The following is a 144,179-nucleotide window of genomic DNA, read 5'->3' as shown; positions in this document are numbered from 1 at the left end:
ATGGCATGCTTAAGGCTCTGTGACAACTGCAAAACTCGGAGGAAGATTGCTGGACAATTACTCGTGTGTGTGTGTGTTGTAATGTGACTCTGTGGTGCTCTGCACTGTGAGAGAATGTATGTGTGTTTGGCCACACCATCTCAGAGGACATAGTACAAATGGATAATGTGAAGGACAATGGAAATGGTTAGGAAGGCAGAGAATCTTCTATGTGAGCAGAAACTAAAAAGATTACCCCAGCTGAGGATCTGCCCCCTAAATTGAATCGAACTATTGAAATCAATGGAGCTATGACAAATCACACCAGTCCCTAGGACTGTTTAGTTTACAGTGGCATTGACCAAGAGGGGCATGATAGAGGTAGAGAAAATGAATGATAAAAAGGTCAATTAAGCGCTCCTCTTTACCTTGTCTTTTCCCATACTATTGTGCAGGAGCAAGTGGACACCAAAGGAAATTTTAAAAAACAAATTTATAACTGTTAAAAAAGAATACATTTGCAGCCAATGAGTAATTAACCTTTGGTTCTAAGAGCCACATGATATTATTCAGGCAAAGAGCTCAGTAGGATTTGAAAAAGGATTATGTTTTATATGTGTAGTAAAAATATCATCAGTTACACTGGCTCAGATAGTAATTTATAAGGGTTGGCAACCTTATGTTTCAGGACATATGCCAACCACTGACTGGCTCAGGATAGGAAGAAAATTCTCCCATAGATGTGGTATTGCATAGTTTATCCTTTATGGAGATTCTTCACCTTCATCTAAAGCAGTTGGTGCTGGCCATAATCAGAGACAGGGTACTGCACTAGATTGCCATACCAGATCAGATAAATTGTCAATTTCTGTGTTCTTATAAAACATATGGTACCCATTTCCACTAAAAGCAATAGCTTTTGGAGGAAAGAAAAGAAATGTGCTAACAGGCATGCATTCAATAGTTACAGACAGACAAAATCCATGGATGACAGAGCAATAACATGAGATTATGAACATTAACCAGTGAGCGAAATCCCCAAGAGATTTCATGCATCTGATGAAGTGAGCTGTAGCTCACGAAAGCTTATGCTCAAATTTGTTAGTCTCTAAGGTGCCACAAGTACTCCTTTTCTTTTTTCAAGAGAACCCTGTAAATCATTAGATGTTAACACAAAATCCTGCCTTTAGGAGTATGTATCGCGCTGAGAGGAGGATCTCCAAGCCTTCCTTGCAGTACAGGGGAGGGAAGCCATGGCTATGAATGCTGTATAATACCTTACTGTTGCTCCAGGAAGAAATAGCATAAAGTTCTTCTGGCACCTGCTGCTGTGTAGGTGGGCTGGGGCCTCCAGCCCATGCAAGCTCACTATGGCTCTTTTGGACTATAGAACATCCATAGACATGTTAGCTGGGTTCACAATAGTCCAGACCCTTGTATCTGTATAAGCCCTCAGAAGTGAAGGAGCTTTTGTGTCCCTTTTCCTACCTGGCACTCCTACATGAGATAGGCCAGGATTTCATCTTTAGTAGATCAAATTCTGTCTTTTGTTACATTCATGGAAGTCCACTGACTGCAGTGAGTTAACATGCATTTAACGGAGGCATAATTTATATATAGGAATATAATATGCTCATCATGAGCATGATTTTTGGCTTAGAAAAATACAAAATTTACCAATCTGTCCTATTAGTTAGTAAATATTTCTTTGCACAAAGACCAACAAAGACTTCTTTTATTATAATCAAATATAAAATACCAGACTCTCTTGTTCTAATGGTGAACATCTAAAAACAGAGGAACCCCAAATTAGTTGTGAATTTTGAACAAAGGTAATTGGACTGTCTCAGAGGTGACAGTGCAGCCTAGTTCTCAGGACTCTGAGCTTTAACCACAAGACTATCCTCTTTCCCCTGATGTGTCTGACTTCGTCCCTCCTCAGAAATTGAATATCTGCCTAGATAGACAGTTGATATAGCAATTCCTGGGTTTATAAGAATAACAGAGTATTTTGGAGAGAAAAAAGAAATATGAATAGTCCATATTCCACCTGAAGAGACAGTTTGAATTACGATAAGAAAACACATTGTAATTAAACAGGCAATAGATTAGATCAGCAGGTCTCATTGATGACCCTCTGAGCCCTTGCTGATGGTCTGTAGAGAGCAGGTTGGTCACACAATTCTAGCTCTTCTCTTTGTTTCAACCTGCTTGATTATATTAAAAGAAGCTAAAAATACACCAAATTCTTCCCCAGTGTTCCTTTTCTAAGTAAGCAATTGCTGTCACATAACACCAGGATATTGTGGGATTAGAAACAGAATGGGATATAGTCTGTGTTCACAGAAAGAAGGTGAGCTGGCCAATGAGAGAATCTGTGTTAGGATGTAGTCCTCTCATTGGGGGCGGGGGGCGGAAATGAGAATACCTGGATTAGATGCAAAAATCAGGAAAGAATTATATAAACCATCATCAGCTTCCATAGTCTGTACATTCTATTACTCAGTTTGCCATTATTGACAGAGCAAATGTCAACACGTTGATTTTATTTCTCAGACTCCGTTCTAACAATTCCTGGTGGTGAAAGAAGTAGTAATAATCTAGTCAGGCTTGTTCTACTCATTGTCATCTTAAAATCAACAGTGGGAATACCTCTGAATAAATGTGCGCCAGTAATCAAAAGCCTCATTGAAACTGAATTTGCTACCATGGGACTTTAGACAGGGGCAAACTTAGCAGCAAAAAGTTTTCAGCTGAAGTGCTTTGAGAATATGGAAAATATTTACAATTACAAACTATTCTTTCTGATAAAACAGCCTAACAGAGAATGTAGCTGAAGTTTCCTGTGGCCTTTCCCTATATTCAGGTTATTTGATCTGTAGCTTCGTTGCGTCACCATATAGCAGTTTTGGTACTGCATTTGTGAGTTTGAGCATCGAGTGTTCAGTTGTTTGGCATCTCTGTATCTAAGTGCCACCAGCTGAGAGTTCTGCGGGCTCAAGAATACATGCAAGACTCATGACTCAGCACAAGTGTGGAATGCTGAAGAAGGATGAACGTAGCCCTGGTGACTGGCTGCCTGGTGAAGACGATGTCGCATAGAACTGTATGTTGAAGTATCCTGTTGATTTAGTGTGTGAAGAGGGAGAGCAATTAAGGAGACTCGTTTGTATCAAAAAACAAGGTTCGATCAAAATGAGTTGACTCACCATATACAAGTTAGGATCATAGAAGATTAGGGTTGGAAGAGACCTCAGGAGGTCATCTGTCCAACCCCTGCTCAAAGCAGGACCAACCCCAACTAAATCATCCCAGCCATGGCGTTATCAAGCTGGCCCTTAAAAACCTCTAAGAATGGAGATTCCACCACCTCCCTAGGTAACCCATTCCACTGCTTCGCCACCCTCCTAGAAAAATAGTTTTTCCTAATATCCAACCTTGACCTCCCCTGCAACTTGGGACCATTGCTCCTTGTTCTGTCATCAGCCACCACTGAGAACAGCCTAGCTCCATCCTCTTTGGAACCCCCTTTCAGATAGTTGTATCCCCCCTCACTCTTCTCTTCTGCATACTGAAAAAGCCCAGTTCCCTCAGCCTATCTTCATAAGTCTCCTAATCATTTTCATTGTCCTCTGCAGAACTCTCTCCAATTTTTCCACATCCTTTTTGTAGTGGGGGGGCCCAAAACTGGATGCAGTACTCCAGATGTGGCCTCACCAGTGCTGAATAGAGGGGAATAATCACTTGCCTCGATCTGCTGGCAATGCTTCTACTAATGCAGCCCAATAGGCCATTAGCCTTCTTGGCAACAAGGGCACACTGACTCTCATCCAGCTTCTCATCCACTGTAATCCCCAGGTCCTTTTCTGCAGAACTGCCGCTTAGCCCGTCGGTCCCCAGCCTGTAACAGTGCATGGGATTCTTCCGTCCTAAGTGCAGGACTCTGCACTTGTCTTTGTTGAACCTAATCAGATTTCTTTTGGCCCAATTCTCCAATTTGTCTAGGTCAATCTGGACCCTATCCCTACCCTACAGGGTATCTACCTCTCCCCCAGCTTAATATCATCTGCGAACTTGCTGAGGGTGCAATCTGTCCCATCATCCAGATCATTAATGAAGATGTTGAACAAAATTGGCCCTAGGACAGACCCCGGGGCACTTCACTTCATACTGGCTGCCAACTAGACATGGAGCTGTTGATCACTGCCCATGGAGCCTGACAATCTAGACTGCTTTCTATCCCTCTTATAGTCCATTCATCCAATCCATACTTTAATTTGCTGGCAAGAATACTGTGGGAGACCAAATCAAGATCAATCATGTCCACTGCTTTCCCCATATCCACAGAGCCAGTTATTTCCTCATAGAAGGCAATCAGGTTGGTCAGGCATGACTTGCTCTTGGTGAATCCATGTTGAATGTTCCTGATCACCTTCCTCTCCTCCACGTGCTTCAAAATGGATTCTTTGAGGACCTGCACCATGATTTTTCCAGGGACAGAGGTGAGGCTGACCTGTGTGTGTAGTTCCCTGGATTCTCCTATTTCCCTTTTTTAAAGATGGGCACTATATTTGCCTTTTTCCAATTGTCTGGGACCTCCCCTGATTGCCATGAGTTTTCAAGATAATGGCCAATGGCTCTGCAATCACATCAGCCAACTGCCTCAGCACCTCAGATGCATTGCATCCAGCCCCATGGACTTGTGCATGTCCAGCTTTTCTAAAAAGTCCTTAACCTGTTCTTTCACCGCTGAGGGCTGCTCACCTCCTCCCCATACAGTGCTGCCCAGTGCAGCAATCTGGGAGCTGATCTTGTCTGTGAAGGCCAAGGCGCAAAAAATAGCATTGAGTACTTCAGCTTTTTCCTCCTCATCTGTCACTAGGTTGCCTCCCCCATTCAGTAAGGGTCCCACACTTTCCCTGACCACCACCTTGTTGCTTACATACCTGTAGAAACCCTTCTTGTTACCCTTCACACCCCTTGCTAGCTGCAATTCCAGTTGTGCTTTGGTCTTCCTGATTACACCCTGCATGCTTGAGCAATATCTTTATACCTCTCCTGAGTTATCTGTCCAAGTTTCCACTTCTTGTAAGCTTCCTTTTTGTGCAGCTAATTCCTGTATACCAGCATATGCTAAGAGCCCAATTTTTGTTTGTGAGCTGTAGCCCCTGTCTTGGGGCAGGAGACAAGTTTTATAAGCCTCCCTTTTGGCTTCAGTCAGCCAGTCCCTCCTCTACTTTTCTATTAGTTTTCCACATAAATTTTGTTCCCGTTTTCTGTTTACCCAATAAAACAATAATTCTTCCCTCCTTCGCTTGCTTTGGCCATCAGAAGGCAAGGGGATAGCACCACTACATGAACATAAGGAGGCCAGCCCAGAAGAAGAAAAGAAAAAGGTATAGAAAAACAAGCAAGTTAGTACTGATGGTTTCCTGTTCCTCTCCATGGGAAGATGCAGTACTGTGTCACTGCCACGTGTGGTGCTATGTGAGGCTGTAAAAATGCTGTTCTCCTCAGCTCATTCACACAGGGAAAAATGGCGTCTCCCAGCCCAAAGTGAAAATTGCTGGCCTTTTCTTTGCCTATGGCTCTAGAACTTTGGAGGTGATGCCACCTTTAGAGGAACAATTGCTTAATACAAGAATATTAGTGATCACTTTAATGCAGTGAGTTTAATGCAGGAGCATTGGGAGAACCAATCTGTAGTTGATTTCTCCATCCCTGTGTCTTCCTTAGGTCTCCAAATTAGACTTCTCTTAGGAATAGGTTTCCTTCCGAGTTAACCTCTTCAGTATGCCCCTCTCAAGCCTGTAATATTATTGGGAGCCACCTGGTGGTGCAAATAGACAGCCTTACAAGTTCTGTTTAATTAAGTGTATGGATAATTAGGTTTTGGAGAAACACTTATTGTTAATTGTGGTGCAATTCTTTTAAGCTGTTAGTAAAAATGGTTACCCACCTAAGCTTCCATCTGACTAAAACTAATTTCTTCTTTGCAGAAGGTATCTACTGGTATCTACATCAGCAAAAAAAAAAAAAATTACTTGGTGAGAGAGCCTTTTTATTTGTTCAGGGGCAGTTTGCTCTGTTACATCAGGTAACCTGGTTTTTGAAGCTCTCACTAGGTGCCCATCCATGATGGATAGAGAATCCTCTGCAAGGGGATGTCTGATTACATTAATGTTTTATGTAGTAAAATCAAAGGCAGAAGGCTGGAGTTTGAGGGATGTTAAAAATTCCTATGTCTCCAGTCCACCTAACATTTTTGAATGTACCTGCAATTTGTTTGAATGTGGGTTTCTCACATCAGAAAATAATTTCACATAAAACATCAGTGGAAGTAAATTGTTTATAAGCAGAGAGGTAGAAAACCGTGTCCAAAATTTTCAAACCTGGGAGTCTGAAGTTAGGCTCCTCCATCTATATTTAGGCCCCTGAATAAAGTGGTCTGATTTTTCAAAAGTGCTAAACTCCTGCTGCATTTGGTGGGATTAGTGGATGATCAGCACTTTTGAAACTCAGATCACTTTTATGTAGGTGGCTAAATATGGAATTGGGAAGCTATCCTTAGGCATCGTAGTTTGAAAATGTGGGCCAGAGATATCCAGGACATGGGAGTGCCATTTAAAAATAACTGTCTTAGCTTCCTCAAAACAGCTAAGGATGCCAAAAGAAAGTTCTTTATAATTCACAGTTAGCAGGTCCAGCTCAGGCCCTAACAGCTGTGTTGCCCAAACAATCAAGGACAGAGGGATAAGACCTTAAAACAAGACATATTTGGCCAACCTAAGGAAGTTAAGTACCAATGCTGTCTCCAAGGAGGTATACAGTAAGGATGATTTTTGAAGCTTTGGATAAGTTGGGAGGCAGAACTGAACTAAGGTCTTTGCTGATATCTTCACAAATCCATGGTAGGATCTTATCTGACATTTTCTGTTTCTTCAAATCTCACACCCCTGGGGCTTTTCTAGCATGTCAGTCATGCAATGCAGGCTGGAGCATCTTTCACACATAGAAGCTAATAAGGATATAGGATATGAAGACACCAGCTTAGACCCAGCAGAGACTGACAAGTCTGCTGAAAGGCTCCTCAGGTTAGATTTGAAATGTCAGCATAGACAAAGAGCACTTGGCAGCAAGGTGGATTGCATGAAGAAAGAAATTAGAAGAAAGAATTGCATGAAGTTCTGTTGTCCAAGGTCCACAAGCCTGGAATATGCACAATGTATGCATCTCTGAGGCTGGGAGCAAGAGTGGATGGGCCAATCTAGTGTTCCTCTCTACCCTTATGTGGAGCTCTGTGGAGTCTGGAGCAGGAAGGATGGTGTTAGAGGCATCCATGTAGGAGAGAGGAGGGTCTTCTCTGCAAGTCCCCTAACAAAAAGGACCATTTTTTTCTATTTAATTTTGTTTAGGCTCTTACACCATGTGCGCCTTTCCCCCTAACATACTTCCCCCTGGATTGCAACAGGAAGATCCCAAGCCAAGTTGTGGCCCCTATTTCCTACAGACATGCAAAAAGGACTTGAGCAAAACTGCTTCATTTCTTGCCTTCTCTCTGGCCCAATGTCGATGCACTGTGGATAATTAATGAGTCAATCATAGGGCCAAAGCGGGAAAGAGCATGACTGTATGCCAATGATTCTGTAGCTTGCTTGTTAGAGCATTCATATGGGAGGCCCAGGATCCGGTCAACATGGGGAACTCATTGCCAGGGGATGTTGTGAAGGCCAAAAGTATAACTGGATGTCCCTAAACCACTGGATGCCAGAAACTGAGATTGGATGATGGGGAATGGATCATTTGATAAATTGCCCTGTTCTGTTCATTCCCTCTGAATGACACTGGCCATAGTCAGAAAACAGGATACTGGGCTAGATGAACCATTGGTCTGACCCAGTATGGCCACTCTTAGGTTCCCCTGCTCCAGTGAATTTTTAAATTATTTATCCACAGTGGAGCACCTTCAACAGGAGAGACCAAGGGAGCCCACCCCAGACAATCCCATAGCTCAGTGAGTAGGGCACGTACCTAGGCAGTTTCAATTCCCTGTTCAAGTCTCATCTCCACCTCAGAAGGGATTCAAACTGGGGGTTCCCACATACCAGGTGGGTACCTTAGCCACTTGGCTAAAGATTACAAACGAATAGCTCTTCCCTGCCTGGCCATTCTGTGTAAACTCATCTATAGGGGCCCAACCTAATAGGTAAGGACTGAGCATGTTTACTGGATCAGCCCCCACAGACAAGTTAGACAGAGGAACACCTAACTTCTGGTTTGTGCAAGAACTCAGGGGCTTAGGTGTCCAGACACAAGGCGTGGGCTGCAGTACACATGCTCAGAGGCAGAAACATAGGACTTTAGGGATCTAAATGAAGGCACCAAGTGAATTTAGGCATCTATAGTGTTCAGGTATAGCTAAACAAGGGGTTACGTGAATCCCAGTGGGGCCTGATTCCCAGATTTAAGTGTCTAAAGTGTCAGTCAGGCACCTAAGCGCTTCTGTAAATCCAGCCCTTAGTCTCTCTGTGCCTCAGTTCCCCATCTGTAAAATGGGGATAATAGCACCTATCTAGCCTCACAACATCCCTGTAACACATCTGAGGTTAAAGAATTGATATCCTCAGATCCTATGATACTGGAGCCATGTACATACCTAAGATAGACAGTGAAAAACTCCCTCCCCTCAACTGCTGTTTTTCTTGGCCAATGGACTATGGAAGCATCACAGAATTAAGAGCGTCATGGTCAGGGAATTACATGAGAGGCCTCAATTTACAGGCAGCTGAAGGATTTCCGTTCTATGTAAGATTATTTAACGGAGAGGGAAAGAATGAGCGCAGAAGAGAGTGGTAATTCTCCTTGTTAAATGTTTACCATTCAATTTCTGGCTGCATGTTAACAGGATTTGTGAGAATAACCATGATGAGAATTCACCTTCCAGGCTTAAGGTTGGGAGAGACCAAATGTTTAGTAAACATGCCATGAGAAGGCTTTCTTGTAGCGTGCCACAGCTGGTAGCCTTTTGAGAGGTCGTCTCCCTGCGTTTGAAGTGAAGAATGGATAGTCGTGTATTTTAGGGTTTGGGTGGGGGTTAGGTTAAGGAATTAAACAAGGAGTGGTGGCTAATGTAGAAACATATCCCACCCCAGTGTTTTAACAGGGCATTGCTAGGCCGCAGCTACACTGAGAAAGGAGTTGTTTGAAAACCATGTTAAAAACATGTATTGATATGTTCAGAGCCAGCTGGGGGATTTAGACACATAAGATGAAACCTTGACACAGTTGAAGTGAATGGCAAGACACTCACTGACTTCGCTCAGGGCATGATTTTACCCACAGTTGCCCCTGATTCCAGTTGTGATTTTCAAAGGGAACCTAATGGAGTGAGGTGCCCAACTCCCATTAACAGTCACTAGGAGTCAGGCATCTAACTCCCTTAGGCTTCTTTGGAGCTTTGAACCTTTAATGGGAGTTAAGCATCTAAATCTCTTAGGTGGCTTTGAAAGTCTTGTCCAAGGATGCTGCAGACTCATGTTCACACATTTGACCGGTGAGTGGACAGAGCTGAGGCTGTTAGCAGCCCAGGTTTCTAAGCAAGCTCTATTCTCAGTATAGATAGGGCCTTACTCTGTGCAATGTACTCTGCTGTACTCATCAATCAGCAAGTCTCCTCTACTCCCTGACAGCAGGTGGTTGGGGAAGGGCTATTTCTTTGTCTGTGCCCTATTGCCATGTCTGCCAGCACCAAGGGTGTCAGTTCAGATGCATTATTTATGGTTAATTCTGGCTTATTGCCCAACATTCCAGCATGTGGACCCCACAGTATCTCATAAGGAGGTTTCTGCAATGATGGATAGCCTGAGAAAGGCCACGTAAAGGGCATTATTCTAACAGTACATAAATGTTTTTTTTCATTTAACATTAAAACACCTGATTTCCTTTAACATTGTAAACATGTGATTTTATTAGGTACTAGAGAGCTGATGGATTTAAAGCCATTTTCGGAGAACAAGTGACAGACTTGTCAGCTTTTCTGTATGTCAAAGAGCGGCAAGAAGAGGAATCTTTATCACGAAAACCTCCTGAGTGAAAGAGATGGAAGGGAGGTGGCCTCCACTCTGAAGATTTCCATGGATGTGTACGGAGCCACCCAAGACTTTTCAATACTCTGACTTAGTGGAAAACAATTTAAAAGTGGAGGGAACATAGGATACAATCTTCCTGAAACAGAGTTGGCAAAGGAGCTGTGTTTTGTAGCTAATAAATTCAGCTTTCAGGAAGAAATTCTTATAGGGTTCATTTACCAGTTTTTAAGAAAGTAAAATGAATGCATTAATTATATACATTTTTACCATCTGCTAAACGAGGTAATTTTGGCCAGGCCTTGGCAACCTCTTCCTGGACATAACCTTTAAAAACAAGCTTTTTCAACCATAAAATTACTGCCCTGGAAAAGGACAGATAAATGTCTAAGCAAGCGCCTCATTACTGTCAAAGCTGTGATTTGTTGTTTCATTATAATGTATTTTCCTTGTTATTAGTGTTAAGGTTGAGTCAGCCTTTCCATTATAAATACACTCCTAATTTTAGGGTGACATGGCTCAGCTGTTAAAAAAATTAAAAAAAACTTGATCTGGGCTGAAATGAGGAATTGTGTTCTCAAGCTAAATGCAAGGATCAAAACAAGAGATCGGATTTTTAGAAACATTTTAAGGCACTTCTGGGATTCACAAATGCCTGGCTTTTTCAAGAGCTCATATTTGCCATTTTATTGTTGAGCAGCACCGTCTCCCACTGAAACCAATAGGGCTATGTTCAGAATAATGTGGGCTTAATTAACTGCACGCTTGCTCAGTAAAACAAGAGGGGTGCAAAGAGCTTCCCCTGGGTGTGGTACCCACATTGTAAAAACCTGCACCAAGCTCCTACTCCCCCTCTTAATGCAAGTAGTTGGGCATGGGTAGGGTGGGTGGAACCTTGGCTCTGTTCCCCCCTCACCTGCCACCTGCCAAGTGTAGCTCTGCCATCGTGGTGGGGGAAGTAATCTGCACCAAGAATGAGGTTGGGGCAGGTTGCTTCTTCCCTGGAGCAGGGGGAAACTGGGAGGCTGGAATCTGGTTCCCTGTCTGCTCCTAGGGCCATGCAACAGTACGCTTTCCCTATAAATGTTAAATAATAAGGAATGAGTAATGATACTTGGGGCTTGTGACAAAGCCACAGTTCAGCTCAAAGTGTGAAGATGCAGAGTTTATCCCTCCTCAATGAATTACTTTAGAGCCATTGTCCCTCAAAATGATCTGCTTTATGTGCTGAACATTTGACATATTAGGGACCCGCAGTGGCTGTTGAAAATGGGATCATTTTTGACAGATCGGTGGCTTGCAAACTCTGAGTAAAACTTACCAGCTCCTGCATTTCAGTTGTGGACTATTTTTTGTTCATCTTTTTTCTTTCAAATGAGTGCACAGTAAGGCTCAGCTGCCCCTGAGGTTTCATGTTAATTACCACCTAGCACTGGCTCAAGAAGAAGTGTAACATACATTCCAATGGTCAGCTGTAATGTAAACACAAATAAAAATAAATGTTTTAAAACTACAGGCATTACTAAAGGTAGCATCTGAATGTGGCCCAGAGGGATAGGAGCAGGGATGATCTAGTAACACTCTAAGAATATCTGAAGGTGACAGACAAAATGTGGGGAAGTATGGGAGGATACCAATCGCAGTACAAGATGAGTGAGACGTGTGTGTTTTTTTTAACATATATATCTTGTTGACTTATTATAAAATGCACCATCAGCAATAGGTCTTGGAACAAATTTTGAAAGAGAAAGTAGTTAAGGACATAGAGCCCAACAGTAGTTGGGATAAAATACAACATGGTTTTACAAAGGGCAGATCATGCCCCAGACCGACCTGATCTCCTTCTTTGAGAAGATAACTATTTTTTTTTTTTTTTTTTTTAGACAAAGGAAATGCAGTAGATCTAATCTACCTGGATTTCAGTAAGGCATTTGATATAGTTCCACATGGGAAATTAATAGTTACATTGGAGAAGATGAGGATTAATATGAGAATTGAAAGGTAGATAAGAAACTGGTTAAAGGGAAGACTACAATGGGTCATACTGAAAGGTGAATTGTCAGGCTGGAGGGAGGTTACTAGTACAGTTCTTCAGGGCTCTGTCTTGGAACCAGTCTTATTTAATATTTTTATTACTGATCTTGGCACAAAAAGTGGAGAGCGCTAATAAAATTTGCGGATGATACAAAGTTGGGAGGTATTGGCAATATGGAGGAGGATCAGAATATCATAAAAGAAGATCTGGATAACCTTGTAAACTAGAGTAACAGAAATGGAATGGAATTTAATAGTTCAAACGGCAAGGTCATACATTTAGGGACTAACAACAAGAATTTTTGCTATAAGCTGTGGATATATCAGTTGGAAGTGACAGAGGAGGAGAAAAAACTTGGGTATATTGGTTGATCACAGGATGGCTATGAGCTGCCAAGTGGATGCAGCTGTGAAAAAGGCTAATGCAGTCCTAGGATGCATCAGGCAAGGTATTTCCAGCAGAGACAGGGAAGTTTAGTACTGTTATACAAGGCACTGGTGAGACCTCATCGGGAATAGTGTTTGCACTTCTGGTCTCCCATGTTTGAGAGATGAATGCCAAGTGGAAGAGGTATAGAGAAGGGGTACTAGGATGATCTGAGGATAGGAAAACCTACCTTATGCGAGGAGACTCAAAGAGCTTGGCTTGTTTAGCCTATCCAAAGGAAGGCTCAGGGGAGATATGATTGCTCTCTATAAATACATCAGGGGAATAAATACTAGGGAGGGAGAGGAGTTAAGCACCAATGTGGATACAAGATCAAATGGATATAAACTGTACATCAACGAGTTCAGGCTTGAAATTAGGTGCAGGTTTCTAACCATCAGAGGAGTGAAGTTCTGGAACAGCCTTCCAAGGGGAGCAGTGGGGGCAAAAAACCTAACTGGCTTCAAGACTGAGCTTGATAAGTTTAAGGGGGGGATGGTCTGATGAGATTGCTTACAATGGCTAGTCGCAAATATCTCCAATGGCCAGTGATGAGACACTAAATGGGGAGGATTCTGAGTTACTACAGAGACTTTTCCCAGGTGTCTGGCTGGTGAGTCTTGCCCATATGCTCAGGGTCTAAATGATCACCATATTTGGGGTTGGGAAGGAATTTCCCCCCAGGTTAGATTGGCAGAGACCCTGGGGGGTTTCGCCTTCATCTGCAGGATGGATCACTTGCAGATTTAAACTAGTGTAAATGGTGGGATTCTTTGTAATTTGAAGTCTTTAAATCATGATTTGAGAACTTCAGTAACTCAGCCAGAGGTTAGGGGGTCTATTGTAGGAGTGGGCAAATGAGGTTCTGTGACCTGCGATGTGCAGGAGGTCAGGCTAGATGATCATGATGGTCCTTCTGGCCTTAAAGTCTGTGAGTGTAATAGCACCATTTTCAGCAGTTTTAAGAAAGAGGCTAGAACTTGACATGAACAGGGAGACTGAACTACCTCCTTGCCCCGAGAAATGATCCCTGCAGACTGGAATTGAGGACCTTCACAATTCTGAGTACCTCAATCAAATGCTCCGAACTCTGCTCTTCTGGTGGCAAGATAATCCTAGTCTTTGCAATCTCTTTCTTTCAATCTCTTGCTACCAGTGCAAGGCATATAGAACATAGTGATCTAGAGGTGGGCATATCATTTCTTGATACACAACATTTCTGTTTGCCTCTTGCATTCAGTCCAGTCTTTAACTGAACACTAGGCAGATACCTTCCTTGAGCTGTTTTACAGTACCATGACTCCCAGTCGTTTCTTCAGAGTATCCCACACATTCATCCTGCAGCAATGTATCTGAAAAATGTCGGATTCCTTTGGTTAATGTGCATTGCTTCTCCTGGCCTCAGATTAGGACTTCCCTCCCAAGGCTCAGTATTGCTCTCTTTATTCAGCTTAGCTGGGATCATTCTATTCTCTCCAGACTTGTTGCTGTACCTCATGTATGTGTGTACCACTTCCCCATTGCTCTATTGCGCCTCCAGTACAAACTGCTTCTCCCTGTAACACTGGCTTGTCCATCTGTAGCATCAACTTGTGGAATGCACTGTTCATTTTATTTTTGATATTCTGGGGAAATGCCCTCCCCCACCCCCCACACTTACTTTCAGGTCCATGCAGGAACAGGCTGTCTAATCTGAGGATGTAGCCGGTCCAGACCCTTGAGAAACAGACCAACCATGAGGTTGGGGAAAATGGAGTGTCCCGAGACTCCTGGCTGGAAAGCTAAGAGAGCCTCTAGGTGTACCTTTATGGACGCCACTGCCAGGCCTTGCTGTTTAAGGTGTATAAGGTACTCCAGAATAAGAGTAACATAGCCTGAAGTGGGGGCTTATGACACTGGACACACCAACAGGTGAAGCTCTTCCACTTCGCTGCATATGTGGACCTCATGGAGGGCTTTCTGCTGCCAAGTAAGATTTCCCTCACCTGCTCCGAGCACAGTTGTTCCATGGGGTTCAGCCATGAAGCTCCCGGGCCATGAGGTGGAGGGACCGGAGGTCTGGGTAATGAAGACCACCTTGGTACTGAGTGATCACGATTCCATAACTCCGACCCCACCGCCTAGATAAGGCTTCGGAGTCACCTAATTGGAATCGATATGATCATGTTGGTGAGGAGTGGCGACATGATTGGCATGTCGATTGACAGATTCAGGAATGCGGTGTACCAGGTTGTCGAGGCCATGCTGGCGCCAGCATAATTATCTCCACACCCATCCCTGTGAACCTTGAGTAGGACCTTGTGCACAAGAGGGATCAGGGGAAAAGTATAGAGCAGACGGCCTCCCTAGGGTAGCAGGAATGCGTCTGCGATTGAGCCCAGGCTGCTCTTCTGGAAGGAGCAAAACACTGGGCACTTCCTGTTGCTCCAGGTGGCAAACAGGTCAACCCGGGGAAACCCCCACCTCTGGAAGATGGAGTAGATGACATCCGGCTAGATGGACCACTTGTGGTTGTGGAAGGACCTGCTGAGGTGGTCCACCATTATGTTCTGGACTCCTGGCAGATATGATGCTTCTAGGTGAATGGAGTGGGCTATACAGAATTCCTAGAGTCTGAGCCTTCTGACAGAGGGATGAGGAATGGGTTCCACCCTGCTTGTTGATAGACAACACCACTGCAATGTTTTACATCATGACTGCCATGTGCTGGCCTTGCAGTTGAGTCTGAAAGGCCTGGCATGCGAATCGCACAGCTCTCAGCTCCTTGGTATTGATATGGAGAGAGAGAGCTCGCCTTGTGACCAGAGGCTCTGTGTTTGGAGATCTCCCAGATGTGCACCGCAACCTAGAGCTGATGCGTCCATAACTAGAGACAAGGAAAGCTGAAGGCTGTTGACGGGGACTCCTTTGCAGACTATTTGAGCATCGAGCCACCACTGGAGTGACTCTAGCACCTGCTGTGGCACCATGACCACTAGTCCCAGGCTGTCCCGCCCCAGGCAGTATGTTGAAGTGAGCCACGTCTGCAGAGGCCTGAGCCTCAGCCTGGCATGCCAGACCACATGTGTGCAGGCCACCATGTGATTGAGGAGACCCAGACAACTCCTCGCTGTAGCGGTCGGGTACTTTCTCAGGCCTCGAATGATGCTTGTCATGGCTTAGAATCGGGACTCTGACAGACTTGCTCTTGTAGACCAAGTCCAAGACTGCCCCAATAAACTCTATCCTCTGGGTCAGTGACAAGGTTGACTTGTTCATGTTGAGAAGGAGACCCAGTCTCTCGAATGTGGATCTGACCAGACAGACTTGCCGTTCCACCTGCTCTCTGGTGTGCCTCCTGAGCAGCCAGTTGTTGAGGTAAGGTCCGTCCTTCGGAGGAAGGCTGCTATCACCGACATCCACTTGGTGAACACTCGTGGGACTATCAGCAGGCCAAAGGGGAGGATCATGAACTGATGATATTTTTCGTCAATCACGAACCTTAAAAAGTTTCTGTGTGCAGGCTGAATTGCTATGTGAAAGTATGCATCTTTCACGTCAAGGGTGGCAAACCAGTCTCCCAGATCCGGAGAAGGGATATTTGTGCTGTGGGAGACCATTTGGAACTTCAACTTTACCATGAACTTGTTGAGTCCTTGCAGGTCTAGAATGGGTCTGAGACCACCCCCCACCCGCTTGGCTTTGGGGATTAGGAAGTATCAGGAATTAGAATCCCCTGCTCCTGAGGAACTTCCTCCACCATTCCCATGGCAAGGAGCACCTGCACCTCCTGGATAAGGAGCTGCTCATGAGAAGGGTCCATGAAGAGGGGTGGGGAAGGGAGGTGGGAGGGAGGGTAGAAGCAGAACTGGAGAGAATATGCCACTTCTCCATGCGAAGAACCCAGCAGTCTGATGTTATTTGAGACCAGGCATGGTAGAAGTGGGGATACAGTTAAAAAAAACGTGGGAAGGATCTGGCATTGAGACAAGTGCCCCGTCCTCAGATGCACCTTCAAAATGTCTGTTTTGAGCCCAACAAAAACTTATTCGGGCCCTGGCCCTGTCCGGATGGGGGATGGGAAGGCTTACGCCTGCCATTCCTACACCTATGCCAGTAAAAATCCTGCCTTGGCCGAGGAGGATACGGGGGCTGTTGCGGAGGTTGGGGCTTAAAGGGCTTTTGTTGGGTTGCTGGGTGTGCATACCCAAAGATTTCATTGTCGCCCTGGAGTCCTTGAGGCTATGCAGCCTGGAGTCCATCTGTTTGGCAAACAGACTCACCCAGTCAAAGGGTAGGTCCTGCATAATTTGTTGAACCTCGGGCGGGAGCCCCCAGGCCTGCAGCCATGAGCTATGCCTCATAGCTATCCCTGAGGACAAGGTGCACGCTGCCGAGTCCGCAGCATCCAGTGAGGCCTGTAAAGAGGTCCCTGCCACTGCCTTGCCCTCATAGACAATGGCCCCAAACTCCTCCCTGGACTCTGCTGTACCAGCTCCCTAAGCTTCAGCATTGAGTTCCAGGAGTTGAAACTGTATCTGCTCAGGATTGCCTGCTGGTTGGCAATCATGAGTTGCAAGCTCCCAGTGGAGTATACTTTGCATCCGAATAAATCTTTGGACTTAGGTGCTGGGGCTTGCTATCCCTGCCTTTCCTTCTCATTCACCGCAACCACTACTAACCAGCAAGGCTCCGGGTTTGTGAACAGGTACTCATACCCTTTGGAGGGTACGAAGTACTTCCTCTCCACCCCTTAGCGGTGGGAGGGATGGAGGTTGGGGTCTGCCAAATGGTCCTTGCATTGGCTTGTATAGTTTTGATGAAGGGTAGAGTGACCCTGGATGGTTGTTCTGGTGCCAAGATAGCCACTATATGGTCCTTCGACTCTACCACATCCTCGGCCTGCAGGTTCATGTTCCGTGCCACCCTGCATAGGAGTTCCTGGTGAGCGTGGCTATCTATAGGGGGCAGCCCTGAGGCAGAGGCACCCATCTCCGCCTTGTTCGTGGAGGATGACGAGGACGTCTTCATCCTCGGGGATGTCCTGCCCTGCCTCTAGTTCCCTGCCAGCCACTCCAGCGTCTGGCTTAGGAACAGGGGTGGGTTCCAGAGCAGGCAGTGCAACCGCCAAGTCCTCTACCTCCCTAGGGGTGGGACGACTGGCCGCTGCCTCTGGCACCCTAGGTACAGATGCCACCAAGCGTGAAGCCTTGGACTGTGCGCCCTGGGCCTGGTGGTATGCCCATGAGGTCCAAAATAGCCACTGCGCTGGTATGTGCCACTGCGCAGGCCGTAGCCCTGCACCTATGTCAGGTCTGTCCCACGCCGACTTGTGCCGGGGCTGCTGTGAATATTTGGACCCCATCTCCAAGCTTGAGATGGGGCCTGAGACCGCAATGGCCATGGCGGTGCCATGAGGCTGGGGAGTGGTGCTGCAAGGCTGAGGAACAGTGTCGCAAGCTGGGGTCTGTGCGGATAGCCAGATCGGTGCCGATACGAACGGTACTGATATTGGGACCTACTGCGCAAAGGCGACTGGCGTTGTGAGCAGGAGTGCTGGTGGGATTTGGACTAGTGCCACGAGTCCAAGCAGCATCGCAAGTCCAAGCGGCACCTTGCTTCTGGAGGCTGAGTCAAGGGGAGGATCATCCCCAGTTTTCCTCGGGACGATGCCGCCCGTTGCAGTATCGGAGGTTTAGGATGAAAGGCTGGGGAACTCGGTGCTGTCATCACAATGAGTTCTCTTGCAGACTCAAAGGTGTCCAGGGTGGAAGGCATGTAAGTCCCTAAAGAAGATTGCGGTTGGGGTGAAGGGTAAAGCCCCCAACCCAACAGCTGACTGACTGACTAACTAGAACTACACTAGCTATGAACTAACTATGAACTAATCAACTACTTCATACTGTTTGTATTGCACAGAAGCTAGGGAAAACGTGGAGAGCTTGCGAAGCAAGATGCCACAGTAGTGGTAGGAAGGTACTGAGGGGGTGCCATGGAGGCATCACTCCAGAGGGCTCCACAGCTGACCCAACAGGGGCTGCTAAGGGAAAAACTTTCTGATGACTGTGCACGCAGCACGCATACACCTAATTGGAATGGATATGAGCAACACATCTCGAAGAAGTAATGTCCTTTTTCAACATTTTTCAGGTTTTTTGTTGAAAAAGCAAATTTTGGGAGGTTTTCCAAAATCAAAATTTTTCTACATTTTTCAGTTTTTGGTTGCTAAAAACAACAACAACAAAATCCTTTGTTGTTTTCATTTAAACAAGAAAACTTTTCGTAGCAATGAAAAACCCCATTTGCTAAGGTAAAATTCCCCACTCTGAGCTAGACTGGAAAGTTGCTACCGTCTCATCTTTGAAATTCCTTCTTAAGATATAACCCTACTGTGATACCTTCGTGAAATTGGCCAGCTAAGGATGGCTCAGTTGAGGGGACCATTTGGAAACTGTTGATAAATAATTAACTTGACTGTGTTTCCCCTCCCCCAACCCCGTCCAATGTTAGTCATGTGGCTTAGACTGTGAACTCTTTGAGTATGTCTATATTTCACATTTGGGCTCAGGCTCAGCACCAGCTCTCAGACCCATTCCCCTTGTGGCATTTCAGAGCCTGGGCTCCAGATCAAACCGGAACATCTACACTGCTATTTTCAGCCCCCTAGTCTGAGCCCTGCAAGCCCAAGTCAGGTGGCTCAAGTTCCGAGACTCACTGCCTCCGGTCTTTTGCAGTGTAGACATCTTATCCCTGACTCAAAGGGCATCTTATTATATGTTCGGACAGCACTTACCATGTTGTGCGATAGTAACATATTGGCAACAATAGAAGTAGTATTACTATCTAATTGACAGGTTTCAGAGTAACAGCCGTGTTAGTCTGTATTCGCAAAAAGAAAAGGAGTACTTGTGGCACCTTAGAGACTAACCAATTTATTTGAGCATGAGCTTTCGTGAGCTACAGCTCACTTCATCAGATGCATCTGATGAAGTGAGCTGTAGCTCACGAAAGCTCATGCTCAAATAAATTGGTTAGTCTCTAAGGTGCCACAAGTACTCCTTTTCTTTTTACTATCTAATTAAATACACTGAAAAAGATAAATGTGTGTACGGTAAAATATAATCAGAGTTGCTAAATGCATTTAGAAAACAAATGAGATTGGTAAAAGACCTCTGAAATCCAGAAGTCCAAATGTTAGTGGTACCATTATTGGCATCTTGTGCAAACATGTACTTTATGCAAAAACATTAATAGGCAAGAGGCAAAAAAGACAGAATACCAGCAACTTTACACTAGCTCTTTTACATGGCCTTATTTCAGTGCCTCCTGGGCTCTTTGCCAAAATCCAGTTATCAACTCAGAGCACCATAGTTACACTAATGAAGTTCTGATTTTGATTTGAATCAATTATTTGGTCAGCGGGATGGAAATTGGAGAATCAGATTAACCCCTTAAATGTGAATGCCTCACATGGGGCCACATTGCAGGGGTGGGTCTATAATGCAGTTGCAATTGCTGGAATAGCAAGTAATAGGATTCTGTTGGTAATTTACAGTTAGATTTTCTTTTAATGGGAAGCAGCAGGCATTCCTGCTTGCATCATACATAGTAAGACTGGGGTATTTTTTGTTAGCAGCTCTGTGATAGAAGCTAAGAGATTCTCAACAGGAATTTGTTATGAAGGCCCACTGAAGCCCTGTCTATACGTAGAGCCCTGCAAATCTGTGGATATCTGCTTTATATCTACAGACCATGTTTGTGGATTGTGGCTCAGATGCAGATGTCTATACTGCGAAACAGATCCAGTTTTCTGTAATGGGTCTACCAGGACTGCTCTTGAAAATGGTGTGCTAGGCTGTAGACCAAACAAAACACTTTTAGAGTGCATGATGTTTCCACCGGTTTTTGGGGGAAAGCCAACAGGTACGGAGGAGTATGCGGTTCAGACAGACGCATCCCTTGGAGGAGGATCTACTAATGGAGATTCTCTATGTCCTAGTAAGGAGGAGAGGATGGAAGATAAAATATAGGTAGGATCAGATGAGAAACAGTCAAATGAAAAAAGTCTCATTCAATTACATAATGTAATAGGAGACTGCTGAAAAGTTTTTAAAGTGCTTATATACCAATGCTAGAAATCTAAATAAAATGGGTGGACTAGAATGCCTTGAATTAAATGAGGATATTGATATAATAGGGATTACAGAAATTTGGAATAAGGATAATCAATGGGACACAATAATACCAGGGTACAAAATATATCGGAAGGACAGGTTGTGCTGGTAGGAGAGTGGCATTATATATGAAAGAAAGCATAGAATCAAATGAAGTAAAACTCTTAAATGAACCAAACTGTACCATAAATCTCTATGAATAGTAATTCCATGCTCTAAGAATATAGCAGTAGGGATACATTACCGATCACCTGACCAGAATGGTGATAGTGACTGTGAAATGCTCAGGAAGTTTAGAGAGGCTATTAAAATAAACTCAATCATGGGGGATTTCAACTATCACGTATTGACTGGGTACATGTCACCTCAGGACGGGATGCAGAGATAAAGTTTCTTGACACCTTAAATGACTGCTTCTTGGAGCAGCTCATCCAGAAACCCACAAGAGGAGAGGCAATTCTTGATTTAGTCCTAAGTGCAGCACAGGATCAGGTCCAAGAGGTGAATATAGCTGGAACGCTTGGTAACCGTGACCATAATTTAATTAAATTTAACATCCTTGTGGTGGGGAAAACACCACAGTGGCCCAACACTGTAGCATTTAATTTCTGAAAGGGGAACTACACAAAAATGAGGTTAGTTAAACAGAAATTGAAAGGTACCGCACCAAAAAATGAAATCCCTGCAAATTTGCATGGAAACTTTTTAAAGACACCATAATAGAGGCTCAACTTAAATGTATACCCCAAGTTAAAAAAAACATAGTAAGAGAACCAAAGAAGTGTCACCGTGGCTAAATAACAAAGTAAGAGAAGCAGTGAGAGGCAAAAAGGCATCCTTTAAAAAGTGGAAGTTAAATCCTAGCGAGGAAAATAGAAAGGAGCATAAACTCTGGCAAATGAAGTGTAAAAACATAATTAGGAAGGTCAAAAAAGAATTTGAAGAACAGCTAGCCAAAGATTCAAAAAGTAATAGCAAAATTTTTTTTTTTTAAGTACACCAGAAGCAAGAAGCCTCAAACAACCAGTGGGGACTTTGAGACCATCAAGATGTTAAAGGAGCACTCAAGAACGATAAGGCCATTGCGGAGAAACTAAATGAATTCTTTGCATCGGTCTTCACGGTTGAGGATGTGAGGGAGATTCCCAAATCTGAGGAACTGTCCCAGATTGAGGTGTCATTAGAGGTGGTTTTGGAACAAATTGATAAACTAAACAGTAATAGGTTTCAGAGTAACAGCCGTGTTAGTCTGTATTCGCAGAAAGAAAAGGAGTACTTGTGGCACCTTAGAGACTAACGAATTTATTTGAGCATGAGCTTTCGTGAGCTACAGCTCACTTCATCAGATGCATACCGTGGAAACTGCAGCAGACTCTATATATACACAGAGAATATGAAACAATACCTCCTCCCACCCCACTGTCCTGCTGGTAATAGCTTATCTAAAAGCCATTTCCAGCACAAATCCAGGTTTTCTCACCCTCCACCCCACCACACAAATTCACTCTCCTGCTGGTGATAGCCCATCCAAAGTGACAACTCTTTACACAATGTGCATGATAATGAAGTTAGGCCATTTCCTGCACAAATCCAGGTTCTCTCACTCCCTCACCCCCCTCCAAAAACCCACCCCCATACACACACAAACTCACTCTCCTGCTGGTAATAGCTCATCCAAACTGGCCACTCTCCAAGTTTAAATCCAAGTTAAACCAGAACATCGGGGGGGGGGGGTAGGAAAAAACAAGAGGAAATAGGCTACCTTGCATAATGACTTAGCCACTCCCAGTCTCTATTTAAGCCTAAATTAATAGTATCCAATTTGCAAATGAATTCCAATTCAGCAGTTTCTCGCTGGAGTCTGGATTTGAAGTTTTTTTGTTTTAAGATAGCGACCTTCATGTCTGTGATTGCGTGACCAGAGAGATTGAAGTGTTCTCCGACTGGTTTATGAATGTTATAATTCTTGACATCTGATTTGTGTCCATTTATTCTTTTACGTAGAGACTGTCCAGTTTGACCAATGTACATGGCAGAGGGGCATTGCTGGCACATGATGGCATAAATCACATTGGTGGATGTGCAGGTGAACGAGCCTCTGATAGTGTGGCTGATGTTATTAGGCCCTGTGATGGTGTCCCCTGAATAGATATGTGGGCACAATTGGCAACGGGCTTTGTTGCAAGGATAAGTTCCTGGGTTAGTGGTTCTGTTGTGTGGTATGTGGTTGTTGGTGAGTATTTGCTTCAGGTTGCGGGGCTGTCTGTAGGCAAGGACTGGCCTGTCTCCCAAGATTTGTGAGAGTGTTGGGTCATCCTTTAGGATAGGTTGTAGATCCTTAATAATGCGTTGGAGGGGTTTTAGTTGGGGGCTGAAGGTGACGGCTAGTGGCGTTCTGTTATTTTCTTTGTTAGGCCTGTCCTGTAGTAGGTAACTTCTGGGAACTCTTCTGGCTCTATCAATCTGTTTCTTTACTTCCGCAGGTGGGTATTGTAGTTGTAAGAAAGCTTGACAGAGATCTTGTAGGTGTTTGTCTCTGTCTGAGGGGTTGGAGCAAATGCGGTTGTATCGCAGAGCTTGGCTGTAGACGATGGATCGTGTGGTGTGGTCAGGGTGAAAGCTGGAGGCATGCAGGTAGGAATAGCGGTCAGTAGGTTTCCGGTATAGGGTGGTGTTTATGTGACCATTGTTTATTAGCACTGTAGTGTCCAGGAAGTGTATCTCTTGTGTGGACTGGACCAGGCTGAGGTTGGTGGTGGGATGGAAATTGTTGAAATCATGGTGGAATTCCTCAAGGGCTTCTTTTCCATGGGTCCAGATGATGAAGATGTCATCAATATAGCGCAAGTAGAGTAGGGGCTTTAGGGGACGAGAGCTGAGGAAGCGTTGTTCTAAATCAGCCATAAAAATGTTGGCATACTGTGGGGCCATGCGGGTACCCATAGCAGTGCCGCTTCCTCAGCTCTCGTCCCCTAAAGCCCCTACTCTACTTGCGCTATATTGATGACATCTTCATCATCTGGACCCATGGAAAAGAAGCCCTTGAGGAATTCCACCATGATTTCAACAATTTCCATCCCACCACCAACCTCAGCCTGGTCCAGTCCACACAAGAGATACACTTCCTGGACACTACAGTGCTAATAAACAATGGTCACATAAACACCACCCTATACCGGAAACCTACTGACCGCTATTCCTACCTGCATGCCTCCAGCTTTCACCCTGACCACACCACACGATCCATCGTCTACAGCCAAGCTCTGCGATACAACCGCATTTGCTCCAACCCCTCAGACAGAGACAAACACCTACAAGATCTCTGTCAAGCTTTCTTACAACTACAATACCCACCTGCGGAAGTAAAGAAACAGATTGATAGAGCCAGAAGAGTTCCCAGAAGTTACCTACTACAGGACAGGCCTAACAAAGAAAATAACAGAACGCCACTAGCCGTCACCTTCAGCCCCCAACTAAAACCCCTCCAACGCATTATTAAGGATCTACAACCTATCCTAAAGGATGACCCAACACTCTCACAAATCTTGGGAGACAGGCCAGTCCTTGCCTACAGACAGCCCCGCAACCTGAAGCAAATACTCACCAACAACCACATACCACACAACAGAACCACTAACCCAGGAACTTATCCTTGCAACAAAGCCCGTTGCCAATTGTGCCCACATATCTATTCAGGGGACACCATCACAGGGCCTAATAACATCAGCCACACTATCAGAGGCTCGTTCACCTGCACATCCACCAATGTGATTTATGCCATCATGTGCCAGCAATGCCCCTCTGCCATGTACATTGGTCAAACTGGACAGTCTCTACGTAAAAGAATAAATGGACACAAATCAGATGTCAAGAATTATAACATTCATAAACCAGTCGGAGAACACTTCAATCTCTCTGGTCACGCAATCACAGACATGAAGGTCGCTATCTTAAAACAAAAAAACTTCAAATCCAGACTCCAGCGAGAAACTGCTGAATTGGAATTCATTTGCAAATTGGATACTATTAATTTAGGCTTAAATAGAGACTGGGAGTGGCTAAGTCATTATGCAAGGTAGCCTATTTCCTCTTGTTTTTTCCTACCCCCCCCCCCCGATGTTCTGGTTTAACTTGGATTTAAACTTGGAGAGTGGCCAGTTTGGATGAGCTATTACCAGCAGGAGAGTGAGTTTGTGTGTGTATGGGGGTGGGTTTTTGGAGGGGGGTGAGGGAGTGAGAGAACCTGGATTTGTGCAGGAAATGGCCTAACTTCATTATCATGCACATTGTGTAAAGAGTTGTCACTTTGGATGGGCTATCACCAGCAGGAGAGTGAATTTGTGTGGTGGGGTGGAGGGTGAGAAAACCTGGATTTGTGCTGGAAATGGCTTTTAGATAAGCTATTACCAGCAGGACAGTGGGGTGGGAGGAGGTATTGTTTCATATTCTCTGTGTATATATAGAGTCTGCTGCAGTTTCCACGGTATGCATCTGATGAAGTGAGCTGTAGCTCACGAAAGCTCATGCTCAAATAAATTCGTTAGTCTCTAAGGTGCCACAAGTACTCCTTTTCTTTAAACAGTAATAAGTCACCAGGACCAGATGATATTCACCCAAGAGTTCTGAAGGAACTCAAATGTGAAAATTGCAGGACTATTAACTGTAGTCTGTAATCTATCATCTAAATCAGCTTCTGTACCAAATGACTGGAGGATAGCTAATGTAATGCCAGTTTTTAAAAAGGGTGCCAGAGGCAATTATAGGCTGGTAAGTCTGACTTCAGTACCAGGCAAACTGGCTGAAACTATAGCAAAGAACAAAATTGTCAGACACACAGATGAACATAATTTGTTGTGGAAGAGTCAACATGGTTTTTGTATAGGGAAATCATGTCTCACCAATCTACTAGAATTCTTTGAGGGGGTCAACAAGCATGTGGACAAGGGGGATCCAGTGGATATAGCGTATTTAGTTTTCAGAAAGCCTTTGACAAAGTCCCTCTGTCAAGGTTCCTCCCCCACTCTGAACTCTAGGGTACAGGTGTGGGGACCTGCATGAAAAACCTCCTGAGCTTATCTTTACCAGCTTAGGTCAAAACTTCCCCAAGGTACAAAATATTCCACCCGTTGTCCTTGGACTGGCCGCTACCACCACCAAACTAATACTGTTTACTGGGGAAGAGCTGTTTGGACGCGTCCTTCCCCCCAAAATACTTCCCAAAACCTTGCACCCCACTTCCTGGACAAGGTTTGGTAAAAAGCCTCACCAATTTGCCTAGGTGACTACAGACCCAGACCCTTGGATCTTAAGAACAATGAACAATCCTCTCAACACTTGCACCCCCCCTTTCCTGGGAAATGTTGGATAAAAAGCCTCACCAATTTGCATAGGTGACCACAGATCCAAACCCTTGGATCTGAGAACATTGAAAAAGCATTCAGTTTCTCACAAGAAGACTTTTAATAAAAATTAGAAGTAAATAGAAATAAAGAAATCCCCCCTGTAAAATCAGGATGGTAGATATCTTACAGGGTAATTAGATTAAAAAACATAGAGAACCCCTCTAGGCAAAACCTTAAGTTACAAAAAAGATACACAGACAGAAATAGTTATTCTATTCAGCACAATCCTTTTCTCAGCCATTTAAAGAAATCATAATCTAACACATACCTAGCTAGATTACTTACTAAAAGTTCTAAGACTCCATTCCTGGTCTATCCCCGGCAGAAACCAGCATATAGACAGACACACACACAGACCCTTTGTTTCTCTCCCTCCTCCCAGCTTTTGAAAGTATCTTGTCTCCTCATTGGTCATTTTGGTCAGGTGCCAGCGAGGTTACCTTTAGCTTCTTAACCCTTTACAGGTGAGAGGAGCTTTCCCCTGGCCAGGAGGGATTTCAAAGGGGTTTACCCTTCCCTTTATATTTATGACACGCCCCCCAAATCTCAGCTAGGGTGAAACACTGGCTGGGATTTCTTCCTGGAGCTCTAGGAAAAACAGAGTTAATAAGACACATGCATCTCTAAATATACTACCAAGTACATAAAGACTAACAATATTTTCCACATCTCAAGGACGATTTTAACCAGTTGATTCTGGGAAACTTTCACGGGAGAGTGCATCAGCCACTTTGTTAGAAGCTCCTGAGATGTGTTGGATGTCGAAATCAAAATCTTGGAGAGCTAAACTCCACCAAAGAAGTTTTTTGTTAGTTTCCTTGACGGTGTGAAGCCACTTCAGTGCAGCATGGTCGGTTTGCAGGTGGAAACGCCGTCCCCAAACATATGGGCGTAGCTTTTCCAGAGCATAGACAATGGCGTAACATTCTTTTTCAGTGACTGACCAGTTGCTTTCCCTCTCAGACAGTTTTTTGCTGAGAAACACTACAGGGTGGAATTCTTGATCAGGTCCTTTCTGCATTAAAACTGCTCCCACACCACGCTCGGACGCATCTGTGGTTACTAGGAACGGTTTGTCAAAGTCTGGGGCCCTTAGTACAGGGTCAGACACGAGTGTCGCTTTAAGCTTGTTAAAGGCCTTCTGACACTTTCCGGTCCACTGAACAGCATTTGGCTGTTTCTTTTTGGTTAGGTCTGTCAGTGGGGCAGCGATTTGGCTGTAGTGCGGTACAAATCGTCTGTAATAACCGGCCAAGCCTAAGAAGGATTGAACCTGTTTCTTTGACTTTGGGACAGGCCACTTTTGGATAGCATCCACTTTGGCCTGTAGGGGGCTGATAGTTCCTTGACCCACCTGGTGTCCAAGGTAAGTCACTCTGTTTAGGCCTATTTGACACTTCTTAGCCTTAACAGTTAGTCCTGCCTCCCTTATGCGCTCAAGGACTTTTTGTAGATGTTCCAGGTGGTCTGCCCAGGAATCCGAAAATATGGCCACATCGTCAAGGTAGGCGACTGCATATTCTCCTAATTCCGCTAGGAGACCATCTACAAGTCTTTGGAAAGTGGCGGGTGCATTTCGCAGCCCGAAAGGGAGTATATTAAATTCATACAGCCCGAGATGTGTGATGAAGGCTGACCTTTCCTTGGCAGATTCATCTAGCGGTACCTGCCGGTACCCCTTGGTTAAGTCCAAGGTAGAGATGAACTGGGCCCGTCCCAGTTTCTCTAATAGTTCATCTGTGTGGGGCATTGGATAGTTGTCTGGGCGAGTTACAGCATTTAGCTGACGGTAGTCCACGCAAAAACGTATTTCCACATCTGGTTTGGACAACTAGAACCACTGGAGATGCCCATGCACTTTCAGAGGGGCGGATTACACCCATCTGTAACATATCCTGGATCTCCCGTTCTATAGCAGTTTTAGCTTGAGGAGACACCCGGTAAGGTTGGACCCTAATTGGGTGAGCATTACCTGTGTCAATGGAGTGGTATGCCCGTTCAGTCAGTCCTGGGGTGGCTGAGAACGTTGGCGCGTAGCTAGTGCACAGCTCCTGGATCTGCTGTCGCTGCATACGCCCAAGGATTATGGAGAGGTTCACCTCTTCCACACCACCAGCACATTTCCCTTCGTAGTAGACACCTTCAGGCCACTCAGCGTCGTCTCCTCCCTGGGCTGTAAACTGACAAACCTTTAATTCTCTGGAATAAAAGGGCTTTAGAGAATTAATATGGTACACCTTAGGCTTTCGGTTGGAGGTGGGGAATGCTATGAGATAATTAACAGCTCCCAGGCGCTCCTGGACCGTGAATGGCCCTTCCCACAATGCTTCCATTTTATGGGCCTGGAGCGCCTTTAAGACCATGACCTGGTCTCCTACTTTGAAGGAACGCTCTCTGGCATGTTTATCATACCAGGCTTTTTGCTCTTTTTGAGCATCCTGTAAGTTTTCTCTAGCAAGGGCTAAAGAGGTTCGGAGGGTGTTTTGTAGGTTGGTTACAAAGTCCAGAATGTTAGTTCCTGGAGAAGGTGTAAATCCCTCCCATTGCTGCTTCACCAACTGCAATGGCCCCTTAACCTCACGGCCATATACAAGTTCAAATGGGGAAAACCCTAAACTGGGATGTGGTACAGCTCTGTAGGCAAAGAGCAACTGCTGCAACACTAGGTCCCAATCATTGGAGTGCTCATTTACGACTTTACGTATCATGGCCCCCAAAGTTCCATTAAACTTCTCCACCATGCCATTTGTTTGATGGTGGTAAGGAGTGGCAACCAAGTGATTTACCCCATGAGCTTCCCAAAGGTTTTTCATAGTTCCTGCCAGGAAATTAGTCCCTGCATCTGTGAGGATGTCGGAGGGCCAACCTACCCTGGCAAAAATGTCTGCTAGTGCCTGGCACACACTTTTAGCCCTGGTGTTGCTTAGAGCTACTGCTTCCGGCCATCGGGTGGCAAAATCCATGAAAGTCAGTATGTACTGCTTTCCTCTGGGTGTCTTTTTCGGAAAAGGACCCAGAATATCCACAGCTACTCGCTGAAATGGAACTTCAATGATGGGGAGTGGCTGGAGAGGGGCTTTGACCTGGTCTTGGGGTTTTCCCACTCTTTGGCACACCTCACAAGACTGGACATAGGTAGAAACATCCTTGCCCATTCCCTCCCAGTGGAATGACCCCCCCAAACGGTCTTTGGTCCTGTTCACCCCAGCATGGCCACTAGGGTGATCGTGGGCTAAGCTCAAGAGCTTGGTCCGGTATTTAGTTGGGACTACCAACTGTCTCTGAGGATGCCAGTCTTCCTGGTGTCCCCCAGAAAGAGTTTCCTTGTATAAAAGTCCTCTTTCTACAACAAACCTGGATCGATTAGAAGAGCTGAGAGGCGGTGGGTTGCTCCGTGCCGCCGTCCAAGCTCTCTGGAGGCTTTCATCTGCTTCCTCTTCGGTCTGGAACTGTTTCCTTGATGCTGGAGACATCAGTCCCTCATTGGATTGTGGACCTAGGCTTGGTCCCTCTGGAAGCGATATAGAGGATGGAGCTGTTTCTGTTGACTGTGAACCGCTCTCCGCTGGTGCACTATGTTGGGATTCAGGCTCCGGCTGAGCCTCTTGTGTAGGGTTATCGGCTGCTGCCAGTTCAGGTTCGGTGGGGCCCTCTGGTGTTGAGGTTGCAAGTACTGGATTCAGTGCTGACACGGGGTCTGGTGTTGGTTGTTCGGCTGGTTCCGGTTCTGGGACTGGTTCCGTCTGGGTCTCTGGGACTGGATCCACTACTGCTGTTGCAGACATTGGCCTGGGGTCCGGGTCCATCACCTCTGACCGGGTCCTGATAGAAGTTTCCGGAACAGAGCTAGGCCTCACGGCTTGTTTAGTCTGGCTGCGGGTGACTGTTCCCACCCTCTTGGCCCGCTTCACATGATTGGCCAAGTCTTCCCCCAACAGTATGGGGATGGGATAATCATCATAGACTGCAAAAGTCCACATTCCTGACCAGCCCTTGTACTGGACAGGCAACTTGGCTGTAGGCAAATTGAAAGAGTTGGACTTGAAGGGTTGAATCGTCACTTGGATCTCTGGGTTGATTAAATTGGGGTCCACTAAGGAAGCATGGATAGCTGACACTTGTGCTCCGGTGTCCCTCCACGCGGTGACCTTCTTCCCGCCCACACTCACAGTTTCCCTCCGCTCCAAGGGTATCTGGGAGGTATCTGGGCCTGTGGACCTCTGGTGTGATTCCGGTGCAATGAACTGTAATCTGTTGGGGTTCTTGGGGCAGTTGGCCTTTACATGCCCCAGCTCGTTACACTTAAAACATCGTCCAGCTGACGGGTCACTGGGGCGAGGAGGGTTGCTGGAGAACGGGGTGGCGTGACGATAAGGGGTCTGGAGGGTTCTTTGGGAGGTAGGTGGGGCCTTGGGCGGCCCCCGGTAATAGGGTGTGGTCTGGGGTGGTCCCTTCTGGTCTCCGCTCCAACTGCGACCAGTTTTCTTCTTCTCTGCCACCTCCACCCATCTGGCTCCAATCTCTCCTGCCTCGATTACAGTTTTGGGTTTCCCATCTAGGATGTATCTTTCTATTTCCTCAGGAACACCCTCTAAGAATTGTTCCATTTGCATTAGGAAGGGCAAATTTACTGGAGATTCAACACTTGCTCCTGATATCCAGGCATCCCAATGTTTCACAATGTGGTAGGCATGTCGGGTAAATGACATGTCTGGTTTCCACCTTAGGGCTCTGAACCTCCGACGAGACTGCTCGGGTGTTATCCCCATTCTGACTCTCGCCTTGGATTTAAACAGTTCATACTTGTTCATGTGTTCTTTAGGCATTTCAGCTGCCACCTCAGCTAAGGGTCCACTGAGCTGCGGCCTCAGCTCTACCATGTATTGGTCAGTAGAGATGTTGTACCCAAGGCAGGCCCTTTCGAAGTTTTCTAAGAAGGCCTCAGTATCATCACCTGCCTTGTAGGTGGGGAACTTTCTGGGATGGGAAGTGGTACCTGGAGAAGGATTGCTAGGGTTTGTTGGTATATTCTGCCAGGCCTTTATCCTCTCCACCTCCCCCACATGCTTCCTCTCTTTTTCCTTCTCCTCCTTCACATGCTTCCCCTCTTCTTCCTTCTCCTCCTTCTTCAGCCGCATGAGTTCTATCTGTCTTTCATGTTCCCTTTGTTTTCCTCAGCCTGAAATTTGGCTAATTCCAGCTGTAGTCGAGCTGAGGATTTGGTCATTCTAACCTCTCCGTTTTTAACTAACTTTACACCTGAGGTTTAGAAATAAACAAACAAAACTTGGCTGTAAAATTTTGCTGTGCTGGAATAGAATACCTATTCTCTGATAGTGATTGTCAGCCTACAGAAAAAGACAATTCCCTTGTCTCTGCTCTGGGCCCAAATTAAAGCAAAAAACCTCCAACTACTTGGAAACCTGCTTACCCAGCCCAAAGAAAAAGCAAATGGGTAGAACACACACCCCCTATTTACTTTTAGGAAGAAAAGAAAAAAAAAAACTCTGGGTTGGAAGACTGTGAATTTCCCTGCAGGAGTTAAGTACCCTGCCTCCAGGCAAAGAAAACCTGCAATTCACAAAGATAATCCCCTTTTCTCTCTGCTTGGCCACAAAGCAGAGAAAAAACAAGCTGTTTTCAGTTTCAGCTGCTTTCTGGACTTCCTTTCCAAAGGAAAAAAAAAATTCCTTTTTAAAATCTGTATTTCTAGTTCAAAAAATCTCTACTGGATCTCAAAATGATTTCAGGTTAATCCCACCACTATGCCACCATGTCAAGGTTCCTCCCCCACTCTGAACTCTAGGGTACAGGTGTGGGGACCTGCATGAAAAACCTCCTAAGCTTATCTTTACCAGCTTAGGTCAAAACTTCCCCAAGGTACAAAATATTCCACCCATTGTCCTTGGACTGGCCGCTACCACCACCAAACTAATACTGGTTACTGGGGAAGAGCTGTTTGGACGCATCCTTCCCCCCAAAATACTTCCCAAAACCTTGCACCCCACTTCCTGAACAAGGTTTGGTAAAAAGCCTCACCAATTTGCCTAGGTGACTACAGACCCAGACCCTTGGATCTTAAGAACAATGAACAATCCTCCCAACACTTGCACCCCACCTTTCCTGGGAATGTTGGATAAAAAGCCTCACCAATTTGCATAGGTGACCACAGACCCAAACCCTTGGATCTGAGAACAATGAAAAAGCATTCAGTTTCTTACAAGAAGACTTTTAATAAAAATAGAAGTAAATAGAAATAAAGAAATCCCCCCTGTAAAATCAGGATGGTAGATATCTTACAGGGTAATTAGATTCAAAAACATAGAGAACCCCTCTAGGCAAAACCTTAAGTTACAAAAAAGATACACAGACAGAAATAGTTATTCTATTCAGCACAATTCTTTTCTCAGCCATTTAAAGAAATCATAATCTAACACATACCTAGCTAGATTACTTACTAAAAGTTTTAAGACTCCATTCCTGGTCTATCCCCGGCAGAAACCAGCATATAGACAGACACACAGACCCTTTGTTTCTCTCCCTCCTTCCAGCTTTTGAAAGTATCTTGTCTCCTCATTGGTCATTTTGGTCAGGTGCCAGCGAGGTTACCTTTAGCTTCTTAACCCTTTACAGGTGAGAGGAGCTTTCCCCTGGCCAGGAGGGATTTCAAAGGGGTTTACCCTTCCCTTTATATTTATGACACCCTCACTAAAGACTCTTAAGCAAAGTAAACTGTCATGGGATAAGAGGGAAGGTCCTCTCATCAATTTGTATCTGATTAAAGGATAGGAAACAAAAGGGTAGAGATAAATGGTCAATTTTCAGAATGGAGAGAGGTAAAAAGTGGTGTCCCCCAGGCGTCTGTACTGGGACTAGTCCTATTCAACATATTCATTAAGGCTCTGGAAAAAGGGGTAAACAGTGAGGTGGCAAAATTTGCAGATGATACAAAACTACTCAAGATAGTTAAGTCCCAGGAAGACTGTGAAAAGCTACAAAAGGATCTCTCAAAATTGGGTGACTGGGCAACAAAATGGCAGATGAAATTCAATGTTGATAAATGGAAAGTAATGCAAATTGGAAAACATAATCCCAACTATACATATAAAATGATGGGGTCTAAATGAGCTGTTACCACTCAAGAAAGAGATCTTGGTGTCATTGTGGATAGTTCTCTGAAACATCCACTCAGAATGTTGAGAATCATTAAGAAAGGGATAGATAATAAGACAGAAAATATCATCTTGCTTCTATATAAATCCATGGTATGCCCACATCTTGAATATGGCATGCAGATGTGGTCGTCCCATTTCAAAAAACATATACTGGAATAGGAAAAAATTCAGAAAAGGGCAACAAAAATGATTAGGGGTATGGAATGACTGCCATATGAGGAGAGATTAATAAAACTGGGACGTTTCAACTTTGAAAAGAGATGACTTGGTGGGGGGGGGGAATATAAGAGAGGTCTATAAAATCATGACTGGTGTGGAGAAAGTGTTATTCCTCATAACACAACAACTAGGGGTCATCAAATGAAATTAATAGGCAGCAGGTTTAAAACAAATAAAAAAAAGAAGTATTTCTTCACGCAACGCAAAGTCAACCTATGGAACTCCTTGCCAGAGGATGATGTGAAGGCCAAGCCTATAACAGGATTCAAAAAGAACTAGAAAAATTCATGGAGAGGTCCATCAATGGCTATTAGCCAGGATGGGCAGGGATGGTGTCCCTAGCCTCCGTTTGCTAGAAGCTGGGAATGGGCAACAGGGGATGGATCACTTGATGATTACCTGTTCTGTTCATTCCTTCTGGGGCACCTGGCATTGGGCACTGTTGGAATACAGGATACTGGGGTAGATGGACCTTTGGTCTGACCCAGTAAGGCCATTCTTATGTTCTTAATCTCCATTAATGACTAGTGAATAAGAGCAGGTTGGCTCCGTTGGGTTTTCTGAAATGGTACTAAAATGGTTTTGTCTGATTTATGCTAAGCCATAAATGAGCTCTGGGGGACTAGTTTCTGAAGACTGTCAGTAGTGGTTCAATTTACTAGTGTAGACTAGGCTTATGTTAGTTTACTGTCCATCCTACCCACTCACATTGCGAATTACATCCTTAGGTCTCCAACAAGAAACTAAAAGTATGAAGCATATGAAAATATAAAGGATGTGAACTTTTCAGAAAGCCTTTGCTTGGTGCCATGTGCTTTGTGCATAGGCTGGAGCTCTTTGTAACAATCATTGATAAATCTACTTATCTTCATGTGCTTCACTAGTTAAAAATCATGGACAGTAAGTGCTGTGGCAGAGTGGTGCTTATCTACTCTGTAGAGGTCTCATGCCATTTACCCCCGTTGACCTCTGCAGGAGAAAGTGAATATTCTGTTCCCCCACATCCTTAGTCCAGCACAAGCTAATACAAGCATTTTTAGTCGTTCGAGTCGCACTCTTTCAGGGTTTCTTATAGGATAGGAGGATGTGCACCTCTGTTTTGAATTAATTGGGATCAACAAGACTTACGAAAATTTGCACCTTCTGTTAATTATTTCCCCCTCCTTACTGTTGTTTACCTAGGGTCAGGTCTTCAACTGGTGTAGCTCCACTAACAACTGACTTCAATAAAAGCAGATTTTTTATGGGCTGAGGATCTGGCCCTTGTCACTTCTAGACACCAAAGAGAAGACTGGTTTATAAGGAGCCTTAGGTCTTCACCCTGCAAAAACGTAAGTATGTTCATGACTTTGACGTCAATGGGACTGGTTCACCTGCATAAAGTTATGCATATGTTTAATTCTTTGCAGGATCGGGGCCTTATGGCATGGTCAGTCCTTAATAAATTATATCCCTGCACCTACTTCCCATTAGAAAACATCTGTCATTGCTGTTCCCTTGCTTCATGCAGGAGCCTGAGTGAGCAATTAAGTACCAATGACAGTCTATAAATCAAATGATGGGAAACTGCTACAGAGTGACTCCTTCCTCAAGCTCAGGATCACTACTTCTGAGCTACAGGGGGCCACAAAGCAATAACTACAAAGATACTGCCATAATGGGAACTCACATGAGGAGGGCTGAGCTGTTGACCAGATTACCTGTTAATTTTCAGTAGTTCAAACTGTCTCCGATGTAAAACAACCTAAATTTTGATGCATTTGCATGTAGAAAAAACACCAGCATAAAAACAAAAAGAAAAGGAGTACTTTTGGTTAGTCTCTAAGGTGCCACAAGTACTCCTTTTCTTTTTGCGAATACAGACTAACACGGCTGTTACTCTGAAACCAGCATAAAAACGTTACAGGTAATAAATAAATGAATCAGGAATTCATATTAAGAAAACGGCTAAGACGTGGTGACTTGAAATCCTGCCCTTAGAAGAGACTACTGTGCAATGAGGTTTCAAACACAAAACTAGAAATCTTGCAGGGCAGTATAGTGCAGAAAATGACAACAGTTCCAAATGTATTTATTGAGAAGTAGTAAAGATGTACATATATTTTACAAGCTTTTAATATTAATTTACATTTTCTTAAATTATGTAGGCCCAAATAAACTAGAACTTGCTAATACATGACAGAGACACTTGGTTTCAATTAAATTTCCAAAATGCTGCTATTGCTGGGAGTCATAACGCAATTTTGGCTCATGTCACTAAAAAGTTCCTCTTTGGAGATACTAAATACCATATTCATTTAAAGCATGTGCTTGGTGTAAGGTAGAGCTGGCTCCTGAACTAAAACCCTGGAGTTTGGATCCAAATTCACTGCTAACACATAGTCTTCCTGGCAAGACTACATTCAAATTTGGGATTTGGATTTCAACTCTCTCTTCCTCCCTCCCACCCCCAAATGTTCAGGTGTGTTTGGATCCAGGATTTTGATATGGGCAGATCTCCTGTGTCAGGGGTTAGACTGGAACATGCTTTTGCGCCTGTTTTTGGCGCATATATTGCTGCTTATACTGGACACTCCTAATTCTGGGAGTCAGCCATCACCTATATCTTTGTGCACAATCAACAAATGTTTTTAAGACAGCTTTGCTTCTAGATTTCACTTTACTTTTTCATATTTAACTGTATGAGCTTACCCCTTATCATATTTAAGATATTGCTTACTCTGTGATTGAAATTGCACTGTATTTATATCTTGCAAGTGCAGTATTAAAAGTGCCTAATGTTCAAGTACTGTACTCACTTTAGATTGCTACAGTAACGGCAAAAGGCACAATAGTCTATATTTTAATTGCACACAGTATTTGCAAATATAACATTGTATTCATTTTGGGGGTAGGGGTTGAAGGAAGGCAGTTATTATTGTATTATATACATTGAATTAAAATGCACTCAAAGCTTACTTTAGGTCCAACCATACCTATTTGGAACTGTCCAATTTGAGTAAAATACCTGCCTTGGTTATTCATGCCTGTAGTTCTCATGCAGGCAGCCTTATCAAAGTATCTGCTATGAGACTGTATTTAAAGATACCGCATGTGTTACTTTTTCCTTAAGTAAAGTATATCTGCATCTGGATTTCTGGAAAGAGCTTTGGTATATTGTGTATGTGTGAAGTGTAAAGGGTTTAGGGCTAAACCCTAAAGTGGTGAGGCGCTGTAAGATTTTGTGAATTATGTATTACTATTATTATTATTAATGGTATGAAGCTAATGCATAGAGGTTCCAATATTATCATGGCTTCATTGTGCTAGATGCTGTAAAAAACATACCAAAATTTTATCCTCTGAGCCATACCCTCCCATTGGTTCACATGCATAACTCCCATGAAGTTGTGATTTTTTTTTTTTTAAATAGATGGCAGGCTGTGGACTACATATTACTAGAGCTGCCACGTTCCTTTTCAAAGCAAATGTTAAAATCATTTTGAAGACTAATGTCCTTCAGTATATTTAAAATCTCTTCACTTAAAAAAAACTTCCACTGCAATAAAAAATGAAAACTTAAAATATTAACCTTTTTACATCAGTTTATTTTTAGGCCAAATTTGATCAGGTACCATACTGTAAGAATAAACTACCTGTAAAGAATTCACAGCCCTAGGACTCTTTCAAGGGAGGGGAAAAAGGAATCTCCCCCCCACCCACAAATTTCTCCTGTAAGTGGAGGCATATAATAATTGAATATGTGGCAAGACCAGTGTGAGGGCTGCACATTTTAAACTTGAGGCAGTAGCATACCCGTCTGTTGTCTGAATGACTTGTGTACAAAATTCCAAGGGAGGCAAAGGAATTCCTTTTGACTGAGTTAGTTATAAAGGAGTTTTGCCATTGACTTCAGTGGGGCCAGGATTTCACCCAAACACCTGACTTTGACATGGTCAATGTAGTTTTAAATAAGCAACAAGTATTTTCCCTATGAATAGAATAGAAATAAGTTGGTTTCACAGCAAAGAACGGGAGTATCATTGAGTACTGTCCTTACATAGACATCCTTTGCATTTCACATCCTATCATGACAAGTTCACTCACAGTTGGAACAAGTGGGTACACATGTTAGTATCAAGGAAGAGCAATTTCCATCCTCCACAATAAACTACAGTCATTAACACTTCCACTTGCTTCATGACACTGAAATCAGATGTGAGGTGGTAGGACTAGTGTGGAATATGATCCTCCAGGCCTTTCCTAACCCGGGAAAGAGGGAAATGGAAGAGACTTAATTTGGTTTTCTGTAAATGGCAGGTGCACTCTGCATGTTTTTTCCGGTATCCTATAAGTAACTAATGAATATGGCTCTTCGTTTTCTCATGTGAGAATGAAGAAAGGATGTTCAAGATGTTAATGTGTAGATGTTCAAGATGTAATTGCTTTAGCTTTGAAGGTAACGGTCCCCAATATCATTTCAGCCTCCCAAAAGCCTCTTAACTTGCCTCAGTGGAACTATTCAGAAACCAAATAAAAACCACAAACTTTCCTTTATTTTTTTCTTACTAAAACAAACGCTTTTGGTGCAGCCCTGCTTTTTGATTACTTGAATTTGAAATTTGGTCATGTCAAAAAAATTTCACAACTTTTTTTTTTGTTTATCTACATAGTTTTTAACCAAAATTACATTGTAACACACAAACACGGTCTTGTCTTTAAGGCACAACACATCATTATGCACATTCTGTTTGCCAAACTTAGAAAAGAGACAATATTATATAACCCTTCCCCACCCCCTCCCCCAAAAAAGAAAAATTGCATCCACTTCCAAAAATCAGCTGCTAATAAAGTCACAGTAAATTATTTTCATCAATAATTTACACAAATTACAGATCTAGACAGGATTGTCATTATACAGTCTGAGTGCATTCCAATTCAGATTTTCTGGGTTAGGTAGGCTAAAGTCTGGTTCAAACCTCAGTGCTGAGAGTATACCCCATATTGAGGAATGTTGTTGACCACCACCGTGTCGGTCAGAAAACGCATGTTGGTGCTTTGCCATCATGAGTCCTTTGTTCGCTCCCATTAGGGCTGATTTGGTGTGTATCAGCAACCTCCATAGTTTTTATTCGTTAAAAATGTTGCATATATAAGACCATAGAGCTTCCTTATGTAGCGCTAACATTTTAACTCCATTCAGCAATCTGAATTCTTCATTGTGGAATTTTCATTCCAAATATTTCTTCCCTTCTTAAGACAATTCATATGTGTTAAGCCAGAGGCATCGAATCACACATAAAAATTCAGTGTACTTGAAATATAAAAAAGGATCGCCAACTATAGAACACAGTTACAAATACTCTAGTTCCAGTGCTTGATGTAGAGCCAAGAGGTCCGAGTGACTTGATATCCTCCAGAAAGGCATGTTGTGCTACATTTGTTAGGGGAAAAAGTGAGGGGAAAATGAACACCTTGTCAACAGCAGAAGGTGCACAGCAAATAAATACAGTTAAACTCGCAACAATACATTTGTAATGTTATGGTTGCAGCCTGATGTTTGTTAGTAAAATACCGACAAAAATCAGACCGAAATAGATCTGAGCTTAATTCTTATAACTAGGAGGAGCTAATCTGATAGTTGGTTTCACTATTCACACTGGAAATAGCCCAAAACTCACTGAATGCAACTCCCTTCCTTTGGCCAGGGGACATTGCTCATTTCTACTATGGAATGTTTTAGAAAAAGGATGATCACAATTTATTTATTAAAAAAGTTCAATAACCCCATTTAAAGGGTTATAGGACAGTCCTGAAGGAAAGGCTTATATGTAACATTTTGCAACAGAGACAAGTATTTTTTGTTTTTGCTTTTTTTCCCCCAGCTGGGGGAAAACTCTTCTAGAGAGAAACTTTCAAAACACTGGTTTAAATAAAGATGACCGATACTGCAGAAAGCATCAATGTCTGCTGGTAGATGCAGTATAGTGAATTACAGATCTACCTATGCCAGTTCACTCTTCGAAGGCTGCTGCTAGACACTCTACTAGCTCCCTGGAACTACGTAAGAAGCTTTCTTTTGCTCAGTTCAGATCTATTTGTAAACTGCTGTGTTCATCTATTCCTCTGAAAACCATATCTATTCATGCAAGTACAGCTACAGTTAGAGAGAAGCATGCCAACTGGAAACTGCCGAAACCAACCACCTGTGTTCAGCACAGACCCATCACCAATACTGCACCTCTATAAGCAACCATTTGGAATGAGCATTTTGATTTTGTTTCCATTACAGTGTAAATGTCAAAACAACACAATGGACCCATCAAAATGCTAGAAAGATTTAAGTTTTGCTATCCATAGTGCTAATTCTTGGTGTTTCTGGTCATAACTCAGGAGGCAAAGAGTACAACATTCAGAGTACAGCTTTTCTACGTTACTGGGAGTTACAGGGGAATGCGTTTGACTTCTGAAAGATTTCCTACTTGTTCTGTTTTTCAAATATTGACAATTTAATTGCTTATACGTCATACTTAAATTTTTACTTTGAGAAAACTGAAAATAAACTTTTTTACTTTGAAGAAACTATTTGTACATGTGTGTCCTCCTTTTGCAGAAGTATTTCTTGAAACAAACTAGGTTTTAAAATCAATCATGTTTCCCCATGTATATTCTAATAACATTTGTTTTTCTTCATGATAGTAGAACTTTGGCACAATACTTTTTGCTGGTTTTCTGCATTCTCTCCAATAGCTCTGACTAATTTCCCCGTGTTGTTTTAACCCAAACCCCTCTTGCTTTATTACTTCTGTTTATATCTTGTTAGGTTTCATTTGCTTTGTTCTCCCCATTAACATTCATTTAATTTTGTGGGGTACATTTCTTACCCAGATTGTCATAGAGCAAATGCTAGAATCCAAATGGTTTATTTTAATGTAAGTGTAGGCCTTATCATGCTCTTGGTGCCTCTGAATATTTAACTTATTTGCCAATCTGCCATTGTGCAACACTAGCGGAAATAAAACAGTTACTAATGCAAGCCTTTCTATAGATCACACCAACATTTCATGAGACAGGTTACCTTTTTTGCTGCCTGTTCTTCTTCTACACCATCCCCAATTACAACATATACTACTTTTCTGCCAAACCTTTGCATTATTCGTTCAAAGCAACTTTCTTTTCCTGGAAGATAAATGAGATAAGAGTTCAGAGTGAAGTTACCTGGTTAGCTGCATGCTCCTCATCTCGTCCATCTCCAATCACAACATAAGTTATGTTAGTGCCAAATCTGGACACTATACGCTCAAAACAGCTTTCTTTGCCTGAAAAACAACGCACTACTTATTCAAGCCATCATGTGAGTTATCCTGAAGCTTTACAAAGGGTTAAGTGAATCCTATCAAAAAGTGTGCTTTTTTTCATAACTCCCAGCTTTTGGCTTGTTTCACAGATACAACCAGCAAAAAAGCAGTTGTTGAATTCCTTTGGTCAGACTAAGCAGATTTATCTGATATTAGGTACAGATCTTGGCCGTAACAGGAGGATGGTATTACCACCATTGTAAAAACATAAAATTGAATTTCAATACTTGCAGATTTTAATTTTTTTCCCTAAGGACAGTAGCAGTTTCATTTAAAATGTATTTACTGAAAGGGAAAGAGCTGTCATTATGGGACGATGGGCACTCAAAGCTAGGGGGAAGAATGAAATGAAACAAAGTTGCTGAGAAGATGCCCCTGAAACATGTGCCATTTTGCAAGACTGTGGATTAGGTGGGCTCAGCCAGTGACAAGAAAGGAGGTTTATGATTAGGAAAACACTGTGCTTTGGAACTGCTGAATGAGGACCAGATTGTAGTGAGTTTAAGGGCCACCTCCAATTACAGATGCTATGCTCAGAGTGCAGGGACCACTCCTTTTGTACAACCCCAGCGGCCTAACCCACCTGAAAGGATGTGGGGAGAGGGGAGGGATGTAGTACTGGGCACAATTCCGCTGCATGTCAGGCAAGAGTTCTACTTTCCTGCGGCAGATGGTGCTACTCTGAATATCACTCCTTGCTGTAGTCTGAATGCAATTTGCACACTAGTTAAAATGTGCAGGTTGCCATAAATGAGATCCATTAAATTGGCGGTTTAATGTAATTTAGGCTATTTGCTATACTTAATTCTTTGAGAAAGTTTTAAATGATTTCATGCATCTCCTCATTATGGAATGATGTAGCTAATCAGTTTTTCTTTGTGCTGCTGAAAGGCACATTTAAAAAATGTTGTTCTAAAAACAAATATATTCATGACACTTTGCCAATGAAATCTGATTGATTGATAAATTCAATCTTCATATTTTTTAGTTAAAATTTGGAATGGATGAATTGTCAGATATGAACTCTTCCAAATTATTAGCTATTTGAAAATCACCATTCTGGTGACCTTTAATGTTCAGATGCAAGTTCTTCTGAAACCATCAGAAGTCAAAAGCCATATCATATTCGACAGGAAATTCTCCCTAGATTTTCAGTAGAAACTTGGGTTGTCCTGTGACCTAAATGTCACAATCATTTTAAGAATTTTTAATACAACCTTTCATCAGGTGGAAACCTTCACTCTTTCCTCATATTTTATAATCACTCTGCATGCACCTCAATTTGCATTTTCAAAGGAGTCTTAGATGTACCTTTGAAAATCCAAGACTAAATTTTATTTTGTAGATTGCAATTTTCAAGAGTATAATTTGTCACTGTATAATACAAGAAGTTAAGTAACTTATAATTAACAGACTTGAAGGGTATTGGATGCCTGAAATTGCTGTGTATGAAATGAAGATCTTAGTTTATAATAGAAATTAGCTGAGCCTCTCTTATAATGCTGATGAGGTAGCTGAATTTATAAAAATGCTGGTTCATAAAAAGCACTGGAATTACATAACGTACATCTAACATATAAAAGATGAAATTCAACAGGGAGAATGTAAGAGGGAAGACCCTCTTGTGGCAGGCCATGGCACAATAGGCATGCCTGCCTCAATGTCCCATTCCAAAGTCCCCAGTAACTCCTCTTCAGGTTCTCTTGCTATAATAAATATCCTGCTTGGGGCTGATTTATTATAAAACCTTGTGCAAATGGTCCAAAACCAAAGTCCCGAACATGTAGTCCATTTCTCACTCAAGTGCAAACAGTCATGAAAACTAAACTTATTGTATGATGAAACACATAACATACTGGCTTCTTCAACCTTGCTTGGACTTTTAGTCATCCCCTGTCCTTGTACCAGGACAGCCACCACAGTCCTCCCAACTGAGGTATAATCCTGTTCTTCCCAATAGGAACCCCCAGTGCAGCCTCTCCTCTGGCCCTCTCTCAGTTCCTCTGCATCCAGCACTAGAGATGTCAGCAGGCAAGCCCCTCCATTACTCCCCTATCTTCAGTCCTCTCTGCCTCGCAGCTCTGCCTGTATCCAGCAGGCTCCTCCTGCTCTCTGACCCAAGCTTTCTTGCTTGGGGAAGTCAGCCAACAAACCCCTCTAGGCTCTTTTCTTGCCTTCAGCTTTTCTCCCAGAAAACACCTTCTGCTTCTTTCTAGGAACTTCCCATAGTTCCTGGTAGCTCTCACCTGTCCCTGATTCCCACACAGGCCGCTCTGGTTCACCACTCTCTCTCTCTCACTGGCTTTCTTTTCTGCTCTATACCCAGGTGCCCTCTTAATTGGCCAATTGGAGCCTACTGATCAGGTGCACTAAAAGGTGCTCTAAAAGGGCCAGTGTCGCCCTGTGACAGAGTTATATATTTAGATGGTACATATTCTATATATAAATGTGACAAGTACTGGGATTAGAAGTACTCATAGCAAACATAGATGTTCAAATTTCTTAACAGTATTTAAACAGTCAATAAATCTTAAAAACTGAAGCAATGCACACTTTATTTTCTACCTAAACATTCATGCTATCAGAGAAGTGGCTTTGAATCCATCCATAACTAATAAGAAAAAATATTTTCATATGATAAAGCAAATGCAGTCTTTGAGGACTAAAGAATAATTTTCTTACCTATTTTGGTTGCACTGTAAATATTTTCAATAGGAAAAGCACCTCCTAAACTATACAACAGGACCTTTGCAAGTGCTGGGATGAGTTGGGTGGTTGTTACCAAAACGTTTACACAGTTACTCCTGAAGGGAGAGAAAAAATTGTTCAACCTGCATAATGGTACATCATTCAAAAAAATTACACCGTTCCTATTTTGCTAAATAAAACTGGCCACCGAGGATGGCATTCAGGGTTTCCTGACATTTAACCGTCAATCCAAATGCATTACCATCACTTAACCAGCGTTGAGAACAGTTTTATTAAAAAAATCTTATCCTTTGTCTGAAGGTTTTTCTGTTTCAGGCAAGTGCGTAGGTCTGCAGTGCTGTGACAACTGGCTCCCTTTAAGATGTGTCAAAATAAATGCTCAAAAATTGAGACACTCCAAATCACTAGTCACTTTCAAAAATGTTGCCAAAACAGCACTCTCAAATTGGCAGTGACTGGTGACTAAGGAACAATCAGATGCAAAAGAGTTAGGAGGGGGAAAAATGACTTGTCATTCCTGCCTTAAGGGGAAGGACAGGGACAATAGAGAAATACATATTTTTCTCACCCAAGAATTGTAAATTAATGGTGGCCTCAAAACTGAACATCACCATCTTAATATTTCAAGTGTGGAAAGAGCAATCTTTCCAAGGGGAGGGGAGAGAAAAACCTAATCAGTGATGAAACTGGAAAGTTTTTAATGTCACTTCAGTCTGGCTTTGAGGAGTTCAGATGGCAGCAACTCTACAACCAGAAATGGAATTTAACACTATTACAAGGTCAGACAAGGAAGGGCTTGATCACTAGTGTAGCCTACTGGTGTTAAGAGGGGGCTAGGACCAGGAACTTGTGGGTTCTAATCTCTTCTACAGGCTTAACATGGGACCTCTGGCAAGTGATGTATCTCATTATGTCTCAGCTTCCTACTCAGTAAAATGGAGCTAATACCCATCTACCTCAGATACACTGTGAGGATTGATAAATGTACAGTACTCATGAAATACTTGACAATTATTTAAACATCTCTGACTGGTCTTTATGTAATCGGTAATAATTTTCCAACAAGCCATTATTGCTTAAATGACAATGCAGTTTTTGAATACTGTGTGGATGATAGTTTTAGAAATAAGTAGTATGGTGTCAAACACACATGCACAAATTATTTGTACTTCTATTTTTTTCTTTCATTAGATACTGCTAAAACAGTTTTCCAGTTTAGCTGCTGTTTATTAAAAAAACATGTAGATGTTTAAAATAGTTGTTCATTTTGTTCTTTTCCCTTAACACCAATTCATCTCTCACCCATGTTACTCTTGAAATGGAAGACAATGTGGCTCCATGTTGTTCATTTCCATGGTTTTGCACTTGCAGTACTGATTAGCTCAGAGGGAACGGGTACTGCTCTGGGAATATCATTGTTGGAGAACCAGCAATGAAGGTTATTTTTATTTCTTAGGGGTGGGAATGCTGCGTTTTAATTACTTTGGTTAAACAGAGTTGCTCTAAAAAAACCTGCATATCCACTCAGGGCATGTTTATATTTCAATGTAAGTCCAGGGTTAATAGCACATGAGTTCGCAGATCCTGGATTTGTTAACCTAGGGCTTGAGCATCTACACTAATTTGTAACCCCAGATTAGGAACTGTTGAACCTTCAGTCCCAATCTGGGACTCCAGTGTATACAACACATTGTGCAGCCTGAGTACAACCACCCATATCCCAGACTCCCTAGAGCCCACCCAAAATGTGGCTGCCTTAGCCTTTTGTTCATTGTGTAGTGTGTGAAAACTTGACTGTCTACAGAACAAAGAAAGTCAGCCTATGGGATGCTAAGGGTGGACTCCCAGAGCATGAATCCAATGGCTGTGTCTACACTGCAAGCAATAGGGCTTGAACCCTCGGTCCTGGCTTGGTCCTTCTTCCCCTATGGTGCCCTCAGACCCTGGGTCAGAGCAATTTGTGTGTTGGTGGAAGGGGGGTTAGGCATAAAGCCAAGTTTGAACCCTGGTCTCACACTGCAGTTTAGACATACCCCCAGAGTCATAATTATTATCTCTGCAGGAATGGACAGAGACCTTTGAGTTCTGGGCTTTTGTGCTCTAATGTTGTGCCGTGCTCGGGTACCACTACAGGCAGACACTATGCAGAAACACAAGATAGAGAGATTTTGAATTTAGAGGACATAATTTAAAGGTGAAGTCCATTTTAGGCTTACATTAACTGTAAGTGTCCCTTTAACGTACATCTAAAGAACTGAAATCTGTTAACTTAAGAGTTTCACCCCTCCACTTCACAGATTTACTATAGGGTTACTTATGAAGGCTATTCTGCTGTGGCACTTGTATTTTTAATATAAAATAAATTAATATTAATGTTCTTACAATATACACAAGTACATACCTAGTGCTAATAATTGATAATGATTTAAGTGCATTTGTCAACCAGGAGTCGGTCAGAGCTTCAATCTCTGCTCTTAACTGCAGCCACGCATCTCTTTTAGCAGGGCCAAGGAGACCTTATATATAAATGAGTAAGGAAAAACAAACAAATTAAACTGTGCTTTAGCTGGAACATGCAGATTTTGCAGTAATTTATTCTATTTTGAATTCTGCTTTTAAGGCTTGATAAAATTCATCCACTGAAGTCAATGGATAGACTCGCATTGACTTCAGTGATGACTGGATTGGGGTTTTACTTCTCCACACTGTAATGGGGACGTTTAAGATTCTAGGACTTAAATAATTTTGTTTGAAGACACCTGAGCTCTCATTAATAACCAGCTTAGATACCCGGTTGTTTGAGGGGGTGTGTGTGTGTGTGTTTCTTCCCTACAGTACATTTTCTAGTACTTTCCCCAAAGCAATTAGACTACCACCACTTCTGTTGCAAGACTATCCACAGCCTAATAACCATACATCCTACCGAAATGCAGCCCCAATTATCTCTGCTAATGTTATCTCATTACTTCTAGTTATGGACCCTAAACAATTTCTATCCAACCTTGGTATCTGAAGCTGTTGCAGCCTTGAAGTATTTGTAGACTTTATGTCATCCTTCCTTTAATCATGTCTCACATAAACTATAAAAGCCTCCCTCCAACCTCTTTGTAGTCCCCTTAGATGTGAAGGGCAGAACACTTTTGACCATAACTTAGCCCAGTCAGGTTTTCTGTTTCTCTGTCAACAAGACCACAATGTGAGGAAATAATGTTACAAAAGTTGGAGGCAGCAGGATGCATGTATGAATTGGCCACAAAGGGTGGAATACATTAGATAATCAATAAAGCATAAATGATGTTTGTGGGGGGAAAAGAAAAATACATACAGAATACACTAGGTAGATGGACTCCACCCTCATACTGATACCTGCTATTACAACCATCCTGTTTACTTTAGGTTCTTGCACAGTGGCTCAGTAACCCATTTTTGAAAATGGAATATAGCATCTTTAGAATTCTCGACACAGTAGGAGCTTTTGTATGAATGTCCAGTAAATCTGTAGGTCAGTTTGTTCCTGTATTTTTAATGTATAAAAATTCCATTTCATAATGGTAATATGACACTCCGGACAGGATAATTTCTTGGGATATCATTAACATCTCAGGTATCTTAAGCCACTTGGTCTTAAGCCATGCAACAGTCACCACCTACAAATGCTCTTACTGCTTCATTTTCCTGTAAGTAAATACTCTTCAATAATAAAAATGCGAAGATATATGTCAGTCCAGTTCTCAGTGAAATGTTTACTATGGTGACTAAAACTCCTTGTCCACATCGTCCTAATTCATTATTCCCATTTCTGACAGCGGGACTTGGTTCTAAAGCCGTGCCAACCCTACATATTTTAGTTCACAGGAGAGTTTTGAGTTTAGGTTCCTCTCTAAATGAGCCTCAAATGAAGTCAGTCTTGTTACAATAGTCAAGAGCTTCATTGGGACCCTCAGCATCACATAGGCCTGGGGTCTCCCACTCAGTCGTGTCTGGAACAGGGGAATGGAGAGAAGACCATGTCTTCTGGCGGTGGATGATTGATCTGGATCCCTCAGGGCTCTTCAGATTGGGGCTGGCTGGCCCTCTAAATCTTACAGGAGGGATCCTCTGGGTTCATTCAGCCTTCTTTTGCAACAGTAGAACTCAAAGACACTTTCAACACTGCTGCTATTACTGCCACTTGGATGCCCAAGAGTGTGAAGCCATCATCTTGTGAGAGATCAGACGTTGACTGTTAAACTCGCAGGTGGGGGAGTCTGCTACAGAGTTTATGAAAGGGCACGGCAGCAGGACTAGAAGAGCTTTTCTGGCTTCAAAGCTGCAGCATGCAGTGAACTGACCTGGCTGGCTGCCAGTGGACTTCTTCAATGGGATTTGGAAGAGAGCGTGGCTACCACCCAGCCCACCAAAAGAGCAGAATGGGGGAACAGACCAGTCAGACTCGGCATGAAGGCACCAGCGGGGAGGAAGCAGAAGGACACCTGACCTTTCTCCTAAAAAATATTGTAGGTGGTTGGAACAGCCAGTAAGTCCGAGGGAATTGTGTCTGAAGGATGAAATTCTGGCCCCACTGAACTCAACTGGAATTTTGCCATTGACATCAATTGGGCCAGAATTTCACTCTGAGTGTGCTGCTATCACAATTCTCCAGGGTCTCCCTCTTCGTCCCCGAGAAGCAAAATTCTAGCCATCTTAATGGCAGGGTATCTTGCACAACTCTGGACTGGTCGTTTATATTACATTTTAATAGCACTAATTCCACTGTGGAGTTTCCAAGGGTATAGTAAGGTAGCATTACTTAATTACCATAACCATACAGTAATGTCTTCAAATGTAACTTCATAATATTTCAACTTGTCCTAACCTTACCTCCTATGTTGTTCTTGTAAGTATTATACAATTCTTTTACTCTTCTGTAACGGAAAGCCAGCTTCCTCATCCAGTCAACCCCTCCTCTTACACCTGTTGGCAGACAAAGGTTTGCACTACTTGCAGCTGCATGGAAGCCATCAGTTGCAAAACTGTAGGTACTGCAAACACCCAAAATATATTAAAAATAAATACAATTTATTTCTGTAAAATGAACTTTTTTAATCTTGCAAAACATAAAATTTTGAAAGAGAGTATATCTTACCTTAGGTCTTGCCCATTGTCATCAGAAGAAACATCATCTATATGAACTTGATCACATTCCTATTGAAAAATTAAAGTAAAAAGATAACTTGTTTTAAAGTTTCATGTATGTGTTAATACTTCCCAATATGTCTTTAGTACAGGCATTAATGAAACAACCTGTGTGTAGCATTGATTGTGCCAGAAGATGGCAGTGTCTACACACTCAATCATGATAAACTTTTCTTTCGAAACAAAAGAAATTTCAACTCCTCAGACACTATTCAAATTAAGAGTTAAAATGGAGTCGCCAAAGAAAGTTATAAGGTACTTCAATGTGATTTTAGACAGAATTTCTTTAAAAAAAACCCTCTCCTAGTCTCTCTCTGATGCGTTGGTAAGATGTGTGTTAACCCAGCATTTCAAAAATCAGTTCAGACCATTGTTCTCCATTCTATATAAAAGCTAGACAAATGTCAAAGATCTGTCATTTCTGTTAAGCCTCCAAAAGTCTGGATGCTTATCCAAGTCTTATCTGAACTTACCCAAACCTCTTTGGTTTGGAAACCTCACAAAATCAAGTTCTTGAGGGCTCCACTACTTCCTGGTTTCAGCTGGGCTGAAAAAAACCACAGAAACAGCCTGTCCTGTAGTATTTGACTATGTCCAGTCCCAGAAAAAAAACAGGAAGTATGGAACATAAAGAGAAAATGTATAATTTAAAAAGAACTTTTTCTTTATTCAGGCACTGTTTTTTTTAAGGTTTTTCCATTGTTCACAGTTACGGAGAAAAAGTGGTGAATGTGGGATCACAAGAAAATACTCTCAGTGAATGTGTACACAAGTGCTGCATGGATAGTTTTACATTTGTTTTCTGTACCACAGTTATAGTATATCATCTGAAGGACATGTATGGATTCACTAGTTTGGAGATTTTACCTGCACATATTTAAGTGATGCTGTCACAAGTGAAAATAATCACAATTTGTGAAGGTTTGGATTAAAGGATTATATTGAAAAACAGTCAAACTTTTTCTAATTTTTTAAAAAAGGTTGAGTCATGGTTTTGAAAACTGATTCACCCACTCTACTGCTTTAACTCGCACGTTAATAAAATCACTTAGGCTGAGCTTTCCACTTACAGAACTGCATACCCTTAAATAACAAGCTCTCTCAGTCATCGTCAAACAAAATCACCAGTCCAGATGTGCACTTTTTCGAAGTCTCAAAGCTCAGTCTAGTACAACTGCTAAGAAAATTTAAAGTCTGAAGAAAGGAGAAGTTTCAGAATATACACATTGAAAATTTAGAATTTAAACCAGGAAGGCAGGACATCTAATTAGAGATGTAATTTTTAGAAATTTCATAAGAATTTTTTGTCCAACACTTTATTGCCTTAACAGTTAACACGATGATTTTTTCCCATGCAAAGTAAGCCTGTTAAAGTCAGATTAGACTTTAGAACCAATTTGTGGACAAAATGAGTGCAGACAACATAATTTTAATAGTTGTATTTATGATTTATCATTCTGTAATATACCCAAAAGAACTAGCAGCCAAATTCTATTTGTTTGGCTTAACCCAATCATGTAATTGCCATAGAAGTGTAAGAGCTCCTTGGGTTCAAGGATTGTTCTTTCCTTGGGGGTAATAAAATGCATTTTTCTCCCTCTAAATGAGACGGGATTATTGCAGGGTGCAGAATATTATAGAATATAAATGTGGACACTGGGGAAAAATAGTAGGTTTGCACAAACTGATGCTGGTAAAATAAAAAACAACCCACTCTAAACAGAACTTTTTTGGGCATTTTAAAAAGTTCAGGTAACCCACAACTTTGTTTATTTTTGTGTGGACCTCTGGACTTCCTGGTTCTGACAGGAACTAGCAAAACGCTATTGGAATTCAGAGCCTTAAACAAAGTTTTTCTATGAAAATGGGGGGAGGGCGAGGGGGGGGGGAAAGGAGTGTTTTCTTGCTCTCTTGCCCTCACCATTGTTTGTGCCTATGGAGAGGTGCCAGTGGTGGATATACCACACAGTTGATCTTGGGCATGCTAGAATCAGACTCCATATTGCATTGGGAAAGATTCTGATATCTTTACTCATGTTAAGCAGTCATCATACTCCAGAGCAACTCCGCTGATTTCAGTGGGATTGCTCACAGAGTAACATATTAGTCAAGGGTGTAAAGGTATCTGACCCTGTGAGTTTGTGTGTGCTGAGGAAATGAGGGATACACAAAGTATGCACGAATAAAAAGGAGTGTGTATAGCTGAATGTTGTTTAACTGTTCAGCTATTTTATAACGAGTACTGGAGTTAGAGTACATTTTAGTACTAGAAAATAGTTTTGTTTGGAATAGACCCAATAATTGGCACATAACCAACATCTAAAATTCCAGAGACTGACTTAATGAAATTATCAGCAAAATTGAATAAGAGTGGGTGGCAAAGGCTCAGGCTTTTTCTTCTCCTTTGAATTTTTGTCTTACAACTTGAAAGGCAGATCCAAATTCATCAATTTATGGGGAGGAAAGAAAGAGGGTCCAAGAGCATGCAGTTTTCTGACTTCCTTGCTGCTGGTCTCTGCAGGAGGGTTTTTCAGTTTCCATAGGATCGAAATACATGTGGTTTTCCAATTCCTCCTCCTCACTGAGTCTATGGCTCACCCTCTTAACCAATTGTTTCAGAGCTATGGGAGCATTGTTACTTGCTTCTTTCTTTGGTGCATTACTGAACACTCACAAAGGAGACCTTAGAGCGGACTCGTGCTCTTTCTATTCTATTGAAGTATTCCTTTCTTCTCGATTTTTAAAGTCACACTAGACCAAAGTATTTGTAAAATTTGGATAAACTTTCATACCCAAAAATGTTCAAGTTCACCATAAAGCCAAGTCCAGAAATTTTGTACAGATTTTAGTCAGTTCCTTCCTGTTCCCAGTGGAAACAATGAGCATGTTGCACAACATTAGGAGATTGTAACTTGTTTATAGGAAAGATGGGATAGAAATGGGGGGGAAAAAGCTCTCTGTTAATTTGAATTTTAAGGTAAAATACCTTTCATAACAGCTACAGTACTGGCTACACTCAAGTCACAGTGGGTCACTGGCTGTGCAAGTTCAAAACTAAGAAAGATAAAATATATTTTCTATTACTGTGTGTGTACAGAATTAGTCCAGGTACAATAACTGACTTTTGTTTGCAGTAATATTTATTTAAATAACACCTCAATGCAGTTAATTACCTATAGGAATTTTTAGAGCTTGAAAATTTTACTGAAAGTGCAGAGCCTTCAAATTGTCCATAAAAATTATCCTCTTGGAATGGATAGTAATCTCATTATCCAGTAAAAACAGTGACTCACTGCACTGAAAACAAAAATGCTTTTATACTGCAGATATTCAGCACTACACATTTTCAGGATGTACAGAACCACCCATTTCATGTACATGCCTCAGTCTCTGTTAAAACTGGACTGAATTGCCTGCCAAGTTTTGAGGCTTATTTAAACTGCTACCTGAACTTTTCCCCTCTTTTATATGAAAGAAAAAATAGCATAGGTTGATTTTTTTTTCATTTCAACATGAGAAAGAAGTAAACTTATAGATTCTTCATACCTCATTACCCTTCTTACTCTCTAAACCAATATTACGTATGTATATTTCTTTAAACTGTATGAATTTGGGTTTCCCACAACTTATGATAAAACTACAATAAATAGCAATAGACTATTTTACTGCTGCACACATACAGGACCTAAGTCCCAATTACTATTATTAATATTTGTAGACACTGATTTTTGTGCATGTGTTTATGGTGATGGGGAAAGCACTAGAACTGAATTACTTTCTACCAAAATTTCTCAGTAATCCTTAGACTTAATATTTGTGTAGGAAGATATATAATTTTATTCCTTACCTGTACAACAATCTTCTAATGAATGTAATTGCCACTAATCCAAACATTACTACTGGGCTGGCCCCACCCTCTAAGCAGTCTAAAATGGCTCTGCTGCAAGAATTTTCTAGAGCATGCAGCCACTGTATATAAGGCAAGGCTACCAACTAGGGTCCCAAATGATACTTTTCGAGCTACCTAAAATTTATACTTCAAGAATGAAACTGCTGGAGAAAAGTAAAACCCAGCCTCAAATAATAGCAGAAGCTTTACTGACTAGAACATTGGTTACTAGGTTCCAGAGGAATACCTCAATGCATGGGAACTTCTGGAAATTACAAGACAACAAATAGGGAGCAGATTTTGCAGGTGGTAATATCCAATAATCTGGATGTTACTACTAGCAGTTGACAAGTAGTGGCTGCATCAAACAAGAAGGAAAAGGACAAAGAAGGTTAAGAAGAGAACGTCTTGGAGGACCTGGTGACTAAAGGTAGCATCACAAGTAGATGGGTACGTAATCCACACATTGGTCACCTCCAGACTATATTACTATCATGCGCTATATTTGGAGATGAAGATGACAGGAATAAAGCAGCTCCAGCTCATGCATAACATGGTGGCTCAGCTCTTCATCTGATGAGAGAACTAGTGCTCTGCCCCTCCACTACCTCCCATTTCACTACCTCTAGTGCCAATTGAAGGCCTTGGTCTTGATGTTTAAGATCATCAACAACTCAGGACCCAGTTATATCTGAGAACGTCTCCCCATCCGAGACAGATGTACTCTTCTTGGCCAATGCTGCCCAGGGCATAAAACCTAGGACACAAAGCATGTTGAGAGTCAGAGATGTTGGACAGCGGAGCTTGTGGAAGGAATGACTAAAGGAGACTGGTCTAAACCAAGAGTGACTGATTTTAGAACATCCTGCATAACCCAATGTATCCAACCACAACTGTACTCAACTCAAGAGGGAAGGGGAAAAGAAAGGGTGGGGAGACAATAAAACAGAACCCTAGCAGAGCTTTTAGAAAGGACGAACAGCAGATTGGCCAGTCATTGTGAAGATCTAAATTCCCTAATCAAGGAGCGCTATTAAAAATCTTAGAGAGCGGAGAAATTCCCTCCATAGGTAAAGGGATTCCCAAGTGGCCATCCTGCAGACTTTTGCGTATGTTGTCCAGACCCTTACTAACTCCAAGGCGGACACTGATTTTCTGGAGTTGTGACTTCAGGAAAGGTGGAGAGTCCTGTTGGCCTTCTGCTATATTTCAAAACAGAGGTCTTGGAAGCTTTTTTTGGTCCTACCTTGTAATACAAACAGTTGGTTTTGCAATAGTGTTGAGGCTAGAAAATACTTAATTGTATTCAAGAAATTTGGCTTAAACTAATCTCATTGGAATGCTAGATTCTTGGACAAAAAGCTTCATCTACATCCCAAAAGAAACTTTGCAAGCTATCGAAAATGGGAAAATGTTTTGATTCAGGCCAAATGCCAAAAGGAGCTTGAGAATGACTTTTAGGGCAAGGTGTTAAAAGAACCTTATCAGGAAAAAACAGGAGGTGGTGTTCCTGCATGGAAATTGCCCTATTTGCTAAATCTATAAACTGACATGATATCTACAAAGAAGACAACTTTAATAGTGAGAATGAAAACAAAGTGAAGCTTCAGCAAATGGCCCAAAGAGAAAAAAACAAAGCCATTACAAAATCAAGGTGAAGTTCCACTTTGGAAGAGGGAGCTTACTGGTGCCTTGAACTCAGTGCAAGCTTGAAGAAACTTGGACACATGCTAATGAGGAACTTAGGGTTCTTATGGCTGCCACTTGAAATCTGAGCATGCCAGGGCAAAGGTTCATTACAAAGAAAACTAAGCAATGCTTTGAAAAATTGATTTAGAATCTATCCCTTGCTGTGGGGCACCAGAAAGAGAATATTCACCAAATGCTTTTGCATGGTCAAGTGATATCTCACTTAGACTGCAATAAAACACGCACTAGCTGAGGAAGAGCCAAGGTTTCACTTCTCAGATTTCATATTGCTGGAGAAAGGAGGTAAAGCTCAGGTGAAGAACAGGTCTTGGGACAAAAGGTTGAAGGTAAGGGGAATGATCTGAGCTTGGGACACCGTTATTTTGTGACTTTGGAAGAACCAGAGACAATGAGGTCAGCGAAGGGCAATGAAGACATCATCAGCTTGGTACTTCTTGATTTCCCTATTGGCTGTGGAACAAAGGGAAGTGCCGATTAAGAGAGTCCCCGCCCCAATGGAAGGAAAATACATCCATCCATCAGGTTCCTTTCTCTCAGAATTTGAAGCAAAACCTTGTCAATTTTGATTGCAATGAGTGGTAAAAATGTCTTCCCGGGGAAGGTATTCTGATCCAAATTAGAAGTGGATCTGAAAAATCTTGTCTGCCTATTCAGAAAAAAACTGACAATTGTGAGGTTGTCACATTCCATAACAACAGAACTAGACTCCATGAGTGGAGCACAATGCATAAACAGTATTGCTGTTGGCTCTGGTTATCAAATAGTTGATACTCAAGCAGGGGATCTATGGTGACCCTAACAGGTGAGTGATCCCCGGTGGTCTGCCAGCTATAACCAGAGGGAGGAGAGCATGACTTGAGTAATAGCATGACTGATTGCATCGATGCTTCCTTGTGATCTCAGACCATGAGGAAGAACACTTGGACTAGGCGATGATTCGCTGAAGCATGTCTGTGCATGGCACAAAGAGGCTGGTAATTGGAGAAACAACCAGATGAAAAACATGAGATGGGCACTTGCCTCCAGGTGCACATACTTTGATCTGTTGAATACATTTTGTGAGGAGAAGACATGCAGGGTTAAGGGCTATGAATTAAACATGTTGAAGGCCAACTCATAAGTGGAAGAATTTGAAATGGATGGGTGAATAAGGATTTGCACCTCCTTGAGAGACACCTGAAATAGGAGACTGAGGTTCATTATCTTGATTATAGCTTGTCTGACTAAACAGATGACATACAAAAAAAGCTAAAGGACAGTCTGAAAACTCCCAGTTTTCTTTTGGACCAAAAATAAATCTGAAGGGAATCCAGAAGCTACTGAACAGGATTTAGCAAAGTCTATCTGTTGTATTGGCTGAGGGGAAGGAAATAGAATATTTTAATAATGAAACAGATGTAGGGATTTTTTTCTTTTTATACTATGTACAACTGTGCTGTATTTTACTGATGTGCCTTTCTTGTCTGGAGTCTTCAACCCTAAACCCACAATGCTCTTCAGAGAGTTGAGAAGGGGAAAAGAAAATTTGCACCTGAGTTTTCTTATATTAAGGGTAAGGTTTTGAAATTGGAGATCTGGAGACACTTTAGGGTTTGTTCTCAATTTCTATTTCTTTAGAGACATGAATGATGATTATGTCCAGATTGCCTGTTCATGACTAAAAGTCTGTCATTATTATCATCAAAACTCACTGATGAGAGTCTGAGAAGAATAATGAAAACTCTCCTTCTTCCCTTGAAAAGGAAGGGTAGCTCTTTTTACCCTGAGAATATGGGAAAGCCAAGAGGCAGGCAACAAAGGAGGAGTTTAAGAAGAGGACTTCAAACTCTTCTGTTCAGACAAGGTCTTTTAGAGGCAAAAAGGGACCACTTAAGCTGAGAAAGAAGAGGTGGGAGGCAAATACGTCCCTTCTTATGAGAACATTGCAGACGCAGCAAAATCTGCAGACTTAAACACTCTAACAGCTACAGTGAAAAGAACTGTTGCAGGGGACAGAGGTGACATATTGAGGATGTCCCCACTCTTCATGTAAGTACCCCGATGCTTAAAAATTATTGCAATATGACTGCCTGTGATTGTTCGGTGAGTAGGACCAACCCCAGAGTAATGTCCATATTGCTATGTGTAAGAAATACTAACAGGTAGGAAACCTTTAATGTCATGTTCTGGGATGAAACAGTCAATGTTACATTTTGTAGATTCTTACCTCCAAGTCATTAAAAAACAAATGTGTATCAGCAAGATTAAAAATCATTTCTTCCATTCGCAGGCCCAGGGTCACTGCCATTGGTGGATCCTTAGAAAATGAAAAATTAGGTTAGATATTTAATTAAAATTCATTCAGGTAGCAGTTATTCAAAAGTTGATGTATGCCAACATTCTGCTGTAATTTCTCTAAAATTCTCTGGGTCTGAACCTTTTACTATAAAGTTACTATTAGGGATTGATGTGTTGAAGGGAGTTCACAGACTAACAGCAAAATGCTTGGGGTGCTGAAAGGATTGTTTTATGAAAAATTGTCTAAAAAAGCTAAATATTGATAGATTGGCTAACCTATGGCTGAGGAGAAACATGATAACTATTTACATATTTGCAGAAGGTGAAATATTAAAGTCTAACTAAATTATTTACAGCTGTACCAAGGAGGAGAACTGCTCATTAGAAGTCATAAGTTGAATTTAGTAAAGAAAATATTTATTTTAATAAGAATAGTTTACATTTTTCATCCAAGGACCCCAAAGCATTGTATAAAGGTTTGGTCAGGTCTTTATTCCCCTTTTACAGACAGAGAAACTAAGGTATAGAGAAGTTAAGTGACTTGGCCACATTCACAGTGAGTCAGTGACATAGTCAGGAACACAAAACACATTCTCTGACATCCAGTTTGCTACACCATCCATTACACCATAGTAATTCATTTTGGATCAGAAAAATCTTCCCAACATTTGACCGCATAATAGTCTCTCAAATTAAGTGTCAGAAGCCTCTTTAGTGAGGACACGTAAAACGGAAAAAGTCACTAGCTATTGTATTGTATGGAATAATGCTATATGGTGCAAGGGAGGGGGGGGACTTAAAACATCTTTTCGATTTCTAATGTGTACGCCTTATGACAAAACAAAAACCAGTCTGAATCTTCACCCATCCCGCAAACAAGCTTCACTTTAGAGAAATAGCCTTCATCCCACCTATGCATTTTTCCAATACCAGTTCTCTTCCCACACCTTCTGCTACTCCAAAAACACTTCCTGGCCTAATTCACAACTACTCCAACTGAACACCTGTTCTTCCTCCCACACAACCCCACTATCTATCCTCCTTTCACTGCAGGCACTTACCTGACCAAATTCCAAACTTTCCCTCTATATTTGTAATTCATGCCCCCAGCAGATGCTGATCTCCAGTCCCCTTTCACTGTAGGCTCTTAGCCAATCTCATGTACTCCATGGCACTACTGATTGAGAGACCCACAGTACCAGGAAAACACATAAAGGTCTTTTTGTAACTCACAGCTAACAGAGTTCTTCCTTTAATTCAAGTTGTAAAGGCCTGCTGCTGGACATGGTCTGCAGCTGTTTGTGGTTTATTACAGACAGGAGTTAGACTCTCCATAGTTTAGGCTGCCACCATACTCCCATTATAAGGCTGATCTGATCCTCTTGTAATTTTTTTTTTAAAATCCACATTTCACTTGCTGACAGCTACAGAGTTTTCTGAAATTTTTTAGTAAATTAAGTACTTTGAGGTTAAAAGACTTAAAATTGCTGTCTTTAGAAATAATGTAACGTTTTGTATCCCTCTGTCAGCAGAATCACTCTAAACCACAAATCATCATTTATTTGTGTTATGAACAAAGATTTTGCCAATCAGGACCAGGCCACCATTGCAGTAGGCACTTTGCAAAAACTTTTTCCTGCTTTGAAGCACTTAAAACCGAATGGGAAAATTTGAAACAGACATATTTTGGCACTGGCCCAGGCAAGAAGCAGATTTCAAGAGCAAGAAGAGTGAAGTGTTTAAGAAATTGTCATTAGCTGGAAATGAGACCAAATTCTCTGTCAGCTTCACTATTCAACTTCAATATTTTCATGTTGACTATTTTTCTAAAAGGAAACTCCAGGACCTTTTAAAATGGCTTCTTCCTGAATTCTCCACTAAAATGACCATTTGGCATCAAGAGTACTTGGGTGAAAAGTGCAGGAAGTGCACAGGTATATTTTCCAGAGGAGGTGACAGAAAAACATGGGTTCAGTGATTTGCCAAAGGTTACATGAGATGTTTGTAGGAGAGCTGGGGATAGAATCCTGAGCTGAGAGATGATAGATCCGTGCTGTCTTCAAGGAATAACCACTGGATGTTAACCATCATCATGAAATAGACTAGTAATTTTAGAAAAGAACAAACTGGCTAGATACATGAGACAGCATCTAGTTTTCTTCTCTAACCACTTGAAATCCTTTTCAGTGAATGTTAAGAGAATTGCCCCCCCCCAAATATGAAATTCATAACTCTTATTTCTGCAGTAGGCTGATTGACCCCAATCCTGCAGATGCTTATGCTCATGCATAACTTTACTCACATATGTAGTCTCATTGTTGTCAATGGGCCTACTCATGTGAGTAAAGTTAGGAACATTGCTTGCAAGATGGGGATCTTAGCCCTTTTCACTTGTTTTCTCTTTTCTAGGTGGAACTGGAGTCATAGAATCTCAGGGTTGGAAGGGACCTCAGGAGGTCATCTAGTCCAATCCCCCGCTAAATCATCCCAGCCAGGGCTTTGTCAAACCGGGCCTTAAAAACCTCTAAGGAAGGAGATTCCACCACCTTCCTAGGTAACCCATTCCAGTGCTTCACCAACCTCCGAGTGAAAAAGTTTTTCCTAATATCCAACCTAAATCTGCTCCACTGCAACTTGAGACCATTACTCCTTGTTCTGTCATCTGCTACCACTGAGAACAGTCTAGATCCATCCTCTTTGGAACCCCCTTTCAGGTAGTTGAAAGCAACTATCAAATCCCCCCTCATTCTTCTCTTCTGCAGACTAAATAATCCCAGTTCCCTCAGCCTCTCTTCATAAATCATGTGCTCCAGCTCCCAAATCATTCTTGTTGCCCTCCTCTGGGCTCTTTCCAATTTTTCCACATCCTTCTTGTAGTGTGGGGCCCAAAACTGGACACAGTACTCCAGATGAGGCCTTACCAATGCCGAATAAAGGGGAATGATCATGTCCCTCGATCTGCTGGCAATGCTCCTACTTATACAGTCCAAAATGACGTTAGCTTTCTTGGCAATAAGGGCACACTGTTGACTCATCCAGCTTCTCATCCACTGTAACCCCTAGGTCCTTTTCTGCAGAACTGCTGCCTAGCCACTTGGTCCTTAGTCTGTAGCAGTGCATGGGATTCCACTTAATTGTGGAAATACACTATAAATGACTGCATCATAATCCAGTTGTTTTTAACACAATATTCCAGTTACATTTTACTGGAAGAGAGAAAAAATAGTGTAATTGAAAGATATAAATGAGACACATGCCTGTCACAACATGTGGTGTACCTCATCCAGTGACCTAAATGCCCCAATAGCAACTATGTGGGTGACACCAGATAATAACTATGCTCTCAAATGAACTCAGAGGAAAATAACAACATACAAAACCGTCCTATCATCTGTGGTGAACACTTTTCACAAAGCGATCATTTCTGACTTCTCAGTCCTCATCCTCAAAGGAAACCTGCACAACACTTTCAAAGGACAAGCCTGGGAGCATAAGGTTGCTAGACACTAAAAAATCATTGACTGAATACAGACACCAGATTTATGGCTTATTACAACAATCTATAACCCACTCTCTACTATCCTGGGACCGACATGGCTACAACACCACTGCATAAAATAATATGTAGCATTTTGGTATATATAATAAAAAGTAAAAACAAAATTAAGATACTTCATTTCAGCTTCTCATATATTCAGTTTTTGATCTCAGAATAATGAAATTCTGTCAAGGTAAATTTACTGAGTTCTTGAGGAGAAAATCTGGCCTCCTTAAGCAAATTTGCCAAATTCCACAATGCACTTTTTAACAAACAGTAGAGACCAAGTTCCAGTACTTGCCACACAAACGGGAGGAAGGAAGGGGTAAGAAGCACTCTCATGTACTTTGGTCAGCTTAATCAAAGGGTTTCAAAATGTGGAGGAATAACCTAATCTTCACTTTGTCTCTTAACTTGTATTTGAGGACACAGACTTAGATACTAGAGTACAAACTAAAACAGGACAAGAGAAAAATATGGAAAAGAGAGCAAGAAATTTAAGGAGGGAAGAAGCAAAGGGACACCCACAGTAGTTATACACAATGTAGCTATAAAAGAAATGTAATGAAGCAGACTGAACTTTTGCTAATATACTCTGCGTTACTCTGAAACAACACATATAAAAAAATATTATTAAAAAATTTGGTAACTTTCCACAGATGAATTAAAAAAAACAATAGCAGCAGCCCTTTGGCCTCTACAGGCATCCTCTGTAGCCAGATATTACCAGTATTCAATGGAGTCCAGATCAGCTACAGCACTTCTCTATAGCAAAAAGACCAGTGCTTTTAGTTACGTTAGTAGAGGGTATAAACTGGAGCCAGACTGTCTGGACTTCTGTGCTAGATTGAGCCATCACTGGAATGCCTCCTAGGAGACTAAGTAAAAGTATCTCAGCAGAACCAATATTTATATGTTGGAGAATCATTTATATGAGGAGAGAATCATGATAGGGTCCCAGATAAAGTCCAAACTTCTTAGTTTCTTTAGTGGCAGCATGCTGTTCAATACCACCAGGAAGAGCAGGTGTTGGCAAGAAATGCTCACTGAATCCTTTTATTTATTGTATTCAAATACAATAAAAACAACCTATTTTCATATTATTTTCTCTAGTTATATATAAATCAACATAAAAAACTTGAACAATGGTGTGAGAACACACCTATAAAAGGGCAGTATTGCTGAACTTAATAGGAATAGCACTGTCCCTTGGAAAAAGTTTGCCTCACAAGTGGAAATGTTAGAGTTAAACGTTAATGTTGCTGGCCTAATGGCACTCCTAGTGTCAGGTGGGAGCCTCAGGTTTAAGTCCAACTCCCTCTCTTTGGGGAGACTCATTCTGGGAGGGTGTTATGGACGCTGGAGAAGAGGAAGAGAGGGCGCTGTTGCTGGACTCCACAGGGAGTTTCTGTCTATCACTCCTTGGATGAAAGTAGGGGGTTGACGACAAGAGAGTATAAGAGCAAAATGAGAGGTCCTGAGACATCTGACCAAAATACAGGAAACAATCAATGCAGCTGAATGGTCTTTTTAAAGTATATTAGTGCTGGTGAAAGGTGACAGCTGGGAGATGGTATAGCGAGGGTAGTAACAAGTATCCTTGTACCTCTCAGCTAATGTGACTCAACTCTGACCTGGACAGACAATCACTGAGAGTGAGAGGATAGCGTGGTCTTCATGGGCCACTCTCTATTTTTGGGCTGTCTTCAGAGACTGTCATCAAAGGGTGATCATGAAGCGTTAATACTGGTGGTGATTTTTTGTGGTGTGAGCATTTGTCCTCTAAGATACCACCAACTTGTTATCATATGCCATCAAAACAGCTCCCATGTTTCAATCACAAACAAGGCTGGCCAAATTTGAACCAGTTAACGCTAGGGTCCAACCAAATTCACGGCCATGAAAAACGCGTTATGGACTGTGAAATCTGATTGCCCCCATAAAATCTGGCTATTGTAGGGGAGTGAGGCTCCTACCATGTGCCGGGCTCCAGCTGCTTGTCCCAGCTGTGCTGGGGAGGGATGGGACTTCCTTTTGCCTTGCCGGGGCCACTCCCAGGGCCAGGTCAGATGCACCTCTGGGAACTTCCCCCGGCTGCAGGAAGCTCTGAAGGCAGCGCACCCACAGAGCTTCCTGCAGCCAGGGGAGGTTTCCAGAGGTGGGTCTGACCTGGCCCTGGGAGTGGCCCCTGCAGGAAGTCCTGTTCCTCCCCAGCTTGGCAGGGACTAATGCACTGGTCTCCATCTGCAGTAGGAGCCCCCAGCTGGGACATCCCCAGCTTTGCCCTTCCCTGGCTCCGGGCCCAGTGTTCAGGTGTTAAAGGGGCCTTGGGCTGGTGGGGGAGAACCACAGCACCCCCTAACCATGGCGCCCTGGGCAGTCGCCCAGCTGAAAGGCTGGCCCTACCTCCTACCCCAAGTAACAACTTCCCCATGCCCTGTGACCCCACTGCTCTCTGGCCACCCAGCTCTGAAGGTAGTGCCCGCCACCAGCAGCAGTGCAAAAGTAAGGGTGAAATCCCATGACCCCTTTTGGGTCAGGACCCCCATGGTTACAACACCATGAAACTTCAGATGTAAACATCTGAAACTGAGACTGACTCTTTAAAAAAAATCCCAAGACTGTGAAATTGATCAAAATGGACTGTGAATTTGGTAGGGCCCCAACAATCATCAATCCCCTGAGCCCCTTGTACACTGAATAATAATAATAAAAGGGAGAGATCAACTGGAAACAACTAAAAGATGTAGATAGATCAGAAAAATCAGAAAATTGTCGGAAAAAGCAGAATACATTTTGGCACTAGCTTACATCTGACTCAAATTGTCACAATACTTATCTACTTGATAAAGTTCCATACACTTTTACCATAGAGTAGAACTTTGACTTTTCTTTTAAAATATACTGTCGAGTTTTGTCTGTTCAATTGTACTGTCACATTTTGCACTTATTTTTAAGGCTGTCGAAAACATCATCCTGAATTCTCAGTAACACACATTCAAGTTTGGAGAACTAAGACTTTTCCCTCTGCAGTGCCATGAAAGGCAGTCATTCCTTTTTACCAGCCTGAACTTTGACTTGTGGTATTTTTGGAAAATCTTTGCCCTTTGGATTGACCTTAAAGAAATAAATGATTTTACCACGTTGGGTACAGCTTAATCAGCTCCAAAACAGTGAGAAATCCCTGGGACATTGTAGAAAGAAGAATACATATTGTTAATAAGAGAACAGGAATGTACCTCATAAAATGTAACAGATGATGACAGTCTCCTAAACACATGTCCTGTCACATCAACAAATCCTTATTTAAGAGTTTAGCATTGTAGAAAACTCTATGTGCCAACTGGTGCTCAGCTGCAAAAACCATCCTCAGCCACACAGGTCATAACCGAACAGCTCAGATACCAATGATCATAATTTGCTACTGCAGTAAATAATTAAAAATAGAAGTGTACTAATTTTATGGTGCATGAAGAGCATCAACAAATGAGATGAGCAAAGTAACCTTACAAGCTGAGAGACAGATATGTTTAGATAACAAAAAATGATTAACTCTGGAAAGTCCAATAAAAAAAATCAGACAAAATCACTTAATTGTGACTTTGGGGATTTTTAATTAATATCTTGTAGCTCTGCACTGATCAAACTCTGACATACAAAGCCTCTCTTGCTTCAGGGGAAAACTGCAAGCTATTCTTTCAATTGGCTCCCTCCCCTGAAGAAGCAATTTGCCATATATTTTAATGAGACACTTACAATCTTGCTCATGTTAAAAAAATCTTCATTCAATGTGTCACAGTTTGTTAATGCTACTACAGTATTATTTATATTACACCAGTCAGGGACAGTCTATATACTACTTAATCCTGGCTCAGCGCAGGGGACTGGGCTAGATGACCTATTGAGGTCCCTTCCAGGTCTAGATTTCTATGATTGCAGTCCCACTAGAAGCCCAAAATGAAATCAGGATCACCGTTCTCTTCTCCCTTAGGCTACTGCCTGTGGGAAAGGAGGGTGAGATTTAAAAGAAGAATTTTTTAATCTGCTGGTCCCTCTGTGGCTGTGTACTGGCCTTGCATACAAACAGTTTGCCAGTCTGACTGTGACACTGAGCTAAGTCAGCTCTCCACTCTGTTCTGCATTTCCATTCACAGCCACAATTAGAGCAGTAAGGCCTAAAAGATAGATATTTTGTTTCTCCCAGGTCACAACAAGAAATAGGGCAAAGAGAAGGACAAGAGATGGCAGGTCTGTGTTTTGATGGGGAATAGTTGAGGGTGTGTATATATATCCATCTGTACATTCAGAGTGTCTGTATAAATGTTCGCAAAAAGAAAAGGAGGACTTGTGGCACCTTAGAGACTAACCAATTTATTTGAGCATGAGCTTTCGTGAGCTACAGCTCACTTCATCAGATGCATCGATAGATTTCCACTCCATACGGCTAAATGCAGTGCCTTGCATAATGACAGGTTTCAGAGTAACAGCCGTGTTAGTCTGTATAGGAGTCCTGTATAGGACTAACACGGCTGTTACTCTGAAACCTGTATAAATGTTAGAATAGTAGAACAAAGGTGAAACCCTGGAAAATGGTCCATCTAAGTACCAGTATAATCCCAGAATTTCACACCTTGAAAATGCAATTTGACCACTCTGTTCATCATAAAACACTCTCTCCCTATTTATAGCAGCATCATGCTACTCACTCACTAACATTTACAAAACCCTGAAAAACATATTGAGAGATCCTTATCCTTCTGTTTCATGTTATCACATCTTTTCTCTTTTGGGAGAAAATTTATTTAATAAACAACATGACAACAAAATTTACAGAAAAAACATATTACAAAAAGAGCTGAGAATCAGGGGACACAGGGTAAAGTACCCTGACAGTTTAAAGCCAGACATCACGGCACAGGTTGGGAGCTGCGCTTCCCCCAATACTAGGAGACAATAAAGGGGAAAGTGTAGGATTCACCGCTATGGTTCTATACCAGTGGCTGTTTAAACTGGTCTTAAACCAACTTTGTGCCACTGGAGCAGCACAATCACAAGAAAGGATCAATGCCCAAGATGTTTTTTGAAACAATGAAGTATATCTAGATTTTAGGTACTTAGATTTTATGCTAATAGAGGCCATATAAGTGCCTCATTATCTTTAATGTATTCACCCTCACAACACCTCTTCAAGGTAGGGATGATTATTCCCATTTTACAGATTCTGATCTGAGGCACGGTGAGGCTAAGTGATTTGGCCAAGGTTACACAGGAAGACTGTGTCAGGGCAAGGAATTGAACTGCAGTCTCATAAGCCTCAGTCTAGTGCCCTGACCACTGAACCATCCTTCCTCCATATAAAAAAAGAATATATGCAGCAACATATAAACTATCAGACACGAATTTACTACATATTTGAGTCTCAATGATACATCATCATCCTAAATATGTTTACCATAATACTAGGAAGAAAACTACTCTAGAAAAGAAAGTATCTGCCATCTCTTAATTTACTCTGGGAATGACTCTGTATCCTTATGATTTTGATTTTACTATGTCTAGCAGTATGAAAACAGGATCTCTTTTATTTAAGAAATCCTCTCTCTTGGTTCATCATCACTTGAAATCTTGGATCCCGATTCTAATCTCAGTAGCATATATCAATTCATTTCACTTTCACTTGAGTTACTCCTGACCTATGGAAATAAATTCATAATCTCTATCTGATATCACAACTGGTTGCTGTAATTAGTCATTACCACATATTCTGGCCTTTGATGGGGAATAAATTGTAGGAGAAGATGAGTTTTTACAAAGCAGTGATGCTGTTTTCATCTAAATGTCCCTACAGATATGGGGGGGGGGGGGGGGGGGAGAAAAAGAGAGAGAGAGAGGAAAAAAAACCCAAGAGAAGGAAACCAAGAAGATACCTCTGCACAGCTATCGCTAGAATAGTTTTCAATGTTATCCAGAAAGGATTGATAGCTCTGTAACATATTTCAATTTAAAAAGCTTTGCAACAACAATGATAAAAAAATTTCTTAATTGTTAATATCTGAGATGGAGAAAAAAAACTTCATCAGAATAGTTATACCATCCAAAAGGCTGCAAGCACACTTGGATTAAAATTACAAGTAACTGAATCATTGGGCCAAATATAGCAACTCCCATGAAGGTCTGTGGGCCCCATTCAATGGTGACAGAAATGATGTCAGTTGCATGTTTAGTCTGATTCTTCTCTCACTTACAGAGATATAAAAAAGGAGTAATTTTTGTTAAAGTGAATGGAATTATATTTTTTGTAAAAATAGCATTAGAAGAGTGTGTAGGATGTATGGTAATATAAGTGGCAAAACAGTACAACATGCACTGATTAGGCACAGTGAAGGTGTAAAACAAGTGTCATTTGTACCAGAGCTGAATAGCTAATCTTATTTTAGCATTCCAAAACTGAGCTGGTGAATTTCCATGACAGACAAAAAGGTACTAGCCCGCCCTTTTCATAAACACCAGGAGAAACAACTACTTGTGTCTCCAAATACACATATCCGTGCACACTCTCCTGCAAACACCTCCACATGTGCATTAACACCAAACTCTCTTCCCTCCTTTTTTTTTCGTTAACAGAAACATGCTTCACACCTGTTGCTTTTTCTCTCTCCCGCTTTCACACAGTCCCACACTTATTTCTTATATATGTAAGCAGTGTCAGGATGAGCTCCACCCTGACATCTGGTGGTGAGGTGTGGCAAGTTGTGGAAAAGAACTTCAGGGGCCAATCTCATTTGCATAGGCACACCCACCCCACCTAGAATGAGGCCATAGCTGCCCAAATGGTCACTTTGGCTGCTGTGGGATCCCCAGTGTCTCTGTTATTGGGGCAGGAAGAATAAATTGTTATTACCCTGATTATGGGAACTGTGCTTGGAACTGTACTTGGCCTTTTGTTATGATGGAGGGACTCGCCATCAACTAAGTAGCACTCGCTAGGCAAGGGTCATGGGTTCCAAAACTCTGTGAATGGAGAGAGGCTGGGGACAAGAATTAATACATGGTGGCGTGGGCCCCACGGTGAGGGCCTTACATGCTAATTGCACTTCCTCCTCTCTCCACTGTGGAATATCAGAGCTAATTTTGATTTCATTAGAAGTCTAGTTGCAGGCTGCTGAGCTCACTTTGGGCTAACAGTGCACCAGCACTGAGGCTCCCCTACTACAAGCTGAATTCACCAAAGAGCAGAACTGACTAAGAGCTGAAATCACTGAGCGTTGTGTTAAGTAGTGGGGGAGCCTGAAGATATATTGTGGAGCAGTTTGCAGGATGGCTGGAGTGCCTTGTGGACAGGCTGGTGGAGCAGTTCGTAGGACGGCGGGAGCTGCTGGTGGGACGCAGAGCAGTTTGTGGACCGGCTGGTGGAGCAGTTCGTGGGACAGCGGGAGAGGCTTGTGGGCCGCAGAGCGGAGCGGAGCTGAGTGAAGGAGTTCGTGGGGCGGCTGGCGGAGCGGAGCGGAGTGAAGGCCTATGGAGCTGTGGGGCGGTCAGCTTCATATCATGTAAGGTGCCTCTTACCCCCGTCCCATCTCCACCCAGGTTGGGAGGTAAAGCTCCGCAGATAAACTTTCGAACTCTGGGGCTGCCCTGACCAGGGACAGAGACTTTTGGGTCATTGGACTTTTGGGACTTTGGGTGATTTGGGGTTGCTGGACTCAAGAGCCAAAGGGAAAGGGGCATGCCCCAATTTGCTTGAGGTGGGTTTTTTTTGCTCATGGGTTGTGTTATGAATCCTGTTGGTGGTGTTTCCCCAACATAATGCCATATTGTTTCTCTCTGTTATTAAAAAACTTTTTGCTACACTCAGACTATGTGCTTGCGAGAGGGGAAGTATTACCTCTTGGAGGCGCCCAGCGGGGGTGGTATATATTTGTCCCAGGTCACTGGGTGGGGGCTTGAGCCGGTTTGCATTGTGTTATTGGAATGGATCCCCTAGATATTGAACCCGGCCCTTGTTGCTGCCAACTCTGACGGGCAGAAGGGTTACATACACACCACATAACCATGCCACCCTGTAATTCATGGACTTGTCTATCTTCTCAGCTGCCACCCCCACCCAAATCATCAGCATTCATTCTGCCATCAGCCTTGCCAATGTCAGTGTAGCAAAAACCCTGGAGAAAATCTTTATAAAATGTAGTTTGCGCATGTTCCTTGCTCAGTAGGTGAGGAAATTCCTGTTGCTAGTACTTCTGGGTTGCTTCTCCCTCTCTCCCCTTTCACTGCTGGCTGCTCATTGCTCCCTGTTCTGGGCTTCTTCTCCAGCCACCTTTGGATTTCTCAGTGGCAGAGAGGGGAGTAGTTGTGTACAATGAAAGCAATAACTGATTCGCAGCAGAGGGTGTTTCAGCCATTGTTGGCCTTGGTGTTGGCCTTGCCCAAAGCAACAGCCATCCAAGAACACCAGCAACTCACCAGGAAGGCTGAGGTGTTAGAGAGTACATCATAAACCCAGAGCCTCCACCCTAAAGCGGAAGGTTAGACAGGTCTGCCTCCCACCCATTTACTCTGACTTAACATTTTCCTTTCCCTGCAAATTCATCAGTTCTGTTTCCTTTTTCATCATCCAGTTTACTCATTCCTTTTCCCTGCCCTGTTTCCAAATTCACCAGTTATTTCCCCTTTCCCCCCAAATCTAGTACCCATTTGCAACAGCTTTTCACAGCTGCACCAGAAACCTCAGCACCTCTCCTTCAATGAAGCCTCTTCCTTACAGCTATAGCACCTACCTCAGAAACTCTACTTCTATTGGATCTCACATCTTACCTAAGGGTAGGCATCTCATCTGTCCCCTTGGCTGCTCCGTTTGGTAAATCACAACTTCTGTACCTCAGTTTCCCAGTCAGTTTCCCACCTCCCTCCCTCACAAGGGCATATGAATGTTAATTAAGTTTTGTAAGGCACACTGAAGATGAAAAGCACAATAAAAATGCCAAGTGTATCAGTAGTCTGAATCTATTATTGAATTAATGAGTCACATACTTTGCCATATTTTTGTGCATAGGATCCTGTAAGCAGTGAATGGAAAACGATGATCGTTTCATCCAAATCCCAAACAAATACACGCTGAAAACAGAAATGGAGACAAAATCAGTATGTAATCAGGAAATAAGATTTATGATCCAAAATCAAATCAGTCATGTCTGTGCTTTAAAAAGCCCTTAAATGAGTAGGTTATTCTGAAAATCAGCCTTAAAATAATAAAATATACCTTAAAATAATCTATAAAAACACAGAGGACATTAAGCCTTTCAATAATTTCCAATCTTTTAATTACTCTATAACCTTTACAAGGTTTCATATATGTCACATACTATAGAATCTTTTTCTGGTCCATAAAAGATATTATTTCATCCACTTTGTCTCTCTTAACATACTACAGACGTCAGTAAACTTTGGGTCAATTACTTTGTTGTAAAGAGCTATTAATTTAAGGATAAATTCTACTCTCAGATTCTTATGTGCAACTCATACTGATTTCAGTCTGTTCCTCCAACAGAGATAATATCAACTCCTGGTGCTAGCTCTACATGCCACAAGTACTATTATGCCACAGTAATTCACACAGAATAAGGAATTTAAATAATATTTTTGGACAAAATGTCTTATTTTAACTTTTTGTTTCCATTTTTAAGGGAAATTTCTTAGTGTTGGTAAGAGGCTGTTTTTTTCTGAAATTCACCAGTGAAAATGAAACTAAGGAAAGGAAAATGGAAATCTTCCCATAAATGTAAAAAATTACAACTGCTTAATTTAAAGAAAAAAAATAGTTTGTGGGAAACTACAAAAAAATCAAAGACAGTTTGGCCAAAATCAGGATAAAATTCCTCACCCTCTGTACAAAAAGCTATGGCATCTGAGATTGATGCAAAGTGATACGGGCAACCCTGTCCCTCCAGAAGAGATGCAGGGGCAGGAACAGCCAAGTGATAACAAAGTTGACTTCTGGTGATATATGTGGAGCTATGCACTGCATGCACAGGGAGTGGAGCAGTCCAATGATATTAGCACAGAGCACCAGTATCACAGTGGGAGAAGGCACATCACACAAATGTGCAGAACAATTCTCTGATCCCAGTGCTGGACTATACCATGCACGCAATGAGTGTTGTTCTTCTGTCACACTGTCAGAACAGTGCTAAAACAGGGTTAACAAGAATATAATCACTCCACTGCTGGGACACTTGTGTTTTAAAACGTCATCTTGTACATTACGCAGATATATTCCTTTGCTATGGCCTTGCTCTCTCAAATAGTGGAGCATAACTACTAAATGACACTACCTACAGGGGTAAAGTTAAAGTAGTCCATAAGTGTTTGCAGGATTAGGGCCAAACATGGATGTCTCATATTTATGCATTCCTTTTTGTAATGCATATTTTTACACTGAATATGTAGATAACCGGATTGATACATCTGAATTTTCTTATTTTTAAAAAGAAAATTAAATAATACACAAAATAGAAGTTAATCAGAAAAAATATGAACAAAGAAACCTTAAATTGTTTTGTAGACCTATTCCACATTAAATTGGAAGAGACAATATGCACGTATGTATTATGTTGACACTTATCTTACGTTCAGTGTATTCAGGTATACATTGTATCTGCCCCATATTGTACACATTTAAAGTAACTACTAGAAATCTAGTACTTTCAATTAATGATTCATATGGTTCATGCCATTTTTTTAAATCTGTTTCCGCTGCTTTAATTTGCTGAATCTACCTTCAGTTTACCATTCATCAGTTATCAGAGGGCATACCTCCAAGTCACTGTCCGGAGGGGGTGATGGATTATTCTTCCGCCCTCTACCCCGAGACTTTGACCCAGAACTCCGACACGTTCTCTCATCAAGATCTTTGATTGGTGTTGAGGGGCTCTGTACTGTGTCAAACTCCCCTAAAAATACAAAAATCCATGGAAAAAGGTCAGTGTTTAATTTTTAAAGAAGGTATAAAAGCTTTAAAAATGTCTCTCTACACAGATTAAATGCCAACCCAAACACAAGATATGCACATGCTATAAACATAAAATGCAGAAGAGCGGTTCTCAATTTCAGTTTTATGTAACAGGAAACTGCAGATATCACAAATACATTCTGATTTTACCAAAGACAAACTTCAATAAATCTCCTGAGAAATGGAGAGCGGGTTTAAATGCACTAATATGCACATATATATAAAAAAGTGAGGCATCAAAGTAAGCTGTCTGAAATACCATACTAATGGTCATGTCATGATTTTTTTTTTTAAATTTAAGGTGAGAATATCTCATTTCCTATGTTAGGAGGTCAGCTAGAGAGATTTCAACGTCCTCTATTGCTGTGAAGACTCAACGTCAACTCCCCTCTGCACCAGCAGGAGACCCACCATCCTTATCCCTAAATATGGAGGACATCCTAAATACTCCTGCAGACATCAGAATCCCCAACCACCTCCTCCTTTCTGACAGATCAACAGCCTAATCTCCTTATCCACCTCCCTACTCTCCCATGCTACCAGCTCTATGCCAGGTTATCCCTCTACTTTCTCAGCCTGATTTCCCCATTGTAATCCACCTTACCACTGCTGGTCACAAACACAGGCGGCAGTCAACCAAGAGTTGTGAGCAGGATAAGGAAGTTCACATTGGGAAGGTTGGATGGGGAAAGAGAATGGAGCTACCTAGGAGGGATTGTTTGAGACTTGCTCCACCCCAACTCCCAGTAACCAGAAATCCTCCTTCCTTCCAAGCACACTCTCCTAGTGCACCTCCAGAAATTTCTGGTGACGTATCTAAGGACTAGCTAATTAAGCGAGTTTTCTAAGTGTGAAAAGACATGAATCCTCCCCCTTTGTCTGCTTTAATAATGATTTCATGACTATTTCACAACAGCAATGGAGTACAGCTATCCCTGACATCTTCCAAAGTGTTCAGTGAACTGATTCAAGGGTGCCATCCAATTTTTCTAATCTGTTGGGTTCTATGCTGCTGCATTACAGATGGTTCTTTAAAATATATTGAAGGATGGTGTCAGGACAAAACTGTCTGTTCTACGTTGTATTTAGCTGTTACACTCTGAGTACCTTTCCCAGACCTGAAGAAGAGCTCTGTGGACCTCGAAAGCTTGTCACTTTCATCAACAGAAGCTGGACCAGTAAGCGCTATTACCTCACCCACTGTGGGGAAACACTATGAAACACTTTTCAGTTTGGATGATTGAAACAAAGAGAGAGTTGGCTTTGGGAAGCCTAAATCAAGGGTGACTTAGTGTGGGCAGCATCAATTCTTTATTAATTATTAGTATTAGTATTACCATAGCACTTAGGAGTGGATCTGGACCCCATTGTACTTTAAATTTTATACAAACACAGAACAAAAAGATGGTCCCTCCCCCCACAGAGTTTATAATCAAGCCAAATCGCTCAATATTAAGGAATGTATACATTCAATTGGCAATTCTTTCCTTTTTCTTCCTGATTTTCTTTTCTAAGAACATTTTTATTAGGGTCACAAGTGAATAATATAGACCATTTGCACCTACATGTATAAAATGCCAAGAGAAAGAACAGGTCACACAGGTCAAACTAAGAACATTTTAAAGTTTACATACACAAAGGCAAACCATTTAAAAAGCTGTAGTCAAACCACAGTAACTCAATAACATGTACGTATTGAGGTTAAACACACAACTTGAACTCTGCCCCCATCACTGTCCACACAGCAATCAAAATCAGAAAAAAACTTTGTCTCAAAATTGGCCAGTCAATGACCCTACACTATACAGTCATACATATGTACATACTGAGATATTAATATCTTTACAGACTATTAAAAAGATGAAGGAAGTATCCAATGGCAGCCAGTCTAGGCTTGATTCTGACAAAGAGTTATTTTTTGTGGTTATTAATCTGAAGGTAGAAAGATAGGTAGAAGGTAATCTGGGCAAAAGTGATCATGAAATGATAGATTTCATGATTCTAAGGAAAAAAGAGGTAAAAGCACCACAATAAGGACAATGGACTTCAAAAAAGCAGACTTTAACAAACTCAGAGCACTGGTAGGTAAGGTCCCATGAAAAGAAAATCTAATGGAAAAAGGAGTTCGGGAGAATTGGCAGATTCTCAAAGAGACAAAATTAAAGGCACAAGAGCAAACGCTCCCAATGATAAGGAAAGATAGGAAGACCAGTAAGAGGCCAATATGCCTTTATCAGGAGTTCTTTAATGATGTGAAAATCAAAAAGGAATCCTACAAAGAGTGGAAGCATGAATATAATTGCTAAGGATGAATACAAAAGAATAGTGAAGGCATGTAGGGAAAAAATTAGAAAGGCTAAAGCACAAAATGAGTTACACCTAACAAGGAACATAACAGGCATTAAGAAGGGGTTCTATAAGTACATTAAGGACAAGAGAAAGATAAAGGAAAATTTAAGTACATTATTTAGCAGCAGGGAAGGAGAGCTATAGGATGACATCAAGAAGGCTGAGGCGTGAAAAACCTATTTTGTTTCAGTCTTCACTAAAAAGGTAGTTGTGACCAAATGCTTAAGACAATATTAACAACAAGGGGGAAGAAACGCAGACCAGAATAGGGAAAGAACAGATTAAAAATATGTAGATAATAGGACTGTCAAGCGATTAAAAAATTAATTGTGATTAAAAAATTAATCATGATTAATTGCACTGTTAAACAATAGAATATAATGTATATACATATTTTTGGATGTTTTCCATATTTTCAAATATATTTATTTCAATTACAACACAGAATACAAAGTGTACAGTGCTCACTTTATGTTTATTTTTTATTATAAATATTTGCACTGTAAAAATAAAAAACAGTATTTTTCAATTCACTTAATACAAGTACTGTAGTAAAATCTCTATCATGAAAGTTGAACTTACAAATGTAGAGTTATGTACAAAAAATAACTGCATTCAAAAATAAAACAATGTAAAACTTTAGAGCCTATAAACCCACTTCTTGTTCAGCCAATCGCTCAAACAAGTCTGTTTACATTTGCAGGAGATAATCCTGCCCGCTTCTTGTTCACAATGTCACCTGAAAGTGAGAACAGGAATTCTCATGGCACTGTTGTAGCCGGTGTTGCAAGACATTTACGTGCCAGATGCGCTAAAGATTCATATATCCCTTCATGTTTCAACCACCATTCCATAGGACATGCGTCCATGCTAATGAAGGCTTCTGCTCGATAATGATCCAAAGCAGTGCAGACCAACGTATGTTCATTTTCATCATCTGAGTCAGATGTTACCAGCAGAAGGTGGATTTTCTTTTTTGGTGGTTTGGGTTCTGTAGTTTCCGCATCGGAGTGTTGCTCTTTTAAAACTTCTGAAAGCATTCTCCACGCCTCATCCCTCTCAGATTTTGGAAGGCACTTCAGATTCTTAAATCTTGGGTCGGGTGCTGTAGCTATCTTTAGAAATCTCACACTGGTACCTTCTTTGCGTTTTTTCAAATCTGCAGTGAAAGTGTTCTTAAAACGAACGACATGCTGGGTCATCATCTGAGACTGCTATAACATGAAATATATGGCAGAATGTGGGTAAAACACAGAGCAGAAGACATACAATTGTCCCCCAAGGAGTTCAGTCACAAATTTAATTAACGCATACTTTTTTTAACGAGCATCATCAGCATGGAAGCATGTCCTCTGGAAGGATGGCCAAAGCATGAATGTTTAGCATATCTAGCATGTAAATACCTTGCAATGCCGGCTACAAAAGTATCATGTGAATGTCTGTTCTCACTTTCACATGACATTGTAAATAAGAAGCGAGCAGATTATTTCCCATAAATGTAAACAAACTTGTTTCTCTTAATGATTGGTTGCACAAGAAATAGGACTCAGTGGACTTGTAGGCGCTAAAGTTTTACACTGTTTTGTTGTTGAGTGCAGTTATGTAACAAAAAAATTCTACATTTGTAAGTTGTGCTTTATGATAAAAAGATTGCACTATACTACTTGTGTGAGGTGAACTGAAAAATACTATTTCTTTAATCATTTTTACAGTGCAAATATTTGTAATAAAAGTAATATAAAGTGAACAATGTACACTTTGTATTCTGTGCTGTAACTGAAATCAATATATTTGAAAATATAGAAAAACATCCAAAATATTTAATACATTTCAATTGGTATTCTATTGTTTAACAGTGTGATTAAAACTGCGATTAATCACAATGAATTTTTTTTGAGTTAATTGTGTGAGTAACTGCAATTAATCGATAGCCCTAGTAGATAAATTAGATGTATTCAAGTTAGCAGGGCCTGCCACAATTCACCCTAAGTTACTTAAGGAGCTAGCTGAAGCAATTTCTGAACCATTAGTCATTATCTTTGAGAACTCATGGAGGATAGATGAGGTCCCAAAGGTCTAGAGAAGGGAAAACATAGTACCTATCTTTAAAAAGGGGGAACAGAGAGGACCCAGGGAATTACAGACACTTGGTTGAGTGAATTTACACATTTCTAGTAAAAAATAATTATTTTTATTGCCATTAAGTAAATCATTTAGTTCATTTTTCCTCTTAGTCAACAATGTGCCAACGGTTGTTAAATAAGTAAAATGGAACAATGAGGAGTGCCTTCAAAGTTTTTATTATGTCCTGATTAGAATAAAATACTGTTTGTCATGTGCGGGAATTAAAAGAATTCCAAACTTTCTTAAAATCTATGAAGCTACTTAAAGCCCACACAAGTGATAATGGCACAATTATGATCTGATATAGATCTTCAATTATACACAACTGAAGAGATGGAAATCTATCTGTACATATATGGCATGAGTTTCTAATGAAAAGTAATTATGTATTTACCTATTTTCCAATAATTTGCTGTAGTGGCTGTACAATCATTTCATGCAAAGCAGAACTATTCCACACATTTCTTTCTTTGCCCCACATAAGATAAAAACAAAATTATATCCAAGTCTAGCTTTTTTGTTTTATTGCTTCCCCAGCAAAATAGCCCAACAGGTGAACTAAGCAGCAAGTAGTTTGTAAACACTGATTCTTACCAAAAACATCAAACAAAAATTAAAGTACAATACTGATAACTTTTGAAAGCCCTAGAAAATAAGTTTTATTCAAAGTGTTTCTTTATACCATTCAGTAATCCATGTCTCTGTATTTAGTTTAATATTTTATTCTACATGCATACATACTACCTATGATAATGTCTTCAGAGAAAATTTCTATATAGATGTAACCAGCAGAGGTCTATAGAAATTAAATAGGGCTATACAGCATTTATTCTAAATACCTAATTAATAGAAAAATACTTTCTATAAGCTTTAAAACCATCCTATGAAACTGTATAGAAAAGTCACGTCTACTACATTCACTAGGAGGGCTGCATTACACACAAATGACAAAGCTGCATATGTACCCTCAGGAAGATTGGGAGGTGGGGGGCAACAGGGACAGACTTATAGAGGCAAGAAAACAGAGCTAAAATTTGACTTAGTATAAACTTTCAAAAGTGCCTAAATGAGTTAGGAGTCTAATATCCATTTTCAAACATGACTTAGGAGTCTAAATTCAACTGACTTTCAATGAGGCTTATATTTCCAAATGCATAAATCACTTTTCAAAACGGGTCTTAGATACCCCTAAATTACTGAGGGCCAGATTTTAAAGGCATTTAGGCACCTATCTGCATCTCTATAAATACCAGCACCTAAATTAATACCTTTAAAAATCTGGTCCTTGGGCACTTTTGAAAATTTTACCCCGAATCTAAAATTGTTATAATTTGCTGAGGAATGATAGGGAAATTAAACAGAAATAAATCACTTCTGCTTAATCATGACTCTGTAGTATTCTTGCTTTGCTGTTGCAGAATTAGTCAGGAGAGGGAGTTCTGATTAATTAACCAACTCTATTCCCTGAGTGATGAAGTGAGCTGTAGCTCACGAAAGCTTACGCTCAAATAAATTTGTTAGTCTCTAAGGTGCCACAAGTACTCCTTTTCTTTTTGCTAATATCAGTAAAGGCACTAAAGGTAATGGGGAAGTAAATAAGGTCAAGGAGTATTGGCTTGTCCTCCATAAGAGAGAGAAGAAAATATGTTTGGTTAAATGAAGAAGTACAAAATGACAACTCGAAATTGGATTCCTTGCACAACCAGAACTTCCACTGATTTCAACAAGAGTTCTGAATATGTGTCTTATAGAAGGGGATCCTTTTAAAGGGAAATGTTATTTACTAGCTCTTCCACGACTACATAAAAAACAGACTAAAAGAAAAAAACCCGAAATTTCTGGCCTGAACCTTTTAATTATTTCCAACACATGAGAAAATTTAATATATATGAAAAATGTAATGTTTTACAAAATCAAGATTAAATTACAAAGTAACATATTAAAGCATTTGTTCCCAATTATTCAATTTACTTAATTCTTCCAAAAATTAAACAAATCTTTCTAAATCTTCTATGAAAGTTCCTAAAAGCTGAAGTAAACAACTGAATGCTATTTACAATTTCCATTTAACATTAATTATTACCAGTTGCCCCAGGCTTCTTTTTGGACCAACACTGTACATGATTGCATAATTATCCATAAATCAGTACTGTAACTAATCACTGTACCTTGTAAGTTCTGGGTATTTAGAGCCAACTTTATTTCATTAAACTAATCTCTAAATCAGAATGACCAGCTGTCTCTTACTTGAATGCAAGGCATGCTTCTATTTTAGAACTGCAGAAGTCAGTAGTGCATGGGTTTTTGAACAACTGTATGCTTAATTTGCTGGATTTGCTTTTTACAAACAGCAGGCTCATCCATATTAAAGGGGGAACTTATTTTTTTTTATCCTTAAATGGCTTCAGAAAACTTAAACTTAAAAAAACTGACCAAAATACAGATCTCTGGTGTAGTAAGAATGTGTCTCAAATCTGACAGAAATTAAATGCAAACTGTTCATACACAGAAGGACCCAAAAATGTGTGTACTTATTTAGAGATTGGGAAGTCCTAGTGCAGTTCACTGAAGTTAGAAATATTAATTGCAATGCGTGAAATTCTTTCCTTTTTTCCTACATTCAACACATAGCTAAGGATCCTGTTTGGGAAACTTCATCCACTGGCAAGTGAGAGTATGGCTACAATAAAGTGACAGGAAAGCGTTAAGCATGAACATGGTATGGCCTGTAATTGCAGACATAGTGATACTCAGGTACTGGTGTATCCCTGCCACTGAACCTGCCACAACTGAACTGAGTAAGAGCACAGTTGTTGCAAAGGGCCCTCCGGGAGGGAAGACCCAGGCATACACACAAACCCAGTGAAAATTCCAATGTGTGCTGCTTCTGAATAGGCTAGTGTGCACAAGGAAAGTCAACGCAGACTGATTCGTGCACATGCTTATTCCTTCCTGTGCAGAGGCAAGCCCTAGCACCATTATCCCAGTATATCAGCAGCAGGTTCACTATGCCCTTTCCCCATGCACCAGGTGAAGCAGTAACCAGAAGCTCTTTTCAGTTGCTACCTTTGAGCCACGATGTCCCTAGTGCAGGGATCAGCAACCTTTGGCATGTGGCCCGTCAGGGAAAGCCGCGGGAGGGCGGGGACAGTTTGTTTACCTGCAGCATCCGCGGGTTCGGTTGATCGCAGCTCCCACTGGCTGTGGTTTGCCATTCCAGGCCAATGGGGTTGCAGGAAACGGCGGCCAGCACATCCCTTAGCCCGCACTGTTTCTTGCAGCCCCCATTGGCCTGGAACGGCAAACCGTGGCCAGTGGGAGCGGCGATCGGCCGAACCTGTGGACACTGCAGGTAAACAAACCATCCCAGCCTGCCAAACCCCCTTTCCCTGACAGGCTGCATGCCAAAGCTTGCTGATCCCTGGACTAAGCATTCAAAATGCTGCACTCCATTTATGCAAGTGTATTTTTAAAGTAACACACAAGAACACAGGCATGCAATGTATTTTCAAAATGGGTGTTGCCCTGTGCACATAGTGTCGCATGACTCATTCAGCACTTCACAGAAATGGGAAGTGCATGGGCAGAGGTACAAGTTCAGATGCATAAACTATTTAAAAGGGAGATTTCAGAGTAACAGCCGTGTTAGTCTGTATTCGCAAAAAAGAAAAGGAGGACTTGTGGCACCTTAGGGACTAACCAATTTATTTGAGCATAAGCTTTCGTGAGCTACAGCTCACTTCATCGGATGCATGCTTAAATACAGAAAATACAGAAGATGTTTGTTTTTATACACACAAATCATGAAAAAAATGTGTGTTTATCACTACAAAAGGTTTTTCTCTCCCCACGCCCCACTCTCCTGCTGGTAATAGCTTATCTATTAGCTATTACCAGCAGGAGAGTGGGGTGGGAGGAGAGAAAACCTTTTGTAGTGATAAACACCCATTTTTTTCATGGTCTGTGTGTATAAAAACATCTGTATTTTCCACAGTATGCATCCGATGAAGTGAGCTGTAGCTCACGAAAGCTTATGTTCAAATAAATTGGTTAGTCCCTAAGGTGCCACAAGTACTCCTTTTCTTTTTAAAAGGGAGACATACTCATGTGTTTAACCATAAAAACCTTTCTTACTATTTCACTATACTTACACACTCATGGTTTTCCGTTATTTAGCTTGTATAAAGTTCCCTTCTATAGTACATTGAATACAGGTTATAAAACACTATCATAAGAGATTCTGTACATACAGTATGCTAACAGATCACTTCTAAGAAGCACAGCTACAAGATGAGATAATGTGCAAACCTACTCACTACAAAATATTTTTAAGTGTGTAGGAAATATAAAGTGTCCTGAAGCATGTAGAGTTCTCAAAACATAATTTTATGAGTATTCATTACATTCTTTCAGCATACAACAGAATCTTTTAAATGATATGTGGAGCAACATCTACAGTGAATGTTCATTCCTCAAGTGTTCTAATTTCAGTTGATTACAACATAATTTTACCTTTCTGTCTTCAATTTGGCAGGTTTGTTCTGAGTCCAGGAGTTAATATTTTTTTTAAGCTTGTGCCAAAATGGTTCTGCTACTTTCAAGAACCAAGGGAGTGAACAAAATATACTTTCCTATTTTATATAAACACACACTTTCCAAAAAAAATTCAGCCTGAGGCAGACACCTGGCATGGGAAATTTCAGCCCATACAATTAAAGTTATAAGTAACTGAAAAAAAGGTCTTGTAATGGGAAATGTCAGGCAATCTCAACTGTAGGTAATGCTGCCAGATCTGTGTATAATTTTTTGCACAACCTTAACTCCTCCCCTTCTGCTTATTCATTATTATTAATATAATACCGCATGTTTTTGAAAGACCCCCATGTCATTCAGTTCACTCCCTAGAAAGAGAATGAAACAGCTTTGTGTAGTGAATTGGTCTGGGGTCCAGTGCACCCCTTCTGCATTCAGGGACTGATCCGAAACTCATTAAAGGCAATGACAATTTTCCCAGGACTTCAATAGGTTTTGGAGCGGGTCCACACTGCAGAAATTGTATAGTGTATGATGAATGAAGCAGGGTCCCCTGGAAGACAAATAAAGCTCATGTGGCACTAGACAGAGACCTTGGAGATTGGGGTCTTTCACTGTCTCTCTCATAGACTTTGTATGTGAGCTTGAGCAAGCCACTTAATCTCTCTGTACCATAGTCTCACATTTGTAAAATGAGGATAATACTTCTTGATTTTGCAAGGATCAATTCATTAACCTCTGTGAGATGCTCACCTACTAATGTAATGAGCATCACAGAAAAGTCTACAAAGAAGGAAAAGCAATTGTTATGGGCAGCAGTGTTTGGATGGTGTGCAGTGTAGGAAGCAGGCGTGGAGCTATAAGATGAATGATGGGGATAACAAGAAAAACTGAACAGTTGCCTCATTCACAGAGCAATGTTCACCTCATGCATTGAATGAGATGGGGTCCTGTAAAGTTTAGCATGATCATATAATAAAATACTGTAATGCTTTATGCCCAAGGGCACATAATTGGTTAGGCAAACTTAATTTTGTCTTGTCCTGGCTTCTGAGTGCTTTACTTTGCAACTGTAACTCTCTTAATATAATTTAAATAGATTGATACGAATACCTGATAACTCTATTGTGACTTGCTGAATTTTGTGAATTAGCAATATGGCATGCACATTAATAAGTGCTTGTCTAAATAAAGAAACAACTGTAGTTTGGTTTTAATTATTTATGATAATACTTCACAATATACTGTACTAGTAAATATGCTGTAATAAGGGAGGCAGTGTGACTTAGTGGATAGAGCACTGGACTGGCTCTGGAGATGTAGATTCTATTCCTGGCTCTACCACTGGCTTCCTGGGTGACCTTCAACCAGTCACTTCACTTCTCTGTGCCTCGGGCCTGGTCTACACTACAGTGTTAGGTCAATACAAGCTGCCTTAATTATGTCAGTGTACACACTACAGCCTTGTTCCTGCCTATGTAAGTGCCCTACAACACCAACATCATAACTCCACCTCCACCAGAGGTGTAGGGCTTATGTTGGTGTATTTAGGGCAATGCAGTGTTCCTGTAGACACTGCATTACCTACATCTATTGGCTATCATTCTCGTCAATTTCATAGAGCTGTGAAATTGACAAGAAAGAGGGCTCTGGGCTTCCCAGCTGAGCCACTCAGGCTCCTGGCTCAGGCTGCCACCCAGGCTTCCTGCTCCCCGCAGTGAGCCCTGTTGCTCCCCAAGATCCTGGCTTTCCACTCCAGCCCGGCTGCCACCCAGGGTCCCCGGGCTCTTGGCTCCCCGCTGGGAGCATAGCAGCTGACTGGACTCCTGGTGCAGATCTCCCCACCAGGAGCCTGGCTGCCCCCTGGGGTCTCCGCTCCCCACTGGGAGCACAGCTGTGCAGAGGGGGGAGCTCTGCACCCAGACTCCAGTTGGCTGCGGTACTGCTGATGGAGAGAAGCAGGACTCCCAGTGGGGAGATCTGTGCCCAGTGTCTGGTCAGCTGCCCCATTCCCGGTGGGGAACAGGGAGCCAAGAGGGGAGGGGCAGCCCAGTGGGATGCCAGGCTACTAGCAAGGAGCTGTGCAGAGCTGACAGCCCTGGCTCTCCGCCCCCTGCATTGCCCCTTTTAAGTTGGTGGAAACACATGCATCACCAACAGAAGAAGGGCAGTGTGGATAAGAATCACCACAGTAATTACTGCGGTGGCTGTAAGTCGACATAACCTAGGTTAACTTAAGTGTATAGTGTAGACATGCCCTAAGTTTCCCCATCTGTCAAACAGGGATTCTGATACTAGCCTCCTTTGTAAAACACTTTGAGATCTATGGACGAAGATCTAGGTACTATTATTATTAGGTGTCAGTAACACAAGATCTCAGACCCATTCTGTTACTAAATCTTTGCTGAGAGCTGAAGTGGGATTGCCTTTCTGAGTGTGAATTAGAGAGGTCCTGCTACAGCACAGCAGTTTCGGACACTCAAAGATGCATACTTGATTGTTGTGTCTTTTCTCATTCCCACAATGATACATATATCAGTTTGCCAAAATTACCTGGCTGCGGTTTAATATATAACCTGAATATACATTATTTTTTAATATCTCATGATTGTTTCCATAATCATTTTTTTTTCTTTTAGAGACACTGAGCTGAGTATAAAAGTTCATGCTTATCCCCATTTGGTTCAAAATTACCTATGTTGAAAAATTACCCAATTCTGCTTTCACGCATCTAAACTGATGGGATCAAATACACAAAAGTTTTTCACCTGGATGAAGATCTGTACCTGGTTGACTATTCAGGCCAGGGAGAGATTCCTGTAGCTGATAGGTTGATGATGAGGAAGACGTGCCATCAGTTGTGTTGTTTGAGGTCATATATGCTCCATATGTTGATGCTGAATAATACTGTGCATATTGGTTTTGGCCAAAAGCTGTATAGGATGGATAATCCTGGAAAAAGTAAAGGAAATTTATTAAGTGAACCCATTTCTTTATCGTGTATTTTAAATGAAAAGGTTGATCAAATGTTCTCATGAAGATTGCAGTATTTGGTTAGATATTAAAGTATCCTGCTGTCCTATTAAAGATTCAATCACAATAGTCCTGTTTTAACCTAAATTGGTCAAATTATGCAATTGCCTGATCACTTAAAATATTTTCTTATTCTGTTGCACATATAAAAGTGTTGATATTCATACCTGTTGTGAACTACTGAAGTTTGTAGAATTTGAGACTGAATTATTTGCATAAATAGTAGATGAGGGTGTAAAACTAGAACCTAAAGATAAAGGAAATAATTTGTTATAAGAACCTATTTGTGTATTCAAAAGAAAATTTTTCATATTACAACACAGACAAATCAGAAGCACAAATAACTGAGATTCTGACTTTAAAATATAAAAATTTCTAATGAATGCTCAACAGAAATGAAAAACTGCTTCCAGATTTATTTTTCCCTTTTAATATTGTTCATGGAAACTTGGAGAATATGTGGTTGTGTTCAAGAAAACCTCTTCACGCTTACTACAGTGCCTAAACCACTCCCTTGTTTCTTTTCTCTTGTTCTTTCTCTCATTATGTATATTCATTGCTTAGTTCACCTTCACTTGCAACCATCCAGTCTCAGCATAAAACAGCTCAAGTCCCTTCTCCCGCGCAGGTAAAAGGGAGGCTTGAACCAAGGATTTTTCACATCCTAGATGAATACCCTATCCACTGGGTTAAGAACTGAAGGAAGCAGGCCTCCTTTTCCCACTGTTTTGTGTAAGCTCGTCTATAGGCACGCAAGCTAGTTAGGAGGAAGAACGCCTACCTTCCCTGGTTTCTGCATCACTCTGGGGCTTAGGCAGCTGCATGTTTGGAATGGGGCTGCAATGTACATGCTGAAAGGCAGAAACCTAGATGCCAAGGGAACTTTTAATGCAACAAAAATGTAAAGTGCCAAGTGAGTTTAGGCATCTACAGGGTGTAGTGGCAGCTGAGCGGGGATTTTGTGAAGCCTAGTGGGACCTGATTCTGGGATTTAGGCACCTCAAGTGGCAGTCAGGGGCCTAAGTCCTTTTGTGAATCTAGCCCCTAGTTCCTATTGATTTCAATGGGAATTAAGTGACTAACCTGCTTGGGCTCTTTTGAAAATCTCACTAGGTGCCTATCTGCATCTTTAAGCCTTTAAATACTGGCCCTTGGTCTTTTGATAACTGTTTCTTATGAAGAAATGCACATCATAATGCTACATTAAAAGATAATACCATGCATGAAGTCAAATGATATCAGCCTGCATATACATTTCACTTATTTTAATGCGACATAGGCACCTAAATACCTTTGAACATCTGAACCTAAAGGCCTACTTCAGATATTCCTACTCACACTGAGCAATACCTCACTCATGAGTAGTGCCTCTGAAATGAAAGATGGAAAATGACGATGGTGGTTACTGACCTGGCATTTGGTAAGAATATGGTGTTTGGCCTGGCTGTGGTGTGGAAAACCCCGGACTGTAACTGAGGCACCCACTCTGCAGTGGTGACTGTGTTTGCGAAAGCCCGCTTTCCGTCTTGATGCCTGGCAACATTACACCCAAGTCTGTGTGAGAAATTAATTTTCAACCGATTCTTTAAAATATTTTCTTGCAGATGGGGAGAAAAGTAAAGAATGTTCATATTGACAGTCAATCTTACTTCTAGCTAAGAAGGAATAACAATGAGAAGCAAAATACCATAAGCAGGTAAACTGTAAGGCTGTCCAGTCTGTGAGTAGGCTGTATAGACTGCAGGCTGTTGCATTCCTGAATACTGGGTCTGTCCGGAATATGCAGACATTGTTTGAGCTGCTGGTGTAGAAAGAATGTGTGGATAGGGCCTAAATATTAGGAAAAATAGCATTACTGTGGCAACAGATGTTCAAGCAATAAAAGAAAAAGGTTTCAAGAAGTAAACAAACAGTTTTGTCAACAATTACTCTTCTAGAATCCAGTCTAACCTTACTGAAGTAAATGGAGACTCTCTGGGTCACATTCTCTGGTGCAGCATGGATGTTTTGTACCATATCACCAGCATGATATAACCTTAAAGCTGCTGTATCCAACCCCAGGTGGATCATCCCACTGTCAACATAGCTCTATAGGGCTTCTGCACCCCGCCCCCCTTTGAAGCAATGAGCATCTGGCATAAGTCAATCAGAGATGCCCTCAGGCTGCTCAAACCCAGTGAAGGAGAACTGCCCTAGACACAGTGGCAGCAGGATCAGGGAAGTACAAACATGAGCGCCAAGATACACAAACTTGTACTGTGTGCAGTTCAGTTGTAGCTGAGGATCTGGCCCTCTGACTTCAATGGGAGATGGATTAAGTCCATATAGAGTGGCATTGAAAATGCCTACAGTAATACTTTAACAACAAGATGGGCTTCCAACATTTGGAAAATTTGGGTTACAGAAAAAGAATGGAAATAAAAGTGATCTTTTGTTTGTGAATAAAATCAGGTTTAAAAATTTTACCCTCCAGAGTTGCAAAAATGTATTCAGAAATATTTGTCTTGGAATGTTTAATAAGTCAAATAAGATTTTATGGACCAAGAGTGATCAAACACACTCTGAAGAATTATTGTAACTGAAACCTAGCCATTAAAAGCAGTGACTAAATAGCAAATACTAATTTGTTTTGCTTTTTTTTCCTAATTACTTCAGCATAGTTGGAAGCAGTTGCTATCAGAAAAAGATTACACTTTAATTTAGATGCCAAAAATTATTATAGTAAATAAAAAATTCAATAAGACCTTGTAATATATTTGGCCAAGAATATCTGATGCACTGTTAGCCAAATCCCCTTGTAAGTGAAATAAGAAAGACTACACTTAGTTCATTGTTGTTTGCAGTGTTGTTGTAGTTGCCTGAAGAAGAGCTCTATGTAAGCTCAAACGCGTGTGTCTTTCACCAACAGAAGTCTATCCAATAAAAGATATTACCTCATTCACCTTGTCTCGCTAATATGCAGTGTTGTTGTAGCCGTGTTGGTCACAGGATATTAAAGAGTCTCTCTAATATGCAGAGTTCAGACATTTACTTGTCATCTTATTACATATTTGTTACATCATAATGTGAATACAAATTTACCAAAACAAAGTAGCTTAAGAAAGCATAACCTGGTAATGTTTCAGTGTTTTCATTTTAGAAACATAATGCCAAATTTTCAAACATAGCCTCCTACCCGGCCTTGTCAGTAAGGAAAAGCAAACAAACTTCACACAGCAATCAGGAACATGTGTGCACAAAACTGGTAGTGCCACATGCAAATGAGTACTTCCATGCACTACAGTGCTGCCAACTCTAGTGATTTTATCTCAAATCTCACAATATTTGGTGTTTTGTTAAAGTCCCAGCTCTTCGAAGGGGAGGGGTAGCTCAGTGGTTTGAGCATTGGCCTGCTAAACCCAGGGTTGAGAGTTCAATCCTTGAGGGGGCCATTTAGGGATTTGGGGCAAAAATTGGGGATTGGTCCTGCTTTGAGCAGGGGGTTGGACTAGATGACCTCCTGAGGTCCCTTCCAACCCTGAGATTCTATGAAGTCATGTGACTACACGAGAATCTCAATTTTAAGTGGCGGAAGGGAGTAAGTATCTAGCCCTTATAGTTGCAGAGAAAAGCTTGAAACATGACTCCTACTGGTTTAAGGACCAGAATGTAAATAAAAAGAATCCAACATACTTCTGCAGTGCCTCATTCATGATTTTTTGAATGCTTGGCAATACTGACTATGGAACGTGTACGTATAGAGAGTTCTCCTTGTTTAATGCACTGGTACTTATGCATTCAAGTACTCATTTTGCACATACAACTGTGTTTTTTTCCCTATCAAGTGCCTGTTTCCATGTGTTTAAGCATATTATGTCAGCACAACTTATGTGCCTACATTTGAAAACTTGACCACTGGGGTTCAATCTTGCCCTTACATGTGTGTGCAAAATCAATTATATATGTTGTGCAACAATAAATAACTGCACATCTAAGAGCCAGATCAAGGTCTTCACCAACTGTGAGAGAGAAAAAAAATAGAGAAATGATGCTAATGGGGATCAGTATCAAGTCTTAAATTCTTAACTATGTAGCTATTTGTTACTACTTTATTTATTTACTGTGTATTAACACTTGTTGGAAACTTTGAACAACAGAATTGCCTGAAGTCTTGGTCATTCACTATGATAGGCTAGAAAAGATGTGGTCACTAACTTGGAGGGATATATCTGCGGCGAGTACTGATGTGCTGATCTTGGACTGTAGCCACTACTTGTTATTACTGCAAAACAGAAAACAAGAGTGCAACACTTAACAAAAACAAAAATGGATTTAATTCAGATACCAAAACCTTTGCAGAGATAATGAATGCTGAAATATTTAAGCGAGTAAATATTTGAAGAGTATTTAACTAAAATGGGACAACCTTTCATCAAGGCTAAACTACCATATTTTTAATATGCAAACTGAAAACATACAGTAAACTCCCAAGTAACACAAGTTGTAAAAATCATTGTCTCCCAATATCCGCATGCAGCACCTTTTAAATTTGATTTATATATTTCTGCATATATTTTAGAGGTATACAATTCACACATAATATTTGATCCACAAGCCATGAAACTGTCACTAATGGAAACTTCCTATAATGTATTACAAAACTGCCATTCAAAAAAGCTTGTGATCTAATGTATAGTATTACATAGAATAGAAAAAAATTATAAAATCTCCTTTAAAAACCTGACACTTGCAAGTTTAAATACAATTTGGAATTTGCAAAATATTTTTTCTTTCAAGTTTGAATTTTTTAGTGAATTTCGCAATAATGAAAGATATCAAATTGATAGCCCGGGAAAACAAAGTCACCTATTTGTCTTCAGATCAGTTAGAGCAAGACACTGGCAATATTTTTATTTGAAATGTAAGTAAAACAAATCCCAGTTCAGTCGCCTTTTATATGCTTATACTATTAGCAGCTGTATTCTTCCGAAAAAGCTTACAGAATGATAGTCATATCCTATTAAAATTTTCAATCAAAAGCAGCACCCAAATTGGACTAATTCCAAGAATCTGGACGTTTCACTTTCCTTTAACCATCTGTCTTGACTAAGACAGATGTATTCCAAATATATGTACTCTAAAGTGTTGAACCAATCCCTTCAGAGCAAATCCATATTGAGCAAATATACAGAGTGTCTTTATTAGGCCATCTGCTGTTCATTCACTGTTCAAAAGATTAAAGTAGTACACAACGAAACACTGGAATTTCTGTAGTCTAATCAATCATAGTTGTACTTCAAAGTATACACTTCCTGAGTTGTTCATAATGGTACTGCAAACCAACTTTTAGAATTGTATAAGTGACAAATAGGTTGGGTTCCTATATATTTTATGAAATAAGATATATTTCTATATCCAAGTCTAATGAATGCCTTTAAGATCTACTGCTTTGAACACATGCAGAACTTCATAGTTCTTAAGCTATTTTAAACATACTTAGAACATTTAGGAAAATGTAGCAGAAGGAAAAGAATTAATTCCTCTTAAATATGCATTAGGTTAGCTTGAAAATTAGGAAATATTGGACAATAATATCTAGACCCTGTGCTACCAGTTTCAATTGGAAAGTTGCACAGCATATATCAAAGCAAACTACTTATAAAACTATAAAGGGTTCTCTCTTATTTGCTGAACTCCTGGAGGATAATTCTCTTCCCTAGAACACCTCAATGCTCTTTTCTTTATGAAGACAAAACAGTTACACAAGGTGATTTTGCAGATTCTCAGGTCAATGAACTTCAATGATCCACTAATGGCATCTCTGCTGTTTTTTGACCAGTAATGTAATTAGATTAAATATCAGGCCATTTCTTTTTCTCTTATTTACTGAACTGTATTTTGAGAAGTGGGAGATCCAGCTAACTGACCAACTTTGAAAAACAAAACACGTTATCATACTACTGTAACTGGGGTACAAAGTAAACTTTAAAACAGCTACAGTGGATGAACTGTTTTTCTTATCAAATCACTCACAGTGAAATTAGCATTTTTACAGTAAAAGGCATAATGTAATTAAACAACTCTGCACACCCATCTCTCTATTTTGTGCATTCAGAAAGACTTAAGAAAATATTCTTGAATGTGTCTTGTTTTCAGATTTTCATTTTCTTTACATTTCACCTTAATGACTGTACCAATAGTATTGTACTAGTAGTTTTCCTTCTTTCATGGACCTAAATTGATTTATATTGGGATAAAAAAATATCGATGCCTAGAAAGTATTACATATCTCTCTTTTATTTGCATATAGTTAATAATATTAGAAACCTCCACACATCTCTGAATGTTCTGAAGATATTGAATCATGCACATAGCTAGGCTATGTAACCCAAGTTCTTTTCATTATTAGGGTATGTCTACACTACGAAATTAGGTCGTATTTATAGAAGTCGATTTTTAGGAAGCTATTTTATATGGTCGATTGTGTGTGTCCCCACTAAGCGCATTAAGTCAGCAGAGTGCGTCCACAGTACCGTGGCTAGCATCGACTTTTGGAGCGTTGCACTGTGGGTAACTATCCAACAGTTCCCACAGTGTCTGCTGTCCATTGGAATTCTGGGTTGAGCTCCCAATGCCTGATGGGGCAATGTTGTCAGTCGCCCTTCCCTTTGTAAAAGCAACGGCAGACAATCGTTTCGCGCCTTTTTTCCATGCAGCCACCATACTGCTGTCAGCAGACGGTGTAGTAGGACTGCTAACCATCATCATCCACTGCTCCTGCTGCAACTCTGCTCTCCTGGTGCCATGAATCCACCTCGCAGGTCCTCTCGTCGTTCTGTATAAATATCTATTCTCGTGGCATCCGTCGTCATCCACCGGTTCCGCTGCAACTCTGCTCTCCTACAGACGACATACCACAGCAAGCATGGAGCCCACGCTGCTGTTGTGCGCATTGTAAACACCTCACACATTATCCTGTAGTATGTGCAGAACCTGCAAAAGCAGGTGGGGAGGTGACGACAGCGTGATCACGATAGCGATGAGGACAGGGACACAGACTTCTCTCAAAGCACGGCCCTGGCAATTTGGACATTATGGTGGCAACGGGGCAGGTTCCTGCCATGGAACGCCAATTCTGGGCCCGGGAAACAAGCACAGACTGGTGGGACTGCACAGTGTTGCAGGTCTGGGATGATTCCCAGTGGCTGCAAAACTTTCACATCTGTAAGGGCACTTTCATGGAACTTTGTGACTTGCTTTCCCCTGCCCTGAAGTGCAAGAATACCAAGATGAGGGCCGCCCTCACAGTTGAGAAGTGAGTGGGTGATAGCCCTGTGGAAGCTTGCAACGCCAGACAGCTACCCGTCAGTCAGGAATCAATGTGGAGTGGGTAAATCTACTGTGGGAGCTGCTGTGATCCAAGTAGCCAACACAATCACTGAGCTGCTGCTATCAAGGGTAGTGACTCTGGGAAATGTGCAGGTCATAGTGGATGGCTTTGCTGCAATGGGGTTCTCTAACTGTGGTGGGGCGATAGACGGAACGCATATCTCTATCTTGGGACTGGACCACCTTGGCAGCCAGTACGTAAACCGCAAGGGGTACTTTTCAATGGTGCTGCAAGCACTGGTGGATCACAGGCGACGTTTCACCAACATCAACGTGAGATGGCCGGGAAAGGTGCATGACGCTCACATCTTCAAGAACTCTGGTCTGTTTGAACAGCTGCAGGAAATAACTTATTTCCCAGACCAGAAAATCACCATTGGGGCTGTTGAAATGCCTACTGTTATCCTTGGGGACCCAGCCTACCCCTTATTGCCATGGCCCATGAAGCCATACACAGGCACCCTGGACAGTAGTAAGGAGCAGTTCAACTATAGGCTGAGCAAGTGCAGAATGGTGGTAGAATGTGCATTTGGACGTTTAAAAGCTCACTGGCACAGTTTACTGACTAGGTTAGACCTCAGCAAAACCAATATTCCCATTGTTACTGCTGCTTGCTGTGTGCTCCACCACATCTGTGAGAGTAAGGGGAAACGTTTACGGCAGGGTGGGAGGTTAAGGCAAATCGCCTGGCGGCTGATTACGCGCAGCCACACACCAGGGTGATTAGAAGAGCACAGCTGGGCACCCTGTGCATCAGAGAAGCTTTGAAAACCAGTTTCACGACTGGCCAGGCTACGGTGTGACAGTTCTGTTTGTTTCTCCTTGATGAAAATCCACTTCCTTGGTTGACTCCACTTCACTATAAGCCAACCGCCCTCCCCCCTTCGATCACCGCTTTCAGAGGCAATAAATTCATTATTGTTTCAAAGTCATGCATTCTTTATTAATTCATCACACAAATAGGGGGAAAACTCGCAAGTAGCCCATGAGGAGGGAAGCACCGGGTGGGGTGGTGGATGAGGGGAGGAGGGAAGGAAAAGGCCACACTACAGTTCAAAACTTATTGAATGCCAGCCTTCTGTTGCTTGGGAAATCCTCTAGGGTGGAGTGGCTGGGTGCCCATAGCCTCCCCCCTCTGCGTTCTTGGGCATCTGGGTGAGGAGGATATGGAACTTGGGGAGGAGGGCAGGCAGTTATACAAGGGCTGCAGTGGTGGTCTGTGCTCCTGCTGTTTGAACATGTCAGTTTGCTCCCCCATTAGGCTAAGCATTGCATCCTGCCTCCTCTTAGTGTGCTTCTCCTTCCTCTCATGTTCATTTAACGCTTTCCAGGACTCTGCCATTGTTTGCCTCCACGCATTTCAGTGCGGGAGGACTGCATGAGCTCTGAGAACATGTCATTGTGAGTGTGTTTTTTTCACCTTCTAATCTGCGCTAGCCTCTGGGATGGAGATGATGGGGGAGCGTAGAAACATTTGCAGCTGTGGGAGGAAAAAAAGGGAGAGTAGTATTTAAAAAGATACATTTTAGAGAACAAAGGGAAGACTATTTCACACTGAATCAAGCAATTCACATTACATAGAACATGTGCTTCACCCCTACGTCCCCCACCGTGTGGCTAGTATCAGGGAAGATCCCTCTCAGCCAAACGCGAACAGCTCAGCATGAACGGGCCTCCCCACACCGTGTGGCAAAGGCTTTTAGAGTACCTCCAGGAGAGCTTCATGGAGATGTCCCTGGAGGATTTCCACTCCATCCCCAGACACGTTAACAGACTTTTCCAGTAGCTATACTGGCCGCAAATGCATCCCAAGTCTTCAGGGCAAATTAATCATTAAACACACTTGCTTTTAAACCCTGTATTATATTTACAAAGGTACACTCACCAGAGTGTACCAGTGCCTTCTCCGGCTTCATGGTCCGGAAGCCCGCCTTGGGAAGGTTGGAAGGGGATTGGCTCCAGGGTGATGAACAGTTCCTGGCTGCCGGGGAGAAGGGATTCTCCGCTTGTCTGCTATGCGCTATCCTCAACCTCCTCCTCCTCATCCACAAAATCCTCATCCCTGTTGCGTGAGACTCCCCCCTTGCTGGTGTCCACGGACAGTGGTGGGGTAGTGGTAGGGGCCTTCCCTAGAATCGCATGCAGCTCATCATAGAAGCGGCATGTATGGGGCTGTGACCCGGAGCGACTGTTTGCATCCTTTGTTTTTTGGTAGGCTTGCCTCAGCTCCTTAACTTTCATGTGGCACTGCTGTGTCCCCCTGTTGTAGCCTCTGTCCATCATGCCCTAGATGGCAAATGGCAAATATATTGGCATTTCGTCTTTTGGAACAGAGTTCTGCCTGCACAGATTCTTCTCCCCATACAGTGATCAGATCCAGTACCTCCTGTTCGGTCCACGCTGGAGATCTTTTGAGATTCTGGGACTCCATGGTCACCTGTGCTGATCAGCTCGCCACGCTGGCCAAACAGGAAATGAAATTCAAAAGTTCACGGGGCTTTTCCTGTCTACCTGGCCAGTGCATCTGAGTTGAGAGTGCTGTCCAGAGCGGTCAAAATGGAGCACTCTGGGATAGCTCCCAGAGGCCAATACCGTCGAATTGCATCCACACTACCCCAAATTCGACCCAGCGAGGTTGATTTTAGCGCTAAAGCCCTCAGCAGGGAGGAGAACAGAAATCGATTTTAAGAGCCCTTTAAGTCGACAAAACAGGCTTGGTCGTGTGGATGGGTGCAGGGTTAAATCGACCTAACACTGCTAAATTCGACCTAAACTCGCAGTGTAGACCAGGGCTTACTCTCATCCTCCCTTTTCAAACCTTTCTGATAGTTTGTTACATCAATTTGTATATGTTGAATTAGATTGTAAGAACTTTGGGGAGCATATTTTATGTATCTGTATATCACCTAACACAGGGGTGGGCAAACTATGGCCCGTGGGCTGGATGTGGCTCGCAAGCCATTTTAAGCTGGCCCACAAGCTCCCACTGGGGAGTGGGGTCTGGAGCTTGCCCTGCTCCGGTGCTCCAGCCGGGGTGCAGGGTCAGAGTCACACCACGCGGCTCCCAGAAGCCACAACATGGTCCCACTCCAGCTCCTACGTGCTTCAATGGCCCCCTCCGGCACTCCAATGGGAGCTGCAGGGGTGGTGCCTGCAGATGGGGCAGCGTGCAGACCCACCTGGCCATACCTCCATGTAGGAGCTGGAGAAGGGACATGCCACTGCTTCCGGGAGCCGGTAGCCACTTGAGGTAAGCACCACTTGGAACCTGCATCCCTGAGCCTAGTTCACAGGATGGACTAACTGGGGGATGAACTAAGGATGTGTAGTGATGGACTTATGTATAGAACCCCCTGATTCTTTTGTTGCAGAAGTTGGAAGGTACGGCGTGAGTGAGGTGGGGGATTGCAGGAAGATCTCTGGGTTAACATAGCTGAATGCTTAGATTCTATTCCTGCTTCCGCCACAGAGTTCTTGTGTGATATTGGGCAGGGTTTGAGTAGCGTGCAATAAATAAGGCCTGGGGCCACACACTGAACAATGAGAAAAATACAAAAAATTGAAAAGCTGCTCATTAAGTGAGCACCATGCATTCAATGCACTGAATGAGCCAGGGATCCAGTGGAAAAAAATAGTATGTGATCTTCTAATGAAAGACTGTATCATAATGCATATGCACAAGGGGGACAAACTGAGATGGAGATTTCAGGTTGCCTGCACAATCTCCTAACTTTTGAATGCTTGATTTTGTAACCGTAATAATGTTCTTCTAACCCCAGTTTTTTTTGTGTATAATAAATATTTACTGAAAATGGATGAAGATGGAAAGCCTAGAAGTTGCTTGCTACTCCATTAAAATTGTTAATAATTCTCAAATTCACCTAACTTTCCAAGCAATTTAAACACAAAACTGTATGCTGAACTAACACTACAATCAAGGCAAATTTGTCAAAGCAAGAAAATTCTGAGTTAAACTTTCTCAGTGTCCTGCAGCCCCATGTACAGTACATTGGTATTGCACAATATAGTCCTCTACAGTAAACAGAGTTTCCTGGATTTTATAAAATATTAAATACCAAAACCAATTCTTTACAGATACACCATCCTATTGCAGTAGAAGTGGTGCACGAAATGATTTGTCTACTTAGTTAAGTCATACCGGGGAGAGAAATATTTTCTCAGTGGTAACGTCATAAAGCATTGTGGAATCCTCTGAGAGATTACTCGGTATGTATTGTAATACCAAAGGCTGAATTAAGGGGTCTGTGAGAGTTTAACTCTAAATTTAGTAGAACCGAGCAGCTTTTCTTTCACCATTAACATTAGTTTATTGAGTCTGAGATGTGACATTTCCTATTTATTTTAATATGTGGCATTTATGCTATTTAACCTTTACTTGGCTCTAAGTTTGCAATTATATTATGAGATCAAAAAGTTAATGACTGAAGTCAAGTTCACAGGTACTTTTGACTGTAAAATAGTTATGAAAAGTAACTAGTATGCATGCTTGTCAGCAAGTTTCATCCCAGTGTTATTTCAAAGAGTCAAAATGTTAACCTTTGAAAATGAGGATTTATTATAGAATCATCTATGCAGTCTCAACTCTCAATACACTATAAACCCAATCCTGCCCTGGTATATACCACGGAACCATCTATCTGTTCATCACTTCTAGTGTTCAATAAGGTCACCAAGCAGCAGTGGATACACTACATTGTGCAGGGCTTGTTCAGCCTCCTTCTCAGCTCCAAAGCCCTGCTTATTGTCTACTGTCTGTAAGTCAGGAAAATAGGGTGTAACACAGTTGAATACCTGAAGCAAAGAGAGTGCACAATGGTGGACTCTCAGACTGGTCCAGCACTGGGAGTTCATCAGTCACACCACTCTGGCCTCAGTTCAGGAAAGCTTTTAAGCACATGCTTAAGTCCAACCTTACTCAACAAAGCATTTAAGCACACATAACTTTAAGCATTGATTAAGTCCCCTTAATGGTGCTTAAGCATGTGTTTAAGTGTTGAATCAGGGTTCCTGAGAGTAGGAAATACTCCCGACTGTGGTCCAATGTCACATAGTTATATCTATTCATATTAATTTAACAGATTAGATGATTTCAGCTCACAGACCTGGGCATTTTATCAATCCACAGAATTTTTTCCCCTCCCTCTTCACCCTCCCACACAAATCCCCTCCCTGGAGCTGGCTATCTCTGGCTGCCAAGTCTGCATCCAAAGGGAAACTTTGCTCCAGAAGAGGGGATGCCTCATGATGGATTTCATTGTTTTAAAAACGATAGGGCAACACTGACATCATGACTTTCTCAGGTGGTAGGGTGTTCCGAATGGCTGATACTTGTCATAGGAACACCTTGCTGCTTTAACAACAATTAGATCCACTGTATTCACCTTCCCTTTAAGCCAGGATCCCCTGTGACTGCAAATTTGGCAGCCTGGTTTGACCAGCTTTGTGGCATAGATGCTAAACAACAACAAAAAAACATATGGAAAAAAATATTTCTCTGATTGTTTCAGCTGGTATATTTGGAAAGTTACCGGTAGTTGCTATTAAAAAAACCCCACATGCACACATCCTTAAATAGTGGCAAGGTAACACCTCAGATAAAATAGCTAAAATTCAAACTAAAACATAACAAAAACAACACATTGAAAGCTCTGCACTTCCCCCCTGCCTGCCCCCCCCCCCGCGATAAGCAGCTATGTGCACATGCTACTCCCTCATTATTGGCCCCACAATAGCTGGTGACTGAAGAAGTCAGTACCCAGTTCTGAGGGGCTGCCTGTCTTCCCTCCCGATAGTGCTTTCCCCTCAATCATTTTGTATCCGACTCTGTGGCCCAAGATAGGGAGTAGACTCACGTTTTACTTTAATACATAGGCATTAAGATTTTAAAAAATGAGTGCCTACATGTAGATTCCCAGGTTCATTGCAACCACCATATAAGTGGTCTGATTTTCAAAAACACAGAACACCCTTCACCCTCTTGAAGTTCATGGTAGCTGCTGGGTGCTCAACACTGGAAAATCAGGCCCTTATTTAGGTGCCTAAATATGGATTTAGGAATATAACTCTAAGCATCCCTTCTGGAAATTCTTGCCCTAGACTTTGCAATACACGGAGTAAAGCCCAGATTTCTTAAATATACAGTATGGGTCAACAAATGTACACTATCAATACAAAAATCACAATTCTTTCTGCTGGTTGTAAATTTTTCAACTAATTGCTTTTTTTGTCTAAAAAATTCTGATTTGTCAAAACCAAAACTGTTCATGAAACAGAGTCCATTTTGACAAATCTCCCAACTTAATGGTTTTTAAGTTGTCTAAATGATTTGTTTTGACCTCTTTTAGACAAAAAATTTCAGTTTTCCTGCATGAAATGACTTTTTGTTTCAAAATTTAAGCTTATTAGAGAAAGAAAAGGTTAAACAAAGAAAAAAGATTAAAATCAAAACTAAAGATTTTGAAATTATTTCACAAAAAGTTTCATCTGACCTGAACCTTTATATTGTATACACCATATCTTCTGGAAACAGCCCTGGGGATATATTGCATTCAGTAACAAAATTAAATTATTCTCAGCCTGCTGGTAAGAGCCATGATAACTCAGGCATAATGGGCCGGATCCATTATTATTCTCTTCTCTGCATTAATATTAATATGACCAAGATCCAATTTTGTGTTATAATGCAAGCAATATGTACTTTCTTGTACTTCAGTAATCTTTAATACATTTCAGGAAGCTACTTACAAATAATGTGGTTTTTTTTTTTCAAAACCCAACTGGGAAGATAAGCTTATTTATATTGAATCAAACAGATACTTTATATTTAGACCATATATAAGATAGTTTAGGGCAGCCTCATCAGCTAATAAGCACTATTGGAGTGAAGTTTAGGATTACTAAAGCAATATAGCCTTCAGATTTACATTTTATAAATTATAATTGCTAATACTAATACAATCTAATTTTATCTCACTCCTGCTGATATTATATGGGCCTACAAACTATAAATAATGCTACAGTACGTGACCATTGTTACTTAAATATTCTTGCACACAAGAATGGTTGTAGTAAATACATTTCTTAAGAACACAGCTGATGAGAATTGCAAGTTAAGGTGTTTTCAAAAATGGTATTACTCCTCTTTGGTATTAAAACCTACTTTATAACTTTCACAAAGTTTAAGAGGTGTCCTCCATGCACTGACATGTTCATTAGTGAAAGTTACCAATGCTACATTAGTGTGTATCTCATAACATGTGATCTTATTATGGCTTTACCTGACCCAGTAAAAGTGTCAAGCGATCCATCTCCAGTTGTGGTGGTGGTGGTTGTTTCACTGCTGTTCATGGGCTCTGTTTTGACTGCAAGAAGAGACACTACACATAGAAGAATAAGTAGACATGAGATTTTACTTCTAAATTTACATCGGAGACCTCATGCCAGTGTCACGAGTGGCAGTCCAGCTAGAACAGACATGCGATTGAAAAGTTTAGAACTTTATGAGAACAGTCTGCTACTGCACTTTCTGAAATGGCCACACATGCATCTATTTATGTATCTATTTGAAAGTCTGCTATAATTATCTGGATTAATTTCAATCTAAATCTAATTGATTCTAGCAATTCCCAAAAACTAGTGGACAGGAAGGAGAGGAGAGCACATAAAAAAATAGTTATGCTTGAGAGCCAGTACAGTATGTTTTTGTTCTCTTCCAGCAGCATATTGCTTTCACAGTGCAAGCTTTCTGCCACCCCAGTGTTTTTTTTCTTACCTCAAAGCTAACCCATACTAAAATTGGTGACTTATTCTCCCCAGAGGGGAAAAGAAAAGAAAAGAAAAGAAAACTATAGACAGTGCACAAATGATAGCCATGAAAAGCCAGCTTCTAATTAATTTGCTAAGAAATAATTGTACAACATAGACTTCCGCTTTTATTAGAGGCTAAGCTGCCCTAGGACAATAAAAAATTATAGCTGCACCACAATACATTCAGAACACTCATACAGTTAGGTAGATGTGCATATTTACATTATATATTAGTTGCCAGTTGATAAATACTGGGGGCCTGATTTTCATTTATGAGAAGGCTCTTTTACACAGCGAGACTGGTATTGAGGGCTAAGTGCATATGAAAATCACACCTTGTATGTTTTACTAGACATGTGGTATACCGTCCATTTTAATTCTAAGAACAGAAAAGTCTGGAATTTTCAAAGACACTTAAGAGCTTACACTGAGAAATTTACCAGCAGAACAATAGCGGAATTATATCAGTATTATTCAGCTGATCAATTTCACCATGTTGGCAAGTCATAAGTGAACTGGGGAATTAACTCCCTTAGGCCCTTTTCAAAATCTCAGCCAAATTCTTTGGTGGCTTTTATCTGAACAAGCTATGAGATCTATAATAGCTATTTGAAATGACACACATCTGCCTTTGTCCCCCATCCATAATGGATCTTTCATAGGCACATGGGTGATGAGTTGGGTGATTGATACTTAACAGCAACACTACAGGAAATATGGATGGAATTTGGGACATTGTGTACACATGCAAATTTCAAACAAGGACAGTGGAAATTTACTTTTTGATTATTTATGGGAATTATGTAAAACTTAATATGTAAAATGTGCACTTTAAAGGGTGCCAACAAATGGACAGCCTGAACAAATGCAGTGTGATTGGTTGGCTATACAGTGTAGGATGGGAGAGAGAGGTCAAAACAGTTTACTCCTACCAATGGTCCTCCTATTCTCCACTGCACCATCCTGGAAAACAGGGTCATGGAGATTGCTCTGCACATGTCAATGTTAGGGATATCAATTTAAGTGCCCAACAGAAAGAATTACTTCTTCAGAAGGCCACTGAAATTGTTCCACAGCACCAGAATTTCGAAGAGGAATAAAAAAAAAAAAAAGAAAAAGAAAAAGAAAAAAAAATTAACAGTAAATTAAATTGTAAATGTAAATTGATTTTTAAATCAAATCCTATGTTTCACCACATCTCTGTCCTGAGATAATTTCCAAGAGATGGAGGGTTCAAATATAAATGTGGAAATGGACTGACTTTTCCCTGCACTGATAAGAAATAGTTTTTGCAATGAGAAAGCAGCTGGAACAAAAAGAAAATGTACACCAAAATTTGGGTAATGTGTTTTTATACTAAATACAATACATATGAGAAATTAAGAAAAGCTTTTCTCCATAAAACAAAGATTGTCCTGCATTGCTGCTAATGCTAATGAAACCTAGGGCTATCTGCTGCATAAATGACAGTTGTGCTGTCAAGGGGAACACCTTTTACTGACTTCATTGCGAAGAGGCTCAGGGCTTGCACCTCTGTCTCTACATATATCAGAAAGTATGCAGCTTGCAAATTTGGTCTCCTTTGCAGTCTCTGTTCCCTTTACGACTGCCACAATCTCCTCTTCTCTCTCTATATGGCCCCCATCACAGTAGTCTATGACTACCTCAAAATCTTTAATGTATTTATTCTCACAACACCCCTGCAAAGTAAGGAAGTGCTATTAACCCAGCTTTACAGATGGAAAACTGAGACACAGAGATGCTAAATTCTTTGCCCAAGGTCATACACAGACTCTAGTGAAGCAGGAAATTCAACCCACGTCTCCCAAGTCCTAGGTTAATGCCCTAGCCAATGGACCATCATTCTTCTCTTGTAGCTAGACTGATAGATATTCAGGAAAGCACTTAGTATGTGCTTAACTGCTTTCCTGAATTGGGGCCTAAATACTGAGTGGAAAAGTATTGTACTGAACTACCCCTAGCTCCAGCCATTGTGACGTGCAGCGCACTTTCCTGGGCACAAATATTCACCAAGTTTTCCTCTCCCTGTCAAACAATCACTCTCCCCCATTCCCTTAACTCTCAGATTAATTTAATTTGATAGAAAATACCAAGTTAGAATTACATTTTGTCAACAATACATATGGAAAATATCTTTCGAGATATCCTTGATTTTAAACAGCTCTAGTCTATTACATTCAGATTTTATCAGAGTAAGGAAGTCATCAAGACCTTTTCTCTGCATGGCTAGACTTTTGGAATACTGCCCTTATTTTTCATGTTGCACATAATTAAACCATGAAAAAACAGCATTAAACTAACCAAAAACCAGTTTAACTTTAAAAGAAAAAAAAGCAATCAAATTTAAAGTTGAGATCAAAATAGAAGATCACACCATTTAAACATACACTGTTTTTCCTAGGTTTTGTAGCACATATAACACAGTGTGTGGCATCACATAATGTTCTGACACTGCTACAATATATATCCCAGTAAGGGGAGCAGGGTGACTTAAAAATTTGAATTACAAACCATAATTCTGAATTACTGCTTTACAGAGTATAAATCAGATGCCCTATTTTTTAAAACCATGAATTAAAAAATCAAAACAGTAGTAAAAAAATAAAAAATATCTCAGATGGAAGTATATTGGAGTGCTGCTAACAGTGACAGCTAGTCTAGAATGTGGCTCCCAAAAGTAACATCTTTTACAACATAAATTATTTACTTGATTTAATGGCTTAAGATGGCCAAAATGTCTGACACACATTCTGGAGAAAATGGTTACCTACCTTTCATAACTGTTGCTCTTTGAGATGTGTTGCTCATGTCCATTCCATTCTAGGTGTGTGCGTACCCATGTGCACAGTCATCAGAGACTTTTGCCTTAACGGTATTTGTAGAGTCAGCTGTGGCGCCCCCTTGAGTGCTGCATGCATGCGTCGGTACATCAGGCGCTGCTGGCCCTACACCCTCTCAGTTCCTTCTTGTTGGCAACTCTGACAGAGGGGCAGGAGGGCGGGTAATGGAATGGACATGAGCAACACATCTCGAAGAACAACCATTATGAAAGGTAGATAACTGTTTCTTCTTCGAGAGCTTGCTCAGCTCGATTCCATTCTAGGTGACTCATAAGTAGAATCTTAGGAGGTGGACTCGGAGTTCACAGCCTAGTGGCTTCTAGTACTGCTCTACCGAGCCCAGCATCGTCCTGGGCCTACTGGGTAAGCGTAATGGGATGTGAACGTGTGGACAGATGACTAGGTGGCTGCCCGAGAGATGTCCTGGATAGGCACTTGGGCTAGGAAAGCTGCCGTAGAGGCTTGCACCCTGGTTGAGTGGGTGGTGACAGTTGCTGGAGGTGGCACCTTCACCTGGTCGTAGCAGTAGCGAATGCAAACAGTGATCCAAGAAGAAATTCTTTGAGCAGACACTGGACGACCTTTCATTCTGTTGGTCACTGTGACGAACAGCTGTGTAAACTTGTGGAATGCCTTGGTCCATTCAATGTAGAAGGCTAGCGCACTTCTAATATCTAGGGAATGCAGCCGACGCTCCTCCTCCCACGTATGTGGCTTTGGAAAAAAGACGGGCAGATAAATGTCCTGGCCTTTATGAAACGGGGAGACCACTTTGCGCAGGAAGGCCAGGTGTGAATGCAGTTGGACCTTGTCCTTGTAAAAGACTGTATAGGTAAGTGCCCTAATCTCAGAGACCCTGCGGGCCAAAGTTATTGCAACCAAGAACACAAATCTTCCAAGAAAGGAGTAGAAGAGAACAGGAAGCCAGAGGCTTGCAGGGGGGTGCCATGAGTCTGGATAACATGAGATTTAGGAGGGACTGGGTCCCTGATGTGCGGGTAGAGGAGCTCGAGGCCCTTGAGGAACCTGGAAGTCATGTCATGGGCAAAAACTGACCTGCCCTCTAGCAGCAGATAGAAAGCCGAACTAGCAACTAGATGGACCTTAAGACAGGGACAGGCTTTGGAGCTTGAGGTGCAGAAGGTAGTCCAGAATTAACCGCAGAAAAGCCTGCTTGGGCCAAATGCCTTTATCTGAGGGCCAGTATTTAAACCACCTCTGTGGATCAACGGAACTGCGGGAAAGGCGTACATCAGAGTCCCTGACCATGGGAACAGAAAAGCGTCCAATAGAGAGCCTCCGTCAGACCTCCAAAAGATGCAGAAAACGGGACATTCCCTGTTGTGCCTGAATGCAAACAGGTGCACCCGGGGAGTACCCCACCTGTGGAAGATGATGCTGATCACCTCCAGGTTGGAGAGACAACTCATGGCGAGGTCTGAAGGTCCGGATGATGCATTCCTAGTCCCAGGCAGGTGCGCAGCTACGAGATGGATGTCGTGTTGCACACAGAAGTCCCAAAGCCTGAAGGCTTCCTGGCGAAGGGCACATGACCTGGCTCCACCTTGCCTGTTGATATAGAATATAGCCTCTGTATTGTCTGTCAGGACTTGGACCACCCTGCTCTTCTGGTGAGGTAGGAAGGCGTGGCAGGCCAAGCAGACCGCTCTGAGCTCCCTGACATTGATGTGTAGTGAACAATCAAGGTGGGAGCAAAGACCTTGCATGCTGAGATCACCTAGGTGGGCTCCCCACCCCAGGTCCAAAGCACTGGAGACAAGCGTAACCAATGGCGGGTGGGGGCCCTCGATGCAGGTTTTTGCCACCATGCAAGTGACGAATGAACACGGTACATGCTGTGTCTGTTGGGGATACAGACAGATGCCAGCCACAGGTGGAGCAAACCTGGTCAAGATGATGCTGTAACTGATCCTGAGATGGACCTTTTATTAACCAGTCATCAAGGTACAGGTAAATCTGCATGCCGTTGTGCCTCAGGTAAGCGTCCACTGGCTCTATACACTTTATAAACACACTTGGTGCCAACGAGAGGCCGAAGGGCAGTGTCGTCAATTGAAAATGGCGGTGGCCCAACAAAAAATGGAGGAAACCCCTGTGCCCTGGGAAAATGGAAATATGCATCCTTGAAGTCGAGGGTGACGTACCAGTCTCCCAGATCCAGGGAGGGGATAATGGAGGCTAGGGAGACCATATGGAACTTTAGCTTCTTCTTGAGGAATTTGTTGAGGTGTCACAGGTCTAGAATGGGTCTGAGGCCTCCTTTTGCTTTCAGGATTAGGAAATAACAGGAGTAGAGCCCTTTCCCTCTCATGTCTGGAGGGACCTCCTCCACTGCCCCCCGGTGCAGGAGGCTCTCGACCTCTTGCACTAGTAGATGCTCATACAAAGCGTCCCTGAAGAGAGACGGGGAAAGGGGGTGGGAGAGAGGGTGGTTATCAGCCATGAATTGCAGAGTGGAGCTGTAGTGGTGTGGTCAACCTGCTCTGGCCCTGAAGAGGTTAAAACAGCCCTGGGAGAGGGCTGCCTGGGGGATGCAATAGTAAAAACAGCCCTGGAGAGGGCTGTGGCTGGGAAAAGGGATTAAGAACAGCTGGGGGAAGCTGGCTATGTAGCTGACCACAGGTGTAGCTGGCTTAATCAGCACCCAGCTGACCCTTATAAGAGGACTGTGAGCCAGAAGCTGGAGGAGTCTCACTCTAGCCCTGGAGATGGAAGGGCTAGCTAGCTGAGAGGGAGGTACCTTAAGTGGAGCAATGCTGGGGAAAGGCAAAGGGAGCTGGTGAGCTCCAGCCTGGTAAACCCCCAGGCTGCAGGCCTTGATAAAGGCCCAGAAAGGTACTGGGCTGCAGAGGGGCAACCTGGAAATAGGCAGCGGCATCTGGTCCTAACCTCTTGCCAATGATGAGTGGCCATTACAGATTGCAGTCTGCCCCAGTGAGCAGGGGCTAGATGAGGACTGGCAGTAGCCACTGAGGCAAGGTGGGGATAGAGGGTTGGGGGTTCCCCTGGGAGGGGAGACCCACAGTGTGGGGGTACTGCTGGGGCAGAACCCCAGGGCAAAGGGCATCGGGATCCGGGAGGAACACGGGGCCAGCGGCGGGTGAGACACTGGCCTGCAGAGAGCACTCCGAAGGCTGGAAAGAGCTAATTCCCAGAAAACCAGCAGGAGGCACTGCGCTGATGAGTCTTTGCTTCGCTACAGTAGCCCAAAGAAATTGTGTCAAGCACCAAACAGTCCGAGGTCAACTGCGACCAGGCCAACCAGAGGGGGCGTAGATGATCGAGGAAAAAGTGGGGGGGGGGGGGAGAGAGGGGTGTCGATCCTGGGCAGTGGCTGGGGCACCATCCTTGGGCACAGCCTCAAAATACCCATTTCTGGCTGCCCTGGTCTCTGGAGGGGCCAGGTTGGGCAGAGGACCGGAAAGATGAAGGCTGGCGTCGCTTAAACCCCTTGTCTTTTTCCTTTTCTCTGTAGGAGGTGGACCGGGGGACACCCCACAACCTTGACAGAGGCAGAGGAGGCGGAGGCCGTAATGGCTTTCTAGCCTGTTGAGGGGTGTGCAGGCCCAAGGGCTGGAGGGTGGCACAGGAGTCGTTAAGACTGTGGAGCTGTGCATCAGTCAGCTCCAAGGAGAGCTCTGCTCCCTCAAATGGGAGATCCTGAAGGACAGTCTGCATCTCCTGGGACAGCCTGGAGGACTGTAACCAGGAGCTGCGCCTCGTGACCACCGCCGAGTCCATAGCATCCCAGGCCATCTGGAGGGCGCCTCTGGCCACTGCTTTGCCCTCGTCCACTAAGGTGACAAACTCCTGGGCTTGGTCCTGTGGAAGGCCCTCCTTGAACTTGCTGATGGAGTTGAAGTATAAGTTTTACCTGCCTAGCGGGGCCTGATGGTTAGACACCCAAAATTGCTGCTGGCTGTTGAATAAATTTTTCTGCCAATTAAGTCCAGTCTCTTGGTGTCTTTATTTTTGGGTTTGCCACTGGCCTGGCCTTGCCTGTCCCTTTTGTTGATGGCACTGTGCTCTGATGCTGGTGCTGGCTGGGCTGGAGGCAGTTTGTCCGATGCGGCCTGAGAGGAACAGTGGCATGATGGGTACACCCCCTGGGCTCCAGTACTGCCACTGGGTGGGCCACTGCCCCTGCTGCCAGGCTGGGAGGGCCATCTTGTAGGTCGTTGGAGATTCGGTTCTCGTAGGTGAGGGGCTGAGCTCTCCCTCCAGCTTGGACCACTGTAGATGCCCGAGTCTGTCAGCTGACCCTTGTCAGCAAACAGTAAGGAAAGGGCAAGGAATGGTGCCTGCCCAAAGAGCAGTACCAGGGAGTCAGAGACCAGTGCCATGACCAGGAACAATCCTGCACCGAGGGGGATCGATGCCATGTGGGGGGGGAGGGACGGAGTAGGGGGAGACTGCCTAGGTGATGGGGATATGTACTCTGGTGGGAGGCCTGGTGGTACTGCAGGTACGGGGATCGGCATCATGACTCGGGCATCCTGTGCCTCGTAGGGGCGACCTTGGTGTTAGAGACCGGAGTCTTCTACCCGGAGACTGAGGCTGCAATGCCAGGATCCTAGGCCGTGATTTAACACGGGTACTTTGCCTGACTCCCCCTTGTCCTGCAGTGCTGACGTGCCCTTGGGCTTCAGCCAGTTCTTAGGCACCGGCGAGGGGGAATGGTGCCGGGTGGGTTCTGATACCAGCAGTGTGCTGTGCACCAACGCCAAAGTGCTAGGCGTGGAGTCCGACCAGAAGGGCTCGGAGGCAGGAGGAAGTGCAGCCTCCATGAGGATGGCCCTCAAGTGGATATCCCGCTCCTTTTGAGTTCAAGGGCAAAAGTTTTTGCAGATCCTAACTTGTCTCTTCTGTGTGATTCCCCCAGACACTTCCAACAGCTATCATGGGGGTCAGTAATGGGCATTGGCCGGGTACATGATGAACATGGCTTGAAGCCTGGGGAACAGGGCATTCGTTCCGCGGCAAAGTCCTAGCTGGGACTCTAACTACTAAAACTATTATCTAATACTTGACTTAATCGTGAAACTAAATACCTAAGAGCTAACTATAAAGGAGACACGACAATGGGCTGAAAGACCCGCTAACACTCTTGCAATGCAAGACAACGTGCTCCGACCAAACGTCACGGGCGGTAAGAAGGAACTGAGAGGGTGTAGGGTTGGTGGCGCCTGATACACTGATGCATGAGTGTGACACTGAAGGGGGCGACACAGCCGACCCTACGGATACCACTAAGGCAAAAGTCTCCGACGACTGTGCATGTGGGTACATACACACCTAGAATGGAATCAACATGAGCAAGCACTCCAAGAAGAACTAATGACCTGCAAAGTTTCATTTTTTAACAACTAAGCTATATTTTAAGGACTGAGAATGCAAAATGGTATAATCAGATGGGCAGCAGATTCTACTACTGTTCTCCTCCCCTGTACAGTAGAACTTCAGAGTTACGAATTGACCGGTCAACCACATACCTCATCTGGAACTGGAAATACACAAGTAGGCAACAGAGAGGAAAAAAAGCAAATACTACACAGTACACTACTGTGTTGAACGTAAACTACTAAAAAAATAAAGGGAAAGTTTAAAAAAAGATGTCAAGGTAAGGAAATTGTTGCTGTGCTTGTTTCATTTAAATTAAGATGGTTAAAAGGCAGCATTTTTCTTCTGCATAGTAAAGCTGTATTATGTCAATGTTCAGTTGTAAACTTTTGAAAGAATAATCATACATTTTGTTCAGAGTTATGAACAACCTCCATTCCAGAGGTATTCGTAACTCTGAAGTTCTACTCTACTTGAAAGCGACCGTAGATCAGGGAGAGGAAGGGCCAATGAGAACAGGCGAGTATGGATCTTTTAAAGGGTCAGTTCAGAGAGGTGTACAAGACCGTTAACCAGATGTCTGATGCTCTCCTTTCACTTAACATCCAAGCCCGAGGACTTTCCTAGAAAACCTTAAATTGCTGTGGGAGATCCCAGTGATAATGGAGAGAAGTAGCTGACAGGCAGTGAGGATGTCGCTCAAAGACCAATGGAAGATGACAGGCTACACAAAGTATCTCCTGAAACCAGCAGTAGGGGGTTGGGAAAAAGTCAGGATGGCCAAGCAGCCTTTCCGGTTGTGGGAGTTAGGGTAGGATGCTATACTCTGACTGGAACAGGAGAAGCAGCCTGTGACTCCAGTGCAAGACATCTCACTACAGAGTCCAGGAGCAAACATGGAAGGGTACATGCTGGGATAGATTATCATTAGCTGGGACCTGATCGAGTATAACTGGGCTGGCAGAGAAAGATAGTTACAGAACATTTGAGATTGATGGGAGTGAGGAAAACACATGAAGGGAATAGACCAAGGGCAGCAATCCACATCCAATGTCATAACTCAATAGGTGTGGCATATACTCTATCACACAGTTTGCCAAGCAAATACTATGCAACCACAGATGCAGCTAGGCAGTGGGAACACTACATAGAGAGGCCCTACCAACAAGACACAGAGATCTAAAAGGCATTGGACTAGTGATCCAACTGCCCTCTGAGTGAGTGGGATTCAGAGGAGAACCTATGTACTAGACTGAGCACCTCCCAGGATAGCATGTATCTGCTCACTGGATTTCCCCCTTGCTGCTTAGTTAGGAATTAAGCTGTATGTGGCAATGTACTTTTTCCTTCACCTCTATCTACTAAAATAACAGATTAGAATAGATGAGATATTCCATAATCAGACTAATGTATTACTTTGCACATAGCTGTCGAGCCCCCACAGTAAGCCATTTATTCTGGCACAGCACTTCCTCCATGGAACACATATAAGATATTTTTGTAATACCTTAAAGTGGCTGACTTGCATATACAGAGTCATTTCAAACTTCTTTTTTTAAAAGTCAGCTTTCTGAAACCTTATTAACTTTGGTCCCAAACTTGCAAAGTTAAGCATGTGTGTCATATTCTGCAGGATGGGGCCTTTCAGAATAACAGATTATGGTTGGAATTTGTGTGCGTACTACGAACAATTTACACATTATGTTGAGATATTTAAATTATACAATATACAATAAAAATGGGTTTCATTACTTAAAATGGATACCATATGGGACTGTATTTTCAGTGGGTCTCAACACTGACCTATATCTGTAAATGCAAAGAACTCGAGTGACCAAAGCATGAAAATCCAACTTCATAGAAAGGGTTTGAAAATTTGGCTCAAACTTTCAAAATCAGCCTCTAAGGGTATGTCTTCATTACAGAGTTAAATCAGGTGGTCACAGGAAGGCCATGTGTCCAGTTTTATACAGGACGGTTCTCTTTTTGAGAGATTTGCCCCCTGTCTGGTAGTGGGACAAAACCAGAAGTGGTTTTATGCAGTATTGGATAGGAGTTACCATTTTGAACAGCATGTTGCTCCACCCCTGCTGGCATTGCCACATGTGCAGCTGGTAGGGGGTGGGTGCTCTTGAAAACAGAGTGCACCATGCATACAAGATCACCCTGGTTGGGGCATCTGATCCCACTGAGGGGTACCAAAAGAAACTGCACCATCTGCTCAAGAAACTCCCTGAAGAAGCACAAGAACAAATCTACACTGACACACCCCTAGAGCCCCAACTGGGGGTATTCTATCTGCTACCCAAAATCCATAAACCTGGGAATCCTGGACGCCCCATCATCTCAGGAATTGGCACCCTGACAGCAGGATTGTCTGGCTATGTGGACTCTCTCCTCAGGCCCTACGCTACCAGTACTCCCAGCTATCTTCGAGACACCACTGACTTCCTCAGGAAACTACAATCCATTGGTGGTCTTCCAGAAAATACCATCCTGGCCACTATGGCTGTAGAAGCTCTCTACACCAACATTCCACACAAAGATGGACTACAAGTCGTCAGGAACAGTATCCCCGATAATGTCATGGCTAACCTGGTGGCTGAGCTTTGTGACTTTGTCCTCACCCACAACTATTTCACATTTGAGGACAATTTATACCTTCAAATCAGTGGCACTGCTATGGGTACCCGCATGGCCCCACAATATGCCAACATTTTTATGGCTGATTTAGAACAACGCTTCCTCAGCTCTCGTCCCCTAACACCCCTACTCTACTTGAGCTACACTGATGACATCTTCATCATCTGGACCCATGGGAAGGAGGCCCTTGAGGAATTCCACCAGGATTTCAACAATTTCCACTCCACCCCACCATCAACCTCAGTCTGGACCAGTCCACACAAGAGATCCACTTCCTGGACACTGCAGTGCAAATAAACGATGGTCACATAAACACCACCCTATACCAGAAACCTATTGACCGCTATACTTACCTACATGCCTCCAGCTTTCATCCAGACCACATCATACGATCCATTGTCTACAGCCATGCTCTAAGATACAACCACATTTGCTCCACTACCTCAGAAAGAGACAAACACCTACAGGATCTCTATCAAACGTTCTTAAAAGCTACAGTACCCACCTGGGGAAGTGAAGAAACAGACTGACAGAGCCAGAAGGGAACCCAGAAGACACCTACTACAGGACAGGCCCAACAAAGAAAGTAACAGAATGCCACTAGCCATCACCTACAGCCCCCAACTAAAACCTCTCCAGCGCATCATAAAGGATCTACAACCTATCCTGGAGGACGATCCCTCACTCTGACAGACCTTGGGAGACAGGCTAGTCCTCGCTTACAGACAGCCCCACAACCTGAAACAAATACTCACCAGCAACTACACACCACACAAAGAAACACTACCCCAGGAACCAATCCCTGCAACAAACTGTGTTGCCAACTCTGTCCGCATATCTATTCAAGGGACACCATCATAGGACCTAACCACATGAGCCACACCATCAGGGGCTCATTCACCTGCACATCTACTAATGTGATATATGCCATCATGTGCCAGCAATGCCCCTCTGCCATGTACATTGGTCAAACCAGATAGTTTCTACAGAAAAATGGACACAAATCAGACATCAAGAATTGTAACATTCAAAAACCAGTAGGAGAGCACTTCCATCTCCCTGGACACTCAATAACAGATTTAAAAGTCACCATTCTTCAACAAAATTTTTTTCAAAAACAGACTTCAACGAGAAACTGCAGAGCTGGAATTAATTTGCAAACTTGATACCATCAAATTAGGCCCGAATAAAGATTGGGAATGGCTGGGTCACGACAAAAAGTAATTCTCCCTCTGTTGATACTCACGCTTTCTTGTCAACTGTTGGGAATAGGCCACATCCACCGAGATTGAATTGGCCTCACTAGCACTGACCCCCAACTTCGTAAGGCAACTCCCATCTTTTCATGTGCTGTATATTTATACCTGCCTACTGTATTTTTCACTCCATGCATCTGATAGAGTGGATTTTAGCCCACGAAAGCTTATGCCCAAATACATGTGTTAGTTTCTAAGGTGCCACAAGGACACCTAGTTGTTTTTGCTGATATAGACTAACATGGCTACCCCTCTGAAACCCGGTTGGGGCAAGCAGGAATTGCCAGAATGTCCAGTATTCCGGGAATGTGAGAGTGGCCACCCTAGGTGATCAGCACCTGGGTCTGAGCACCTGCGTTAGCCTCACTTGGGTGCGAGCAGCCACACTGCAAAGCCCAACCCATGTTCCTGTGTCCTCACTGGTGCTGCACTCACTCAGGTATGAGGCGGACTTCTGGGGGCATATCCCATGGTGATCTGTCCTGCTGTAAGATGAGCCACTCTATGATTCTTTCACAGTGAATTATGAGAGAACTCGTCTGTCCTTCTGTGCACATGGCAGGAAATGTAGGAAGGCACTGGAGAACTACCAGCACTTGAGTGATTTATACTTAGGGTGACCAGACAGCAAATGTGAAAAATCGGGACAGGGGGTGAGGGGTAACAGGAGCCTATATAAGAAAAAGACCCCAAAATCAGGACTTGTCCCTATAAAATCGGGACATCTGGTCACCCTATTTATATGGAGTCCTCACTGCAAAGTGGATAGATTACCAACCTGAGTGAAAGCAGCATCCATGATTTAGCCAATACTGCAGACAAGCCAGTTAGCTCGGGATGAAAGCACTGGGTTGAAAGACAGCTTTGTGGGTGTCGGGCGGAGGTGTTGGGGTAACAGACGTAAGTAAGAGCCTGAGTTAACTCTGCAATAATGACATACTTTGTAAGTGTAAAGGTCTGCATTTTTGTTTGAGCAGAAGTATGACTAATTTGTGTATAAATCTAGTTGCACAGTTTTGCGTGCACAAAATTGCAATTGCAAATTTAAAAGTCTAGGTTGATACCCCTTTGAACACATGTATGTGCCTCTCAACCCAATCCTGTAAACAGTTACTACCATGCATATCCGCATTTAAACTAAATTCAGATTGTAACCTCTTTGAGGCAGAGACCATCATTTCCTTATATGTTTTTATAGTACCATAGTACGACCATGATCTACAACTGGGCCCCTAGATTCTACTACAATGCAAAGTAAATCATAATAATACATATGGGAGGAAAGGAATAAGTGGTAGTAACTGGTTGTAGGATCATAAAAATTTTTGTAAACATATATATGTTTTAAATTATAATTATGCTACATTTTACAACCTTGATTTTTGCTCAGGTAAGCATGTAATATAGTACCTAAAAATAAAAAAAAGATAAATGGACATTCTGTGGAAAAAAACATTAATCTGGCTTCAAGGGAAGCTGAGCATCTGTAGCTCCCAATGATGTCAATCAGAGCTGTGGGTGCTCAGACTCTCTGAAAACGATGCCATCAGATTATGAGGATGTATACAGTTAACTTCATTCTAGGACAATTAAAATTCTTGTTACTAGTGAAATGGCTTAACAAGTATGGTAAAATAAATGTTTGTTACTGCTTCTTTCTGGTTTTCCAACTCTGCAAAAGGACTCTAAGAAGTAGGAAATCACATAAAAATGTTCTAAATGACAGAACAAAAGAATGAAACAAAACAAGAGAAATGTAACACAGCAGTCATGGAGCCACAAAGTCACACACATGCACTGTACCATGATCTCTCATACTTGTTGCAGAAGAGGGAGTGCTGCAACTCAGCAACCAGTCAGCAGTATTTAAAACAGTCATGTTGTCTCCTGAGAATGGGAATAGTATAATGGTTCATTGTCTGAATGTCTGCTCAATATACATGAATATTCTTCAATGCCAGTAGGTGTTTTTGTACTTTGAGCCTAGTCTTTAGCTGCATGGTATTGCTTTTGTGAGTACTATTCTAGCTGGTTTATTTAAATAAAATATACACATATAATTATTAGTGCTCTTAAGGGTCTAGTTTCAGCCCCTCCTTATTCTGGAATATTGCTATTTGGTTTTTAAATGTGAATATACTGAATCTTAAAGATATCACTAGAGGGGTCTATTCCCTCCATACTCACATGTAAATTTTCACAGACATTAATGGAATTTTTGCATACAGAGAAGTGAATAAAACTTTTTATATTGTGGGAAGAAAGAACTGGATGACCAATATTTTGGTATAAAATGCTAAAATACAAGTGTAGTGCACACTAATGTACAAAATCTAAGAACCATGGGTGAAATCCTGGCTTTGTTGAAATCAATGGCACAACACCCATTGACACAACAGGGGCCAGGATTTCACCTCATATTCTGACACCCTTGCTCACACTGTGAAGTGTCGCATTCAGACTATTCACCAGACCAAGGGCAGCAAAATCCATTATTAGCATTGAAACATAACTCTGATTGATCTAAACTTCAGCAATGTCTTTACAGAGGTACATGGAGCAGTAATTATTTAAGTAATAATTTAAGTAATGAGTAGTAGTCATTAAAAAACAGGTTAGACAAACACCTATCAGAGATGGTCTTCGTATACTTGGTATACAGTGCAGGGGGCTGAACTAGATGACCTGACAAGGTTTCTTTCTAGGACTTCTATGGTTTGAACAATATACAATGAAGATTTGAGAAAGACTGGTATGGTACAACCATTATTTATGGTATACTTTCAATACTTGCAGACAACTGGGTCTCCAGACCCAGTCTCTTTCCTCATTCAGTTTCAAGTTGTTGAACAGAATTAAATGGAAACAACTGTACAAATTCAAAATGTTCTATTGTTCATCTTTTTTGCTGAGGGCTGATATCTATCTGTCTATCTATCTGCCTTATGCTCATCACTAAATTGAAATACTAAACTTAAAAAAGTTTATTAAAAATAGAAAAAGGACATATAACAACTTTCTGTGCATTGATGATGTCTTACACTTACCTCCTGTTCCATTTGTTGTGATGGACGTGCTGCTGAGATTAGATTTATCCAGTTTGGAACTACTCGGATTATCACTGCTTCCAACAAGATTATGAGGACTGGTTAGATCCTGCATTTCCATAGACCTGTTAGAAAAGGAAGCAACACAGGGACATATTTTATTTTATTTTTTTATTTTATTAACATTTAAATATTTTTATTGCAACAATACCTAGAATCAAGGTTTGAGCTCTCGTTGTGTAAAGCACTGTACCCCCACACCGCACCCCAATATGATTCCTTTCCTAAAGAGTTTACAATCTAAATATCAGCATTTGCACCTTAAAAAAAGACAAAAATATTATTTTATGAGAAAACAAACCTGTAGCTATTCTTTATTAGCAAAAATACTGTTACCAAAGTTTGTAGTTTACATGATGATATCAGAAATGTTTAAATTTATTCATTTATTATTTCTGTGAGCCACAATTACTTATTCAATGTTAAATACCCATAGAAAACATATTTTTTACTTTTAAATTATTACTTTTATGAAACATCAGCCACTCTTACTTGAAAGCTATACTCAAAGAAATCTAACACATGTTGACAGCGAGCGGCAAATGTATTGCAGCACGCAAAGTTCAGGAATTTTTAAAAACAATTTGATAACATAACTATAACTCCATTTTAGAAGTCAATTAGATATACTTAGATTAATAAAATAGGTATGTTTCTTTGAAGTCTTTGGCATCATTTTTACACATTTAAAAATAAGCGGCAGAGAGTCCTGTGGCACCAGGACTCTTTGCCGCTTTTACAGATCCAGACTAAAATGGCTACCCCTCCTATACTTGATTTAAGAATAAGTTATTTATAATTAGATGTAGACCATAATATATTCTCTACTTTCAAACAAGTATCACAATATAATTAACACACACTTATTAAGACTCATAATACACCTATAAGTTAGGTAGATATATTGTCATCCTTCTTTTGAAAAGGGGGAAACCGAAACATGGAGAGGTTAAAGGAATAGGCCACAGTCACACAGCAAGTCATGGTAGAGCTAAGAAAATAATCTCCATAGCCCCCAACTCCTCATTCTGTATTCTAACCACTAGTCATAACTGTGTGCCTAATAAATGAGAACAGAATGACGACAGAAAGAATGAATTTGTAATATCCTATAGGAAGCTTATTTAATCCAATTATTTTATGCATTTTTGTTTGGTTAGATTTTATGTATTTTTTTCATTCCATGTTATTTCCATATAGCCTAGAAAGTCATGACTTCCAAAACATTGTATCTCTGATTTAGATATTTTAATCAAATTTAGAGCCCCTCCACGACTTTTAATGTCACAGCCAAGTCAAGGGGAGGGAGACAGTTCTCCACCAGTGATAGGTCTAAGAGACATGCTGCCTCACTCACAACACAAACAGAATGCCTCCAGGTATGCAGGGAGAGAGTCCATGCTAGACTGGCAACTGCAATCCACTTTGCAGTGTGTGCGCTACTTTTCCTTTCTCAATTTGCAAATTAATTACATGGATCTTCCCCCCAGCCCCCAAAACATCTTTACTGTACACATAGTTGCCAGGCCAGCTGCAAAAGAAAAATAATTTACCATGTGTCTTCTACCAAGGCCAATAGAGAGATTATCTTGCATCTCATTGGGATTTCAATTTTCCTGTTCTGTAAAGGAGTGAGGATGGCTGTGAGGGAGATGGAGTATAAGAGGCAGTTTAATAGGAGCTCCTGTTCCTATTTAAATTGTTATTTGGGGCAGGAGGAGCAGGGGACAGTTGTGTCAATTTTTGTCTAGTCCCTCATGTAATCATTGAAAATTTCCCTTTGTAGCTTTCTGTCCCCCATGCTAATCTCCTGCATGCTCTGGGGAAAAAACCTGCATTGTTTGAACCGGTCTTGTCTCTCAGAGGGGAGTCTCATTTTGTGCTCCTAATAGTAGAAATAACTTGATGAACATTCTAGTTACCTCAGATACATTTGTCCCAAGGCATAGGGTTATATATGAGACCTGAAAGCCCTTCATTTTCCCATTTTGGGAAACATCACATCACAACTGGGGCAATGTATTAAGGTCCTTCCCCGAAGCCCCTGAAAGCCAATAGAAAGAATCTCATTGACTTCAATGAGTATTTGAGATGAGCCCTCTATGCACCAGAGTTCTTTCGGCAGGATACTCTCCCCAGCAATGGTCTGGATGAGTAGTGGGAATCTTATAAGTGTAGGGAGAAGGTCATGCACCAGCATGTACAAAATTTATACTAATATTCAATAATGCAAAGGCATAAACTTAGATTTAAATGGTCTTGACCCAGATTTCGTCATCTAACTGCATATCCATTTCCATACATCTGTCAACAGAGCATTACATTTATTGTCTACGGGAAACGTGATCAGTGATGAAATAAAATGAACATAAATGATTTACTGTTCTGTCAGGTTTTGTTTAGCAGTTTTCTGTACAGTGAAGCTATGCAGCTAAAGGTTAAAGAAAGTCTGTGTTTCCATCTTGTATGTGTTTAAGAAAGCAAGAGGGTACCCAAGATAAACAACTGGTATTTCATTGCATATACAGTTTAATTCTCCCCATATGTTCACTAAAGCAATGTCATGATTTCCTGCTCAAAAATGACCAGCTTGGAGATACCTGATGAATGCTTCCAGCTTAGAAACAAACAGTAGTTGTTCCCTCTTTCTAGTCAGGGTAAAAACTCTACTCTTCTCTTACACCCACACATGTAATATTCCAGAATGCAAAATAATAAACTTCCCCAAATATCATAATTTAAAGTTTCCAAACACCTTTTACTTCTGCTATGAATCAGGGTTATTTAAACAGAAAACAATTATCTTATCAGCTTTTTTTTGTTTATCAGAGAATATAAACAGATCATCCCTCTTCTATACCACAATATGTGGTTGTGATTCCACATATTTATGTCATCTATCATATAGAAGAGTATATTACTCCATATTTTACCAATATGCTTTAAAAGTATTGTGTTAAAAAGATCAATGCATGAATAGGGATTGTGTTTGGATGAAAAAAAGATGTACTCTAGGTTGGTGCCACTGTGCTTGTTGAGTCTCAATAAGGTTTAAAATTATTTCATAAAACTATTTACATATATCTGTATTTATCCACAATGGCTTTGCCCCAATAAAGCAAGCAAGCAGCACCTTTAAATACTTCCAAGGTAGGTACCTTAAATTTAGATTTTACTTCTTGTGGGATGGATTTTAATTCACCTTTCTCAAGACATTCTGCTCACCATTAACTTAAAAAAAGAATCTCAGTGAAGGTACAAGAAACCTACTGCATATTAGGTAATGAAAACAGGTAAGAGGTTCTAAACAAATTTTCTAAAAAAGATGAAATTATTCCAACATCTTGATGAATTTTTTTCAAATTAAATGCTTTGTAGATTTCTGCTAACAGTGACTTCAGCAGGAGCACGGTTGGGCTCAATATGTTTTTCTTGCACTAACAGAAAAAGATGAGTGAAGTCTGAAGTACAAATTAGTGTTTCTAAACATACATGTTTGTTTACTATAGCCTGCTTTCTAGTGGAAAAAAGTGTTTCTTTCATTATAGGCAGAGTGATGACTATTGTTAAAGATGCCTAACATTTTTCATTATAAACACTTACTTTCAATTGCTTATAACTTTGCCACACTTTCAACCATCTGAGCTTACGTTTTCCATGCTTAGACTCTGCCTGAATTTTTTTTGTACCAGCCCAGCAAAAATGGATTCGCTGTTTTCAGAGAATAAGTGTGAAGAATGAATAGATAGTTTTACTGTTATAACTTTTCTGACCTTTATTGTATTTTTTTTTAAGAGCATTAGCACCACCATGGTTTGGACCAGAAACTTGAAATATAGGATGGGGTTAGAGGCATCTTCTATTGCCCCAGAAAAAAAACAGGTTTGGCTAGCTACAAGCCTATGAAAATTGGCATTTGCACATGCGCAGCAGAGGTTTTTAGAAGGTTGCTGCTAAAATCTCTAAACATTGCATCTGCACTGAGCATGCTCCCAGCCCACAGTGAGCTTGAGCTCTAGGAACCCAGCAGCAGCAGCCTTTAGAAAGAACTGTGATTCCTAATCTTAGCACTTCCACCATTCTGTGCACTTCACAACCTTTACAATGAGCAAGGACTCATGCTCCTAACTTAAGATGCAAGCAACTATCATTCCTCCCATTTGACAGTTACGGTAACAGAGAGGTCACACAAGGTCACTTCAGGCAGAGCTGGGAATAGAACTCTGTTGCTAATATGGCAGACCCAAGACTCATCCAGAGCTGGCAGCCTTTGCAAAACGAATGAATGTGACAAAACTATGTCTGTGGCTATCTCATCTGTACCCACCAGACCACACTCCCTTCTGAAGCCAGCACTAGAAATTTCTGTTACTATAGTTTGCTTTTAAAAAAACCTAGGCAATTAAATTTAAAGGATGAGAATGTTGCAAAATTGAACACTCCAAAAGTTAGGAAATGCCAGCATTAAGAATGACCATGAAATTTTAATTTGGTCCTCTTCTGCATGTATAGTATGGCACAAGTTTAATTATGTGATCAAACACTATTTATTGTATAGGACCCATGCCTCATTCAGTGCACAGGCTATTATCTTGTGGTTTTAAAGCAGTGGAGCAGGGTTGTATTTCTGACTCTGCCACAGACCTTCTATATGATTTTAAGTAAAACTATCACAACATATATTCAGAGGGAGGCCAAAATAAGACTGTATGGGAACCTTTACCTGTGGCATTTCTTAACTTCTGAATGCTTGACTTGGCAATGGTCACATTTGTTTAAATATAGGAGTTTTCTGCTTTTAATATATTATAAATAGTAAGTTAAAACCTTTGGCATATCCTTTTGTTAAAATTCCCATTTTTTTCTCTCAGTACAACTATAAGTTCATTCTTGCCACTTTTTTCCACAGCAAAAACATTTATTTGCAAAATTTTAAATGAGTTAAAAATAGAATAATTCAGACACCTGGAATACATATATTAGCCATTTTAGAAAAGTGTTACCTATTTAAATTGACAAGTTAAATAGGGTAAAACTAGAGCAAGCTTTGGGCCCTTCTCCAACTCAGAACACTCCAGTGGTGTTCATGACTTCCAGGAAAACACCACATAAACCCTATCTGTGTCTTCTTTAACGTGTTCATTTAAATGGCTAAAACTTTTTTTTTTAAACATACCTGCACATAAACCTACTTTCTATCAGCCAGTTCTGAAGCACATACAGATCAACCATGAAACTATACAGGAAAACAGAAAACAAACCACATAATTTCCTAAATAAAATACTTTAAAATTAAAGCTAAATAAATAAAACACTTTCTCTAAATAAAATGCTCTGCAAGCACAAACTCTATACCAGGTAACACTGGTAGCAATTCCAAAGTTAAGTGAACTTAAAGGAGGACTCTGTTTTACACTTAAATAATTTACTTTATTCTCTAAATTTATCACAATAACTCCCTAGAAGACAACTGATTTCTCTGCATATTTTTTTAATAAAAATCTTTACTAACTTTTGCTAAAGAAACATTTTAAAATGCTCGATTTTTAAAGATTTTATTATGTTTCTTATATTCCTCTACCTAGAACCAGAGTTCCCTCAAATTCCAAACTTCTCTCCCACAAAAACACAATCTTATAATATTTCAGACATAGTCTGCTTTTGAACTTCAAAAATTAAAGAACGAGTTTCCCTTCATTTAAAATTATCATTTTGAGCAACTAGAAGGCTAGCTGATAGAACTGCTCAGATCTGTCAACTACTTCCGTTTCCTAATGCTGCCAGCCTAGCTCTCTAACCAGAGGCTCAATTTAGATGAAAAACAGAAACAAATTTTTTTGTTTCTGTTTTTCATCAAACTTTCATTTTTTTGTCAACATTTTCCAGCTGTGCTCTGAGTATGTGCCTGGTGAGCAAAGATAACAACTTATATCTCTTCATCTTTATTCTGAACAACCAACACAATGCTTTCACTCTGAAAAAAATATAACACATCCATATCCACACACACACGCAGACTTCAGTTCTGTAACTTCTACCTAAATGTCTAATGCTCACTAACGATACCGACAACCCATTCATATAACTTTACCTAAACGTTACAAAAAAAAACTTATCTCACACCAAACCTCACTTACACATTTGCATATAACCCATGTACAATGTAATTTATGAAAACCACACCAAACTTTTATGAATCAATGCACATGAAAATTCCAGACAATAAACCTGGCCTAAGTGAGGGCAGATATATGTGGACTCTGGGGAGTGGAAGGGAGAAAGTTGAAGCTGATAAAGGAAAACTGACCCACTCAGTGCAGATGGGATATTGTGGGACTTAATAATTATTTCCTTGTTTTTATCATTTATGCTGTTAGGATGTGCTATTTAGCAGCCTTTACTCAAAAATAAAGATTTTTGTGGGGGAAAAATATATATTTATTATATCATAGGTTGCCAGAAGTAGAGTACGTTATGACGATGAAGCCTAAAAATGATACTTTAATGTATTACACTCCCAGTCGTTATATTATTCCTAGACTAACAGGAACATTTGCTTTTGTAGGTGCTTTGATTTCCTGGGTGGCTATCTCTGTGATTTTTTTACAAGGGTGACGTGGTACAGAATATGCCAGTTAGAACAATCTATGAATAACTCTATACAGGATATGGATTTCTCTTTTTGTTTTAGTACACTATCATGAGCAACAAGTCCTAAACCAAATTAGCATATCAATAAAAAAAATAAAGAAATTAAAGGAAATAAATATGGGTTTTCTTACTGAACATTCACTGTGTGTGCCGTGTTTTGTTGTGGCTCAAGATACTGATATAACTCCAGTTTAAGGGCTTGGCTACACTTACATTTTATAGCACTCTAATGTGCTGGCTCAGGGGTGTGAAAAATCACCCCCTGAGCACAGCAAGTCAGACGCTTTAAAGCGCTAGTGTAAACAGGCTCCGAGCGCTGGGAGGTGGAGCTGGATTACCAGGAGCATTGGGAGAGCTCTCTCCCAGTGCTCACGTGCGACCATACTCACACTTCAAAGCGCTGCCATGGGAGCGCTCCCGCAACAGCGCTTCGAAGTTTCCAGTGTAGCCATGCCCTAAATCTTAAACCAACCAAGCCTCAAGCTACTGCAAAATCCAGCGAAGGAACAGTAAAACTGATAACACAAAGTTTTCTCCATTGAAGTGACTTTGTTTTTCTCTTGCAGGCTCAGCGCAGTTTCTTCTCCTTCATCATTTCTCAAATCGAAATAGAAGGACATGATATTAACTCCGCTATTGTTCTGTTTACTGTCACCCTGGCACTATACACCAAAAGCACAACCACTGACAGCACAGTGTCATTTCTGGCTGTCCACCTGAGAGGAAAAAACAAGTAATAATACTGAACGCTAACAAGGGCCCAACTCTTCATTCTCCTTCAGATAGTGTCTCTTAAACCGTGTCAGGACTAGCACCTGGTTTGTGGTAAGAAGCACTAAAGAATTTATAGTCATGTTATGGTAATACAAATAATAATAATAATAATTACAGATGGGAACACTGAATACTACAATGTCTAAGTTATCTAACTCTGTCAAAGAGTATACCAGTAGAGTTGGGAGAATTTTTTTTCTGTCAAACAGTTTATTTGCCCAAAAATGCGAAGACTTTTAGGAGACTGCAGCTATCCATGGATTTGTCTAATAGTTTCAGCCATATATAAAATGTTAAAAAAAAAAATCAAAATAGTTGCTAAGATATTTTCTAAACAAAATATTTTGACTTTTCATTTCAAAATATTTTATTTAGAAATTTAGCTAGATTTGTTTTAAATTTTGTTTTAAAGGGGTAAAACACACCCAAAATGCAACAAACAAACTAACTAAACCAAAGAAAAATATTTTGGGTAAAAAAAAAGTTTCATTCAACCTGAAACAATTTTTTTTCCTCAGTTTTTTTTTTTTTTTTTTTGTTTCGGCCACCAAATGCACCACTGTCGGAAGAAGAGAGAATCTTGGAGGTACCTAGGCAGGAAAAGAATAAAAGATATTAAAGATTCTGTCCCAGTCTTCGAGGGTGGGCTTCTGAAGGATAACATCACTCACTCCAAGCAGTAATTGCTGTTGTGAGGTCACCATCAGTCTGGCAATTTGTTTATATCAATCCAGAAAATATCTGCTGAGCCATTTGCAGGAACTGCTACATAAATGTCAAAGGATAGCGGTGGGATGCTTATTTGGCATTTCATTTCCATCTATATGAATTTTTCCTACTGGAATGTGAGCCCAGGAAGCAAAGATAATGAGGGCAGTCATGATGAGAAGGTGACAGACACAGACACAACTAATGCCACTTTGATCCCTGGAGGAAGTCATCACTTGCAACAACTTTGCTACTCTAGTCCAGGACTCTGCTAAGCAGCAGACAAGGCTCCCCTAAGGGGCAGGGTGAGCCCACCATACTCATTTTCACTTATAACCAAATCCAGATTTGAACATAGGCTTTCAAAGGGGGAAGGCTAGTGGAAGGCAAGTATATTTCATGCTTCAAGGGGAGGTAAAGTTACTCTGCTCTAAAAGTGATAGTGTAGGGTCATTCCCAAAGACATCTGACAATAATAAAGACTCAGATCGTGCTGAATTATATCACTTGGCAATGAGACTGGAGAAGTTAATCCAGAATCGCAAACACAATTCAAGGTGCACGTTTAGATATATGGAAAGTTTTGGGATTTCTTACACAAAGAATCAAGCAGAGGGATCTTACAAGACTCATAAAGAATCATATCAACTGGAAAAGAGTGTGTAAATATCTAAAAGTGGGATGAAAGTTTTTTAAAAAATGCATTCAAAAGGGACAAAGCTGTGCAGACAGCCCATTTGCAATGTAACCACATAAAAGACCCATGGGCAAATCCAAACCCATTAGTAGAAGTGCTTGAGGAATCTGCCAAGGAGCCAGATGCTGCCTCTGGAAGAATATCTTCCACAGATTGTCATCTGGATCCCCTGACTGCCATCCGAAGTGGAGGACAATGAAGAATGGTGATCTGATTAAGTAGTGTGTAAAAAAAGCCCAAGTATACAATACATTACCTTGACTTAATTCAACCGTTCACTGCCTACTTTCTAAGAAAAATAAAAAAATATAAAAAAATTGAACCCAGAAATTAAAAAAAATTATTTAAAATACATATTCATGAAACAAGCTAGAGACAAAGATGTTAAAATAATAAAAAGAAAATGCTATGACATCTGATTTCTATATTCCTGAATGGTTTCTCTTTAGATGAAACTTGATGATCACTTTAGATAAGCTATTACCAGCAGGGCAGTGGGGTGGGAGGAGGTATTGTTTCATGATCTCTGTGTGTATATAATATCTGCTGCAGTTTCCACGGTATGCATCCGATGAAGTGAGCTGTAGCTCACGAAAGCTCATGCTCAAATAAATTGGTTAGTCTCTAAGGTGCCACAAGTACTCCTTTTCTTTAGATCAAAGATATTTTGGGATCACTCTGCTCTTTTCTTTTCTTATCTGTTGCCCATTGAGTCCATTTTACGATGTCTGACCAGGATATAGCAAGGTGGTTAACAGGAGATTTGAAAAAATGTTGGGATATTAAATGTTACTTTAGTACCTAGAGTAGATTGACAAATATAGTAGCTGAAATGTGTCAGACTATAATGTGAAATATCAACCAGTAACCAGCACACCGAAAAATGGGAACCAGCAGAGAATGTTTTTCTTAACTGGAAATCCAAACCAAACTTTGAAGAAAGATCCAAATCCAAATATGTACTTTCGTGTAAATATACATAAAAGGGCTAACCCTGGTTTAATATACAAATTCCACTAAGAATCCACTTATTGGACTTAGAGTAGGAAGTAATTGAAACTGAACACATTTATTATTTAAAGTTGTCTATGGCACAAGTATATTTGGATTATTCAAGAAGGTCAGAGAAGCTGGCATGGAGTCTGAATTACTTCTCCTATGCTTTGCTGTAATGTGATGCCACAAGGGCAAAAAATAGACTGTGAGGGAAGGGAGAAAAGCAAGAGAGAGAACTCCTTGTCACTGTGATTACATTTGCTGGGCTTCATGAACCAACATTGCCATTTCTTGGCTCAAAATCCATTCAACTTTATGATAAAAACTGTTGAAACTCTTATAGCCCTAAGAATAAATAGGATTACTTAAAATATAATTTTAGGATTTATCCCTCTGCTCAAAAGATAGTACCTACCCTCTTCCTAACAAATTTTCAAGAGCTTCACAACACTGAACTATTTATTAAAAGTATGGTACTTTAATATATACTAAATAAGGTGTATTCCCCTTTTAAGACTTTGAAATTCAAATAGGCCAGGTGAAATGAAAAGGGTTATGGATATCAAATCAACAGCTTTGGTACGATTTGATTTTTAAAAAGTATGGAAGGGGGCAGACATAAAGAAAGATCCATCAGAAAGTAAATCCTCACCCATTAATGGTCAGTAAACAGCTCTCCAGAGTGGCACCATCACCACAGACCTATATTCTTTCTTTAAGCAGAAGTCAATTTCAACAAAGTTTACTGGTTCACAAACTGTTGCTATAGTTGTCCAAATTATGTTATGCCATTGTGCACAGGAGGCGTCGATGAGGCAATCTCTCTATTAAGATTTAACCCACATTATAAGAATCTCTGAACTACGCTGTTCTGTTTCTGTTCCTAAATTTTTCTTCACGGAAAACTTAAAAAGCAAAACCAGAAAACCATCTGTTGCAGACTGTATTTTCCGACAGAACAGTTCACTAAGTAAAAGAAAAGTTGTAATTATAAACGTGGCAGTGGTGTTGCCCAGCACAACAGAGAAGATTTTCTTGCTCCCTTTGTGGGATAGCCAAGCAGACCAACCAACAAGAGAGTATAGCTTATAAAATGTGCAACTCCAAGAGTGAAGGGTTGAAAGATAATGAAAGGAAATAAGATAAAGCTGTGGCTGCAGAGGCTGAAGCACCTCAGCCCTTTATCAGATACTTTATTTTTTAACTGAATGAAGGGGATTTTACATTTTATTCAGTAAAACATTTTACCCACAGATCTTCCTCCTAAAGAGGAGTATGTGAATGTAGTGCATGATTCAAGGAACAGTAATGGATTAATATGCCTTTCGCCTCTGTGTTACGACTAAGGAAATACTTGTAGCTGGGGGCATGGTTCTCAGTTCGAGGAGACATACTTGCAGCTTGCTCTGACCAGGCTCGCATGCTAAAAGTAAAGCGTAGCCACAGCAGGGCAAGTGAAGGGAGGGGTTAGCTCCCCTAAGTACACACCTGTGGCCTCAGACAGGTACATACTTGGGGCTACTAGACCAGGGGTTCGCAAACTGGGGGTCGGGACCCCTGATGGGGTTGCGAGGTTATTACATGGGGAGCGGTCGCGAGTTTCAGCCTCCACCCCAAACCCCACTTTGCCTCCAGCATTTATAATGGTGTTAAATATATTAAAAAGTGTTTTTAATTTATAAGGGGGGGGGGTCGCACTCAGAGGCTTGCTGTGTGAAAGGGGTCACCAGCACAAAAGTTTGAGAGCCACCGTCCTAAACCCTTCCACCACTTCCGCTGCCACAGCCACACGCACTAGGGGTGCCAAGCCTCCCAGATTGGCTTGGAGTCTCCCGGAATCAGCATCGATCTCTCAGTGACTATGGAAAGCCATCTGGGAGATTGTAATAGGATATTTTAAGAAAAAGACATTACCTCATGTTGGGGGGAAAAAATCTCACGGAAGAGCTTCAGTCAGAGTTGGCAACGCGAACGCGCGCGTGCACACACAATTTTTAGTGAACTAGCTCAATCACAGATAGCGTAGGTATGTCCCCTCAAGCTGGGAATCACAGTCCCAGCTGGAAACGTAGACATGCCCTAATTCAAATTGGGCACCAGTGACATTGGCATTGTAATGGCTGTTTGGGGAACATTTTGAAGTGTGTGTGTGTATTATATATCATTTATTTATTTACATTATTACAGGATACAATATGGCAAGAGACTGAGCACTCTGGCCCTGATGCAGCACAGTATTTAAGTATGTGCTTAACTTAAAGCATGTGAGTAGTTCCATTGAAACCTGTGGGACTACTCACATAGTTCAAGTTAAGCTCCAATGTTTGCAGGATAGGGGCCAGGGTTTTTTATATGTAGTTAGGGCCTAATCCAAAGTCTATTGAAGTCAACTGATTTCAGGGCTTTACTAACAGTAGAATGTCAGGTAAACATTTACTTTATACAATCCAATAATTGCTTTAATGTTGGCTCACACGACATTTATAAATAGAACTGGGAAAATTTTTTTTTTGGACAAATAGTTAATTTGCAGTTTTGAATTCGGGTTCAAATTTGGTGAATAGTTTCTGCCCAAAATACTTTTTAAAAATCTAAAAAGTTTAAATGTTTCAAAAAAGTGTCCAACACGTGTATGACTTGATACCATTTAAAACACACACAAATATTATATATCTCCATCCCCCAAAACAAACAAAAAATGCGTTGGGTAAAACAAGTAGTTTCATTCTAAATTAAACATTTAATTTCAGGTAGAATTTTTTCATTTAGAGTGGAATGTTTCATTAATCCCTCCCAAATTTTTTTTGGCTTTTATTTTGGTGAGAAGAAAACCAAAGAATTTCTATATCAATCTGACCCCAGACACATTTTTCCACCCAGATTTTTCAGTTCAGCCACCAAACTAAAAAACCCTTATTTGCTCATCACTATTTATAAACCCTACACATTATATACACACACATATTTAAACACACACAGATATATACGCACCCATATCACTAATTTATATACCACTGATAATATTTTAGATACTGATAAATAAATGTGATAAAAGCCATTTTGTAAGTGTCTCATAGGTCAGAGTTAAGACTGGGTTTTGCACAGTGATTTTTACACATCAGTATCATTATTAAACTGTGAAAGTCAATTATAAATCATTTACTCTGGTTATTTCCATATTTTTAATATTTACGTATTTTTAAAAGTAATATTTGTGTTATGTAGTTTGCACTGGAGCAACTTTAAGTATAAATGTCATTCCTGTGAAAAGGTACACAGGAGAAGGAGCTATGAAAGCAGTTTAAAACAGACTGCTAGACACAACATTAACTATGGAGTCACGACCATTGTCTCTATAAGAACATCAAACAGGCCACTTATCTAACTATCCCCAACTTTTTAACCCACCAGCTTCCATAGAAATTCAATAAAAAAGATTACTATCTCAGCGTGCCATAATGGTTAATAAACTTGTGCTGTTGGTGGTTTCAGTCTGGTTTCTTGTGGACAGGTGTCTACATCCAAAAATCATTTTCAAATTTAGCCCCCATGTCAATCTCATCAGAGAGGCTCATAAAGACCGCATTTAGCAAAGCACATAAAACCATGCTTGATTGTGAATAAATCCAGTTGAATTCAAAATGAGAGCTGGGTAATCTGGTTCAACAGACAGTCTCAAAAAATCTGATATTGTAAAATACTGTGATGTGGCCTTATATTTACATTACTTTTCACAAAGCCATCACTCTATATCTGATCTGTCACTCATTCTCAAAGGAAACCTACATGACAAAAGACAAACCTGGGAGCTTAAATTCATAACTTTGCTAGACACTAAAAATCATGGACAGAATAGAGACACTGGATTTCTGACTTATTACAACAATCTATGACCCACTAACAACCATCCCTCCCAGACACCTTTCTTTCCCCTCATGACTGGAGGGGTGTTAATGGGCTACTTCACCTTGAATAGTCCCTTGAAATGTGTTACCTACTTATGCTAAAAAATTGGTTCCACCATGTATTTAACTGAGTATGTTTCCCAGACCTGAAGAAGAACTCTGTGTAAGCTCAAAAGCTTGTCTCTCTCATTAACAGAAGTTGGTCCAATAAGGCAGGGGTTCTCAACCTTTTTCTTTCTGAGGCCACCCAACATGCTATTAAAAACTCCACAACTCAGCTGTGCCACAATAGTTTACTCCTGGGGGAATTCAGTGCCAAAAAATTAAAAATTCTGCACCCAATATTTTAAAATTCTGCAAATTTTATTTGTCAAAATAACACTACATAATTACAGGTTATTTTGGTAATTTATTTCAAAATACTTGTCAACAAGTATGTCTGTAACAGTACAGACACACCAAAAAATTCCCCCAGGAGTAGAGAGTTAAAGAAACCCCTATGACAGCCCAGTTCCTGTTTGTCTGCCCCCTCCCCCTCCACGTCCCTCTCCCCCCAGAGCCAAGCTGGGGGACCAGACACCCACACTCCCCCCCTCCGAGAGCCCAGTCATGCTCCCCCAGCCAATACACCCGAACCCCCACCCCGCCAGAACCCAGCCGCAGGGCCCCCCGGACCAGACACCCATTTCCTTCCCCCCCGCCCCCCGAATCCAGGGATCCAGAGGGAGAAACAGTCTGATGCTCGGACCCAGTCTTGCACAGAGTTTCCTGCGTACCCTCTCTCCTTCCCTCAGAGCATGCTGGGAACTGCAGCTGCCGGAAATCTTCTAGCTCTCTCCTGCTCCCCACTGGCACCGTCTTCTATGTGCGAGTTCTATGCTCTGCCAGTTCCAGCAGCCCCTAGTGGTGGCTAGCAGCACTGAAGCCCATTTTTGTGGGGGAAAGGAAATTCTGCGCAAAACACAGAATTTTTGAAAAATTCTGCACTGCGCAAGGACGCAGAATTTCCCCAGGAATAAAAGTGGTTTTCTGCAAATAAAAGCCATGGCCAGCAAGCAAGGCAACTGCCCGAAGACCCACACCACAGGGGGCCCAGTGAAGCTAAGTTGCTCAGGCTTTGGCTTCAGCACCAGGTGGTGGAACTCATGGCCCCAGCCCCATGCGGTGGGTCTTTAGCTTTCTGCCTTGGGCCCCCGCGAGTCAAATGCTAGCCCTGCTTGGAAGCCCCCCTAAAACCTGGTCGTGGCCCACCAGAGGGCCCCGGATGCCCGGTTGAGAAATACTGCAATAAGGGTATGTTTACAGTACAATTAAAAATCCACAGTTGGCCCATGCCAGCTGACTCGGGCTCTTGGGCTTGGGCTAAGAGGCTGCTTAATTGTGGCTTTTATAAAACTGGTAGGGGATGCATTCTCCCATCAAGCTAAAGAATGGCCTATTTATAAGCCATTAAATCGCTTTTCAATTTCATTGTTTTTAAGGAGAGATGCTTACTTGTGTGTGAATAAAGAAGAAATGGCAAATCACAGGGACCGGCTTTGTCTGGGCCCTGGGGGTGCTCAAACCTCCGCTCTGCCTCCGGCCTCACCCCCGCCCGCCCCCTTTCCCCAAGCCCCTACCGCGCCCCACCTCTTCCTGCCCCTGCTCCGCCCCAGGGCCTGCCCCAACCCTTCTCCCAATCCAGCACTCCACCCTGCCTCTTCCCATCCCTGCTCCTCTGCTGCCCCGCCTCTTCCCACCAAATTCCACTCCCTCCCCCGAGCGTGTCCCATCCCTGCTTCTCCCTCTCCCCCCCAGTGTCTCCTGCGCGCTGCAGGACAGCTGACTGAAGTGGGCGGGAGGTGCCCGGGGATGGGGGGAGATCTGGATGCCAGTGGGTGCTAAGCACCCACTAATTTTTTTCCGTGGGTGCTCCAGCCCTGGAGCACTCATGAAATCTGCGCTATGTGGCAAACAATAACTTTATGTTTGCATTTTGTGCTTTCTTTGGAAAAGTACAGTATAAAAAAATCAGAGCCATCATTCAAACCAATATTCTATGGATTCAAACAGATTTCACATACACGGGTGAGAGGAAGGCTGTATATTGTAAGGGGAAAATATTTTGTGCAGAATAATAAACACTTCATATTTTAAAACTGCAGCATGCACTGTGTGCATTATATGATGTTATCTACCACAGTTCACAAATAGAATGGTAAAATCTCACCAACAGTTAAAGAAAAATTAAGAACTTGTATAGCATATGGTGTTTTTGTCAGAGAGGACTCTTCCATCTCCAAATATAACTTCAGTTATTGTTGTTGGTTTGTTTTTGTATTATAGTAATTAGTTTAAAACCCCCACAGCTTTTACCTCATAGGGTATTATCCAGTATTTATGCACTTGAACTTCAGGTAACTGTTTGAGAAATGGCTCATTTATTTTTGATATGATACGGTTTTTACCATCCCATTGTACATAAATATGTAAATAAATTGTTTGAAAGAGAACTTCCTATGTTTGAAAAACATCTTTTCAAACTTTGTCTCCTATTTTTCTGGTTTCTTACAAACTTTTACCAGGCTTGATCCAAAGTTCACTCAGGTCAATGGGAGTCTTTCCACTAACTTTAATGGCCTTGGAAGCATGCCCACAACTTATTAAAAAAGGTACAGAGACAGAGATTTTGTGCATGATTTTAATAAAAATAATGTTTTCTTTTGTAACAAACCTCAAACGTATAAAGCTGCATCAAAAAATTGTGAATAAGGACACACATATTTCAAGATTCTGTGAACACAAGCCACTCAAACTTCTCTCCATGATTCCTCCATACCCCTTTGTTTGTAATCTAAATAGATTATAGTAATTTATGTAATTATCCCATATATATTTATAGAGCTCTTTTGAGGCCTGATCCAAAGCCAATTTAAATCAGTGGAAAGGCACCAACTGACGGCAGTGGGCTTTGGATCAGGTCTCTTCTGTAATAATAGTAAGACTAAAATTCTGAAGTTAACTTCTTAGTATGTCAGAGGATAGCCAACAGGTAAGATACGCAGCACACAAATTGGTTCTCTATACATATCCTAAATACAGTCACATATTGATATTTTCATGGTAAGGTAACAAAAATTTTAGGGTTTTTTTTGTAATACAGTTGTCACAAATTTTATGCTTTGCTGCACTACATACATTTGCATAACCATCTGACAAATTATATTATTTTGATGGACTCAGACTAAATAATTACACTGACCTTTCTGTAAATAATAAAGAGAAATCAATTACAATTAAAATGTACAAATTCCGCAATGTACTCATTTAATAGAATCATTATTCCATAACATAGCAATTTAAAATTGGAAAACTGTGACACTTTTGTGTGAGCCATTATCTTGCCTGAGAAATCTGGGCCCAGTTCCGCCAATACTTACTGCTGGGAGTGGTGTTTTCAACTGTATGTATTCCCATTGAAGTAAACATTGTGAAGTATTTGCAGAATCAGGCCCTATGGCTGACTGAAAACATTAGTTCATACTTTTCACAACCACTTATATCAGACTTTCAATTTCAACTTACTTAATTCTATTACCAACTTTTCATACAAAACATCTGTGCTGGTGTATCTGTTGCTTATTCATTTCTTTAGAAAAACATTATGTACCAACTGACTGTTGCTAAACTATTTTCCTGGCAACTAAATATTTTTACGGTGCATTTATTCCCTCCTGGAATTAAATAGCTTTGGAGAAAAAAGGAGACACTAATCTAAAAATAAAACCAACCCTTTCACTGCCATTGGTTATGCGGGTATATATGTAAGGGGACTGTTGCCCCCTTACTAACATTCAGTGGGGGTGTTTTGGTTGGCTAGCTCCCAGTACTAAAAGGGGAAGGGTCGATGGGGAATCAGGACCCTGAGACTGACAGCCCCCAGGAACAATGGGGAGAAGCCAATGCTCCAGGTCAGCCTGAATGACAGGGCGAGCAGGCTAATCAGGGAGTCAGGAGGCCAGGGAGATCCCATCCTCTGTGTGAACTGGATTTGCCTGGGTCAGACAGAGTGGGGCCGAGCTAAGGAGAAAGCAGGGGCCTAAGCTGAGCTGGGGAGCAGAGCTGGGCCAGATCCAGAGGGACCAGAAAAGCAGCTCAGAGAGAGCAGACCTTGTCCTGGGAGCAGAGCTGCAGTCCCAAAGCCAGAGGCACAGCCCAGAGAGAGCAGACTTGCCCTGGGAGCAGAGCTGCAGCCCCAAAGCCAGAGGCACAGCCCAGAGAGAGCAGACTTGCCCTGGGAGCAGAGCTGCAGCAACTAGAGCCAGAGGGGCCAGAAAAGCAGCCCAGGAAGCAGGTCAGTCCTGGGAGCAGAGTCACAGAAGCAGCCTGCAGAGCAGACCTGTCCTGGGAGCAGAGCTGTAGCAACCAGAGCCAGAGGGGCCAAAGAAGCAGCCCAGGCAACTGGAGGCAGAGCAGCAGCAGCAGTGCAGAGACAGAGTGGTGGAGCTGGGGCTGGAGCAGTCTGGAGCTGGGTGCAGTGAGCAGCTGGGGAGACCGAGGGGGACCTTGGGCAGCGGGCCCAGCACAGGGAGACGCCTTAGCCAAGAGGCTCTGCAGGCCAGGCTTGGATCATAACCCCGACAGGGCAGGGGCGACACTGGGAAGGGTCCTACCACTTAGAGCCTGAGAGCGTGGGGCCACCACCAGGGCAAGTGTCCAACCCACAGCATCTCTACAGCACAGCCAGGGCCTGAGAAGAAGGCCTGGGACGTACAGGGAACAGACTGTGAATTGCCCTGACATTCCAGAGACACTGTTTGTGATGTTCCCTGCCACAAAGCAGGTTGATGTGTTTCCTTTAACCTTTCCCATTTCCCCTTATTCTTTTTAAAATTAATTGTTGATTAAATAACTTGCATTTGCTTTAACTTGTATGTAATGGTCAGTGGGTCAGAGAAGTGCCCAGTGCAGAGAGAGTACCCCGGAGTGGGGACACCCTAGCCCCAAGTCCTAGGTGACCACAGCAGGGTTGGGGGTCAAGCCCCCCAGGAATCCTGGGCCCAGCCTTGTTGGAGTTACGAGGACTCTGCCAGTCAGGAGAGTGGAAGGGGAGTCCTCAAGGGCAGGGAGGCCACTGGGTAAAGGAAGTGGGAGCGAGGACTCAGATCCTTTTGCTAGCCCACTTCACCGGGGTAGTGCAGAAGCCAGGAAAGTTCCCCACAATAGCGGGATTATTCCCCCGCTTACATATACATTCATTCTCCTTGCATCAGCTCCACAACAGTTATCTGTCACAGGCTTTTTCATGGATACCTAGAAGAATGGAGGGGAGGGGAGGCAGAACTGGGTCCAGGCAGCAGCAGGGCTCAAACAAGGTAAGAGCGGGACTACAGCATGGCTGAGAACAAGCAGCCAAAGGAGTTTTCGCAGCTGTGGACAAACGCTTTAAGCAGCCAGGGAACTACTACTGCTGCTGGGCTCAAGAACAAGCCTTCTAGCTTTCTCAGCCAATCACAGGCAGGCCTTCCGTCAGGCTTGTGCAGTCCAGCTGTGCTCAGTAGGCTGACAGGAGATTGGGCAGGCACAGCTGCAGTGCCTTATTCCTAACAGGAAGCGGGGCCATGAGTAGTGCATTGGCAAACAAAGGGAGGGACGATGCTTCAATGAGCTTCCCTAAGTTCTCCGTGGACGGTGCAGCTCCGCACCATCCCCTACCCAGGACAGTGTCTGAGGCCAGGTCTACGCTACAAAACTGTGCCAGGGTAGAGATGTGAAAAAAAGACCACCGTCTTTATACTAGCAAAGGAGTCCTTTTGCTGGTATAGCATATGTTGTTCAGGGAGGTGGATTAAGTACACCAGTCAAACTCCTTTTCCTGGTATATGCTGAGTCTCCACAAGAGTGCTTTGAGTCTCCACAGCCTCTGTCACGTGGACTAGCCCTGGCCTAGATGAGCCAGTCTAGCCTCGCTAAGACTAAACATAGCACACAGAAAAATACGTTCTACCTAGTGCTAGCTTTTAAAATAGGAAAGAGAGAAAGTGAACTAACTCGTTTATATATGGTATCACACCTGAAATTTAAAGCATGAGTATGCACATACTAACCACAAACCAATGTTTTTTATGTAATCTCTTACAGCTGTTATTTCCAACTACTGGGATCACCACCAACACCTATATTTCTGGAGACTGCCATTGGCACCCTAATAACTCTCCGCCCCTTTCTTGGTGGTTAATCTCAGAACCTCTTCTTCATTTTGTAAATACAGACCCACGAGCTACCTGCTTTGTGTTTGATTGCGAGAGAGAGTGGGCTGCTCCAAGCCCCAAGGTCATGCAAACTGGCATGCTCAGAGATTTGGTGTGCCCCAGAATGCAATGCAGATTAGATCACAGAATCAAAAATTTGGAGGTAGCAGCTGGATCCCAGCACTCTGATATTTAGCGGTAGAAATCAATAGCTGCAGGGAAAGGGATTGGAGAGGAGATCTGCTTGGACGGAGACTCAGAAATTGCAAGGTGAGGTCTCAGTCTGGTAAATAGGTGCAGTGTACTACACTACAGAATATTACAATAAGATAAAGACTCTCATGACAGAAACCTAAAGATCATTGCAATTCTTGGTTAAGGCTGTTTCAGTAAACTTAAGTCAGATCTGTTGGGCCTGTCCGTCAGAATAAATCCTCCATTTGAAGGTGATGTCTAATATATAATAATTCTATCAAATGATAATTCTATGGTTAGTCAGAGTACTTTCCCCTATGATAACCCTATGCTTCTTTGCTTTGGACATTTAGGGCCAGATTTCCCAAAGATCTTGGTGTCTTAAAGCTCCCATTTAGTGACCACATTTTCAAAAGTGCTCAGCACCAAAAAGCATCCATTGTTCTCTTTCACTGGTCTCAAAAGGAGCTGCTGCTCTTCTTATGCAGATACAAACACTGATAGGTAATGGACTCATATTGTGTCAATACAGCTCATAAAATCATAAATATAGGTCAATTTATATTGGTAACACTGGCTCCAAGGTATAGATGCAATGCGCTTAGGTCTAAAGGAAGGATCCTAAAAGGTGCAGCTCTTACTACTATTCAACACCACAACCAAACCAATTAACTAATTAAAAAAGCAGTGTTAATACTGGCTTTGGAGAAAACTATGCATACCACACACAGAGAGTAACAACAGCCAGCAGGAAATTGAGGCAAATAGCAAAATAAACAGGTGTATATTCCTTTCATGGCAGATACTCAAAACATTTTATGGGTGAAGAATTAGAAGTAATTTAGATTTTCAGACACACTTTTTGTAATAAGGTGTGTGTGTGAGTGTGTGTGAGAGAGACTGAGACACACACCCCCCCCCCCATGTAATGGATGGTGCAGCCTACACACTGAAACTACTGCTGTGATAGCTAATGGATATCAGAGTAACAGCCGTGTTAGTCTGTATTTACAAAAAGAAAAGGAGTACTTGTGGCACCTTAGAGACTAACCAATTTATTTGAGCATAAGCTTTCGTGAGCTACAGCTCACTTCATCGGATGAAGTGAGCTGTAGCTCACGAAAGCTTATGCTATAGCTCACGAAAGCTTATGCTCAAATAAATTGGTTAGTCTCTAAGGTGCCACAAGTACTCCTTTTCTTATAGCTAATGGAGGTTCTCATTTTGGTGAAATATTGGAGACCTATGTTTGTGATATAAAAATCCTCAATTCTATTCAGAACATCATGAGTGGTTTAGCTGACAAATGTGTTTCTTCATCACATTGTTTCCCTGGAGATTGGCAGCTGTTTTTGTTGGACATGTATTCTTGAAGTAACCACGTGCTCAGGGATGAGCTTTGTCTAACTGTGAGAGTATGTAATATAATTGCTAGTGTGCCTGTGTTGTACTATAGTGTCTGGTAGAAGTTTTCACTGGAATTTTCTTATGAGCAATTTCTCTTTCCTGTTCTTTTACTTTTTGAATTAAAAAAATAGGAAAAGGATAAATGGGGAGAAAGTGCATATCATTAGATAATTGATCGGTCAGATTGATATTAAAGATATGCATAAAAATTATTTATTTTAGTTTGTGAAGCAAAGTGCCTTCTTGCACCTTGCCAACACAAAGATGCATGCTTCTGTGAGTAATAGAAGCCATGGGTTTTTTTTTACCACCTCCATGTATTTTTAGAAGTAATTTAAGGTCAGCTAACCTCCATCTACAGGCCACAAAATGATTTCCCAAGATCTTCAAGTGTTCTTTTTATTCACAGATACCATCCTGACACATTACATATTTTCTCTCTGCCTCCATTCTTCCCTGGAGTGGGATTACCTCATGCAGGGCAGAAGAAACTCTCTAACACTCAGCTCACTGAATGTTCTACTCATTCTTCTGTTAGTGGGCTATGATTTCTCACCCCTCTCCACCTGAGGGGAAAAAACAGGAGTTTTGTTCCCTTGACCGTGGATTACAAGGGCTCAGCTGGTGGCACAAGTCAGCTCCTGCAGAAGTCATGCTTCTAGGACCTCCACCATTACAGTTCTCTCTAGAACCCCATTAGTTGAGCAGAGTAGGTGGGGAGGAAAGGCATCTGCGGAGTGGGGGAGGAGAATTCAGAGGAGCCCACGCTGACCGGGGATAGAACACTAAAAAGCCTTGGTTGAGGAGCTTCCCTGGGCTAGGCAAAAGGGAAGAAATTCTCCCTTTCATAAGAAGGGGTGTGAACATAGATGGGAGCATGGGGCTCTACGTTTTTGATACTTACCAATCTACCAGTTTTCAGAATCTGAAATAGTCTAATATTTCACTCATTTCTTATAGTTCATCCAGTTTCTGCCCACGAGATTTGGTTCTGGACGAGGGAGGGAATAACTAGATCGAGCAGGCAGCCAGTTTGGTTAAAAAAACAACAACATGTCATAACTTTGAAAATGATGAATATTAACTCAGGTTTGTAAAACACTGAAGACAGAAGTGCCACAGCTACATAAATATTATATGTAAGGAGATTAGATTTGTGCTTTGATATACAGTCTCAACAAAATGTGGCTTAAGCTTTTTCTACAAATTCTCACTGGGAACAGTGAAGTTAAGCATCTCATGCATAGCACAGTAACTCAGCATTTACTTAAATTACATTAAATTCAACATGGGGAAAAGGTCGTCAGCACCTCTCAATAGCACGCCCATAGTAAATTAAACTGAGAACACGAGAAAATGCAGTGCAATGTACATTGTGCAGATGCATATTACGTACGCTGCACCCATGAACTACATCTCCAGAGTTACTGACGGATGAATCTGATTATGTGTTCATGTTATCTGGCGTTTAGAACAGTGGCCTGAGAGTCAGTGCTACTCTGTGCTATTTCTGACTCTGCCACTGATTGGCAGTATGACTCTTGTCAAGTCATAACCTCTCTCTCAATTTAACAACAGTGGATCCAAAATTAAATGATAGGAATTCATTATGTTGGGAAGCTATTAAACCTTCTAACAGATCATTTAATTTTTAAACAAAAGGAAAGAATTTAATAATACGGATATCCCCAGATACCACAGCAATGGATGAAACATAAATATCTAGAGAGAGAGAGAAAAGGAAAGCACTTTCAAAACAGGACGTAGGAGATTTAGCCAATCACTCCCAGGAAACTCTCACAAAATGTACATGTCTAAATTCTCATGTCCTGCTTGAAAATATATGGGTCAAAATTTGTGTGTGATTGAGATATTAAAGATTAATGCACATTTTCTTGCAGATTTGTGTGTTCAGAGAAAATCAATCCATCTATCATGCTTGCAAATCTTCTAACTGTAGTTTCCTGCGCATGTTTGTTGTTAAACATCCGTCAGCTTGACAACCATTTTGTATAAATGAGAAATGACTGCTGTTGATGATTGAGCTTTATCACACATATGGCAGGATACTTCTGTAAGGCATTCTTTGCCCTGATACATTGCATAAGCTAGTAGATTCCCTCTGCCCATATTTACCAGTCACATCTGTATCTTGAAAGTTTCTTACTAAAAGAGGAACCAACGCCAAGCAAGACAAAGAATTTGCTGATACACACATGTCACTCCAAGAATTCTCCTGACAAAGTTCCCACACCCAATTTAATTACTTCCCTACTGTAAAAACACTTTCCATCTGCATTTATTGTAATAGTTTCAAATCCAAAACCAACACACTATAAAGCTAGCTAAATAAATGAATGATATTGGCCTTAAGTCCCAAGCCAGCAGCCGTTCGGTAAGGCAATGTGTCTCCAGCATTCATTTTTATGCTGATGTTTCATTTTATGTGCAGTGTTTTCACTTAAGACTTATTTGAGAAGAATTACCTTGCTCTAGGCTTTAAAACTTTGTGGGCTATAGCAGTGCCCTCTAGCGCCACTCTTGTCAAAGGTCTGTCAGTGATTCCATTCTAAGACAACAGTTGCATCGTATATCAAACTCTGGCATAAAAACTTGCTTCTAGCTATAAATACAGCATTACAAGTACTTGTATAGAGCTGTGAGGTTATTAAAACTGAAACTTAATTTTCAATCAAAAATACCAGGCCGGGGGGGGGGGAGGGGGGAGGAGGGGAAGGGGAGGACAAAATTTATATTAGATTATTATTAAAAGAAGATCAAAGGTTCAAATTCCCATGGACTTCAATGGAAGCAAGATCAGGCCTCATACTCTGTGCTCAGTTATGAGCACAACTCCTACTGAACCCAATGGGAGCTGTGCATGTGCAACTGAAGAACGTAAAAAGCAAATCAAAGAAATTCTGACATACTGTACAGCACTACTCACAACTATTCTATTGTCCATAGGTATTATTGTGTCCCAACCAGTCAGAGGTCTTGCATACATTAAAGCTGCAATACCCAGACATAAGCATAGTAAAGTTTCAGTAATTTTTAATTTCTTAGCTTTTTTGTGTTTCAATCAGACTGTTAATGTTACTTTAGGTTTATTCTGTGTTTTTCTTTTCGTGATTAAACTTTTTTTCCCTGTGAAATTGAAATATAGCTCTTGTAAACAGAAATAAGACATAATGACAGCCTACAAAATGTTTCACTCCACAAATCTTAGACAAAACAATGCCCTGTGTCTTAAGAATTTAATAACCACCAATAATGTACATGCTGGATAGCTCATTTGCAGTAATTATTGCATCACTTGTCCAAAATATAGACAGGGATAGTGACCCCATTTAAGTTACATTAATTTCCTTTTCTACTTACATATAACATTAGGAAAAAATTCATTTTAATACATACTTTTTGAGAAGTGTATGCAATTTTCCTAACATATGAACATTAGCACATTTTGCACAAGTAAACATTTAAAAAAAAAATAATGGTAAAAGGATCCTTTACCCAAATAAAAACTGATCTGCTGGCACTGAAAGTAAATAGCAATACTAAATGAATGGCAACAATCACAGGTGCAGAAAGGGACGAGAAAAAAAATTGATCTAGAGACTTTACTACAATATTTATTGTTTTAAATGGGATTCTCTTCTAAACTGAAGGTGACCAATCCCTATTAATACACTATCAAAACTCTCTCCACCCCCCATCCATCCCCAATCTCAATGCTTATCAGTAACTGCAAAAATCAATACCACCTCTGGGATGAAATGCATTTAAAAGTAATCTAGCCAGACTCATTAACTCTTTGCAATACTAATCTCTCATGCCTTTTGCCATATAGCTTCCATATTGCTTCATATCACCATGTTCTTCTCATTAAGTATTTACTTTAGTTACTGTACCTGGAATTCTGAGCCTCTGAAACATCTGATTCTGTGCACGTTTTCTTTACCTGAAAAAGCAAAATGATTGCCAGTTACTCTCATATGAAAACACAACTTCCTCACTCACAGTTCACGCACTTACATCGCTTAAAGTGGATACAGCTCTGCTCACCATGATATCTATAAAATACTTCCCGCATTTTACAGCAGCAGTATGCAGTACTAAACAGTGTGTTTCATTATTATCCCATGAACAGCTGCCAACTGCACTTCCCTAGACTCCATTAGTATGTAAAATTTTCAACTAAAATAGCTTGGGAGTAGTCTAACTAGGAACAAAGAAACCAAAGAACCAGGTTCCCCACTTAGAAACTAGAAAGCCATACTGTTCTCAGTTCAGTAAAGAAATGTTTTCCCAATTGATACTGCTTCTGTTTCCTGCTAAAGCTCACAATAATAAACACCAGATTCTGGGGCAAAGTGCAGTGTTAGCTAAATAATTCAGACATTAATTTTCATTTTCTGAATCCGGTAACTATATGTTTAATGTATTTTCATAATGTGTCAATGAAGTTTACATATCATGTACACATTTTTTCACATATATCCACAATATACAATTATATATACTCTAGTTCAACCTTCAGATTCATCTTTGTGATATACTGCTGTAAGCCAACGAAAGGAGAAAAAAAACCCTCCAACTAAAAATATAAACTACTCTTGTCCAGGCCCTCTATGGTGTTGGGGGCTTCTGGAGTAGTGCAATTTGTACCTTTTGGTAATTTAAATTTCAGGCACTTTCAGTGAGACAAACATTTTGTTGAATGTACAATCTAATGACTTGGTTGAGATATCAAAATTCCTCCTATTAAGACCAGCTAAACTCATTTACACTCAGGCTTACTTAGTATCACTTATACTTACTGCACACTCCCCCTGTTACAAATAAATATTCAAATTCTGATCATTTACAATTACAGTACCTTGATCAAAAGGTACTTCTATTGTCAAATCCTCCTTCTGTTATACTGTCTTAAAAAGAATGACTGACAGACAGTTAGGGTGGGATTTTCAAAAATACACAACACTGCTGAACTTTTCCCATCAAAGTCAACGGCAAAACTCTTATAGAATTCAATGGGAATAGAGTTAGGCCAATATTGAGCACTTTTAAAAATGCCACCTTTCAAGACTTCGAATGGATACCATGCAACACTACTCTGAGATGTGCAAATACAAGAATGATTCTAGAAAGCCATTTTTACTCATTTGATTTCTGGATCTTAAAGAATAATCATGTTACATACAATGTAAATTGTATAGAGTACTAGTCAGTAGCAATAATGGAAATTTTCTTTTGGTGCTAATTTTAATAGCACATTTACCGTAACAGATGCCAGCTACAAATAATCATAAAAACAAAATAAAACCAAATTAAAAATAACCCATCTGATTCAATATCTGTTTTGTTTTATTTTTGCCATAATTCTCACTCCAGCAAACACGAATATCTGCTTAGTCATCTTGCTTAATTCTCAATGTGTGATTTTTTTCAAACTGCAAAAGGAACAACAGGTTTTATAATTAGGTAATGCAGTGAAAATCTGCAATAAGAGTAGTGGTGCATCTTAAAAAGTGAAGAAAGTTCTTGCATAGCAAAATGAGATGGTCAGGGCTTTGGAAACATTCAGATAAAGATACCACTGCAAAGGCCTGCTGTCCACAATACTTTGCTGTTTATTAAAGAAACATTAGATAAGGAATAAGCAGCAAAGAGTCCTGTGGCACCTTATAGACTAACAGATGTATTGGAGCATAAGCTTTCGTGGGTGAATACCCACTTCGTCAGATGCATGTAATGGAAATTTCCAGAGGCAGGTATAGATATGCAGGCAAGAATCAGGCTAGGGATAATGAAGTTAGTTCAATCAGGGAGGACGAGGCCCTCTTCTAGCAGTTGAGGTGTGAACACCAAGGGAGGAGAAACTGCTTTTGTAGTTCGCTAGCCATCCACAGTCTTTGTTTAATCCTGACCTGATGGTGTCAAATTTGCAAATGAACTGAAGCTCTGCAGTTTCTCTTTGAAGTCTGGTCCTGAGGTTTTTTTGCTGCAGGATGGCTACCTTTAAATCTGCTATTGTGTGTCCAGGGAGATTGAAGTGTTCTCCTATAAGTTTTTGTATATTGCCATTCCTAATATCAGATTTGTGTCCATTTATCTTTTTACGCAGGGACTGTCCAGTTTGGCCAATGTACACAGACAACCCGCCAACCTGAAGCATATTCTCACCAGCAATGACACACCGCACCATAGTAACTCTAATTCAGGAACCAATCCACACAACAAACCTCGAAGCCAAGTCTGCCCACATATCTACACCAGCGACACCATCACAGGACCTAACCAGATCAGCCACACCATCACCGGTTCATTCACCTGCATGTCCACCAATGTAATATACGCCATCATGTACATAGCAGAGGGGCATTGCTGGCACATCAGCCAAACTGGACAGTTCCTAAGTAGTCCCTAGCCTGATTCTTGCTTGCGTATTTATACCTGCCTCTGGAAATTTCCACTACATGCATCTGACGAAGTGGGTATTCACCCACAAAAGTTTATGCTCCAATATGTCTGTTAGTCTATAAGGTGCCACAGGACTCTTTGCCGCTTTTACAGATCCAGACTAACATGGCTACCCCTCTGATACTAGATAAGGAATGTGAGCAAGGTAAGTGCACAGCCAAGTAACAAATACCGTATATAATACACAAAACTGGCATTAAGATAATAGCAGTAGGATTGCCAACTGATTGCAGAAAACCGAACACCCTTGCCCACCCCTTCCCCGAGGCCCCACCCCTGCCCTGCCCCTTCTCTGAGACCCTACCCCTGCTCACTTTACCCCCTCCCTCCATCGCTCACTCTCCCCTACCCTCACTCACTTGCTCATTTTGACTGGGCTGGGGCAAGGGGTTGGGATGCGGGAAGGGGTGAAGGTTCCATCTGGCGGTGCAGGCTCTGGGGTGGGGCTGGGGATGAGGGACTTGGAGTGTGGGAGGGGGCTCCGGGCTGGGGCAGGGGGTTGGGGTTGGGAGAGGGTTCCGACTAGGAGTGCGGGCTCCAGGGTGGGACCAGAAATGAGGGGTTTGGAGTGTGGGAGGGGGTGAGGGGTGTGGGCTCTGGGTGGCACTTACCTCAGGTGGCTCCCGGAAGTGGCCAGCATGTTCCCGCTCCGGCTCCTAGGTGCAGGGGTGGCCACGGGGCTCTGCACGCTGCCTTTGCCCACAGGCGCCACCCTCACAGCTCCCACTGGCTGTGGTTCCTGGCCAATGGGAGCTGCGGAGCCGGTGCTCAGGGGCAGGGCAGTGTGCAGATCCCCCATGGCGCCCCTGCGCTTAGGAGCTGGAGAGAAATGCTGGCTGCTTCTGGGAGCCACATGGAGCAAGGTCAGGCAGGAAGCCTGCCTTAGCCCCGCTGCGCCGCTAACCGGACTAGAGCCACCAGAGTCCCTTTTCAACCAGGCATTCTGGTTGAAAACTGGACGCCTAGCTATCCTGGATAGCAGCAGAAGTCCACGATGTACATGTACAAATACAGTACATGAAATATCCAAAGTACAGGAGATTTTTTCAGAAGACAAATTCAAAATAGTTAAAAGAAACTGAAATGTCACTAATCTTTTCTCTTGATAGGAAGACTGTTCTTTCATAAACACAGTATCTCACTAAACAGGTATAAAATTAACTTGGTAGGAAAAGGATCCCTCCACTTTGCATATAAAGTGAATGCATATTTCAAAATATTAATTTACATAGTTTAGTAACTTATTGGTAAAAAATTCCCAATTAAACTACTCACACTGCCATTCTTAAACTTGTACTCAGTTGCAAGCCATCCGCTGGTATCTCCCTATCATTTGTATTAACTATCACTTATACAATATTTTCCCATTCCTAAGTCTTTAAATGGTTATCGTCAATGGATCAATAGTAAAAAGTAATATCATGGTTATCGTCAATGGATAATAGTAAAAAGTAAAAGCAATATCATGTCTTTTGGTGGGCAGAACTACTACTTTCACAGGAGCCAAAGGATAAATAACTTATGCTCTAAGATATCTGACTTCAGTGCTGTGGACAGAGACAATAAACACATGTTATAGAATAACTCAAAGCATTAAAATATTGTGATATTCCTTTGCAGTGTACGTTAATAAATATAAAACACTAGTTTACCATAAAAAGAGAGTGACAGTAAAACAGAGAACACTGGTGTATAAAAAAAAACAATCTTGAATTATGTGTGCCTTGTGAGGTGGACAGGCGCTCAACAAAAGCAAAATGAGGAGTGACAGAAATTTTAAATGAAGTTTAAGTATCTGGTATAGATGGTGCTATTTGTCTATGACTGATGTGTGAGGGAAATGTGCAGTATGAGTACACCGTACACTTGACCTTACCTCTGGGATCTCACGTAATCTAGATTATGCAACTAACTAAGGGCTCTCCTCCTGAGAAAAAAATTAATAAATAGAAAAATTATTTCTTGAGAGAAGTGTATGTAAGGGATGCTCTTTCAAGTGGTTACAAGAAACAAACACAATTTCTTCTCTACAACTATCCCAACAGTACAGTAAAATACACTTTGCTGACCATAACGAATATTTTACATTTGGAGGTGAATAGAGGGTTTATTGTGAAAACTGATTATCAAAGACTACAAATATCCTTGCCTTTGTTCTTTCTGGTTTTTGTTTGTTAATTTGTTTTTCTGTTGTTTTCATAATACCCAATATCTATTAGCACACATGAGTATTTATATGCATTAAGAAGATGACTTTTGTTTTGTTACTGTTTTTTCTATTAAAATAAAAAATACATGTGCAGTTCTCACTATCTGAGTCAAATACAACTATAAAGTCAATATTTGGAATGATAAGACCCTGTTTTCAGCTGTTATAACTTTGCCAGACTTTAACTATTTGGGATAAACATTTCCATGCTGTGTGTCTGCTTCAGGCTGACTTTTTAGAAAATCTGAACTAAAATGGTCCAACCAGTTTTAAACATGAGATTTGGGAAAATATCATTGCTCACAATAAAAAAAAAAGTCTTACAATTGTTTTCTTGAGAAG

At 41.5% G+C, this 144,179-nt stretch overlaps 1 protein-coding gene across 4 annotated transcripts; it reads right to left on the bottom strand.

Annotated features, from left to right (window-relative positions):
- Positions 1–38,806: 38,806 nt before the first annotated feature.
- On the bottom strand, positions 38,807–113,640 carry EYA4 (EYA transcriptional coactivator and phosphatase 4). 4 transcript variants are annotated; one of them, XM_077811759.1, is made up of 17 exons: positions 113,520–113,640; positions 112,291–112,359; positions 97,823–97,906; positions 87,351–87,417; positions 84,844–84,989; positions 84,567–84,710; positions 83,324–83,403; positions 82,892–83,075; positions 70,922–71,058; positions 69,140–69,223; positions 56,501–56,590; positions 48,646–48,704; positions 48,381–48,541; positions 45,922–46,036; positions 43,494–43,615; positions 40,532–40,632; positions 38,807–38,887 (listed from the first exon to the last, which is right to left on the bottom strand). In XM_077811759.1, exons 1-17 carry the CDS (start codon positions 113,638–113,640, stop codon positions 38,807–38,809), a joined length of 1,845 nt encoding a protein of 614 aa, XP_077667885.1. The 4 variants fall into 4 exon arrangements, with proteins under 4 accessions (XP_077667885.1, XP_077667886.1, XP_077667887.1 ...); XM_077811760.1 differs by lacking the exon at positions 112,291–112,359; XM_077811761.1 differs by lacking the exon at positions 112,291–112,359 and having other exon boundaries at positions 84,567–84,689.
- Between the last annotated feature and the right edge of the window lie 30,539 nt (positions 113,641–144,179).

Source organism: Eretmochelys imbricata, chromosome 3 (genome assembly GCF_965152235.1).
Source record: "Eretmochelys imbricata isolate rEreImb1 chromosome 3, rEreImb1.hap1, whole genome shotgun sequence".
Classification (NCBI taxonomy): domain Eukaryota; kingdom Metazoa; phylum Chordata; order Testudines; family Cheloniidae; genus Eretmochelys; species Eretmochelys imbricata.
The sequence above is the reverse complement of the archived record's forward strand: the minus strand, read 5'-3'. Positions and strand labels throughout refer to the sequence as shown.

Bases quoted from the DNA above. Each gene is read 5' to 3' on its own strand.
- EYA4 (XM_077811759.1), bottom strand. From the start codon at position 113,640: ATGGAAATGCAGGATCTAACCAGTCCTCATAATCTTGTTGGAAGCAGT. The intron at 112,360-113,519 runs GTAAGTGTAAGA...TCCCATTCTCAG, and splicing joins CACAACAAATGGAACAGGAG to GAGACAACATGACTGTTTTA. The intron at 48,542-48,645 runs GTAAGATATACT...GGGTGTTTGCAG, and splicing joins GACAATGGGCAAGACCTAAG to TACCTACAGTTTTGCAACTG.